Raw genomic sequence first — 130,514 nt, forward strand, 5'->3', positions numbered from 1 at the left:
TCTTGGTTTCCTTGTGTGTAAGAAACACGTGGTCACTCACTCTTGAATTTAATATCAAGGGTGGAATCATGGAGACTAAATGGACATGATTTCAAGATTTTAATCTCAAAGTTTGATATCAAACTCAAGGGTTAGTGACCATGAATCCTTGGTCATCAAGTGACCAAAAGAAAGACTCGACCTATTTATCACTATCTTGTGCATTATTTTGTTCTATCTTTCTATTTAAAATTTTAATTTCAATTTTCTTCCGTATAATCCCTGTTTCACAATGAGGTTTTAATCTTAAAACAATGATATCAAATCCAAGGATTAGAGATTGTTGGGTGTGCTGGGTGTCGAATGATAAAAGTTGGGTGTGAAGAGATGGTTGTGTATAAATAGAAACTATATTAAAGTCATTGCATGCCATGTACTTAAGAAGCAAGTTATTTTAAGTTACTCAGGGATAATTGAAGAAAGTAGTTAATATATTATATAAAATGCCATAGTTAATTACATACGTATCCTTAACAGATGAGATCCAGCTGCATGAGTATCAAGCTTTATTCGATGCTGTAAGCAGGGGTGATTGGCATGAAACGGAGAAGTTTCTTACCCTACACCCCAATGCAATAACAGCAACGGAGGGATGGGGGACAGCTCTTCACTACGTAGAACTATTCGGGCACGAGCAAATTGTGGAAGGCTTGGAGATACGAGGGAGGAAGACTTGGAGATACGAGGTCAGGAAGGTTGGACGGCTCTTGCTCATGCTGCTAGAGACAACATCAAGATGGCTAGATGCATGGTTGCGAAGAACGACAAATCACTCGGCATTGCCGAAGAGTACCAAAGGACTCCGATTCTCATCGCTGCTCAGTATGACCGATGGGATATAGTTCGGTACTTCTACTCTGTCACTCCACCGGAAGATCTAATGCCAGATAAAGGCCATTACGGCTCCGAACTTGTTAGCTATTGTCTGTATGCCAAACAATTTGGTAATGAAACTACTCTTAAACCGAATCAAATTTTCTGCACTACACACACACACACATACATACTAGCCTCTTGCCACACATATGGTGTGGCAATTTTCATTTTTATGTTAAATTATTTTTTCAAGTTTTAAATTTAATAACTGAGTTCTATTTTATTATTAGAAAATATTTAAAAAAGTCCACCATAAACCACACACTATGTCGGTTTTCTTTTTACCTTTTTGATGTATGATTTTTATTTAAAACTCAAGCCGTCTTGAATTACTATTTTGTCCCTTATTAATTAAATTTTTTTTATTCAAAAGCTTTAATAAGGGAGGGGCATTTTGTGGCATTTTGAATGTTTCGCCCTTCTATCCCTCTCATTTTATATATAGAGATAATAATTGGTTTAAATACATACGTACAGATTGCATGGGAGTTACTTCAATGTTGTCCACGCTTGGCATGTACTGTAGGCATCAAAAGATCCCCTCTATCTACATTTGCTCGTGTGCCCTTTGCATTCCCAAGTGGGATTTCACTCAAATTCTGGCAATGGTGGATCTATAATTTGTTAGTAATATCTTCTCTCTTCCCTTACTACCATCAAATTTGTCAATATTACATGTGGCATGTACAAATGTCACCTTCCAGGTGGTTCAAATAAGGTGATCTCACTATTATTTTTCTTAAATCATATAATAAATGAGTACTGCCATAATGGTATTTTTCATCCACAAAAACTGTTGTAAAAGAAAATTGGTCTCATGTCAAAGACATTATTTACAAGGAGTATTTAAATGAGGAAGTCGTATTTCTTGGTAGGTATATGCATAGAATCTGCTGGTTTCGTCGATAATTTTCATATAAATGTTCCAAATCAAGAAAATGAGCAACGTAATCAAGCGAATAGCACCGGTATGTTTCATCTCAAAACTGCAACTATGATTTGATATGTTGAAGTCTTTTTCATATGTTCTGCTCTTTTTTTTTTTAATAACTTTTTTTCAATTATCCATCTCTTTGTTTTTAGTAATTAGTTAGGTGACATGTCAAAATGGTGAAACATGTGAATATCTCTAAAATGCCCTAACTTAATAAAGAAAAACAATAGACAACTATCCAATTAAAATAAGGCCAAACTTGTAAAATTATACAAAACCGGAGTTGATCCTCTACATATAATGTTGGCGCATATCTTAAATTGACAGCTTTCAACCGTTAGATAAACCCACACTCATGATATTAATTGTAAACAATGTGACCCTTTGGTCAGTCCTCCCGCCAATAGTACTGTACCACATAACTAGAAAATGTAGTGTGTACACGTACCATTAATTTATCCTTAGGCCCGAAACTAATGAGAAATATTGGAGAAGATCGTTTTGTAAACAGAATGTTTGATGAATTCTTATTACATATTTGTTTAAAGAAATGTAATAATATAGTCCATATACAAATGAATGTAACTTTTGAATTGTTAGTAAGTAATGTGACAGGATGATCACATATATTTTGTGTTTACAATTGGTCTCATAACGGAAATAAATAAGAAATAAGAGATAAGTGAAATAATCAATGCACATGAATGGATTTAAAATATGTAATTCGCACAATAATGAAAAGTAAGGCTTTCATGCGTGTAGAGAGACTAGCGGTTTCTCTTTCTGTGTCACCGACAAGCTCTCATTTTTTGGGTCTAACTATATAGTTAGACAGGCTTCTAAGGTGGGAAGGGGGCTTGATTTTCACTATGGCACTAGCCCTCTCATCTCAACAAGCTCTCAAATATGTACGACCTATTTTTTAACTAGCAGCAAAAACTACTCGCTGTTTTGACAATTGCATGAATAACATATAAATTATTACTCTACACAAAAATGAAAACAAAATAAAATAAAGGGAAATTTCATTTAAATGGGAATGCTTTACACTTAACTTTCTGTTTTTCCCTTAAATAAAGAGAATTACAAGTATAAAACTAAAACAAAACAACAATTACACTCAAAAGATGTAATTAAAACTTTGAACAACACTCACCCGACGGTGCCAACAACTGGGTTCGATTTCGGCCGTCATCCAAAGAAAGTCGCCGTATACTCTCTCTCCATCAACCTTGAAGGATAGCAAGATTAAGTCCATTTGTAGCGGTTTTTAAGGAAAGCGATTTTAAAACATTTTTTAAGCCTCTTACATACTCTTGTTTAATTATGACCGTTGATTCTGTTTAATTTATTCAATCTAATGAACATAAATAAAGAGGGATGTGTGAAAAACTATTGATTTATTGGATTCAAAATTATAATTTGAATTCGGGACCAAATTTTTTATTGGGATCAAATCTTTCGAGGATTTGTATTGACTGGATTTAGAAATTGCGGAACCCAATGGGATTTGGAAATTGCAGTTCGAATGGGCATAGGGAGGCTGCTGCAAGCTTCCGAATCTATATGGTGCCTGGGTATTAAGCTGCTGTAGGGTTTCATATTAAATTTAAGAGAAAGGAATTATACCTTGTATGTATTGAATGAATGAATACTCTGAGTTACAACAGTTACATATATATATATAGACAAGGCTATCTTAGTCACTAAGTAAGTTAACTACTAAACTTAACTTCTTAGCAACCTAATCTACGTACACTTGTCAATATCTGAAACATCTAATATATCTTTACAAAATGCACCCAACGTTTTCTAGTCAAATGCACGTTCTCATTTTACCAGCGTAACCATACTTAATAGTCAACACCGGACATTACATAATCAAGTTACTTTTAACCATACTTCGGGCTGGTTTGGTATTGCTGTACTTTGAAAAAAAACTGATGTGAGAATAAACGGCTGTACTGTGAGAATAAGCGGCTGTGAAATAAATCAGCAAAGCGTTTGGTAAACTTTTTTGTAAAAGTGCTTTTGGAAAAAAAAAAAAAAAGCAGTCTGATAGTGGGTCTTTTCATTAAAGGAGCACTGTAGCTCCGTGTGCTTTGAAAAAAAAACCAGTTTTCCAAAGCTGCAAATAGCAGCTTCAGCTTTTTCCTTTGATTTCAGCTTATTCTCACAGCAGCTTCCAAAATAAGCCCTTTTTTTTTTCAGTTTACCAAACACCTAAAACCCTCACAGCTTTTTTTCATAGGTGCTTTTTTTTTAAGCACCTCACTCCCAAACTAGGTCTTAAACAGATAACATACCGCATAGATGATAAATACAACTTCATGGAGATAAAAGCAACTCTTTTCTGTCTCTAGTTAAATCTATCATTTTCAGGTTTGGGACATGGTAGGTAAATTCAAGCTAGGGGCTCAAGTCTATTCATCCCTAAGCTTACTCACCAATTCCCTCCCGTACGGATAAATTTGGTCTCATAACATACTTGGTGTTGACCAGGAACACATCACCAATGTAATGATGGTTTGTGGGAACATAAACACAACTCTTCATCTCCAGAATAGCTCTTCAAAATAATTCTGGTGACAAGGAGAAATAAAGTCACCATTACAAACAGTCTGAAAAACCAATTACGTTTAAAAGCACAACCTGTACAACATCATTTCATCTGTTGTGTTCTCGTTTTTCAAAATGAAAAGTTATTAGCATACCTCAAGGACAACGGATGAAGTGATGAACCCGAATGCATGTTCACAAATCCAGGACCTAACATGTATATGGATGATGAAAGTTCAGTTATACATTGTAAAACCAAAACAAAGCAGAACCACTGAAAACGTATGTTTTGACTGTAAACCAAGCATTATTTAATGAATGTGAAAGAAGCATGTAGTGTCATATGATGCATTACCGGTATATTTCGTGTCTAAATCCAACATTGACCATACCGTATGCGAAGTTAATAAATTAGAGTCCTAGTGTCTGATGTACTAAATGCAGTTTGCACATGTACTCTGCAGGTTCATTGTCTTTGAGTCTCTCTATGTTACAAGATCAATGTATTAGGTGCTCATAAATTAGTCTTTGGAATTCCAAGTATATTAATGTGAATCTTTCCAGATCCATGTACAAATGAGCTTATAAAAGGAGCTACTTTGTAAGCTTTTGGATTTCCTGCTTATGTGTGAAGCACAGGTTGACTTGGAGTGATTCCAAATTTCCAAGTCAACTTCGGTGTGATGCCAGAATTTATCCAATTGCTCTATTGGAGTGATTCCAATGCACCTTTGGCGTGATGCCAAAGGCCAGAGCGATTCCGGATCTCTCTTTTGTTCCCATCTCTTCTTATTGTTACATACTCTAGGTAAGATATATGGTCACTAGTGCAATCAAAAACCTTTTTCTAACAATTAAGCATCCAAGTTAAAGAAAATCAAACCCCTAGCTTCACCAGCATCTGGATTTCCTTTCTCTCTAAGGATTGAAACTGTCTTTACTAAATTCGGATTATCGCACCAAAATTTGTGTCTAGGATTAGATGAAGAGAGAAAATGGACTAGATACTAAGCTCGGCAACGTCATACCCCAAGACCAATAACTAATGCAAGTTAGAATGTACCAATCAAATAATGGGGTTTAAGGAATGCATTTCAGAATACTTCATACCAAAAATGTTGATTCCAAGTTGAGCATGGATTGGAAAGAAGAAGCTATTCACAAAGTGAATATACCACCACGCTATATAGAAAGTGATCGCTATTGGAAATAGGACACACTGCAATGGAACAAAGAGTGAGCAGCTAATATGATATATATGAGCAAAAAGCAATCTCGAAGAAAGAGAAGGAAGCCTTGATCTCATTAGCTACTGCATTAAACAGATGCATCAAGAAAAATCCACACACACCTGACAAATTAGCGTAAAATTACACGAAATGGGCTCAGTCTAAAACTTATAGGGTGTGTTTGTTTGGGCTCACTAAGTTTCACTGGACTGGACTGGACTATAGTCCAATGTTTGTTTCGCACGGGAATTAAGTTTAATGGGATTAGCCGGTACTCGCTCCGACTAACCCCTTCGCTAAAAGTTCTTAGCGAGAACCCCAATTCTCACGGGATTGCTAAGCCCTTCTTTGAGAGCGTTGCTCGTTCCTCATTCTTGGTCGTCTTTCTCGTCGGTCCTCCTCCTCGCTGATCCTCCTCGCTCGTCCTACTCCCTCGTCCTGCTCGTCCTCATCTGGTAAATTCCAAATCCGACGACCTATTTCTATGATTTTGTTTTGTAGATTGTGAAATTATTATTGGGTTCTGATCGATTTTGTTGTTTTGGGTTCAAAATCTATGACATTATTAATGGGTTCTGATTGATTCCTCGTATAATCCTTTTATTTATGATATACCTTCTTATAATTTGAAGAAATCAAAATCAGTTATGATTTCAATGTTCGATCTTTTGATCTACCATTATTTTCCATATATTAAGTGAATTCTCTAGCCCCCTTGCCTATTTGGACAGTCTAGTTTGAGATGATATAGTAGTTGATAGCTGTGAGTGCATCAGTCATTTTTAATGTCCACTGGGATTGCAGTTTTGTTGTAGCTTTGTATAATCGTGATACAATATGATGCTTTTACCATTGCCATTGCATTAGTTTCATCTGGTCCCATAGGGTCACAGGGTTAACTTAGTTGTTCGGTTGATGTTTGCGAGAAAATGGTGTTATCCTTGTTGTTCAGAAATAATTTTGAATTTTGATTAGAAAGATTGTCAATTTTTGTGGATAATTTTAGTTTTTTTTCTTCAATTTTATGGTTTTGAGCACAGTATCAGCATCCCTTCCTTTCACCATATAGTATGTACTTGTGGCACAAGAGAAGTACCAAGTATCGTGTAGGTCCTTACCGATGCTTGTTCTCTCAACGAACACAACTATATATATATATATATTTGGTGGTGAGGATTTACTTCTATGAGGTATTTCGTTATCTAATTTCTTCAAAGTGGTGGTGTTACTAGGTTTGCCAGATCCTCAGGGATGCAGCCACTAGTTACAACATGATTATAGTTTTCTATTAAGTAGAATCATCATTTCTAGGTGTAGCGCCTTTTTGAGCTTTGATTGTGAAAGAGGAAATTTTCCTCTGTAACTTGTTAGAAATAGTCTAGTTGTGATTGTGACTATGTATTGTATCTAACACTTGTGGCTTTTACTTGTTCGTTCACACCTCATTTTGTTATTTTATTGTGTTGGATTGGCGGTCCATTTTTTACTGGTACCATGCATGTAGAGGCTTCCTTATTGGTAATGTAAGTAGGAATTGGTATGCTATGTTGAGGTTGGAGCTCTTGTCTTGTTTCGTTATGTGTCTAAAATTCGTGAGTGAGTGTGAGATGAGTGAGTGGGTGTGAAATGGTTGGCCATTCATGTCTGATCTTGGTTTTCAACACCTCTAGGCATTTGAACTCAGATTTCTGTCTTTAAGTATATGCATTCTTCAGATGCTTACTTAAAACCAACTTAGTGAAAATGATTCAATGTTAACGGTTGATCTCATTTTCTTTTAAACAGTTTGATTCGAATTTGATTTAAAGAGGAAACAACGCTTTTGAGCATTTCGTCTCTTGACTTCCTAAGGTTAATTGTTTCTTGTTATCAGACATACTAGAAAGGTCGACATATAAAAGATAAATACAATAAAGGTTAACAACTATTTAGAAACTTTCCCTATATTGGACAATCTCAGTGTTGACTTGTTGTGAAGTGACCTAGAACAAGCCAATGATCGGTACTCTTGTGTTCGCATAGGGTAAGCTTTTGTTTGTGCCTTTTGATCTTGTTAGGAAATAGAAAGGAATTATAAATATGCAAATTAAAAAGGAATAGATTCTATTGAATAAGTTTACAACTAAATGAATCCAAAGCCTTTGCTCTAAAAATATTGTGCTATTGTTGAGACCCCTGCTGATTCTATTGATGGAGTTTCGGTTACATATTTTCACATAAAGCAATATACTTAAGACTAGGACAACATGAAGTTTTGCATCTTTGTTTATTTCTCTGAGTTTACTTCTTTTGATATAGTTGCCTTGTTTCATGCTTACTTCTTTTGTCTAAAGCTTAATTATGATGTCCAGTGGAAGTGTTAAGTTTTCTGGGCATGTGCTTTCACCTTCTATGTATGTAACAGGGACTTTTGTTGGTATACATGGAAATAAGACTCATTAGCATTCCTGAATTTTGTGAGACGGGAGTTGTTGTTGTGTTAAACTTGGGGAATCTTGAATGTCGTACATTCAGTGTGTGTGTATGCAGTATGTGTGCAGTGTGTGTGTGTGCAGTGTGTGTGTGTATGCAGTGTGTGTGTGTGCAGTGAGTGTGAGTGTGTGCAGTGTGTGTGTGCAGTGTGTGTGTGTGTGCAGTGAGTGTGTGTATGCAGTGTGTGTGTGTGTGTGCAGTGAGTGTGAGTGTGTGCAGTGAGTGTGAGTGTGTGTGCAGTGTGTATGCAGTGTTGGTGAAAGTGATATTGGAGGTGAAAATTTTGTTTCTTCAATGAACCAACAAAGCCAACAAAGCACCCCATCTGAAAATAGCCAAAGAAAGAGGAAAAGAGCTGTGGGAAGTTCAAGTGATGGAACCGAGGCAATTATCAGTGGACTGAAAGATTTTTATGTTGAAAGTGGGAAGAGGATGCAAATGGTAACTGAAGCTTTAGTTCAAGGTACTGCAGATCATACTGACATAGCTAATGAACTTGAAGAAATGGGTCTCTCTCCTATGGATCAAATTGATGCATTGTCTCTTATTTTGGATAAACCAAAAAATGTGGGAGTGTTCAGGGCAATCAAACCGGAACTCAAGAAAGTGTTCGTCCAAAGGCTTTTAAGCGACAACGCAAGCGGATGAGGATTTTGGCTAATGTTAACATGGATGTATTTTATTAACGTTAACATGGATGTATTTTATTAATCATACAATCTTATGTTATGACTTATAACTTAGTTTTGCACTAGTATTTTGGCTTATGTTAACTAGCCATTTTGTAAATTATAGAGATCTATTTTGGCTAATGTTAACTAATGTTAACTAGGATTTTCTAAATTATGGAGATCTTATGTACTTGTATTTGTTGAAGTTGCATGTATTGGCCATTATTATGGCGCGTTTACTAATCCGTAATCAAATTGAGAGGAATCGGATTGAGGGGGAATTTGATTGAGGAGGAATTGAAATGAGGTGGAATCAGAATCAGATTCTTGTTGAAATTGTTTACTAAAACTGTCTGGAATCGGAATACAATTCCATAAAGCTGTTTACTAATTCAGCAGAATCGGAATATAAACCAGTATGATTACTAAAATGCCCTTGTCCCAAATCAAATATTTTATATACTTTTTTTTTAATAAAATTTGATATAGTATATAATAGTAACAAACTGATTTTGCATTGAGTAACAAACTGATTCTGCATGAAGTAACAAATTGATTCTGCATTGAGTAACAAACTGATTCTGCATGAAGTAACAAACTGATTATGCATTGAGTAACAAAATGATTCTGCATGTATTTAGGAGTTACTTTAGATCGATTGAATTTACTCTAGGTCGACTGATAAATAAAATGGGTCGACTGATAAACAGAATGGGTCGATAAATAGAATGGGTCGACTGATAAATAGAATGGGTCGACTGATAAAGGCAACAGTCAACCCTTTTACACAGAATTAGTTCAATACATAAGCCGACTAAAGTAATTGGGTCGACTGATAAATAGAATGGGTCGACTGATAAATAGAATGGGTCGACTGATAAAGGCAACAATCAGCCCTAGTTCAATACATAAGCCGACTGAAGTAATTGGGTCGACTGATAAATAGAATGGGTCGACTGATAAATAGAATGGGTCGACTGATAAAGGCAACAGTCAGCCCTTTTACACATAATCAGTTTAAGTAAAGCATTAACTTTAACATTTCCATCCTAAATTTTTTTTCTGGACTTTTACACTACGACCCCTTGTGCTAAGATTCCTGGCTCCGCCACTGGTTGTGCATAATGTGAATGAGCATAGAATTATGCTTAATGAGCAAGAAGGACATGGAAAGAAATTGTTAGGAGCATTTTCAGTCTTAACTCTTCAAGCTACATTTGCAAATTAAACCCAATTCTATTAGCAGGTAATAGAAACAAAACAATTGTCAATTTTTTTTAAGATTCATAATATACATGGCAAAAATATGCTCCAATTAACCCATATCATGAGATTTGTAGCATTACTCTATTACACAATGGCAAAAATTTGTAGTCCTAGTCTAAGCAAACACAAATCTGGTGAACAGTACTGTTTTTCTTATCCTGCTTCTTAGTCCGAGACTGCACCAAACGCTTCACTAAGTTAGTCCAGCTTAGTCCAGTCTAAGCCAGTCCAGCTTAGTCTCGGCAACTAGTCCAGTCCGAGACAGTCCGGCGCAACAAACGCACCCTAAGGGTGCGTTTGTTGCACCGGACTGTCTCGGACTGGACTAGCTGTAGGGACTAAGCTGGACTGGCTTAGACTAGACTAAGCTGGACTAGCTTAGTGAAGTGTTTGGTGCAGTGTCGGACTAAAAAGCAGGATAATGAAAACAGTACTGTCACCAGTTTAGTGTTTGCTCAAAGTATGACTACATTATTGTTCTATTTTAATTGTTTTTTTATTAAGGATATTATTAAAATTAATAATATTGGATGAGAGTGAGACTCAATAAAAATACAAAAACCAAATTTTCTTGCCAACGAAAGAAATATACATGATTCAAGAGTAGCATTGTTCCAAACATCAATATAACAAAATGTTCTCCCAACAATCGACAGGGTTCAAGATGCTTTCTTAATTATTCACCTTTGGATTAAAGTTGTAGATTAAAGTTAAAGGTGTTGGTTTATACTTGTATTTGAGTAGAACGAAAATTGATGTCGGACAAGTTCAATTTTTTACTCAATTGTGAAATAATTACTTGGAATTGCTCTTGTATGTATAAGCCAATTTCAGTCCATACCATGACAATTGCATTCAATCCCAATACCACAATGATGCGAGGCACAATGACAAATAGATAGCTGCATATTAATCATTGCTACATTTGGATTTCCTAGCACATAAATTGGCTTGCTCCATCTAGTTTGAAGAAAACTAGTAACAATATGCAAAAGGAAGAGATCATGAACAATTTTGATATAAACATCTTAGTACTAAACTTTCATACAAATTTTACAGCTTCATCAACTTGCTTGATTGAAATTTTCTGACAATACAAAGTAAAAAATAAAACCTTTGATTGTTCTCCAATTAATTATACTTGTAACTATTTTTTTTCTAATTTATTTCAATTGACATAATAACCTCTCATGTGATGGATTTATGACTCCGTCACTTGGTAATGTGACATTTACACGCACTGAGACTTTCTTCCTGAATTTGGTGGCGTCTAGGACAAACGGGTAAAACCTGTAAGAAGAAAGATTGATGGAGAGGTTGAAAATATAGTGTGAATAGAACATTCAAGTCCTGTAAATATGCATGAAACCCAAAAACGATCAAAGAATTAAACGAGGAAAGTTAGGCATACGAACATGGAGAAATCAATCGAAATTGGACCATATAATACCGTATATAATAATGCTTGAAAAGCAAGTTAAACATGGAAAACATATTTTCTCATAAATTTGGTTCAACAGTTGTTGGATGGGTGACCAAATTGATATGTGAATGATGGAAAATCATAGCTAGCTGTAAATGATGTGCTCAACAAAGCCCATACACAAGGACGATATGATAGTCGGCATGGACATTAAAATGTTGAACACAATTCAAGTAACGACGTGTATTAACTATTTAACTTCACAAGAAAGATATGCAGGCTCAAACATGCTGAATCACCAACTTCAATATTGCAACGCAATGGGTATATCAGGACACATAAGTCGAGCAGAACCATCAAAATGAATCAAAACACATAGCAGCAAGTGGTACAGGATGTGAATTACTTAAGCAAACCCACCACAGTAATAGCTATAAGAAAAGATCATTGCCTATGCCTCAACTACAAACGATAACAAAGAACCCAACAAGTTTGGCACAATAACTTTCATATGTTAACAAGACTATAGTTACATTACAGTAAAAGGACCGAATACAAACTTCCTAATAAGAAATACCCTTGACGTTACAAGAAAATGCAGTGCATGGAGTTCCTAGTATTCAAAATCGGGTAGCTCTTTTACAATACACACCCACGTATTCCCCATACAAAATACGAAAGAGCCTCCCTATCTCCATGAGTTAGGCAGACAGATTATGGCTTAAGCCTACAACAGAGCAAATATCTCAAATTATGCATCAAATCTTTATATTTTTCAGAAAAAGATTCAAATGGAATCAAGATCCCCAGGTTCAAATGGCCTAATCCTAACCCATTATAGCTAACCTGGCTTCATCATAAAGCAAAACCAACCAATGGTAGAGATCTCAAATTATGAAAACTATTTGAAAAGGTTAAAATGGAATCAATATCCCCAGGTTCCCACACCAGGAGAGACAAACTCTAAAATTTAACAGATGGAATTCAGATACCCAGGTTCAAATGGAATCAAGATCCCTAGGTTCCCACTTGCCCGACATTAAATTTAACAGATTGACAAACTCTAACGCGTAAACCTTAACTAAATCGCATTATACAACCTGCAAAAACTCAACTTAGATTCTAAAATTCAACACCTTTCAATAAACCCAGATTCCATAAATAAATAAAAAATAAATAAACAGAAGGAAAAAATTCAGATACATAAAAAAGTCATCTTAAAAACATTAGTGCAAATTCAAAAGAACCAGAGTAAGAGTGAGAGACAGAGACAGAGAGGGTTACTTCGACTGGGATCGAACAGGGGAATATGAGGGGTGGTTTGGTTGGAGTGTTCTTGAGAGGTCGCCTGAGAAGAAGGTGGAGGAGCAGGGCGAGCAGGATCTGCAATTTGACCCTAAAAATCAAAACTCTAATTTGTTCAACTACAGAGGTATATTATTGAAAATTTCTCAAACCCAAAACAAATAAATCAAATAAAGCTCAGTAATATCACGATCTGCAAAACAAATTGAAGAAATAAATCGAAGATTCGAAGTTTACCAGGCAAGAGGAGCAGATAAGGGCGAGCAAGATGCAGATGAAGGCAAGCAAGACGCAGAGATGAGGGTGAAGAGGACGAGGATGAGGGAGCAGGGCAAGCAGGGAGCGATGGCGACAACTCTCTCTCTCGCAGGATGAGCGAGGTTTTCTCTCGCGAAAGGTCTTGCGAGTCCGGCCGAATTTGGGGTTCTCGGCTAAGAACTCCTAGCGAAGCCATTAATCCGAGCGAGTCCCATTTAATCCCATTAAACCTAATCCTGGTGCAGAACAAACAAGGGACTACAATCTAGTCCAATCCAGTCCCCCCTAATCCGGTCAAACAAACGGGCCCTAAGGGCCCGTTTGTTTGGCTTCGCTAAACATCCTTGGACTAGACTGGACTGTAATCCGGTGTTTGTTTCACACGGGGACAACGTTTAATGAGACTCGCTCCGACTGAGTCCGACTAACAGCTTCGCTAGAGGGTCTTAGCGAGACCCCCGAAATTGGGCGGACTGCTAAGACCACACTACTACGCTTCACTCCTACCTGTTTCGTCCTCCCATCTGCCTCTTCCTCGCGTTCCACAACCCATTTCCAACCCAGATCTTGCAAAATCTGCCTCTTCCGCTTCGTCCTCCCATCTGCCTCTTCCTCTCATCCTCCCATCTGCCTCTTCCTCACCTCTGCCTCTTCCTCTGCAACACCCTTTAATCACCGCTCATATCTGAAACAAAGCTCCACCTACTGCCCAAACCTCAAAATCCAACCACAAAAATTTTATAAAAAAAAAGGCGAAAAAATAACTACAAAGTCCAACCCAAAATTCAAAATCCACCCATTGCCAGAAAATTATGAGATGACTTTGTTGGCGGAGAAGGCAACACATGTATCAGAGGAAGGAGAGAGATCCGAAATTTTTTGGCAAAAAAAGGATAAAGAAGGTGGAAATTCTTAACAGTGGCAAGAGGGTGAAGAGGGTGAAGAGGATGAGCTTGTTTTGAAGGATTTGGGATGAACTTTACACATGCGTTTCGCAGAAAAAGATGGAGGAAAGAAGAAATGGGGCTGAGCCAGAGGTAGAAGAAAAAAGAAGATGGTTCTGGAGGGGCGTCTGTTTGGAGTAAAGTAAAAGAGGAATAAATATGCATTAAAAAACATAAAATATTATTATATAAACATTAAATAATATAAAATATTACTATTTATGCATTAATTAATATAATATTATAGTTTATTAATTGTTCTGCTTTTTAGTCCGACACTGCACCAAACGTTTCACTAAGTTAGTCCAGCTTAGTCTAGTCTAAGCCAATCCAGCTTAGTCCCTGAAGCTAATCCAGTCCGAGATAATCCGGTGCAACAAACGCACCCTAAGAGTATTATAAGGCACTAATCTCTTCTCTTATGTATAAAGCCGGAGGCCAGTTTTGGTGTCACCGGCTTCGACAAAATTAATTGGACAAAACTGTCTCTCAGCCAAAAAAAATCAAAAGCAGGAAAAATGAATGCATAAAATAATTCAAGGGTAATTTTGTAAATTTAATTTTTAATAATATCCTGCCTCTTCAATCAGTCTACAGTTTCACCGCTTTCCTCCTCCACCGGTTCATTCTCGCTCGGTCCTTTCTGCTTCTGTCATTCTCTCTCTAAAAGATTCTGCCTTCTCTCTAAAAGTCGTCTCTCTCCTCCTTCCGCCATACCCAAGCTTTTCTCTGTCGGTTTGCTTTCTTGTTTCTGCTTTTCCCTTTTGCTCCCTGCTGCAGATCAGCAGCTGCACTGCTGTTCTTCCTCTCCTTCTCCTTAGTTCTTCCACTCCAAAAACTTCATTTTAACTTTTTCATACGGCAACGAAATCGCGCAAGGTCGGAGCCTATAGATTCGTATCAGAACCTCTTCCATCTGATATGACACCCACACCTCAAAATCAACTGTGCTCAAAGATTCGATCCTAGAACAGTGACGGTTTTTTGGCGGAGTTTTGCTGATTCCGCCCAATCCCGCCGGAATTTGGTCTCGGCCCAAGAGAGAAAGTTGATCCTCTCCTGACGATCTTTCTACCTATACTTGAGTTCGTTGAGTGAACTGAAAGTGTTATGTTTTTTTTTTTTAGTTTTTGGTTTGTGGGTTTTTAATTTTTTTGATTTTTTTGTGCAAGTAAAGGAAGAACCCAGAAGCGATATGTTCACTGTTCAGCAGCTAATAGGTATGCCTAAGACCTCTTGCTGGTTGCGACAATCTCCAGTTTCTTACTCTATTTCTCTCTCTCTCTCTCTCTCTCCATAGTACCAGTACATGTATAAACAGATGTATACATCCATAAACAAACATGCATATTCTCATTTGTTGGATGTATATGGACAGTCTGCGGATGTTTGACTAACAAAACAAAGCCAAGTTAACATTTCTTTTGCAATTTTTTAATTTGTTTCTCTCAAATTGATAGTTTTTATTCATTTGGATACCGCCATGCAGCCCATGAAGCCTCCGTTTCGTTCTCCTCCAAGTCAAAACTTTGGAATTACGACTTGTTCTTGAGCTTCAGAGGTGAAGACACGCGCAACGGCTTCACAGGCCACCTGCACGCGGCATTTAAAGACAGGGGATACCAGGCTTATATGGATGAGGACGATCTAAAAAGAGGGGAAGAAATAAAAAAGGAACTGTTCCGGGAAATTGAAGGGTCGAGGATCTCCATCATCGTCTTCTCAAAGAGGTATGCGGATTCAAGTTGGTGCCTTGACGAGCTGGTGAAGATCATGGAGTGCAGATCCAAACTGGGGCGACATGTTTTGCCAATATTCTATCATGTTGATCCTTCACATGTCAGGAAGCAGGATGGAGTTTTAGCCAAAGCATTTCAGAAGCACAAAAAGAGCATCAGTAAAGTAAAAGATGGCACGAAACGTGAAGCTAAACGAGAAAGTGTAAAGCAGTGGAGAAAGGCTCTTACAGAAGCTGCGAACTTGTCTGGCCACCATATCACTGATAATGGGTAATCATTCAGCTGCTTTTCAAGATTTGAATTTTTTTAGTGAATGAGTTAAATCTCTCATATAATTAACATGTTTAATTGACATTTTACAGAAGCTAAACATTAATTAGCATGCTTAATTAATACACCTTAATTTCTCATATCAAACCAAACCGTAATTGGAGTTTAATTAATGAATGACTTTCGTTCTTTTATTCAAGTTGGTCACAAAATCACATACTAGCTAGTAGCTAGTTAGTGTGTGTGTATATATATATCATTGAGTCCCGCTAATGTCAATTTTCAGGCGTGAAGCAGAGTTTATTAGAGAAATTGTTGACAAGATTATTACGGAATGGCTTCCGAGCACAAACGAACTAGATGTGGCCAAGTACCCGGTTGGAATCAATTCTCGCATTCATGATATTATCAGTCATCTTTCAAGTGGTGGATCAAATGTTCTCATGGTTGGAATTTGGGGTATGGGTGGATTGGGTAAAACAACAGCTGCCAAAGCTATTTATAACCAAATTCATCACATGTTCCAATTCAAAAGTTTCCTTCATGATGTTAGCAACACTGCAAATAAACATGATCTAGTTTATTTGCAAAAAAAAATTATTTCTGACATCTTGAAAAAGGAGTTTGACATAAGCAGTGTTGCTGAAGGTATCAGTCGGATAAAAGATCAATTTTCACATAGAAGGGTACTTGTCATCATGGACAACATAGATGGAGTGGACCAACTGAATGCAATAGCTGGAAATCACAATTGGTTTGGTCCTGGAAGTAGAATTATCATAACGACACGAGATGAACATTTACTAAAGCAAGGGAAAGTGAATAAGACATATCTGGCCCAAGAATTGAATAAAGAAGAAGCTCTGGAGCTCTTGAGTTGGCATGCCTTTGAAAATCGACGGCCTAAAGAAGAAGGATATCTCGAACTCTCAAAAAAGGTTGTTTCTTACTGTGGAGGTTTGCCACTAGCCCTTGAAGTTTTAGGTTCTTTTTTGTTTACAAGACCCATAGAAGAGTGGCAAAGCCAATTGGACAAATTGAAAGGAACTCCTAAAGGAGAAATAATAAAACAACTAAGAATAAGCTTCGAAGGGCTAGATAATACACAAAAGGCTATATTCCTGGACATATCTTGTTTCTTTATTAGAAAGGACAAGGACTATGTTGCAAAAGTATTAGATGGATGTGGATTTTCTGCAACAATAGGAATCAGTGTCCTTCGTGAACGATGCCTTGTAACCGTTGAGCAGAACAAGTTGAATATGCATGACTTGCTTCGAGAAATGGCCAGAGTAATCATTTCTGAAAAATCCCCTGGTCACCCTGAAAAATGGAGTAGGTTGTGGGATGATCGAGATGTCATCAATGTGTTGACAAATAAATCTGTAAGTCTATTCCCAGTAAATTTTTGGATTAATCAATCGTACAAGAAAAGCATATATGTAATGTCTATTATACCTTTAACAAAATTCATTTGTAATTGGGGTTGCACAAGGAAAGCTTAAATAGCCAACAATAGTACTTGCATATATTCGCCGTAGGTGATTTTGCGTAATGAATTAATAATACTTGTAAACATATGCAAATGATCGGTTTCTTACACATGAATATTATAATCTTTTCTTAACAGGGAACTGAAGAAGTTGAAGGACTTGCTCTACATTTGCCTTATGGTTATGGCAATGCTAGTTTCAGTACAAAAGCATTTGCCAATATGAAAAAACTGAGATTGCTTCAGCTCAACAAAGTAAAGCTCAAAGGAGAATACAAACATCTTCCCAAAGAGTTAATATGGTTGAGTTGGGAAAAATGCCCTTTAAAGTCCATACCAGATGACTTTTTTAATCAAGATAAACTAGTTGTTTTAGAGATGCGGTTAAGCAAACTGGTACAAGTTTGGGAGGGTTCCAAGGTACAATGAATTACACCTGATGATGTTCTGTTTCTATTTATTTTTTGGATTTCTTCTCTTTTGTTTTTTTAATATCTTCATTTTGGATATTAATTTTAATTTTCTTTTGATTTTCTGCAACAGTCGCTTCGTAACTTGAAAACCCTTGATCTCAGCTATTCCTATTCCTTACAGAAATCATTGGACTTCTCACAAGTCCCAAATCTTGAAGAGTTGATATTGGTATTGTGTGAGAGTTTGTCCGAGATTCACCCCTCCATTGGTCATCTTAAAAGACTTTCTTTGGTGAACCTTGAGGGATGCCGTAAGCTTATTTCTCTTCCAAGGGATTTCTATAAATTGAAATCTGTTGAGACTCTTCTTCTTAATGGATGTTTAAAATTCATAGAACTGCATGAGGATATAGGGGAGATGATATCACTGAGAACACTTGAAGCAAAGCAAACAACCATAAGAGAAGTACCACCTTCCATAGTAGGATTGAAGAATCTCACTCGTTTATCCCTTGACCGCTCCAGCTGCGTAGAGCTTAATGGAGAATACAAATGTCTTCCCAAAGAGTTAATATGGTTGCGTTGGTTTGGATGCCCTTTAAAGTCCATACCAGATGACTTTTTTAATCAAGATAAACTAGTTGTTGTAGAGATGCAGTTTAGCCAACTGGTACAAGTTTGGAAGGGTTCCAAGGTACAATGAATTACACCTGATGATGTTCTATTTCTATTTGTTTTTTGGATTTCTTTTCTTTTTTTTAATAACATCTTCATTTCGGATATTAACTTCAATTTTCTTTTGATTTTCTGCAACAGTCGCTACATAACTTGAAAACCCTTGATCTCAGCTATTCCCGTTCCTTACAGAAATCACCGGACTTTTCACAAGTCCCAAATCTTGAAGAGTTGATATTGGTATGGTGTAAGAGTTTGTCCGAGATTCACCCCTCCATTGGTCATCTTAAAAGACTTTCTTTGGTGAACCTTAGAGACTGTAAAAGGCTTATTTCTCTTCCAAGGGATTTCTATAAATTGAAATCTGTTGAGACTCTTCTTCTTAATGGATGTTCAAAATTCAGAGAACTGCATGAGGATATAGGGGAGATGACATCACTGAGAACACTTGAAGCAGAGCAAACAGCCATAAGAGAAGTACCACCTTCCATAGTAAGATTGAAGAATCTCACTCGTTTATCCCTATCAGGTCTGGAAAGTATTCATTAGCCACATTCGATACACGACTTAACCTCTTTAAGGGAATTAGATCTCTCATGTTGCGGATTAGCTGATAATGAAATCCCTAAGGATCTTGGGAGTCTAATTTCTTTACAAGTTTTGGATCTTTCACGGAATGATTTTCATACCCTACCCAGTCTTAGTGGTCTTTCTTGAAACTATGCGGTTAGATAAATGCTTTAACCTTTGTACAATCCCTGATATACCACCAAATGTGAAAGTTCAGCATGAGTAATATCCTGAGGTCGACGCGTGCAATGTTATGTAGGCAGAGAAGATTGGGAGAAGCTTTTACTTTGGAGTTTGAGGTTCTCTGGGGCTCTTGAAGCAGATTCTACAGCCATAAGACAAGTACCACCTTCCATAGTAGGATTGAAGAATCTCACTTTTATCTCTTGAGTTCTGTGCCTGGTCATTTGCCCAAATTACCTGATGATGCAATCCCTAAGGAACTTGGAGGGAATTATGTTCATACCCTACCCAGCCTCAGTAGAGCCTTTCAAAGCTTGGAGGGAATGGATGCATATATCTTCATACAATCCGTGATTTACCAAGAAGTTTGAAATTTCTGTATGCCGTTGATTGCCTTGCATTGGAAACAATGCTCAATTTTTCGGAAATGTCAAATATGAGAGAACTGGAAGCAAGTGATTCTCCCAAATTTCTTGTAGAAATGCTTAGATGTACCCGAATCAATTGTTTGATCTTCTTATCACATTACTTGGAAGCTCAAGCAGAGAAATAAAGCTCTACTCACACCCAAATTTCAAACAAATGAGCGGAAAGTAATACTGAAAATCCAAATTAGCACATTACAAGTCCAAATGAACTGATGCAAAATTGACAAACAAAACAAGACTAAAATCTGAGTTTGCTCCATTAGCCTCAGGAAACACTAAATTAGACAATGTCAAACACAAAATTACAAATTTAATCGCCAAAATCAACCCATAAATCACAATTAACACACACACACGCACTAACATCAATTCGCAACCTATGCAAAAACTTTCAGCTTTTCCCTCGAATTTTCCTCCATTTTCTCAGCAACCAAACACAACACAACACGCAAAGCAATGAAAACAAACAGCAATCAAAACTCACCTCGCGCCCGGTGCGGTAGGAGGAGGAGGAAGACGAGGAGGGTTTGGACGATGCATCTTCGTCGCCGGAGTCCGCCACCGGAATGAGAAGCTCACGATCGCGCTTCTCTGTCTCTGCTATCCGGATTATTACGTGCATATGAGGACTTGAAGGAAATGTTGTGTTTTGTTGTACCGCTAATTAAACAGGGGGCGGATTAATTAATGCTTAATCTCTCATTGTTTCTCAAATTTTTGGCAATGAAATCTTTTTTTTTTTTTTTCAAGGCAATGAAATCTTTAGATAAGAGAGTTGTTGAATATTTATACATACACGCTTCTTAATTAGGAATGTAATTTGGATGGTCTTTTAAATTATTCAACCTCAATTTTGGATTCCTAAGAGTGAATTGGAATGAGCAGAATCGAGCTTAAACTGAAAAATGATAAGAGCGTTTTTCAATGATATGTCAAATTTATAGTGACATCATTAACTTTTAGAAAACACAATTGAGTTTGGCTTTAACTGAAATGTTTTAGTCACATGAAATAGTGGCTTCAATAAGTGCTACCAATTTTGACATTATTTTTGTATTTTCTCTCTTTTTTAAACACCATGCCTACCTATTTCTACCATTAAATTTGAAGTGGTGCTAATGTAGATACATAAATAACTTTTACAAATTAAAAGATCTCATCTTATTGGAGATAGCATTTGTAGATGAACAAAGGGAAGGGAAAAAAAAAGTATTTAAGTTGGTTTTTGTTAAGGGAATGGAAAGACATAAAATGGCTTGGGACTTAGACTTGGACATCTTATTTCCTTATGATTGCAACATTTTTTAAAGTTGAAGTTTGAGGAAGCCTAAAGAAGTTTAAAAGTATGTTTTAAAGTTTGTGTTGAACTTTGAACATCATATAACATAAATTAGACAATATAGACTGAGAAATACTCGCACTGAACACTTCACTTAATATCAAAATACGTCTTTTATGCTGTAAAAGTCACTTCTTTATAATACAAAAGCACATATTGGGTTGTTTGCCAAATAACAAACTACTTCTTTGTAAACGTGCTACTAACAAAAGTGTTTTATAGAGAAGCGCTCTCAAACAACCCAGTATTCGTCTAGTTATATATATATTTCTTCCTAATAATAATGAAATATAGAGAAGTGCTCTCAAACAACCCCTAACAAAGAAATATTGAGATAAGAGAGGTCTTTTTTGGCAATTTGTTTCCCCTTTCAAAATTGATGATAAGTGCCTCGTGGTGTAAGAAGCATGGGATGATGACGATGATGGTGATGACGGATACGATTATGCCCCTGCAGCATACATAGAAGGTGATGGCGATGACGATGATTCAAATTATGACTATGCTCCAGCAACATCTATGGAAGGTGATCATGACGACAACGATGATGGTGGTTATGATTATGCACCTGCTGCATACGAAATTAGTAGTTTATTTTCATGTTTTTATGCCGGCTAACTAGCTTTGATGAATTGAGGAATTATAACGTGCTAGTAGGATTGCTCGATCCCTTCGAAATATTTTGTTAATGGTCGAACTATTTACGAAGTACGTTCAATTTAAGCCAATCAGTTGTTGTCTCTAATAACATTAATATATGGTTAAATGGAGCAAAATTGTGCAAGGTTAACTTGTTATTATTAGGATATACTGTTTCTTTCCTAGCATACTAAAAAGTACCACAATATATATGAAGAGGAAGATAACAGAATTCTTAGAGACTAATTAGTGGTCATGGGAGTGCAGAGATTTGTCAGTTTGTCAGATACACGGCTTGATACAACAAGTGTCATAATACAATTGGCTTAAAACTTTTTTAAAAAAAAAAAATTCAACTAATTGTATTATAACACTAGGCATATCGGGCCGTGTTTCTTGCATTTTGAAAAATTTCTCATATAAGTGGGCTCATTAAAAGTGTTATAAGCACGTTGTACTAATTAATAAGTTATTCTGGAATGATTAAACCCCAATTAATAAGAAAATTAAGAAGAAGAAACAAAGTAGCCACTTACTAGGAGAATTTTTTTTTTATGACGGAAACATAGATGGTACACCACGTATTTTTATAGAAGCGATAGAAAATATAAGTTATTAACTTTTTAACACACATCCCACTATTTGTATAATGACACATAGTATACCACTTCGTATACTAATTATACTGAAAAATCTCTCACTTACTAGCAAAGGCAAGGAGAAAGCATAAGGTCGAATATTGAATTGGGATGTGAGTGGAGTACACATAGGCGTTCTTGTAAATACATGAGTGCCATTTATCTCGATCGTATTCATGTATGAATCTTTTGCAAAACTTCGATCTTAGACGTTCAATTATCAGATAGTGGCATCGTGGTTCTTCACTGGAAACGTCCTTCCCTTAGTTTTTTTTTTCAAAAAGCGGCTCCTGCTTTTCTTTTTCACTTTGTTTTTGCTTTTTTTTTTAAAAAAAAAAAGTAGCTCCTGAAAAATTCACCGTCCTATTATGTGGAAAAACAGCTCCTATTTTACGTTCAATAAGAATTAGTTTAATCATTGATTAACATTTATTAATTTTAGATTTTACTTAAATAACATAGTTTATCTATTTATTATAAGAAAATGTTAAGGAAACTCTCTTAAAAATGAGACTCTCTATGGATTTTCCGCCATCTCATGTTTTTTGCACAATATTTTATTATGTTGGCACGAAAATTGTGTAAAAAACATGAACGACGGAAAGTTTATGAAGACCCCACTTTGAGAGTCTTCTTAGCATTTCTTTATTATATAATCGTTATATTACTGAATTTGGTTAAACTTTAGGGAAAGGGATCCGCTTCGATCTGTTCCACAAAATCCTTCTCATCAACTATCCAGGCATTTGAACTTTGATCCAACGGCTACAAACAGGGGCCCACTTTAAAAGTTATAATAATTTTAGCCATTAAATCAAATTTTAAGGGTCTGAATTGTTTGATTGGGAGGATTCGGTGGAAGGGATCCGGAGGATCCCTTTCCAAATTTTAGTATAAATTGATCTTTAAGGAGTAATATCCAAAATGAAAGATTTAAATTACGAGATTGCAAAATAAAAAACAAAACAAAAACATAGAGCGAAAAAATTTAAATGAGAATGCAACCAATATTGGTTCGGAATTAATGTAAGAGGAAATAGCCTTTTCCTTAACGTGAATAAAGCATCTTTCAGAGTTTCCAAGAGTCTTTTGGATAGTATTTTGTTCTTTAGGGTTCCTTTCTTAATTTCTTTTTTCCTCTCTCTTTCCATGCACCTCTCCGGATCCCTTCCTCCAAAGTTTACGGATCAAGTGATCCGAACCTTTAAAATTTAATCCAGTTAAAAACAGAGAAGTTAGTAAACACTTTTAACAGTTACAATAATTTTTTACTGTTAGATCAAATTTCAAGGACCCGAATCACTTGATATATGAACTTTGGAGGAAGAGATCCGGAGAGGATCCCCTTCCTTCTCAAGTCACTAACTAAACATTATTATATCATAAACTTTTGTTTTTGTCAATTGAAGGATCTTGACTTGGGTTTAGGTATCTCAGTGTCATCGATTCAGCGACACAAACACAACCACTGCCATATTTTTCAGTCTTAATCTAAACCACTGCAGTGCCATAAGGGTGGATACCGCCATACAGCCCACAAAGCTTCCTCTTCATCCTCCTTCAAGTCAAAACTTTGGAATTCTATGGATGAAGTGATTGTTACGACCACGAAGAAACGACGACTCCCAATAACAGTACATGATCATGAACCTCTGGGCCTAGCGCATTTACGTCTTTCCTTGTCTCTTGATACTCTCCCTGCAGGCCGTCATATTCTGCCTCACTCACGACAGCGTCACTCTCAACCTCGACCACGTCCTCATAATCTCCCAGTACTTCTCCAGCGGCAGCCACAGGATCCAGCGGTCAGTGACAGTCAGTGGATGATGATCCTCTTGCGGGCCTTTGCATATCCTTCGCATGTCTTTCTTTGTCTCCTGATCATCAATCCACTTTCTCAGGCCACATTCAGCCGGATGCGTTGGCCTTTACCATTTGGAGAGAGCGAAAGGCTAATCAATTAATCCCCTTCTCCTGATTTTCCTGAGACATTGAAGAGGACATGGGTTAATTAGTGTGTGACAAACATATGAAGGAAAATATGCATGATTTAGATCTTTGATGAGGCAGGACCAAGCCATGATGCATCTATGATAATCATCCCAGTAATCAAAACAGAATTACTACAGATGACAGAAATGGAAATGTAAGATTAATAGGAATATATTACTTTAGTCTAAAGAAAGCATTGCAATTGACACTGTTCCTTACTGTTCATGGCTACAGTCAATTGTTTGCCACTTGATTTCACCTTATTTACAAGGAACCCATCAGATTTGGGCTGGGTTGGAAGGGTAATTATTAGAACTTAGAAGGGTAAATTTGTCCGTAGGTTCACTGCCTTTGACTTCTTCTTGCTTTCTCTTCATTTCCCTCAACCTGTAGCCCCAGCGCCGCTCACCCCCATTCTTCTTCATCTTTTCTAAAACCTAGCCGTCCCTCCATCTCTCTCAACCCTAAACCATCTTCCCCTTCTCCGTAAAACCCAGAGGCCGAGAGGCCTGAGTCCACATCACAACTCGCCACTCCGGCGAGCCTCAACTCCATCAAACAACCACTAGCTCCCTGGACTCCCCTTTCTTTTCTCTGTAAACACCGAGGCGCACCAACGCCTCCATTTTCCGGCAAAACATGACTACAGCACCACCATCACTCGCTCCATCTCACAGAACCACTATCACTCACTCTGTTCTGCTCAGGAGACACATGCGAGGCCTTTCACTGTGCACTGGCTCCTGCCACTGTTCGTCGACTTCTCCTACGAGACTCACCTCTCCTGACCTCGGTAAGCCACCCTTACACTCCTCCCTTATATTTTCAATTTGGGACTCGAATTCAAGCTTACATGTCTTTTAGTTTTTCATGCTTCTTTCATCCAATCATCATAGCCCTTTCCTCTCTGTCTCTTTATAAACAATTTCCAATTGGTTTTTAGAGAGAGAAAGTGGCAGCAGCAGCAGTGGGAAGGAATAAGGACTATTCTTGTCTCTGTGATCGTCTCTGCCCTTCGAAGCTCTAGGGTTTGGCTTTGGCTCTGTTAGTTGTTGAGGTAGTTATTAATCCGTACTTTGATTGTAATTTTTTTTTTCAGTATTCAGTAAGTTTGATCAAATGCGTTTCTTTGGACTTGCATAAGTTATGTATAAAATTGCTTTAATCATCTATTGGGTTCCTTTTGTATTATTGAGTTTTGGGTTTTGCTAGAAATTGTATAAAATTTGACCAAATTGCATAAATTATTGAGCTTTTGTTTGGTATTTTTATGGCTACTATGCTAATTAGTTCATACCCAAAAAGGAGCAGAGAATTAACTGTTCTAATCAGTAATTCCCCACTCTGAGAACTTGAGACCTTGGCTTGGACTGATATGCATTTCCAATGTTTTAGATTACATTGATCTGTATTATTTTAAAGTATATATAAAGATTAGTTTTTAGGTGTATGCACTAAATATTGGATATATGGTATTTTCAGGTTCTTTGACATCCAATTGCATATAATCTCAATTTTCTCATGCAATTTTTGTCTGAGCTTCGGAATCGTTGAAAAATTTGTCTAAATAATTAATTGATTGAAATGGTTGTTAGTAATGAATGAGGTGTTTACTGTTTTTTGGTGTGTACAGAGCGAAAGATATGTTGTTAACAAGGGCAAAAACAAGATGCAGTTTGCTGCATATAGAAAACAGAGGTTAGTTTGATTCCAACTCCTTTTCTTAGTTTATTTGAATCAGAAATTGGTAAGTTCAAGTCCAATTTGATGATTTCTGGCAGATTCTTTAATCAGTGATTTTCTTAACCCTGATTACACGTATGAATCCTATTTGATAATGAAATAACATAGTTATTTTAGTTAGAGTAAGGATTAAAAGCTTTCTTTTATCTGTCCAATTTTTCCAAACTTAATAAATTAGGTTAGTTTTTAATACCTTTTTTATACTGCTCAATAAAAAATTTGTTAATCATTTTATTACATATAAAATAAATTTTTTCCTTTTTACATTGCATTTTAAATCTTTGCAAATAACTTGATTCAATATTGTCATATGGTATACATATTTCTATGCTAATGAGCGTATCCAATTTAGTTTAGTTGAATCAAATGTTGATAAACTTGAGTCCAATTCGGTCATTGGCTGCCAAACTCTAAGATCACTAATTTTGGCAATCCTAATGACACACATCAATCCCAATTAACAATGAAATCACATGGTTGTCATACTTATAGTAAAAACTAAGAGTTCTTTCATCTCTCCAGTTGTCCAAAGTTAACAAATTAAATTAGTTTTCTATACCTTTTTCATGCTGATTGGCTAAGAATGTGTGTATCATTTTCATACATGCCAAATAAGATTTCTGCTTTTTGTAATCCATTTCTAATCTTTATAAATTAATTGATTTAGTATTGTTATATAGTATATAAATTGGCATGTTAAGTGTATCAGTTTGTTGTTTTAACAGTTTTATTTTTTAATTAATCACTTTCCTTTCTGTTATATCTTTGCATTTTAAATTGAAGTTATTTACTAGAGTAATTATGTTTGTTTGATTGTAGGAAAAGCAATGAAGAAGAATTGAATTATTCTATTGCAGAGCTCAGGATAAACTACGCTTCTTTACCAGAAAAATTTACGAAATCAGAGTTGAATAAGATGGTAAGTAGGTTTGGTATTCAATGTGGCTATGTTTAGTTAATTTCTGTAGAGTATTAAATGCTTGAATACAAAGACTTTTGGCCTTCTTTGATGTCATAATTTTTGTTCCATCTTCTTTCGAATTTCTGTGCAAATATTTTTGAAGCCCAAGTGATTCAGATTTCAAATTTATGTGTACATTGATAAGTGTGGGTGTAGACACCCAATATGATTCTTACATGGTGTTGCTATGTGGATTTTGACGGAATTATATTGGGGATTGTCCAAATTTTGGTTTAGCTGCAGATGAAGCAAGATCAAAAGGTTATAAATTAGAGGTATAATTAAATTTTTATATTTGATGCATCGTTGGATTAATGAATACAGTAGGAACATTGACTTGGAGTATGTGCTTTCGTTCATTTTTTAGAATGGAAAACTGAATTTTGTGTTTTTATGAGTGTGTATATACTCAGTACTTATTTTAATTACAGTGGAAGTGATTGAAAATTATCGAGAATTAGTAAAGTTTACACACCGAAAGAAATAGATCGAAAATAGCATTATTTAGTAGTAAGGAAAATTAGGATTTCAATTAAAGGATGGCAGGAGGAGGAGGAGGAAGACCTTTGGGGCAAACACCAACTTGGGCAGTTGTCGATATTTGTTTTCATTTGGTTTTGGTTTTGATCCACATCAAATATTTCATTCATTTAATTGGAAAGGTTTCCTTTCACACGTAATTGGGTTAATTTCATCTTATCAAGTCACTTTCGGGTTTATTATGAATGCGAAATGAATTATTTTGATTAAATTTGAATTGCAATCCTTGCAGTGGTTGACAAAGAGAAACAAAAGAGCTCTCTATGAAGCTCTTGAGAATATGCTATTAGGGCTCCTATCTTTGCTTCTAACAGTAGGACAAGACCGCATTTCAGATATGTGTACATCGAAGGCTGTTGAAGCGACTTGGCATCCATGCAATAGTAAGCAAGATATCAAATCAGACAAAGGCAAAGATAAGAGTGGTGCTTCAGATGACAACTCCCGCAGATGGCTTCCCTCAGCCTTGGATTCCAGTGGGGGGTGGCCGATGTGAGCTGCTGGATATGACAAATGTGCAACCAAGGTGCACTGAATTGTCCATGCTTTTAGTTTTATAAAATATGACAAGTTAATATACATGTTTTCTTTGTTTTTTGACCTATAGAAATGAAACTGAATGTGATTTTGCAAATTATTCATCTGCACTGGTTCATTTTAGGACATGACTCCATTTGTGTCGCCTTTGTAATGCATCTTTTCGTGCCAATTATTCACGTCTATTATGGCTAATAGTTTCAAAACCCGCAGCGAAGCGCGGGCATTTTTTCTAGCTTTAGTCTAAAGAAGGCTTTTCAATTGCACTATTCAAATGAATAGTAACTTGGAGTGGATTTTGAGTTATTTACAAAATTACCATCATCTCTTCACCGCAAATTGAAAATTTCGATTTATTTACAAAATTACCACTGCTTTTGCACAGTTTAAGAGCGCCCACGCGTCAATCATCGTGGATTGCTCTGCTTCGACTACGTTTCCGTCCGTTTCCATCGCCATTTCTTTCCCTCTTTTTCTCTCCCGACTCTCTCTCACGCCCGCTCACCATCTCACTCCAGGCAATACATACATGAACTCGATGAGAAGCCACCATCTCTTATCTACAAAGCGAAGAACTCAGCAGATTGTATGTTACTCCTCCCCAATATTTTCTGTATGTTTTCTTCAATTATTTGTTTTTGGGTTTGTTTCTTTCCCGAGAATAAGAAGAAAGAAACAGGAAAAATTAATATTGGGTAGTTAATTTATCTTGGAGTGTTATATTTATTCAAGACATCAGGGGAATTAGGTACATAATTGATTGATTACCTGAGTAAATTTCTTTGATTTTTTCTGAAAGAATTTGTTTTTTTTTTCTGGGATTTTGATGTTTTCTTCAATTTTACCACTTTGGTCGTGGCTTCCACTCAAATGTTAATGTAATTTAATTTTTTTGGGTATTATAGCAAATTATATATATAGTTTGCCGTTATAGTTTGGTCCTTTTTATGCAGTAGATTGTAGAAAAATGATCAAAAACAGCTTCAAGCAAGCACATGAGTTTGGTAAGTTTTGGTGTTCATATGCTGAATTTGTTTATGCTTTGTGTATTGTCTATTCAATTTATATCAGTTTCAGAATTTATAATTGTGATGTTTATAAGTCTACGGAGTAAGTTGCATAATTGTGCGGCATCTTTTATATGCAGAGAAGAGACGCGCTGAATCTCACTCCGCCATTCGCCCCTCCGTCCTCTCATGATCTCTCACACCCTCTCTCTAATTTCAGAACAATATTAAGCAGCTTGAGCTCTCTTTGCATTGAATCAATGGCAGTCATCTAGAGGTGATTTTTCTTTGCCTTTTTGTTGGGTTAGTGAATTTTTAGCTTAATTTGGGTAGTGTCGGTTCCGTTTTGGCTTAATTTCGATTTTCAACTCTAATAAAATATTGGTTTTAGGGATTTCTTCTTTGTGATCATCGTCATGTTTGATTGGTGATTTAGCGTGTGGATTGTCTACTTCTTTGATAAAAACTCACACCGTTGGGACTAATATAGGTTTCTCATATTTTCTTGCACCATTTGTGAGGGATTTAATTTTCCTTTTCTGGGTTTTCTTATACTCAAGGTATGATTTACATTCTGGAATTCATGGTTCAATTGGAAACCACGATGACATATCAACGTGTGTTGGACCCTCGATTTTGTATTATTTACATTCCTGCCATTGCCAAAAAGCATGGGCTGCAGAGACAAAGAGAGGGAGATAGGCGGGGGATGGCAGGGAGGGGAAGGGAGAGGGAGGAGTGAAGTGGCCATAAAAAGGGGTTATGGTTGATTTTTTCTCCTCAAATCAAGGGTTGGTGTCGGGATTGAGGGATGTGTCAAAATTGCCAATAGAAGCCTAAATTAATGGGTAGCTGTCGGTGATTGAGAGATTGAGAGGGAGAAAATTGGGGGAGGTTGTCACTGACCCGATGGAGTGAGGGATTTTGTGAGGATTACACTGACTTATTGACTAACAACACAAGACAAGACATGCTTCCGGTAAACCGCCTCCGTCGTTTTCCTCTTCTCACCTCCATCTACCTCCTCTCCCCTTCTTCGTCTCTCTCCTCCTCCTCCTCTCTCTCTCTCTCTCTATGGAATCGATCGATCTTCGAAGAGGATAAAAAGATCTGAAATGGTGTGTTTCTTCTACTGTGATTCTGTGTTTTTAATTTTTCTGGGTTTGGCTTCTTCTGTTATTCCACTACTAATTTACAAAAATAATGAATTTTGTACATTTTGTTTTTATTTTACTTTTTGTTATATTTCATTGCAATATCAAATAAAGTTGGTATTTAAAATCTCACTGCAATTTTTTTTGTTATATTGTTGGTGGGTATCTTTAATTATGCCCTGAGGGAGGAAGGCAAAGAGAGGACAGACCTGGGTTTGGGGCATAAAAGGGATCTTTAGATTTCTGTAAAAGTACTTTGTGCCTTTTTGCTATTGGTGATGAGTGTTCATGAATATTTATGCTTTAATATAGCTGTTACAGGAGCAAGTTGTTTAGTTAAAATCCTAAGAAGATTAGGGTAAAACATTCTGGCTGTCTCATTATTGATAGTCTGAATTTCTGCAATCTCTGAGATATATTTGGGATAGTTTTATAGTGATATACGTCAAGGTTCAAGAAACAGTTTGCTGCACTGCATTATAGGAGTATCTGGTTGATGAAAATTTTCTGATTTAAGCATTTAGCTCCTCGACTGCATTAAATCAGTATTTAAAGAAATTTTTGTATGAGAATGCATTGATAGAATTTTTTTTGCCCAAAAATCAACTCACGGAGCTTCCTGTGAGTTAGTCTTAGCTTTTGATTTAATTTTTTTTAGAATTATTATCATTTTTTTTTCTCTGCTGCTATTTTGGATCTTTTTTATGATTTTTATGCGATGTTCATCTGTGTAGGCACTCAAATTAGTGTTTTGGAGTGCATCTTGACCAGACCACCACAAAAGAGAAAATGGAAACCAAAATCAGAGCCATCAAAACAAACAAATGCTGGTATGTCCTATAAAGGGTTGGTTTGTGTACTTTCAAAGAATATATGGAAGAAGAGAATATTGATCATGGTGTAGAATGTGATGGTAATGTGGTTGAAAAAGATAAAATGTTGCACGAAAAGATCTCGGAGCTCATTGACGAAAATATGCAGCACCGGGCGGAGTTGATAAGGAGAAACAGGGAGAATAGTGAAACAATTGAGTGACTTTTATCCCAGGTGCATAAGTTAACGGATGAGAACAAAATTTTGAGGATTAATCTGGGAATCCATAAGGATACTACTGATCGTACAATTGCAATCCATAAGGATGCTACTGATTATACAATTACAAGGCAAAACAAGCCTCAGTTTTCAAAGTCTAAGTCCATGGGGCCATCTTTCCCTGGAAGGCTCACTGGATGCCTAGAACTTGATCTTAATTAGCTACTTTTCAACTTTAGTAGGTAGAGTTATAAGTTTTCAAATGTATCTGTTTATATGCTTTCATAATACATGTGAAGATTCCGAGTCAATTATAACATATTTCAATTTTTAATTTTATGAGTATAGAAAAGGAACTGAATGCTTCGTTATTTTGATCTTGCAGCTGAAGCCAAGTCTGGATAGAGAGAAAGATCTGATGGCAGGAATCATGGACTTGATGAAGGTGAGGTTAACAAAGTGCGCTTTAGCACCAAGATTGGAATATGGGTGCTGTGAGTTTTGTTTTGTTGTGATTTTCTATAATCTAGATGCTGAAATACTTGGAGTTGGAATTAATAAGAATTGATTGAACATGGATTTTTTATTAGATTGGTATGGCTGACATAGTTAAGAAGTAGTTAAGATGCAGTGATTAGGGAATTTCTTTAACTGAACATATTTGTTTTCGTGAGGTAGATAGAATCCTCTGTAATTTAATTAATTAGATTGAAATTTGGGGTCTGGATTCTTAAACTATGGTGGTTAATGTCGCTTTTTTGGTGAATTTTTCAAGTGGGGAAAAAGAGGTGGGTGTGGGATTTATATTGTTATTCTCAGTTGGTATATAAATATTTGGGTGTGCAAGAAATGGTTACCATACAAGAAATACAAGAACTAATCTGGAAGTTAATTTTGTTATTCTCTGTTAAATTACTCATCTGGAAGTTAATTTTGTTCAAATACCAAGTATTGTTCTTCAATTAAAGATTTCTGGGTTTTTTTGTTTCTTCTTTTCTGTTAAATTACTCATCTAAAAGTTAATTTTGTTCAAAAACTTACTGTTCTTCAATTAATCTTACAATAAATCATATGAGAACGTGGCACATTGGTGTTCGATGAAATGTGTCTGAGAATCTGTCAGTATAAAGTATTATAATTCTGAATCTCCTCTTCAGCTCCGGCCACAGGTGCGCGAAGGCGATATGGTCCTGGTTAACAGTTCGGAAGCTCTGGTGATTCTAATTGAGAAAGACGTCAATAACAACAAGGTAATGGAATTCAATGTTTTGTGTTTGTTATAGAGGCATATTTGCAACAGTGTAGCAGATAATAATTCTAGATAGTCTGTCCAGATAGCATAGATATATTGTGTTTCATGATGCATATGGCTGAAGCAGTTTTGGCTATTTTTTGGATTGCTCATTAATTTTTTTGCTGGCCTTGGCTGGTACAAATATATATAAGAAGTACTATCCTTTTGTCAACTTTTACTCGGGTCAAATTGAGGATGCATTTGTACTCATGCGGCATTGGGGTAAAGTGCATGTACTTTGTTTTCTGTTGTATTTTTTCATCTAAGGTATAACGTTTTGTTGTTTGTTGGAAGGAATATTAAAACACATCCACACCCTACTTTGTCTATTTGTTCTAAAGTATCTCATGCTGGTTTTAGAATTCTCCTGACTTTCTAACTCAAATTTGTGCCAAGAGAACCCAACTAAAGTGGTTCGCTGCTCCATGTATGAAGTATTAGTGAATTATTTGTAATTTTACAAAATGAAACGAAAATTTTTGTGTTGTAAGCATACGTATTGAAATTTGTGTTATAAATTTTTTTGATAAGAAACAGATGTAAATTAGAATCATACTAATATAGGTATGCTATATGCATAACTTTGATAGTCCCATAAGTTCAGAATTAATCTTTAGTGTCATTAAAAAATTTACGTAAATTTATGTACATAAATTTGATAGCACCATAAATTTGGGGTGCTGTTATATTTAGTACAGCCAATATGATGTCTTTCAGGTGTTAATTTTTATTTTTTTTATTTTTTTGGGGATTTGGTTAAAGTAGTGATTACGCAATGAAAGCTGATGACACACAAATGACACATGTAGTTGGGAATTTGTGAGTTACATGCAAAGCTCATGGAAAGTAAGCTTTTGTACTGTGTCTAATGACATAATCAAGAAGTTGTCCACCTAATGTTGACTCTACAACGATAGTCAAAGAACATTGTAGTCACATACAGTGAGAGGAATTTCAAAGTAAGTTGTTAATGTCTAAACTAAGTCTATGTTGAAATTTCAAAGTAAAACATTTATTTCATTGCTTCGTTTTTGGTATAAAAAATATTTATTGTTGAATAAGGATCCCTTTATATGGATTGTTGACATATGTAAGAAATTGTTTCTGTCCTAACATATTAATTTCGCTCAATACTAATGTCATAACTGAAATTTTATAGAAATGGTGTAATTGGTCAATCTGAAATTTCGAATTTTAGCCGATGAATGAACTCTTACATGATTGCTAATGCATAATACACATATTTTTTGGTTGTTAGATTTTGTTTTTATTTCATTTTTTGGTATATGCAATTGTTGGTTTTGCAAGGGACTGACCTTTAACTCATGTAGTTTTACCTTTTTTGGTGTCAGAGTATGGGTTGGTTTTAGGTATTTGTGCGTTATTTGTTTTCAATAATCAGATTTCATTATTGGTTTATCGGTAATTAAAAGTTTCATCCTTTTAAATTTTATTATGGATAAGTGACTACAATTATAAGTATCAACCATTTATCCTCATTCATATTCAAATATAATATGGATAAGTGAAAAGAGTCATGAGTATCAACGCATGCCTGAATAGCGTCCATAATGGCTGCCTTTGTCACATTATGATTTATGTTTTTGCTATAGTTGTGAACACAGAAAATTCCTGAAACGAAAGAGACAAGAACAACGTGGACAAACAAATATTTTGTATTTGATGGTTTTGGGTTACAATCTCTCTCTATCTTGATCCTCTGATTCGATCTCCGTAAGGTGTGTATTTGTGGATGTGTGATTGATCCAAAGGGCCGTTGGGCTTGATCTAAGGATGAACGTTCTTCAAGGGTCGTGGGCTTGATCTTTGAAGGTGGATTTTGAGCGGGTCTTCAAGGAGCCGTTGGGGCTTGATCTTGAGGATGAGCGTTTCTTCAAGGGCTTTTGGGCTTGATCTTGAAGGTTGATGGATGAACGGATCTTCAAGGGCTTTTGGGCTTGATCTTGAAGAACAGTTGGATGTGTGGATTTGTTGCTGTTGTTGATCCAAAGGGCCGTTGGGGCTTGATCTTAGGATGAATGGGTGATGAATGATGAACACTTTCTTCAAGGGCCGTCGGGGCTTGATCTTGAGTTGGTGATTGTTGATCCAAGGGCCGTCGGAGCTTGATCTTGGAAGAACGATGAACGAAGAACGAAGAAGGCTCTCTTGATTCTTCGGGAACTTGGATGCTTGAGAGCTTCGGAGTTTCAGAGCTTCAGAGCTTCAAGGTGTAATATGAATTCCCCCCTCAAATGAATGAAATGGGCTTGTATTTATAGAATTTTCCAAGGCCTAATTTTGAATATAATATCCCAGATGAAATAAGTCGTTTCTGCCAGGTGTTGACACGTGTCTTATTTGATGACTTTTCCAACTCATTTCAATTTTCGTTGAGTCACATGCTACGTGTAAAATTTATGCAATACATGAGCGTTGACACTTTGATTTATCGGTCAACATTTATTTACCGAAATTTCGATGTCTACAATAGTGTCGAAGATGTCCGGTCTCAGAAAAAGTGAACAACCATGCTCTCCATCATCGAATAATGCACACCATGCTGCATATTTTTTTGTTTTAACATCTGTGCTTGACGACTTACCTGCTCAAACACCGCTTTTTCTGTGTTTTACTAATTGCTAAGTGAGATATGTAGGTTGCAGGGCATATATTTTGCGGTCTTAACTGCAGGGGCAAAATGTGTAAACAGCAGCTTGCTTCTGTTTCTTCAGTTTTGTATGGAAACAGACTTTCTGCTTATTTTTGCGTTTGAATAGTTGTGGTTACAAAATTAGCTACTTGAACAAGTCCTCAACACTTTATTTATGTTTTCAATTACCAGTTGAAATGGCTGCCTACATTGTAGGACACATTAGATGTGTGAACTACATTTTTGTTCTGTTTCTAAAGGAAACAGAACTTTTTGGGTAACCATTTCTTTCTAATAAAAAACGTTCAGTTTCTTCCTACTCATTGTACAATGTGTTTATATGCCAACTCACTTGAATGTATATAAAAACAAAACTACTTATCTTATTGATCTCATTCACTCATTCATCCCTTTGTATGTTCATAATTGTGTTGAATTTATTCAACTTAAATGTGTTTTATTCATCCGATTATTCTTGAAACAGTTGGTTCCCGGTGCAACGCGCGGGCCTAATATCTAGTATATACCTAAATTACTAATCACAAGTTTGCCAATTGAATCACCATAAATCAAGAACAAACTAATATTCACCATTAAACGTGTTTATGGAAAACTGACGTATTTGCAGAAACACTAACCTGTAGAACTCGATATGGAAGACGAAGCCATCGCAGCTTGTTGATCTAATAACCTTCTCCTCTTTAGCAAACACAAGTGCTTTCCAAACAATAGGTATTTGGTACAAAAGAAGCAGACATTGCAAGAGCAGTGATTATGATTATATATATATATATGGTCGTTCTAATCATTCCCCTATTAGAATTCTTATAGAACTCGAACAAGTAATCCATATTACAAGTGACTCTTAAAAGATAAAGTACAGAGATAAGTCCCTCAACAACAAGGACTTGTACTTATAATCCTACAAGAAAAAGGATTTCACTAAGCTTATCAACAGGACTATTCCATTCAAAAGATTTATACTACTCGGCTCTTTCAATTCATACTCATACTATTACATTCTCCCACTTGAGTATGACATATGATTAACAGCCTTATAAATCATGGAAGTGATCACTAAGTCCATACCAACAGAAAACTTATCTTCACATTCGACGTTACTCAAGCACTTCAAAGCATGGAACTCATAAGTCTCCTTTGTCCATCACAAAATTAACTTAAGAATCACAGCATGCCTAAATTGCTCTCTGTGTTCATGTGAACGTATATATTCAGTAATGTCAAAATAATTACTCCCACTTTTCCAATATAACCTCAACACAAAAATTGTCAAGACATCAGTTAATGATCAAAACTTATTAACTGCAACCATCTTATATCAGAACAGCATATTCAATAGTTCAAAAAAGGTATTCTGCAACAAAATCACAAAGTGACTTTCTAGCAAACCAAACTATCAAATAAAATATGTTCTCTGGTACAATTGATCACAAAGTTTGAAAATTGAACCCTTAATGAGAACCAAAACTAACACTAACAACTAGATAAGCATAACTAAGCCAACTAGACTACCTTAGTTCTGGGAATCTTCAAGCTCATCGTTGCCATGTTCTAACTGAACAAAAGCAACTATCTTCAAGCCTTTAAACAGTGCACTCCCACTTATCTAGGCCATACTTAACACAACCAAGTTAAGTACAAGTTAGTAGCAACTATATTAACTAAAAATCATTCCAATACAATGAATGACTAATCAGAATCCATATGGAAACCAAATTCGTTTCCTTTTGAATGCTAACATAATAGGATTCTTCTCATTACTTAAACAAATTAAGTAACACAAATAATTTAACCAATTGCTTCAATAAAACCATAAACTGGTTTTTAAGCATCTTGATGAATTATAATGGCCGGCTTAAATACTCTTAGCCTTATGCTTACATTCGAATATATGATTCTCCCACTTAAGCATAAGCAGAATGTACTACACAGCCGATAAAGAAACCGGAGATATGAACCAATTGGTTCCCGATTCCTCACCAATTGCATAATCTCAGTTTAGTCATATACACCTAAACCATTATGCAAACAGTCTATGTATCAAAAGATAGTCACAATCCATTTGGAAAAACTTATCTCACATAAACCCAAAATCACTAGTTTCAACAATGATCAAAATCAGAATAGTAAGCACAATATTTTTTGCATTCAATTTGATCCTAACTAGTTCAATATCCATCGAGCAAGATCAACTAAAAATTGATAATGTTTGGACATAGAAGCACAAGTTATCTTGATTAAAACGAGATAATCAAGATCTCAACTTTTCAACAATATGATTTACATATAATAATTCTTTAACAAGATCGACATGTATCATAATTCAATCTAGTCCAAAAATCAATTGCAAAAATACTAATTGACGCTTCAAAATCTCAAACAATTCCAATCAATGGAAAACCCATAAGTTGTCAAAATTTCAAAATTAAATTCTTATGAACTTTGAGATCGCATCAGATATGAATTAAAGGATACATACCAATTAATCAGCAAATTTTCATTAAGAGAAGCGGAAGCAAACGAGAAACGAAAATTCCAGACCAAATCTTGCCAATCGATGAGTTCCACTATCACAGCGAAATAGAATGCATTCTTGCCAACAAGGCTTCACCAAAACAATTTATATCATTCCATACAAGGTATAAATACAAGAGCCTTCACATGTTTTCGGTTATACACTGCAAAGATTGACATTTATCGAATCCAAATTCCAAACTCCACCATTCATATATACGGCAACACTCCTAAAACATATTATATGTAGTCTAACCAAAACTGGGGATATGAATTGAACTTTTTTTTTTTTTTAATAATTCAAAACAGACCAATGCATGTAATTATATGTACCATAAATACAAACAATGGCATCCAAATTCCATTAGTTTAATATTAGAACCGCTTGTTCATTAAGCATACTTGTCCAGACAATATCAATTCATGGAGTTCTCGTGTAGTCATATTGATTCCATTCCAAATTGATATTCATCATATATGTCCCAAAACAAACAGACAAAAGAGAACGATAGGTGCTATATATGAACAAGTTTTATCCTCCACCAAGACTAATTTAATCATAACCATAGACTCTTTAATGAAAAATAAAGAGTATACATAGACTAAATGCTACATTAACTTATTTATGCAGCAAAAGATGATTTCAGACATCCCACATAATTACAAGTTGGCATCCATAAGGATTTCGAGTTTAATCATGCCCTCACAGTATGTAATTAAACAGGCATACTCGAAATAGCAAAAGCCCTAATTCATCATGCTCAAACTCATCACACTATAATCATGCATATAAGAGAACAATTAACCATGCATGATAACATGAATTAAGTTACCTGAATGCATCGTTGGATCCATATTCGTCAACCCGATTGCAATTCCTCGGCTTCAAATAAATGAAACAAATTATCCATCAATGCTCGAGACCCAACCACGCGGATTTCCATCACTCCAAATTCCCATGGACCTCGTACCATTGCAGATTATCGAAGTGAATTGCCATTGTTACAGACGCGCCGATCCAAAATCATCGCCAAAGTTATCAGCCAGAATCCCGTCAGCACCAATTCCCAGAAAAAGACAATTCTCATTCAGATTTCAATAAAACAAAAGAAACAAGATGAACTTTGTTCAATGGTTCTCATTCATAATACAAGTTTATTCATTATACTGATAATACAAGGAGGATTAATAAACCAAAATTATCTCAATCTACAAACATCATAACCAACTGCAGCGGAAGCAATACTAATGCAACTTAAATGTGACATTAGTTAGAAAAGAACGGTTTGGATTCAACAATATTCAATTGCAGGTGTTATTTCAATATCGCTGTCAAATTCCAATATTTCCGATCTACAACTAATTATTTAAGCGGAGTTTGAAGAACATACCTTTAACATAATGTTAATGGGGTTGTCGTGATCAAGAGATAGACGAAGCAAAAACTTCTTAATCGTAAGAACTTTCAGTGAAAGCAAGAAAGAAAAGAAAAAGAAGAAACCCAGATAGAAGAAACCGAAAACCCAGAAAATAACAGTCGAAAAATTTAAAATAAAAGGAAACCTTCTAACGGCTCTTTCGCCCTTTCCCTTTTTTATTTATTTTATTTTTTTTTAAACGGTGTCGTTTCTTAAGTTCTTTCTGGGTTCAAAAACCGGGAATTTATGTGAAATTTGATCTTGAACAAGATTTATGATTTCAATGGTCAAAATTTAATTGGCTCTGATACCACATGTAAGATTAATAGGAATATATATATACCTAAATTACTAATCACAAGTTTGCCAATTGAATCACCATAAATCAAGAACAAACTAATATTCACCATTAAACGTGTTTATGGAAAACTGACGTATTTGCAGAAACACTAACCTGTAGAACTCGATATGGAAGACGAAGCCATCGCAGCTTGTTGATCTAATAACCTTCTCCTCTTTAGCAAACACAAGTGCTTTCCAAACAATAGGTATTTGGTACAAAAGAAGCAGACATTGCAAGAGCAGTGATTATGATTATATATATATATATGGTCGTTCTAATCATTCCCCTATTAGAATTCTTATAGAACTCGAACAAGTAATCCATATTACAAGTGACTCTTAAAAGATAAAGTACAGAGATAAGTCCCTCAACAACAAGGACTTGTACTTATAATCCTACAAGAAAAAGGATTTCACTAAGCTTATCAACAGGACTATTCCATTCAAAAGATTTATACTACTCGGCTCTTTCAATTCATACTCATACTATTACAGGAAAAAGGCAAAAATTTTGAAGTGAGAGCATCTTCTGTCTATATTAAGTCACACCCAGATCGATTCTATGGTGAGGCACAATCAAGCCGGTGATGCATAGTCATCATCAGCTCATCCTCATCATCACATATCCGAGTTTATGGACTACAGATCACTGCCAGCTTCACCATCAGCAACTCAATATTTCATACTTCTTTCAGATTCTTATGATTTTTCCACTAAGTAATTGTTTTGAATTTTGAAGATATATTGCATCCTGGAACATTTCAACATTACAAAAACCGATATAAGAAACGCTTCTAATGACCCACTCGAATTCGCAAAAATACTTGCCCTCCAAGTGCACCCAACGTTTTCTAGTCAAATGCACGTTCTCATTTTACCAGCGTAACCATACTTAATAGTCAATGCTGGACATTACATAATCAAGTTACTTTTAACCATACTTAAACAGAGTACATACCGCATATATGATAAATACAATTTCATGGAGATAAAAGCAACTCTTTTCCATCTCTAGTTTAATCTATCATTTTCAGGTTTGGGACATGGTAGGTAAATTCAAGCTAGGGGATCAAGTCTATTCATCCCTAAGCTTACTCACCAGTTCCCTCCCATATGGATAGATTTGGTCTGATAACATCCTTGGTGTTGACCAGGAACACATCACCAATGTAATGATGGTTCGTGGGAACATAAACACAACACAACTCTTCATCTCCAGAATAGCTCTTCAAAATAATTTTGGGGACAAGGAGAAATAAAGTCACCATTACAAACAGTCTGAAAAACCAATTACGTTTAAATGCACAACCTGTACAACATCATTTCATCTGTTGTGTTCTTGTTTTTCACAATGAAAAGTTATTAGCATACCTGAAGGACAACGGATGAAGTGATGAACCCGAATGCATGTTCACAAATCCAGGACCTAATATGTATATGGAAGATGAAAGGTCAGTTATACATTGTACAACCAAAACAAAGCAGAATCACTGATAACGTATGTTTTGACTGTAAACCAGGCATTATATAATGAATGTGAAAGAAGCATGTAGTGTCATATGCAGCATTACGGGTATATTTCTTGTCTAAATCCAACATTGACCATACCATATGTGATGCAGGAGCCAAGTTAATAAATTAGAGTCCTAGTGTCTGATGTACTAAATGCAGTTTACACATGTACTCTGCAGGTTCATTGTCTTTGAGTCTCTCTATGTTACAAGCATCAATGTATTAGGTGTTCATAAATTAGTCTTTAGAATTCCGAGTATATTAATGTGAATCTGTCCAGGTCCATGTACAAATTAGCTTATAAAAGGAGCTACTTTGTAAGCTTTTGGATTTCCGGCTTATGTGTGAAGCACAGGTTGACTTGGAGTGATTCCAAATTTCCAAGTCGACTTCGGTGTGATGCCAGAATTTGTCCAATTGCTCTAGTGGAGTGATTCCAATGCACCTTTGGCATGATGCCAAAGGCTAGAGTGATTCCGGATCTCTCTTTCGTTCCCATCTCTTCTTATTGTTACATACTCTAGATAAGATATATGGTCAATAGTGCAATCAAAAACCTTTTTCTAAGAATAAGACAATTAAGCATCCAAGTTAAAGAAAATCAAACCCCTAGCTTCACCAGCATCTGGATTTCTTTTCTCTAAGGATTGAAACAGTCTTTACTGAATTCGGATTATCGCACCAAAATTTGTGTCTAGGATTAGATGAAGAGAGAAAACGGACTAGATACTTAGCTCAGCAACATCATACTCCAAGACCAATAACTAATGCAAGTTGGAATGTACCAATCAAATAATGGGGTTTAAGGAATGCATTTCAGAATACTTCATACCAAAAATGTTGATTCCAAGTTGAGCATGTATTGGAGAGAAGAAGCTATCCACAAAGTGAATAAACCACCACGCAATATAGAAAGTGATCGCTATTGGAAATAGGACACACTGCAATGGAACAAAGAGTGAGCAGCTAATATGATATATATGAGCAAAAAGCAATCTCGAAGAAAGAGAAGGAAGCCTTGATCTCATTAGCTACCGCATTAAACATGCATCAAGAAAAATCCACACACACCTGACACATTAGCGTAAAATTACATGAAATTGGCTCAGTCTAAAACTTATAAGAGGCTAAGTTGTACATTTGTTGAATTCATCTAGCGAGGGCTATTTCTCTATCTTATCCAAGTATTTCTTTGCCTGTAAGAAAAATACTAGAGTTCAAACAAATGATATACTTCTGCTTTCAGAAAGAGAGAAAAATAGATTACAAATACATGGCAACGATCTAAGTTTAAGTTCCTATCTAAAGCATTCCATCTTTCAGCATACCTCATGGCTCAACCTAATAAATTTAACAACTACTCTCAGCTCTAAATCTTAAGAATAATCAGGAATCCAACAACTTTAATTCGCAACCTATGCAAAAACTTTCAGCTTTTCCATCGAATTTTCCTCCATTTTCTCAGCAACCAAACACAACACTAACACACAAAGCAATGAAATTTGAAACAGAAATCGAAACTCACCTCGTGGCCTGTGTGGTGGGAGGAGGAGGAAGATGAGGAGGGTTTGGACGATGCCTCTTCGTCGCCGGAGTCGGCCACCGGAATGAGAAGCTCACAATCTCGCGGTACTCTGTCTTTGCTCGCCATTCCTTTGTATTTTTGGCATTTCAAATATTTTGTTTTTATTTAATTAAATTTAATTATTATTTTAATTGGGTGAGGATAGTTAATCATGTTGTAAACATTCCTAGAATAAGTATGATTGTGTAAATCATAGATTAGATTTGATTCTAGTTATCCTTTCCTATTACAACTTGTATTACTTGGAGGAGAAGGAATATCTTCTCTCCCTTTACTACTATAAATAAAGGCACAATGTAGGAGGGATAACAACACACACATTCCCCTACAATTCTACAAACACACATCTCTCTTCTCTCTCCCACTGCCGCCGGCCCTCTCTATTTTGTTAGATAAAAATAGACCACAACAAATCCTGTTTTTCAATTATTTAAAAATATAATAATATAGCGGAGATTATAACGTGCATGTGAGGACTTGAAAGAAATGTTATGTTTTGTTGTACCGCTAATTAAACAATGCGCTGATTAATTAACGTTTAATCTTCAACAGGATCCTTTCTAGATTTTTTTTATGAGAATCATGAAAATTCGTGAATCTTATCTGTTTATTGTAAATCGTGATGTTAGTTTTTATTAGATAATGTTTGTGTTTAATTTTAAATAAAATATTTAAAATGATTTCTGACCGCACAATGCTACGATAAATAGACATGGTTCATGGATTCCTGAAATTCTCAAAAAGAGAATCCGAGAACAACCACATATAATAGATAAGCAGTGATGTTAGGTAGACTAAATTTGTAGATTAAATTTACAAATTAAATACTGTGTCACCAATAAAAAATAAGTACGTTAATTAACAGTTAAGTAATAATCTAATCATTAACTTCTATATCATTTAGTTTATAAATTTTTATTTACAAATTTAACCTTTTTAATATTAGTCACAAACAAGAGTGATAAAAAGAAAAAACTTAAATGTGAAAGGATAAAGGATAATTAAAAACCATTATTTAAATAATGGGCGCTTGCGTTTGATTTTTTTCAGGAGTTTGACAGGTTGAATGGGAGTGGGTGGCAATGTTTGGTGGGATCTAACTTCGATTTCTTCCCTCATTCACTGGGGCTTTCATATATTTTCTCCGGAGACCATAATTTCCTTTTCTTCAAGGCTGCATTATATTGGCTTCTTTTTTGTTGACCGCACTGTTTCAGTTTTTCTACAGTGGAAAGCCCTTTTTGTCCATGTTGGCCACGAGTTTTTCATTGTTAATTTCTGCTGTATTGTTGGATAACAATTCAGAAATAAATAAAAAATAATAGAAATAGCATAACTTGAAATACTTTATTGATAAAAAATACTTACTTACACAGAATGAAATAATAGGAATAAATATAAAAATTGAATTGATACTAACTTGATCAACCATAGGTAGAGGCTAGCGCAAAAGTTATGTCATTCGAATAGTATTTCCGTCTCACTCTTGTGATTGTGGTTCTACAATGTCTGCTCAACCAAGGTACAACTACCTAATTCTATAACCCGCACTAGATTATAAAATTCTAGCGAATTGTTTTGTGTGTTTACCCTCTGGAAAATTTGGTACGGAAGAGAAAGAGGAAGAAAAAATAATCTCACTTGGAAACTGTGATTGCAAATATATAGGTTGTTTCACACCCCTTCAAATACATGTTCAGCGTATTTGAAAATACACAACTCTTTCTAAGAGCTGTGTCTCTTAATCAAACGTTTCTTAATTAATATGTTAATTAAAAAACTTAATCTGAAATTAAAATTAATGAACTTGGATTAAATTTAAATTCCAAGATTTTTGTCTTGATTAATTAATATTAATTGTATTAGGTTAAATTATATAAACCTAATCTCACAACCATAAGATCCAAACCTTCGATCTATTTCTAAATTATCCAAGTCCTAATCACTGGAACAAATGACCAGACCTATATAAATGCTAATGGGAACTAAAGGTTCCCCGATGTGGCTTCTTGTTCGCTTTACCTTTTGCTTCATCCGTGCTTTTCATGTCTTCCTTTCGCCCTCTGTTTTTCTTGAATCCTCCGTTGCTCTCGAATTCCTTCGTTCCTTATTTCACAAAATATTCACCAAACAGATCCTGATTTTCGTTTTTTAAGGGATTTTGTTTGCGCTCTCCGTTTTGAGGGAAGTTGTGTTCCTCTGTAAAGCTAGCTGTAGAACTAGGGTTCTGGGAGTTTTGTGGAAAGTCATGAAATTCGTTTCTAGGGTTCTTAAACTTGCATTGGCGGGCCAAAACTTCATAGTATTTGTTTCTTTTGCCGTTTAGGATTCCAGAGTTGTCGCCGGATTTCTGGCGAATATGTAGCGCAGTTTGGGAGCGGGCTGTCTTTAGATCATTGTGAAACAAATTTTATTGAACTCAGGTACATTTTATAATAGCTGTATTTAAGTTTTTATTTTGGATTTGTGGTGAGCTGCAGTTCTTTGTCAAGGCTTTCGTGCTTAAAAGGGCATTTTGCGTTTTGCTACCTCAGTTCATAAATCTTAGATTTGGCAGCAATTGGAACACTACTGTTATTTTTTGGGTATGTCATATGTCCTTCCATTTTTTCCCCAATTTGAGTAAGTATTTGTAGTTGTTGGATTGAAACGTGTTTGTAATTTTTTAGAAGAAAGGAGTGAAATGACTCCAATTTTAGGAAGTTTATGCTTTTGGTTTGTATGAGAAAGAGAGAACACGAAGTGGGAGAGGAAGATACAAAATAGTAAGTTTAATTGTAATTTTTTTTTTATATACTGTTAGTGGAGGAACCCATCTGGTAGGTGCAAGGTATAAAATATCGATGATATCAGAAATATTGGTAGTTTAAAAATACGGAAATATTGGGATATTATCGATATCAATAAAAATTGAATAAAAACCAAGGAAATTGTAAGAAAAACTTGGAAATTTTTATTGAAACTTTGGAAAATGTTTATTTAGTCAATTATCTATTAGTTTATCAAAAAAAATTAGAAAGAAATGCATTACATGATGGATTTAACTGATTTAAGTTGATTATACAGCGAGCTAGCAAACACTGTAAATGTAGAAAATATGTAGTAATTAATGAAAAAAAAAATTAAACACATCATAATCATTTATATATAATGATTTACTACAATATTTTACACTTTATACATTGCATGGTAAGATACATGAGTGATTTAAAATATTGATGAAACCACCATTACTTTTTATCTAGTCAAAAGTTGTAAAAATTGTAAAAGTTGTCAAGAGTCAGAGACATGGTTTTGAATTATTTGAATGCTGTTTTTTTTCTCACACGCCACCACACACACAGTCAGAGACTCTCACACGCCACCACACATGCACACAGAGATCGAGAGCCCACACACGCACACAGAGACCTCAGTCTCTCGATCCTTCTCTCTTCTCCCTTCTCCCTTCTCCCTTCTCCCACACACACACACAGATATCTCGATCCTTCTATCTTCTCCCTTCTCCCACACACACGCCAAGGTTCTAAAAAACGCTAGGCGCTAGTCGGACAGTGGGCTAGCACCTAGCACCTAGGCGGCTAGACGGAGTCTAGGCAAACGCCTAGGTGGCCTGGGCGGATTTAGGTAAATTTCTTATATATTATATGAATTAATTAAATTTATTATATCAGATATAAACAATTATTGAATAATATGTTATTTTTTATAGAAGAACATACATATATGAATGTTTTATGTACATGTATAATATGCTTACCTAGAAAAAAAATATCTAAATAATTTATAATTTATGTAACATTTATATATATATCCCAAACTTTTTAAATATATAAAAAACCCACGCAAGTGGGTGTGGGTGGTTTCAATTAAAACCATATGATGACCCTTGTCCACCTTACCTGTTCACATCATTCACATCACCCAAGGCCATTGTCCACCTTACCTCTTTCTTCTTCTTTTCCCTTTCAGAATCTCAAAGATTTATTTCTCTCTCTCTCTTCGCACTCCCTCTTCCCTCAGACATCTCGATCCTTCTTCCTCCATTTCCTTGTTTCTTCTCCGATTCTCCCCCTCATCTCTTCTCTGCAACTCACCTTCCCAGAGCAGACAGACAGACACACACCCCACTTCCCCATGTTTGCCCCTTCCCCAATCCCTCGAACCTTCTCCCTCATTCCTCTCCTTGTTTCTTCTCTCCCCATCTCTGCAACTCTCATTCCCGGAGCACAGACACACCACACCCACCCCCATTATGACCTCCACCACAGTGGCGCACACTCTGGCGAGCACCATCACCACCTATGGACCGTTCCTCCTCCCTTTTTCACCTTACGGCGGCGGCGAGCACCATTAGCCTAAACTTTAGGCTGTATGAGGCGGAGGATCCATCAAACCCGAGCGGGTTTTGGGATCCAGAGAGAGGATTGCAGAAAGAGGAGCAGATCTTGGCAGCTGCGACGACGGAGCCTCGGCTGCCGTTGCGACGACGGAGAGAGAGAGAGAGCGATATTATCGATAATAATGATAAAATCGCGATATTATCGATAATAACGATAAAATCGCGATATTATCGATATTATCACGATAATCAAGTGGAACACTGTGAAAATATCACTGTTGCAAAAAAACGATATTATCGGCGATATTTCGCCGATAATATCGATATTTTAAACGTTGATCATGTATAGCGAATTTTCAAGTTTAGTACATGAACAACATAAATCAGGTGATGTGGAGCTTGTGTGTCTGTTGAGCTTCACATACTTGCTCTGATATCATAAAAAAGTTGAAGTTCAACCGTAAAATCAAATGACAATATGAAGAGTAGCCTAATTACTAAGCATCTTTAAAGGAAATCCCTATTAGGGATTTCCACCATCACTTTGAGTAGTCATTTAAGGACTTAAAGGAATATTTATGTCCCTAAAGGAACATTACCTTCAATGGAAGAGTCCTTATAATAGAATACCTAAATTTGAAGTTTTTATGATTTGATGTGATAATTTGATTAGGTGCACATTTCTTGTTGGATAATGCTTGGGTACTCACTGGAAAATACCCAAAAAACTGACTCTTTGAAATGGCCCAATTAGAATATTACACCTATAATGTCCAAACAATAGATATGCTCATACACAAACACCCCTCTTCCTCCTCACGGTCAACCCATCTCTTCTCCGTTTGCTCTGATCGTTTCTCTCTGACAACCCCAACCCTAATTACTTTCCGCCTCCGATTCTAATTTTTCCGGCAACTGCGAATAGACAGCCTCCCTCGATGGACGTTGTCGTTCCCCGCTAGCCTTAACCTGCTGCTCCCCGATGGACGCCCTTGATTTACTCAATCTTCTGTTGTGTGGTCAGAATCCCGATCTTCAAGCCATGGTCAGAAAGCTGCAGTGGTGGAGGCGCTGGGGTCCTAGGGATGAAGATGGGGATGTTTGGATGAGTTACTAGCATTTGGTTTTTTTTTTTTTTCTTTTTTGAACAGAATTATTAGCGTTGTTTGATTACGTGTTTTATATAACTTGAACTTTAACTGGTGTCTTATTTACATTGGGCCACTTCAAAGAGTCAGTATTTTGTGTACTCTCCGGTGAGTACCCCAGTATTTTTTTTGTTTATGTTAACATTTTTTAATTAATTGAAAGCATTAAATGCATTAAAAGTTTCAATCAAGATTGTGAGCTCCGTTTCTACTCAAGGTGCAATTTTTTTTTTGTTTATGTTAACATTTTTTAAATTAATTAAAATTATTTGAAGCATTAATCAAGATTGTGGACTCCGTTTTTCACTCAAGGTTGTCCCTATATGTAAATACATATACACTATGTATCCGGTGAATCCTATACTTTAGGGACTTACTTTCCGATCCATTGGAGATTATACGATGGTTGTCCCTATTTAGGGACTCTGCTGGAGAAGCTCTAATAAGCACATATAAGGTCTATTTTTTATGAGATTTATACTCTCAACAGAACTTAGAGAGTGAGAAAGATATGGTCTTGGATCATATATTTATGAATGTGACTGAAGGTGGAAACTGGAATGAAAGTCTTGGATCGAAACACCATGGCCATGTAAGTAGAGTTTACATGGATGATCGCTTGATAGCATGAACCAATAGATTTACATCGAATTAATTGGCAAAGAAGGGACGTACGTACTGCCAGCGCAATGCAATGCTTCAAGTCCAAGTCTTGAGCTGCAGGAAAAACTGATTGTGCCGTTGCAGTCCAATATAGAAATGTATTGATGCTGTATACTTAGAGCAATAGCCTTCACTGCCCAAACTATAAGAATTTCGTTCCCTACAACTTGTCTTCAAAATAGTAGAAGACATGTTTCATGACTTTTTGTAAACTGAATTTTCACCCTTAGATATCTTTTTTTGTGACAAGATCAATCCCTTGAAAAATGGCTCACATGTGTTGCAAAATCGCAAATGAAATATTTAATTAAAATTTTAACAAAAAATTAATGGATCAGATAATGCATCACACTAAAACATGAGCATGATTTTATGTTTTTGTAGTATCTGCAAACACAGTTAATATTTCAGGTAGTATTTGTGCAATTTTTCCCTAAGTGAAATAAAATGAATCATGCAAGGTCGAATAACTAATACGATCTCAACATAAATCGAATTAACAGTTGTAGTCAATTATATATATCAACCAAATCGATGGGTTTGACAATCGGAGGGTTTTGGTTGATTGCCCAAACGTTTCTTCATTCAGTTTCGATGCCGGTTGGTTTGACAAGTTTGTGGTGAAGAATGGTTCGTCCCATTATGAGATTCGTGCTGGCTGATACTGAGCTCCGAAAGCAGTGGTTTAAGGTAATTTTCATGATTTGTGCTCTAATGAAGTATTATTTTATTGATTTGATTATTTCTTGAGCAATGTAGCAATAATGCCAAAGATTTGAGCCGTATGTAGCAGCTTGGTTGGTATTCTGATTACATAGATTTTGGTGTTTTCGGACTTGAAATATAGCCGTGTATTTTAATACCAGAAATTATAAGTCTATTCGCGAAAGTCTAAGTCAATGCCACATACAATATTTGTTAAGATATATTTAGGGAACTGTTATTAGCACTCTAAAAATCTCATTCTACACTCCCCACAAGTATATTTTTCTTTCGAATTATAGAAAGTTTGGAGCGCTAAATGAGATTTTTGGAGTGCTAATAATAATTTTCTATATTTATATACATTTTATTTTAGTTTGGAAGTCGACTTCCTTTTTTATTTTCTTTCTTTATAATATTGGGAGTATTACTGATTGTGACAATGTGCAACTAGTTGTTGATTCGTTTTGAATAATCAACATTATTTCTTACAATGTCTTGGACGTATGAATAACAGAAAGAAAACGGTCATGATACAAGCTAATAGTAGTAATACTAATTAGTAAACAACATGAGCATGATGTTAGCTTATAACCAAGTGGCATGAAGGGACAAATGTGTAGGTTTCATGCATAACTTGGAATAGTATTAGTAAATGCATGATGTTTGCTTATAACCAAGTGGCATGAAGAGACAAATGTATATGTTTCATGCATGACTTAGAATAGTATTAGTCGTCGGGAGATTTTGCATCAATTTGTTTTTAATATGTATATATTAAGTTCTATTTTAATGGGATTGCTCACCACCCCTAAGTTGTGATAATGCCTTTATTTATCGTTGTTATGTAAGTTTCAAGTGGCATGAAGGGATAAATGTGTATGTTTCATGCATGACTTGGAATAGTATTAGTCGTCGGGAGATTTTGCATCAATTTGTTTTTATTTTTAATATGTATATATTAAGTTCTATTTTAATGGGATTGCTCACCACCCCTAAGTTGTGATAATGCCTTTATTTATAGTTGTTATGTGAGTTTCAAGTGGCATGAAGGGACAAATGTGTATATTTCATGCATGACTTGGAATAATATTAGTCGTCAGGAGATTTTGCATCAATTTGTTTTTGTTTTTAATATGTATATATTAAGTTCTATTTTAATGGGATTGCTCATCACCCCTAAGTTGTGATAATGCCTTTATTTATCGTTATGTGAGTTTAGTTAAATTTTGAGATTGTGTTTACCCACTACATACATTTCGATTTTTTTTTAGTCGAGCGATATCATTAGTAAGTTAGATGTTAGATTAGTCACCAATTGAATTCGAACCCACACCGTCATGCAAGAGCACAACACTTTTTCACCACTGTGGTAAATGGCCACTTGCTAACAAGTTGATTGGCCTGTGTGACTTTACTAATATTATTCCAAGTCATGCATGAAACATACACATTTGTCTCTTCATGCCACTTGGTTATAAGAAAATATCATGCACAAGTTGTTTTTTTAATTAGTACTACTCTTATTCAGCTTGTATCATGACCGTTTTCTTTCTATAATTCATACGCCCAAGACATTGTAAGAAATAATGTTGATTATTCAAACGAATCAACAACTAGTTGTACAGGATCATAGTCAGTGATACTCCCAACTTGATAAAGAAAAAAAAAGGAAGTCGACTTCCAAACTAAAATAAAATGTATATAAATATATAAAATTGTTATTAGCACTCAAAAAAATGGTTAAAAATATTCATTGATCTACCAAAAGTTATCATGGACATACCCATTTTTCTACCACATATAGGAATATAGAGTCTAGAAGATTCTCATTTAATTGAAATATACCAAACTCATTAATCACTCTAACCAGAAGCTCATTTAATTGAAAAGAAAAAGGAATCAATGCATAAAAATTGAACCAATCAATTGAACACTTACCAATTATTAAGCTAATTAGTGCTCTAGAAATTTAGAGATGTCAAATGATAAAGAAAATGAAGAGGAAGAGGTTTGGATGACTACGGAGGAGTAGATGGGGGTGCAGAATGACAATCATGGGAGATGGAATTTTTTAAAGAGAGAGAAGGGGATTTGCTCAATGAAGATGACAGACTGGTTAGAGTTTTATTTTTTATTTTTAAGTAGATTGAGTTGGGTGGAAAAAGAAGTTTGATTGAGTTGAGTTTTGATAAGTAAGGGCGGTTTCGGAAAGAACGTTGGGCGTAAAAAGATAATGATAGATAAATCAAATACAATGTGGGTATAAAAAGTAAGTTGGGTTCATCTATAATATAATGCAATCTAAACACTTCAATTCTCTTACCCACTTCTTGAGTCTAAAATCATTCACTAACTTGACCGTCGAAGATCCTTTGGCCGGTACACCCCCGGTTCTAGACTTGCTCACGGTTATTTACTATTTTGCAGGTTATTCAGATTTGTGCTCAACCACCACTCACGACGGTGCTCAAATTTGGTTCCAACAATCCCTAATTTTGTTGTAATTTACTTCTCCGAAGTTGTAAAATGACAAAATGCTCATGTTTAGCTAAGTGAAATCCTACGTGGATGTTTAAGCTCAGTTCATATTTTATTTCCTTTCTTGTTGTATTTGAGTGGTACTCGTCACTACTTACGTGTGAGCACAAATCGAACTAGTAACAAAAAAGTGGCGTTCATTAAAAGTTTACGGGCAAAGTGGTAAATTTACACTCATAGCTATTCTACACGTCCTTCACGTGTGATGTTTTGTCACAGAAAATATATGTTTTGTCTTCTAGTGAAGGAGGCTTTTTGTTTTTTTGGTTTTGTTAACCACGTTCAAAGGCAACAGCAGAGCAGCAGAAGCACACCAACCCTCGAACTCAAGACCAAGAGGTGATGGTGCGGGAGCACTTCACCATCAGTGTGGGAAGAGGGTCGGTAGTGAAGGAGGCTTTTATATACAGAAACTTTCACCTTTGAGGAAATCATTTCATCGGTACCGCTTCTCTCTCTTCTCCCTCTCGATCCTCTTCCTCACTCCTCTTCTCTTTGCAGCGCAGAGAGCAAAACTACCTTTAGTGGATCAACTTCCAAACCACCATCGTGGTCTACTCCTCAAACTCAACTCGGCCGTGTCTTTTGTACGTGTCCCATACTTGGACCCAAAGCCGGACCACCACGACCTCAGTCGGGTTCGAGTTTCCCGACAAGCCACGTCGCTTCCCCGACGAAGTAAGGACTTTAACCACCATAGATTATTCTTTTTCTTGGGTAGATCAAGTTTGTGGTTTTGGTTGTTGAAAATGGCGAGTTTTTGACACAGATCGAAGGCGGAGAAGTCCACTGCAGAACTTCGTTGAGTTTCAGAGAAATTGCGACGGATCGGTTTTCGGTTTTGGAAAAAAACCGAATCGTCAGCTTTCTCTGAAGGCTTCCCCATTTCTATCCAAGTGTGAGTGTTGATTACGTTTACGTGGTTCACTGTTTTTTCTCTTTGTTTTCATATATAAACACATGATCACGGTCTACCTATATTAAAATCTCCTTCGGATAAGTTTTCAGATTGAGCATGGCAGCAAAGACCGAATAAACCCAGGTATCTATCATCAAAGTATTAAATCTATATGAAAGGTTCTCTTGATTTCCTTTTGTGTAAGGAATGCACGGTCATTCACTCTTGAATTTAACATTAAGGGTAGAATCGTGGAGAATAAGTAGACGTGCTTTCTGTTGGAGCAATATTAGAAAATATGAAAATAATAAAAGAATTTCAATGAAAGTATTCATAAAGAAAATCACAACATCAATTATGTATGAGATTAATATAAACAATTAGAGATAAAGTTAGAAAAACTGACAAACTTGGAGATTGAGGCTTGCATAAATGCAATGTCCTAAAGATAGAATTTCGCCCCTACTCTTGTGCTTGTAGTTCGATAGGCGTCTATCTCCCAGGATTCAACAATCTATAATCCGAAGTCAAAGCACTTCAATCTTCGGACTCTGGCGAACTTTATATATTCCGTACTCTCAAGACACGACTCGGAATTTGACACACGAATCATTTGAGAAATAAAGTGGGGAAACCCTATTTCTCAAGAGTAAAAATTAACTCTAATTTTCTATATCTTAATGCCATGGTTTCATGAGGTTAAATAAAACCGAAGGCATTGATTGATGAAGAGATGCATACATACATCTTTTAGATGGCACCATTTAAAAGGTCCATACTCAATGTGGCGCCGCTTTGTATAAGATGGCACCCATTTAATGACAAATACGGTTTGATACAAACGGTTAAAGTATTTTTCATTCAATTATTGAATTAAATATTATAATTATTAATATTGTAATATGTAAATTCCAACAATCCCCCACATGAATGAAAAATTAGAAAGAATTTGAGAGTACAGGCGGACAAGAGATGCATCGGGAGAGGTGTCTTTTGGACTTGAACCTACCCTAGTGAATACTTATCGGATTTACTTGGTGACGCAGTGAATATAGAATCTTGAACTGTTCACCGCAGTAGTAAACCGAGACAATAAGCAACACACATCACTAATCCTAATATATTCCGGTTCATACGGTTGTGTTCATTTTGGTCCTGAACAAATCCCGGATTCATGAGAGCTTTAGAGTATTTAGCCATCTCATACTCATAGAAGCGACCCACTTCTACTCTCACATAGGTGACCACTGATTAAGAATAGTCTGCTATATTCCTCTTATTTATAAGATATCACTGTCATTAAGTATAAATATACAACCTAAAACGTCTGCAGACAACACACTTCTTCCATCATAGGAATGAGGTATATAGTGTGTTAACTTCTTTGAATCATGCCCAACCAGTTTGCCTATTGAACTTAGACCATGGGATCTTCAATCAACTAAGTTAGGTTTCCGACCGGCTGATTCATTAGTTATGTTGGCTTTAGCCTCATTCCCCTCGATGATCAACTTACTCTCTAGTCTAACCTTTAATAATTGGATCCACTACTAGGTTGACTATTTTTAATGGTGTATACAATCCATCTTATGAAATTATATTTCATACGAGAGTAGTTGATTTACAACGTCAAGTCCTCAACCATACATGTTGGGACTTTAGTTAGTAATTTGCTAATACTTGGGCATACTCCCCTACATTTAAGGTAGTTGTAAGAAGGTCTCTAACCTTACCAAACCTTAAACAATTACTCATTACAGGAGATGACATCTTAAATGTCGTTCAATCAGCAACTTACTTTTAACCAACCCCCACAATTCTTTCATAATTGTTGTTTCTTGTAATGCTATCATTAAATCGATCACATTTTCCACTTTAAGAAGTAAGGAACAACTAAGATAGACCTTATATATCTATCTTCTTAGGCCTTCATGCCTCACTAGCCATTATGGAAAAGCACTTCTTGGCTTTCATCCTTTCCACACTATGACTAACATACATGACCCAATGTCCATGTCCATTTATATGCTTACTTAATAAGTATCATCATGCATGTCTAATACAATTATGCGAAATGCCCCGCACATTTTTAGTGTTGTCTTTTCCTTTGTGAAGGACCCCCACAATTTCAAGATTATTTCTCTATATTGAGATCATTTTGAATAACACTCAATAATATTCATTTTCTCCATGACTGACATGGCAAATGCATCACTCTCCTCGGCAAAGAAGCAAAACACATAAACTAAATGCTTCTCAAGAAATCTTCCAGAAAGTTAAGTGTTGCATCATATACTAGTTGGAAAAGTCGTACCCTTTCACTGTCAAAAGCAGCACTTCAAATGGCATGCTTTTTCCTTGGAATCTCATATGGCAGATTCAACCTTTTGGTTCCACCACCTTACAGAAACTATGCATTTGTCAATTAGTTGCATCTTAACCACCACATGGTTCTAAATGCCCCAAAATTCTTGACTCAAATGAATATAGAACCGTCAAGCCGCGGTCTCATCGATTTCTCTTTTATCTAGAATCTCCAACTGGTCAATTGTGATGGAGTTCTACATATACCATATATATTTTACAGAACACCCAATGATTCATTTCAGGACTCCACACATATGAATGCAACAAATCAAGGTATGCATCTAACTGTCATACTAATTTCACACCATTCTCATCCCATTTCAGTTGTCTTAGTGTTGCACACATGAGGCTTTGAAACAGGTAATTCGTTCCCAGAAAATAAGGGCACGCAAAAAATAAAAAGGAACTGTTAGATTAAAGTAACAACTCCCCATGCGTATACAAGATGAATATGTACACAGACCAAATACAGTTCAACACTATAGTTTTTCAATATATCATCATGCTTTATGACATTTTCATTTCGGAAATGATAAAACCTTAACAGTTATTGAGTTCCAAACCGTTTGACATGCAAAACAACATGATCCATTGTCCAAATGAATGTATTATGGCGAAATTACCATTCAAAACTATGTTAAAACACCAATCCAAACTATTGTAAGAGATACGTATATTCAACAGTATGCAAAACCCATCAAATGTAAGCAACAGTGTAGCTTTTTAATCAAAGCAAATGGCAATTCATTCATCTACTAAATCAATATATCTAAAACTGATTGTCAAAAAGAAACGAATCAAGTAATTCTTAATTTAAGTGCTTTGCGAACACAAAAACCATACTTCACATGAAATCACACACACACGGGGCAAAGCCTCTTAATTAGTTGTGACTTATGGTACGATTCATGTAATCCAACATGTGTTTGGCTGTTTTACCAATTAACATGTCTTTTCATTTTAAATGCAAAAGATACACCATTTACGTCTTTAGCAGGAAGACGTGATTGCCAACTGTAAACTGATGCTGTTCATAAACACCATTGATCTCCTTCGTTAGTCTGAAAAAGATCAAGTCATAACCACATCTCCGTAACTCAATATAGTTACGGACAAAAGACCCATAAGTCATCATGCCCCTTCAACATTTTTGGAAAGATGGCATCTACTTAGTCTTCCATGCATTTGTTCGATTTGAACAGTCATAGCCGTTCCCTTTTGGGCTTGGCAGGAAGGATGTAATTTCCTGCCTACCACATTCTTTCGCCAATCAGTAACCAATATGAGCAAACGTTATGATTTATATTCAAATAATTAAACACATGCCTGATGACATACGGTTTGAATTGTCAAACCGCTCTACCACTTTGTTTTATTCCAGAAACCAATCTGCACTCAAAAGGTTTAACATGAAAATTACAATAAATTGTTCAAATACATTCCTTCAAATCTGTGTGCGCATTCTTTGGTAAATTATATAACATCAATCAGTACTATGGTAAGAATACAATTCATTAGACAAGCAAATGCACCGCTTCGAATATGACAGATTACTAGTATACTATGTCAATTTCCATAACGATCATCATGTGCAATGATCTAAAGATCATCACCAACTTGTTTGATGAATTTTTTCTTTTCCTTTTCCCTTCACTGTTTTACATAATACATATACTGCATATACGTTTTACATCCCACAATCTTTCTAAACATATTTTCTAACAATTGCATATAAAAAATTTCTATCTTTAGATTGTTGGAGCAATATTAGAAAATATGAAAATAATAAAAGAATTTCAATGAAAGTATTCATAAAGAAAATCACAACATCAATTATGTATGAGATTAATATAAACAATTAGAGATAAAGTTAGAAAAACTGACAAACTTGGAGATTGAGGCTTGCATAAATGCAATGTCCTAAAGATAGAATTTCACCCCTACTCTTGTGCTTGTAGTTTGATAGGCGTCTATCTCCCAGGATTCAACAATCTATAATCTGAAGTCAAAGCACTTCAATCTTCGGACTCTGGCGAACTTTATATATTCCGTACTCTCAAGACACGACTCGGAATTTGACACACGAATCATTTGAGAAATAAAGTGGGGAAACCCTATTTCTCAAGAGTATAAATTAACTCTAATTTTCTATATCTTAATGCCATGGTTTCATGAGGTTAAATAAAACCGAAGGCATTGATTGACGAAGAGATGCATACATACATCTTTTAGATGGCACCATTTAAAAGGTCCATACTCAATGTGGCGCTACTTTGTATAAGATGGCACCCATTTAATGACAAATACGGTTTGATACAAACGGTTAAAGTATTTTTCATTCAATTATTGAATTAAATATTATAATTATTAATATTGTAATATGTAAATTCCAACACTTTCAAAGTTTCAATTTCAAACCTTGACATCAAATTCAAGGATTGGTGACCATGAACCCTTGATCATCAGGTGACCAAGAGACAAGACTCAACATTTTTATCTCTATCTTGTGCATTATTTTCTTTCATCTTTCTATTTAAAATTTTAATTTTAATTTTTCTTCCCGATAAACTTCGTTGTCCACATCTTAACTGTTGGAAAATTAGTTATTAGTTTATTTTTGTTTATGGTTTTCTTGTGGGACAAGAATATTAGAATTTTCTATATCCTTTAAGGGTTAGGATTTAGGGTTTATTAGAGTTTTCTATATCCTTTAAGGATTAGGATTTTGCTTTAGTTTTCACTATATATAGTAGTGCTTGTATTAGTTAATTACAAACAAGTCATTCACAATGTAGTCTCTTAGGGTTTTGTGGCCGTTTCCACATTCTTGTTTGTTTAATAATATTCTTATTTTGTTAGTCTTGTTTGTTGCGCACTCTGATATTCAACTTGGTATCAGAGCAGGTTCAATCCTTCGGGATTTAATCTGCCCTGGATTCGTATCAGTTTGTTTGTCTGTCTTGTTTCATTCTTTAGATTGTCTTTGGTTTAGTTTGAAAAAAAATAAAAATAGCACAAACCGCCCTGCAACCTGATCAACCCCGATCGACCCCCTTGGCGAAGCAACCACAACCCAAGTCCTCTGATCCGCAGACCATTGCCATCACCATCGCAGAATCAGAACCACTGCTGCTACACTCGCATCAACCAGAAACCTTGCACATCTGCTTGCTTGCTTGCCTTCCCATTGTTCGTTGACCAGAACTCGCGCTTGGTTTGCGCGTTCTAGAGAAAACCATTGGAAAAAAGGAAATAGAAGAATAAAAGAGGAAGAAGGAGAAAAGAAAAAAAAAAGGAGAAGAAAATAAGGAAAAAAAAAGAAAAAAAGAAATTATTTTTGGATGTTTGTTTTAGGCCTGCAGGAATTGTTGGTTGGCCTGCTTGGATAAGAATTTGTTGATTGCTGGAATTGCTTGTTTGCTCGCCTGCTCGCTTGGATTGTTCGTTTGCTCGCTTGATTGCTCGCCCGCTTGCCTTGTCGTGTCCGTCTAACGGAGCTTGCCTTGTCGTGTCCGCCTAACGGAGCTTGTCTTGTCTTGTCCGCCTAACGGAGCTTGCATCCGCATCTGCTTGTTGACAAACTCATGACGTACGTGTACTGTCATGAGTTTGACGGGGGGTGTTGGAAAATTAGTTATTAGTTTATTTTTGTTTATGGTTTTCTTGTGGGACAATGATATTAGAATTTTCTATATCCTTTAAGGGTTAGGATTTAGGGTTTATTAGAGTTTTCTATATCCTTTAAGGATTAGGATTTTGCTTTAGTTTTCACTATATATAGTAGTGCTTGTATTAGTTAATTAAAAACAAGTCATTCACAATTTAGTCTCTTAGGGTTTTGTAGCCGTTTCCGCATTCTTGTTTGTTTAATAATATTCTTATTTTGTTAGTCTCGTTCGTTGCCCACTCTGATATTCAACTCCCCTTCCATACCATTATTCTGTTCCCCGAATTGAAATTGAGAAAACCCATTTTTCTGTTCCAAGATTCACTTCAAGCATTTTGGATATGTTAGCCGGCAGTGATAGGTGAGGAAGAGAAGGAGTCCGCCGGCGAGGTAGTGTTAGGGTGCGTGAGGATTAGGGGAATGCTTAGGTTATTTCTTTTTCTTCAGTATTTGGTTTTTAATTTTTAACTGTGTAAGTTGAAGTTAAGATAAAAAACGCGTGTCACTCAATTAGATTAACCACAGAAAATTTTGGGTGCAAAAAATTTGAGACTCACAAAATACATCCTCACAACAAATGTTACTCAAGAGGCTTTCTTTCTATCCAAACTCTGTATTTGATTTCTGTACGGGTGATAGTAACCTATGAAGGTATGGCTTTTATAGGAACCAAGAAAACAGTAGGAACTTGGCAGCACCAGTGCTATAGAACCCCAATTCAAGCTGAAGTTTTATCAGAAGGTTTCCCCGTTTCAATTCAAGTTGTGAGTTGTTAATTACTTTGGTTCACTATTTCTTTCTTTGTTTCCATGTATAAACACATGATCATGATCTACCAATTATAAAATCTCTTTTGGATAAATTGACAGATTGAGCATGGCAGCAGAGATCAACCCAGTAGAAAACCCAGGTATGTATCGTGAAAATCAAAGTATTAAATACATATGAAAGGTTCTCTTGGTTTCCTTTTGTGTAAGGAATACATGGTCAATTACTCTTGAATTTAATATCAAGGGTGAAACCTTGGAGAATAAATGGATGTGCTTTCAAGGTTTTATATCAAACTGAAGGATTGGTGACCATGAACCATTGACCATCAGGTGACCAAACGTTACTCCATATGCCTCTTTCTATCCAAAATCTTCTTTCTATCCAAAACTTTGTATTTGAGTTTTGTGATAGGGATTTTTACTACTCATGTGAACGGGCTTAAATCTCCTATTTTACTTGCAAGAATCACAAGGTTATTGTAGTATAAACGGATTTCGCAAGGTCATCTCCACAGGGATTATTAAATAATTCGAACTAATCAGATTACATTTAATTATTGTAAAATAGAAATTGAAGTGATTGATTTTATAACCTAATTAAAATAAAAACGAATTTAATGAACTAAAATAAACAATCTGTAATATTAGGACTAGAGAAGAAAACAGTTCTGAGAAAATCAAATTAAGAAAGCACTAGGGTTCCACCATCACTTAGCAATCCTATGAATTTTTACCAATTACTTATAATCTACACATGCCACTTTGAAGGTTAGATTTTCCTAATTCATATTCTACTTGGAACCTCCAACATAGAACGTATATCTAACATGCAACCCGTCCGGACGTTCGGATCAAATCTAAACATGAAAGACTCATTATGCTTTATGAAAATCCTTTGAAAAACCATGCAATCCTTAAGACGTGATATTCATCCTAAGAGAAATTACAATTATTAATCACAAGAAGCCAGCGTCAATTTCAGGGAACCTTCCGACCAAAATTGCATCAAATTACTTTTCTAAAGATCCTAATGGTGATCAGGCATTAAGACAATTAGATAGTTTTTATCCCGGTTATTAACAATTCAAAGTACGCATGCAATCAATCATAAGCAATTAAATAAAAATCACATATTCATGTTAAGGCTCAAGGCTTCGCCCTAGCAAAAGGAATTAGTTCCGCATATTCATAATTGAAATCATAGAAATATCTATTAAGAAAAGGATTGAAAACACCTTCAGGTAGAAAATCTTCAAAACCCTAGCACTTCTCTCTGTCTCCAATATTGCATAAAATAAAACGTTCTCTAAAACTGTAGACGGCTAAGCAATATATTTGCCAAGCCACCACACAAACCCTAGGAAACATAACCCTAAATTAAATGATAAAATTCGTCTAAAATCTGAACAGCCACGTTTTGGCCCATAAGCTGCTCCAAAACTGGCCCAATATAGCTGGATTTGATGTTTGGAATATTCTGAACACTTTTCCAGAAGGCCACGAACCCATCCGAGGTCATCTTGGGCTCCAAAAACGTCATTTAAGCCCAAAAACGTCATTTTCCAGCACTGCACACTGCTTCTTTATTTCATCGCCAGAAAATAACCGCTTGGTAGAAAAATCCCAAATTTTGATACGATCAAGCTAAGTGACTCACGAATGTCCTCCAACTGGAATTACTCCAAAATTCGTCCATTTGGTCCTGTTTTGCTCCAGAGGAAGTCGAAAGTCCTATATTGAAAATACAATTCAAAGTATCAAAATTCTTCCAATATATTAACCAAAATACACTAAAATTAGGGTAAAATATATAATATAAAATCTACTCATCATTTTGTACGGATGATAGAAACGTATGAGGGTATGGCTTTTATAGGAACTAAGAAACCAAGAAAACAATAGGTTTCCTTGCTTCACATCCCACCGCAAAACCAATAATTAACCATCTCAATTTTTATTCTACTTTTTAGAAATGATGTACCTTTCCCATTTATATTTTTCACTCATAATTTGAGACTTGACAAGTGTATTCTACCAACAAATTAAACTAAGTTTTTACCACGAGTTATGAGTTTAATTTGGTAGTAGAACACACATATCAAGTGATGAGTGAAAAAAGTAAATAGGTAAAGGCGAATGAGGAAGCTATCTAGCATTCCTCTTACTTTTATTCAGTCTTCACTATTTTTTTTCTTTCTTTCTGTCAACATTTCTCCTCTACCCAATAAGGAGGGACCTCTCAACAGAAAGTAGTTAATATATCCCTTGTTTAAAATGCCATATTTAATTTCATACGTACCCTTGACAGTTGATTATAAACCTTGGTTCGATGCTGTGAAGCGGAATGATTGGTGTGCAGCGAAGGAGTTTCTCACCCTACACCCCAGTGCAATAACAGCAACGGATTCATGGGGGGATACAGCTCTTCACAATGCAACATACGAAGGGCGCGAGCAAATTGTGGAAGAGCTGGTGCAGTTGATGACGGAAGAGCAATTCGAGACCAAAAATACTTTTGGTGAGACGGCTCTTACCATTGCTGCTGCAAAAAACATCAAGATCGTTGAATGCTTGGTTGCGAAGAACAAGAAACTACTCGGTATTGCCCGAGATTCCAGCCAAATGACTCCGATTCTCATTGCTGCTAAGAATCACCGATGGGATATAGTTCGGTACCTCTACTCTGTAACTCCACTCGAAGATCTAAAGCCAGATAAAGGCACTTGCGGCTCTGAACTTGTTATCTGTTGTCTTCGGGCCAAACAATTTGATATACGTGCCTTTTATCAACCGAGATCCCCATTTTAATTGGAAAATGGAGATGATGCACCGAGCCGTCTGATTTCATTTAGCGAGATCGTGCGGCTGGGCATTAAAGATGCATTTATTACATTTCTTGTTCTTTATTTTCCTACTTTTCTTTCTCTGCCTCGCGAAGGACCGAACCAGAAACTAGAGGTTCAAATGCAATGAAGCCCTAATCTTTCCATCTTTTCCTTGAATCGGTTTCCTCCCCTGACCATTTTGAACGTTCTGGAGAGGGAGTTTCTTTTTCAAGTTCTGATTCTGGGTTGCAGGTTAATGGAGAAGGCGCGGTAATAATTTCTAATTCGATTTAATTGTAGAACTGAACTTGGGTTGTGAATCTGTTCCTCTTTTTTATCTTCAATTTCTAACCACTGAACACATTTGAATCCGAACTCAATAAGTTTTAATCTTTAATATTTGAAAAAAAAAGAAGCAAATCGTTGAAAACAATCTCTAGAATTTAGAAATTGAAAGGAAAAAAAACTCCAAAATCCTTAAATCCAGTCTCCAGGTTGCCTAAAATGATCAGGGGGAAAAGATTTGGGTTCGATTGGACTTCGGTTGTCTTGGCTATGCGTCGTTCGCGAGGTAGAGATTCAGAGCAACGGAGAAAAAGAGAGAAGAAATGTAACAAGTTGTGTTTAGTTGCAACCCCACGATCTCATTAAAAGAGATCGGACGGCTGTCACATCATCCTTATTTTCTAGCTAAAATGGGGATTCCTCACCTTGAAGAGCCTCGAACATATATGATAACTGGTCTAAATATACATACGTACAGATATCGCATATGATTTACTTCGACGGTGCCCACACTTGCTCTGTCCTTTTCGAACAAGAAGCCCTATATATGAATTTGCTCTTCTGCCCTTTGCATTCCCGAGTGGGACGTCGCTCAAATTTTGGCAATGGTGGATTTATAACTGTTAGTAATATTTTCCATTTTTTTTATTACGATCAAATTTGTCAACATTATATGTGGCATGTATAAATGTCACCTTCCGCATAAAGGGTTTTATGAGTTGGTTCAAATAAGGTGGTCTCCCTAATATTTTTCTTAAATCATATTATAAATGGGTACTACCATAATGGTGTGTTTTCATCCACAAAATTTGTAGTAAAAGATAATTGGTCTTATGTCAAAGACATTATCTACCAGAAGTATTTTGAATGAGGAATTCGTATTTCTTAATAGGTATACACGTATGTGATGCTCCTTCCGTCAGTGATGCTCGTATAAATGTTCAAAATCAAGAAAATGAACAAGGTGATCAAGGGAATAGCACAGGTATGTTACATCTCAGAAGTCAAACTATGATTTGATATGTTGGCGTCCTTTTCATATGTTCTGCTCTTTCTTTTTTTGTTTTGTTTTTAAAATTATTGAGCTGCTCTAGGGTTTCATATAAAATTTCACTACAGTAGATAAGAATTGCATTTTATTTTTCTTTGCTTATGCCATATATCATCTAATCAGGCTTATAAAGATATTTTTGGCAGCAAATTTAATTTTAAATTTGTTTCGCAGACTTGGGTTTATTACAAGTACTTCCATCGAGGCTTTCAGAGTTTTTGGGTAAGTGGACATTAATTAATTAATTTTGTTTTATAGAAAATGATAAACACACAATTAACTTCTTCTCTCACACATCTGTTGAAATTATGTATGTTGATTTTGTTTGATTTATCGAATCTCTTGGCCACAAATTTAGAGGAATTTGTAAGAATTTCAGTTTTCTTTTGTTTAAATTATCAATTTTGTTTATCTATGGACTCATTAAAAATGTGGTGAGTTGTAACATTGTTTTGAATCTCAATGTAGGAATAAACCACATTAGTGAACTGAAATTGCACCATGTTCGATCACAACAAATTTTGGACTTGATAAAATATTTAAATAAAGAAGAAATGGCGGAAATTTATGGACTATTTGATACAGTAAGACTAGCTGCTCAAAATGGGATTGTTGAGCTCGTTATTACTTTATGTAAGGCCAAACCAAGGTTATTGTTGAGCTCGTTATTTCATCATGCTATTGAATGCCGTCAAGAAAATGTTTATAGCCTTGTATACGGGACTGGTAAAAGAAATTACCTCGTGACTTTGAAAGATGGTTCCGGGAAAATCATGCTAGATTATGCAGCGATGTTATCTCCTTCAGAAAAGCTTGATGGTATTGCAGGTGCAGCCTTGCAAATGCAGAGAGAAAGGCAATGGTACAAGGTTAGAATTATTTATATATTTTTGTAGGCTTGCTTACATCTATGGTCCCTGAAATTCAATCCGAGTACTTGACCTCACAAAATTCAAATGGAAACTCAGGTTCATGCCCCTCATTGACCAAAATTTTAGACTGAAACTTCATTAATTTAAATAATTTGATTGAGGGACAAAATACTGAATATTAGTGTTAACAAAGAAAATTTAATAATGAAAATTAGTAATTCCTTCTAAAATCATGGAAGTTTTATTTTTTGAGTTTCTTATTATTATTAAGGGGAGAGGGAGAGGTTCAAAACTTTTACAATAATTAACCGGAGAGGGAAGTTTCGAACCCAGAATACAAGGATGGACCGCTCGAAAAGATTAACACCAAATAAGGATTTATAATTTTTTTTTTCCTCAAATTTGAATTGTGTGAATTCTAAGGAATAAAAAAAAAATTTAAATATGGGTACGTTTTAAGCATTGGTACATGTTACATGTAATACAGTAGTACATTTTTTATGAAAAAATTGGTGCATTATAAATATATAAATGGGTTTAAATAAAAGATTAAAAAAAATTTGAGTACAAATAAGAGTAAAAATATGGGTTATAAAAAGAAATTAAATGCACGGGGTACAAATTAAACTAAAAAGAAAATTTGTATCTAAAAAAAGGTTGCAATTAAAAAAAAGGTACAAGTTAAAAAGCAAAAAAAAAAAAATATGCAAAATTTAACTACAAATATAAATATACCAAACCAAACCTTTCTAACACTAAATGAATGTATTTGAAAATGATTAAATACTTTTTATTTATAAAATTTAAATATGCTAACATGTAAATATTTAATTTAAAAAAAATGATGTGGATATAAAAGCCAAAGGATCTCCAAAAAAAATGGAAGAAAGAAAGTTTTTAATCAATGAAATAGAAAAATGAGAAATGTGAATCTAATTTCTCTAATTCAAATTGTGTCACTTAATACCTGAAATTTAACTTCTTCTCACTTTATCCCATGCCAATATTGTCCATGAATAGTATAAATTTTACCTCATTATATGTTTAAGCTCAGTATGAATCAAGTTGAATTTATTCCGACATGAGGAACTAACGTATGAAACACTAATTCAAAAGGAAGCAAAATAAGGAAAATTTTATTTGAAGTCGTATAACCTCTTTTGATGCCTAAATTACTTTCTATATTCATTTTATTTTAAATTATATTATCAATATTTCTTTAGCCCCAAATTTAGTACCTAAACTAGCCTCACAACCCCAATTCAATATATAAATTTAGTTATACACTCATTTAGAAAATAAAAACCCAAATAAGTGTTCTGTAGGTGTAAAGAGAGCAATATCTCTCATATATTTGTCTCTTGCTTAATCCCGTATATGTTTTAATTTATCCTCATCTACTGATTTTGCTTAATCCCATATAGATGATTAAAAAAATTACAATACCATACATGTTTCTGGTGCTAATTATGCTGGAAAATGTACTCATTTTGTTACTAAACATTAAAAAAAAAATCAAATAAAAAAGCTATCGTAAATCGATTCATACCTTCGTTGGAGGATTCAAACTTCAAAATCATTATCCATTGGTCAAGAAGAGTTTTTTTTTTAATATATTATTTATGAGATCGTCTTATGATTTTAGTTAGAATGCACATAAGATAAATATTGCATGATAGTAGGGTTTGATTATTAGGTGTGGGTTTACTTATTGTTAATATCATCTCGTACTTGATAATAATTATGCAATAACGTAAAAAAAAAATCACATTTAAAGTTTAAGTGTAAAGAGAGAACATATGAATTCAAATAAAAATTTCAAAAAATAATAAAAGGTAAACAGGGAATGAATAGTTTACAAAACAGATGCTTATATAATTTCAATAAGATGCACATTTATCCTTCATTTTTTTCCCTTTAAAATTACTGAAAGATTACGATCACCTCAGGTCACTACGATGCATTAGTTTTTGTTCAATGAAATGCAGGAGGTAGAGAGTAGTGTGGTTACAGCCACGGGAGCCTCACCTTTTAAAGAAGATTACTTGAAAGCCGCTAGATTATTTACCCAGAACCACAAGGAATTGCATGAGAAAGGAGAAAAGTGGATGAAAGATACATCAAGTTCTTATATAATTGTCAGTGCTCTCATTATTACAATCATGTTTGCTGCAGCGTTCACAATTCCGGGTGGAAACAATCAAGAAACAGGGTTTCCCGTATTCTTAAATGAAAAGTTATTTATGGTTTTTATAGTTTCAGATGCAATTTCCCTATTTTCTTCTGTAACTTCAGCGTTGATGTTTTTGTGCATCCTTACATCGCGTTATGCTGAAGATGATTTTCTCAAATCCTTACCCACAAAGATGATAATAGGCATTTCCACACTCTTCATCTCCGTTGCGACCATGATGGTTGCCTACTCTTCTGCCATATTCCTCATGCTTCGTGACAAATTATGGATTATTACTCCAATATTTTTCCTTGCTGGTATTCCCGTCATATTTGTTTGGATGCAATTTCCCCTTCTTGTTGAGATTTTCGTGTCTACTTATGGCAGAGGAATATTCAATAGGAAAGTCAAACGTTGGATATAAATTCTTGATAGTGTATGCAATATGTTGTGTAACTGTAGTAATGAAATGTTTGTCACTTATAAGAAAGTTTGCATGCAGTGGGCACACTACGTAAGTGGTTGGTTCCTATAATAAAAACCCCATTGTTCAATTTTTTTATTTTTTTTATTTTTTATGGTCGAACTGCAGTGGCTGAATGATTGGGCCTTTTATTGACTCAAGCCCATTTTGTTTGGATCTTGACAATTTAAATAGAGATTAATTATTAATGTTATCTTTAATTCTTTTAATTTTTCTTCTTACCATGAGCAGAGGAGTCTAGAGAACTCGTAGACAATAGCTCAGTTCTTACTGGTGGTTGTATTGTGAATGGAAGAATGTGAGTCTCACTAGTTTAATGAGAGCATTCTCATTAATTGTGGGAAAAGGTCCCATGTTAGCACCAAAATTTTCTAAACTGTTTTTGGCTTGACAACAACAATTAACATTCTCATAGTGGTTTAAGTTGAAATGTAATTTCTGATTCCATGTTAAAAAAAAATTTAAATTACGAATTGGAACATCTGTAAAATGATTTAGCTTTTTTTTTGGTTGTTGAGGGTGTAAAATGATTTAGTTAAAAATTGGAGTACATAGGGAATTTACAATCCAAAGTTTTATGAAATTAACCATGAACTTAACAAAGTAATGAGATGTTGAAATGCCCAAAATAACCCGAACATAATTCATGACTTATTTTGGATAGAAAAGTTAAAGGAATTAAGGTGAGATGACAAATTAATAATTTCAGAAAGTTGATATAACAAACTATTTAAAATATTAGTTCATATAATAAATTAAAAAATGTATATAAATTCATATGCCATTAAAAATAAAAATAAAAATAAAAACTCTTAATTTATTCTGTACAAAGTAGCAAACTTCATCAAGTTAGCTAAAGAGGTATGATTTGTACTAATATATGTCTACAATGCTAAAATGGACGGTTTCAAATCAAATTCGAACATGGTTTTTCAAACCGAAGGCAAAAATTATCTTCCAACAATTCTCTTTATGCTGGTTGCTGTCATTTTCTATGATTGCTTGGTTATATATCTTGAGAAATATATACCTTCATTAATCAAATGAATTAACTGTAATATGAATGAGGACATGATGGCCGCCACGTGAGAGTGACGTAACCATTTACACAGTTTGAAAGCTTTAAAGATACAATTACTAAGATATAACACCCGAGGGCGAATCCTACTTTTGTGAATTCTGTTAGAACACCGATGGATTCCTCGTGGCCACCAAAGCTCTGCTATCTTGAACCTGGAGGGACGCAAAACAAAGTTAAGTGGGTCAGTAAAACAAAGTTTTTCGAAAACATTTCATTTAACAACATTTCTAACCCCTCGTTGTAAAACCTGTATACTTTCCCAGAAAAATAGTATATATATAACCATATATAATCTCAAAACTAAAATCACAAGTCTTTAACACTTTTCAAGAAAATATGTCATGCTATGCATCAAAACATAATAAAGATGCATCAATATAACAGGTGAAACAAGGAATCAACCGGAGACCTTGCAGTTGGTCATGTACGGTTAATTCTATAGCTCAATATCCAATCCAACCGGAGTCACCACTGTGACCTGTACGGCACTACTCTGCACATAAATCGAAACTACCTAAAGTAGTTTGTACGACAAGAATGGTGTAAGAATACGCTCTAGTGCTTCTCTCATCAACAGCTGTATAATAATCTAAAGTCACCTACAGGTCGGAACCACCTCTAGTGGTCTGTACGACATGTCGGAATCACCACTGTGATCTGTACGACATGCACCTACTTGGATCCAAGGTGAGCGTGTGGTGCAGGGTGAATAGTATAAGCACTAAAACCATAGGTGCATGTTATGAGCTCTCAACATAATTCACATCATCATTAAATCACATGAACAACATAAAACTCACCTGATACTCACATGTGCGTCCACAACACCATTTAACATATATGCGTCAATTACTAATTCACATATTTCATATATATGTATGCATGGCATTTTAAAACATGCTTTCATTTAAATTCAATTGCTGGGAAAATCAGTAGTATATAGGTAAATACAGAAAAATACTGCCCACTCACCTGGAGTTCGCCCTACAACTCCCTAGTACAACACATCGAGGCGTCATGACGATCGGCGCCTAGAACAATCATCAAATCAAACCTCATAAATCATATCGATAGAATATATAACTTATATAAAACACGTCACTACGTAGTTCGATCCGAAAGATCTGCAATTCAGATTTCCAATCCATAACTTCCAGAGGTCCACAATACATCTCTAGAACAACATTCTAAAATTTCCTTACCATCCAACGGTCGGATCTCCATCAATTGTCAAAACCAAGTGACGGTTAACATTCTATTTTATGAACTTACAACTCCAATTCCGGAAGATCTGTAAATCGGATTCCCAATCCGTAAGTTCCTATAATCCTCAAATATTACGTATTACAATGTATCAAAGTTTGGTGACGATCCAACAGTTCGATCGTCAATTCACATTTTTACCTAACCACGAATCGTAACGAACTTAGGTTCAATTACTCAATTTACGTCAATCAATTATCAAAACTGAATCTAGAACATTAAACACATGCTAAGAATGACATTGGCGAGCCACTGGCCACGCGCCGCCACACGGGCCGCCGCAGGTGGTGGTTGGCCGCTCCGGCTCGCCGGAAAATCCAACCATCTCCAAAAATTACCAAAATTTACAGAAATGAATATCTCAATGAGTAAAGTAAACTTTATACCTGAGGCCAAGGCCAATTTGGCTTGGAAACACTTCAATTTTGCCAAAACCGTGAAGAACCCTAGAAATAGGTGTGTTTCAATTCGACCTCCAAACGTCTCACCTCCACCACTGATTGGGTTTTGTTCCTGGGTTCTAGGGGAGTCTAGTGGTGGTAGCAATTTGCTGGATTACCTTCACGATCTTCGGATTTTGCCATAGCACCCTCGGAACCCATATATTCGTTCTACTCGAATTCAAGCTCAAATCCCATAAAATTAGGTTGGGAATGGAAGAGGAAAAGGCTAGGGGATGATTGGGAATGGTTTCTTAGTCCAATTTCAAGAGAAATCCAGTGGAAAACCCCCGGAAAATATGAAGGAATGGGAATGGGTGCACACGGGTCGCAGGTTGGGGGAACCCGTTTTCTTCCTTCTCTCTTCCGCTTCTCACCCTCTCTCTTTTCCTCATTTCTTTGTTTCGATTGGCCAGTCTCCTCTCTCTCTTTTCCCCATTCGCTGGACTCCCTCTCTGACCCTCTTGTTCCCTTCCTCTCTCTTTTCCCGATTGGGCATTCCTGCCTAGTCTCTTTTCTTTGCTTCTTCTTCCTCTCATGCACACACACACACACACACACACACAAAACCTTCTTTCTTCTCATCCCAGCCATCCATTTATTTCTTCATTAAATCTGGGCCGTCCACTGTCATAAAAGAAATTCCAAATTTTACTAAAATTATAATTCCTAAAATGCCCAAATTTCAAACGTTAAAATCTTTATCGTTGTAACTCCAAATCACGAACCGTCTGCGCCCACGCGTCCGTAGCGATGAGTACTACGAGGATATATCAAGAAAACAAATCTTAGATGGCACGACACAACGATTAACCTCGAATAATGCGCGTGCCTCAAAGGGCATTTTTGTAAAATCCTTTATTAAAACTTTAAAAACTCTTAAAATCAGGGACGAGCTGTCACATTATGAGTTTAATTTGATAGTAGAATACAAATATCAAGTGACTGAAAAAAGTAAATAGGTCAAGGCGAATGAGGAAACTATCTAGCATTCCTCTTACTTTTATTCAGTCTTCACTATTTTTTTCCTTTCTTTCTTTCAACATTTATCCATGCGGTTGCCGTCTAAGAATAATATAAATTTTTAATGGTGTATGTGATATAGTGTAACTGTAATACTAATGTAATGTTTGTCATTCCTAAGAAAGCTTGTATGCATGGTCAAGGACCAAAATATTGATAATATCGGCGAAATATCATCGATATTATTGTTTTTTTTAGACACTGATATTTTCACACGGATCCACTGAAAAATCGTCCAAATATCGCGATATTATCAATAATATCGCAATATTTGAGGCTAGTGCGAATCGGAGAAGAATGCCAGAGCTTCTATAGCTCCGGCCGACTGTAAAAGAGCACCCTAGACTCCAATCTCGGTATCAAAATGAAATAGAAGACGAAAGGAATGTTTTTATAACTTCTGTTTGCCGTGAAACTGTCGGAGGTGTTCGGAAAGTTCCTCGACACTCACGGCCTCGCCGGAGAGTTCCTGGGTTCCACTGTCCTAGCTGCATGCACGGAGAGAAAGGGAGAGAAAGACGAGGTTTAGATGGTGATGATGATGCCGTTGATGGAGTACTACGAAGGGCGTAGAGGGCGTAGAGGTCACGGGAGATGGAGACGGCGTCGACGAGGTGGAAGACGAGGACGAGGACAAAGGCGAGGGAGGAGAAGAAGGCCATGTGGGAGAAGGATCGAGAGACTGAGGTCTCTGTGCGTGTGTGTGGGAGAAGGGATAAGAGAGAAAGATCGAGAGATCTGTGTGTGTGTGTGGGAGAATGGAGAAAGGAGAAGAGATAAGGATCCAGAGAGAGAGAGACTGAAGGGAGAAGAGAGAATGATCGAGAGAGAGACTGAAGTCTCTGTGTGCGTGTGTGGTGGTGTGTGATGTGAGAGTCTCTGACTCTGTGTGTGTGTGTGGTAGGTGGCATGTGAGAAAAAAAGAGCATCCAAATAATTCAAAACCCTAACAACTTTTACAACTTGTACAATTTTTGACAAGACAAAAATAATGGTGATTTCATAAAGATTCAAAACCATGTGCCACGTGTGATATTCTTTCACATTCTCAGAGGTTGAGTATTAGATCATCACACATTTTTTTACCCTTCGAAAATTGAAAAACCTCTATTACACCTTTTCGTTTCTTCTTTTTCCCTTAGCCCTTTCAGAGCCATTCTAGATCCATTCCAGATCCATTCCATAGCCATTTCAAAGCTTCAAATTGAATAAATGGATCTGCAGCTTGAACCACTCCAAATTAAATATTAAATACGTTCTTTCTCTCTCATTTATTCACAGACGGCAGGCTGCAGAGGATCGTCGAGGTTTTGCTACTACGTATGACATCGAAAGTTCCAAATGTGTTACATTTGTATAATTATTATTTTATTGTTGCTCCACGCAGATTCTATTTGGCCTTTACACAAAAGATTCCATATTTAAAGTAAGTTTACAAACTTATATTTATATTAATGTAATTTATACAACAACAAAACAAATTGTGTGGACCCGTGCATGTGATCTAAGAACCAAATAATACTTGCATGTTAATTTTTTGAAGTAATTAAGTAATGTTGTATAATTATTCCCTAGAATAATTTTAATATGTTTAATATTATTTATTATTTTATTATCAAATTGGATTATTATTCATTAATATTAGGTTTTATTATTCCATATTATTTTTATAATTACTTAAATTCTTACAATCATTTTCTTTACTTCCTATTTAATACTTCCTATTTAATTCTTCTGTAGAATAACTTTACTTCCTATTTTCTTTACTTCCTATTTAATATGTTTCCGTCACTACTATATTTTTTGGCCAAAAAATAATTGCCTAATTTTCATGAAAAATAAATATAGGTACGTTTAAGATGTCCAGTGGAGTTACTAAACGTGATTCAGCTTGGGAACATGAAGACCCAATAGACGGAAACAAACCAATAGACGGAAACAAACATGGCACAATTTACAAATATTGTGGTCGGGTAATGAAGAGTGGCGGAGTGACACGACTTAAGTACCATCTTAGTGGATTAGATCCAGGAAATAATGTCCAACGATGCGATAATGTCCCTCCAGAAGTGAAGGCATTCATTACCACATTATTAAAAAATACAAAACAGCATAAGGAAAAGATAACACATGGAATGAAAAATATTCGAGCTGGGCTACGAGGAGAAGTCATTGGCCAAGCGGTTGAGAGAGATGATGATGACGATGAGGACGAATGTGATGATGACATGGGACCTGAAGAACGACGCAGTTTCAAACAAACATTACGTGCCTTCAAACAGTCAGCATGGGAAAGAGAACACCTTCATAAAATTCCTAATAGAGTACAAGGTTTCGGGACAAGTGGTGGTGCACAAATGAGACGGGGAGCAAGTGTTAGAGAATCACAATCAACACTACCAATAACCCCAAGTTTATATAAGTCATACAAAGCATGTCAAAAGAGTGTTTGGAGTTATTTCACTGAAGGTAATGTGAATGAGGGAATGAGATGTCTAATTAGCAAGTTCTTTATCTATGAAAATGTCCCTGCTGAGAAGGCATCATCAAATCATTTCAAAAATATGGTATTGGGATGTCAACATGTCGGTGTTGGAGTACAACCTCCCACTCCCTATGAGATAAGAAACAAATATTTGGAATTGAGTATAAAGACATTGGCGAGTATGTTAACAAGTTGAGGTCAAAGTGGGAAACTAATGGTTGCACAATCATGTGTGACAGATGGACTGGTCAGACCAGATTGTTTATCATAAACTTTATGGTATACTCCAAGGGAAAGACAATTTTTTTTAAGTCTGTTGATGTTTCATACCATATAAAGAACTACAAGTATATTTACAAATTATTGAGGGATGTAATCATGGAGGTGAGAGAGCATAATGTTGTCCAAGTCGTGACCGACAACGGTTCTTCATTTGTCAAAGCTGGAAAAAAGTTAATGAAGCATCATAATGTGTTTTGGACATCATGTGCAACACATTGTATTGATCTCATGTTTGAGGCAATGGGGAAGAGAGAGAATATTGCTACTGTCGTAAAAAGAGCTAGAACGATCACAAATTATATTTACAATCACGATTGGTTGTTGGCAAAGATGCGTGAATTTTGCAAAGGAGAAAGTATTCGTCCAGCTACCACTCGATTCGCCACTAACTATATTGCATTAGACAGCCTACTTAAGAAGAAAGCAGGGTTGAAGCAATTATTCACTAGTGACGATTGGGCCAACCACAATTTAAGCCGCTCAAATGCAGGTCGTATGGTGGAAAGTATAGTGCTTGATCATGCTTTTTGGACTCAATCAGAACATGTGTGCCAAGTGTTTGAACCTCTTTACAAAGTTTTACAGATCGTTGACACATAAGTGTATCCTACTATGGGGGCAATATATGAGTTGATGCGTGTAGTGAAGGATGACTTGGAAAGAAAACATGGTGCAAGGTGGGTTATAAAGATAATTGATGACCGATGGTATAAAACATTATACCACGATTTGCATGCAGCAGGTATAAATTATGTCATAATTTGCAATTCATTTCTTTAGTTACATAAGTATTATTTCTCTTATTAGAGTATGTGTTTCTTTGAACAACATATTATTTGAATCCTCGATACCAACACAGACCCGGTGTTGGAGATGATGGTACCCTTATACGTGTTGTACATAATGTATACTCTAAATTAGACCCGGTATCACCAGCAGTTAGCCAACTTGGAAATGAGGTACACAATTACTTAAATTATAATAATTACATTGTTAGATTAAACTAACACGCTTTATTGAATTCAGCTAACTTGGTTTAAAGATGCAAGAAGAACTTTTGGAGAACCAACATCAGTTGCTGCTCGAACAAAAATGTCTCCTAGTGAGTATAAACATATTTCACTACCAGTTTATAATAGAATTGGTTGGAGTTATTAGGTTTATCAACATTGTTTTTCATTATAGCTGAATGGTGGATCATGTATAGGACTGATGCATCAACTGTGAGAAAGTTAGCAATCAAAGTATTATCACAAACAGCTTCCTCATCTGCTCGTGAAAGAAATTAGAGTACATTTGCACTTATATACACAAAGCAAAGAAATAAGTTGGCTCATAGTCGGTTGGAAAAATTAGTTTATTGCTACTACAACATGAAGCTTCAAATTCGAGATAAGGAAGTAGAAATAGATCACGTAGACCGTGGTGACCCACTAGATGTGTTTGATATTGTTGCTGAAGATGATGATATAGAGGGTAACCAACTTTATCAATAGATTAGACCTTTTCATTTAGATGATAATGAAGGCAACCTAGCTCCCAGAGTTGCTGAAGAAGCACGTAATGAAGGGATAAATGTAGAAAGAGTATTAGAGGATGAGGTGGGATTTAGCAGCACTGACTCTTTGGAAGAACTTTTGCGCCCAAGACCAAGAAACACTGGAATTCCACCTTCTTCCAATCCTACACAACCACAAGATCATGCTGATACTAATGATAACTCTACTACAAGATCAGGAGACTCACCTACCACCGGAGGTGGAGCTGGAGGTAGTGGTGAAGGATATAGTGGAGCTGGAGGCAGTGGTGGATATGGAAACTATGTTGGACCACCTCCCAGATTTATGAGCCCCTTCATTGGTGAGGCAAACTTCACGCATACAACACAGGATGAGGACCATGGCAGTAGGCTGGCAGGACCAAGAATTGGTGCCATAGGGAATGACTATACTCGTAGAGAAAGAGGCAAGGGGATTTTGTCAAGTCAAGAAGATGACTCGTTATCTATAACTTCGGACTCTGTTGGAGTAGGAAGTAATAACTATGGTTATACTCATAACCAATCATTTCCCTACCCTTCATATCCCATTTCTGTTGGGATGGAATCGAGCGACTCATGGAAAGAATCTGAGACTCAATCTTCAAATGATTTTGCTTATGGACAACGTCAATCAATCTCGGATCCATATGGCTGGCATGTTAACAATTACATGCAAAACTATTTTAGGGATTTATCATTTGATAACTACTCTTCACAATATACTTACTCTACACACAGAGATGATGAAGATAGTGAAAATTTTGAACCTCATAGGAACTCTATGTGGTACTAAGTCACTCATGTATCTTACCATGCAATGTATAAAGTGTAAAATATTGTACTAATTGATTATATATAAATGATTATGGTGTGTTTAAACTTCTTTCATTAATTACTACATATTTTCTACACTCACAATGTTTGCCAGCTCACTATATAATCAACTTAAATCGGTTAAATCCATCATGCAATGCATTTCCTTCCAATTTTTTGTGATAAACTAATAGATAATTGACTAAATAAACATCTTGCAAAGTTTCAATAAAAATTTCCAAGTTTTTCTTACAATTTCCGTGGTTTTTATTCAATTTTTATCGATATCGATAATATCCCGATATTTCCATCAATATTTCCGTGTTTTTGGACTACCAATATTTCCGATATCATCGATATTTTATACCTTGTGCATGGTACACATTATGTAAGTGTTTGGTTCCTCTAATGAAAACCCCATTGTTCAAATGTTTTTTATTTGTTCTCTGTAAGATCCAATTTGACTGGAGAATTATCAATATATTAAATTGACAATCGTTTTGAAACATTAAAAAAAAAACTTCGGATTGGAAATTCTATATGTATTCCAATTTTTATATCTAAATCATTTTACAAATGTTCGAATTCTTAATTAAAATTTAGCTTAACGTGGAAACAGAAATTACAGTTCAACTTACACCCCTGTGAGAACGTTTATTATTGTTAAATCCATTGTTTGTTAGGAAACTAATGAAAATGGTTTGAAAACTTTGAGTTTTAACGATAAAGACAAAATAAAGGGTAAAGTGAATAATACCATGATTGACTTTTTAGTGTAAAAATGTGGTTTTTCGTTAAAGTGAACAGTACTGGAAGCTTTTCGTTAAAATTATCTTGTTTGTTTGATATATATAATCGACTACGATGGTCAATTTGATTTGTGTTGAGATCATCATGGTCAATTTGATTTAAGTTTCTAATTATAAAAAAAAATCTTTAATAATCATTTTTTATTTGGTTTTTTCACATATGGTATCAAGTTGGCAGCCACGTTAGAATAGATGTGGACTCTATATTTACTATGTTAACACTTAATGGTTAGGTTAACAAATTTTTTGAAGGACGTATGATATTAAAATAAAATAATGATAAAATTGTGGGATGACGTTTCTGTCATTTGTGGCTACGTCTGTGTGTAATCCCGGGTTGTCGAAACTTGTTCCATTTCTTTGTCAGCCTCTGTTGGCTTTCGTTGTTCTGGTTGGCCGTTGTGCCCTGGTTTATCCCAGTTTATGTTCAAAAAAAAAAAAACACCACCGCCGTCGCCACTACGATTCGAAACCTAAACGATCTCCCCAACGAGATCCTCCTCCACATCCTCTTATTCCTCCCCACATTATACTCCGTCCGAACCTCTCTCGTCTCTCGAAAATGGTGAACCCTCTAGTCTCGCATTCCCTCCATGAATTTTATCTGCCAACACTTCCGGCCGTACAAGCCGCCGTTCGATAACCGTCGCCAGTTCTTAGCCGTGTTCGTCGACCACGCTCTACTCTCGCGCTCCGATTATCCCGTCCACACTTTCCGACTCTCTTTCCCGCACCACAGTCAATACTGCTCCTGTATCGATTCCTGAGTTCAATTCGCGGTAACTCGCCTTTGCGCTCGGGAAATCGAATTCAAATTCTTTGATCCTCCCGAGGCAGTCGGGTATTACGATTTTCAGTTTTCCGTTCTGAGTAATGGATGTGTTGAGAAATTAGGACTCACACGGTGTGAAATTACGCTGCCGGCCCAATTTTCCACCGTGCACTTTTTGTCGACAATGTCCTTAATTCTCACTGATTTTGATTTGATGGCGTGGACGGTGGAGGATTTGATATTGAGTCGCTCCAATTTGGAGGTTTTGGAGTTTCGAAGCTGCAGTGAACTTGATGATCGCTGGAAAATCTGTAGCAAAAGCATTAAACATATATCCATTGAACCTGAGGGTTATGATTATGATCGTGGAATCAACTGGACGGTCTTGGTTAATTCCCCAAACGTTTCTTCATTCAGTTTCAATGCCGGTTCGTTTGACAAGTTTGCGGTGAAGAATGGTTCGTCCCCGTATGAGGTCCGAAAGCTGTGGTTTAAGATAACCTTCTTGATTTGTGTTTGTATATTTTGTATTTTTCGGGAATAGGATACTAACTGGTCGTGTTATATTTCAATTTATACGTTTGTTAGGACTGCATATCCTGCACTTGTGCATCGGCTGCTGGCATAAGCAAAAAGAGATTGCAACTGAACGACATCGTACAAAATTGTTTTGAAAAGAAAACGTCCTGCCCGGATGGTAACTCGTTTTTGAAAAGCAGGATTAATTGATGATTAGCCATGCCATTGTGTAGGGTTAGGTTTCTCTCCTTGAGTTTGTGGTTTCGAAAGTATCTCTCAAGACTCTTTATTGTAAGTGTTTTTCTAGCACACTTATGTTGGTTTAAAGATAATGCAAGTGTCAAGTACTCACATCTGCCAAGTCCTTCATCCTTTGTGTTGGATCAAAAACGCTTCGGGCAAATGCTCCTATGTTCACTTGGGAATCCTCGTACTTTGTGATGAAGGGGTGTGAAAGTAGCTGCAGAAGGAGAATACTAGTTAAACAATGTCGATGTCAAGCTACCATCTCTCAGATTGAAATCTGTGGCTAATACGATCACCTGCTCTGCTGTTGGCCTCTCATCTGCATCCTTTTGCAAGCAGGCTTCAATAAACGAGCAGAACTCTGGTGAAAATTGGTGTTTTGAAGGTGTAGGTGATGGATCATCCAAGATCTTCCATAGAACTCAGAACTTTAGTTGCAAAACAACAGCGGATGTAGGCCATGGAAAGGATATGAAGCAGCAGAAGATTGACGGGTCCTTCATTAGATGTAAATGGGAATTCTCCAGTATCACACTCGAAGAGAGGAAGACCAAGGCTCCAAATATCAGCTGGATAAGAATAATTCTCATTTCGAATTCGCTCAGGCGCGGCATGTAAGTGACCGTCCCAACAAATGTCGCACACTAGTAATTACATTGCTAGATTTGTCAATACCAAAAGACCACTTTTAATATGTACGCGTCAAATGTAACATGAAAGGAGACGCCACCAGTAGTGGAAATGAATGCACTTAAGAAATCAGTGATGAATCACGATGATTAAACCAAAGAACAAAGATGCAACAAGTATCACGAACCGCTGCCATTGAATTATCTAAGCCAGCACTTAACCAAAATCTGTTATTTTTGGTAGAGAGTATTGTGGTTTCACCCCCGGAAGCCTCACCTTTTAACAAATATGCTTCCAAGGCCGCTTAATATTCTACCAAGAACCACAAGGAATTGCATGAGAAAGGAGAAAAGTGGATGAAAGACACAACAAGTTCTTATATAATTGTCAATGCCCTCATTATTACAATCATGTTTGCTGCAGCATTTACAGTTTCTGGTGGAAACAACCAAGAAATAGGGTTTCCCATATTCTTAAACGAAGAGTTGTTTATGGTTTTTATAGCTTCAGATGCAATTTCGCTCTTTTCTTCTGCAACTTCAGCCTTAATGTTTATGTGCATCCTTACATCGCGCTATGCTAAAGATGATTTCCTCAAATCCTTACCCACAAAGATGGTAATAGGCCTTTCCACACTCTTCATCTCTGTTGCGACCATGATGGTTGCCTTCTCTTCTGCCCTATTCATCATGCTTAGTGACAAATCATGGATTATTACTCCAATAATTTTCCTTGCTAGTGTTCCTGTCATTTTATTTGTTTGAATGCAATTTCCCCTTCTCTTTAAAATTTTCCTGTCTACTTATGGCAGAGGAATATTCGATAAGAAAGTCAAACTCTGGATATAAAATCTTGGTGGCCGATGTGATACATTAATTGTGTAACTGTAGTAATGTAATGTTTGTCGCTTCCAAGAAAGCTTATATGCATTGTACACACTATGTAAGTGTTTGGTTGCTATAATAAAAACCCCATTGTTCAATTTTTTTTTCTTTATTCTCCTGTCTCGAATATATAATTTCGCTGGAGAAATTAATGTTGAATTTATGGTCGAACTCTAGTGGCTATTGTTGAACACGGCAGCCCAAATGATTGGGCCTCTTATTGTCTCAAGCCCATTTTGTTTGGATCTTGAGAATTTAAAATAGAGATTAATTATTAATCTTATTATTAATTTTTTTTACTTTTCTTCTTACCATGAACAGAGGAGTCCAGAGAAGTAGTAGACAGTAGTAGCTCAGGTCTTAATAGTGGTTGTACTGCAAGAGGGAGAAATGTTACCCTTGCTAAGTTAATGAGGGCATTCTCGTCACTTGCGGAAAAAGTCCTCATGTTAGCCCCAAAATTATCTATATTATTTTTGGCTCAACGACATCAATTAATTTTCTCATAGGCGTGTAAGTTGAAATGTAATTTCTTATTCCATGTTAAACTAAATTTTAATTACGAATTGGATCATTTGTAAAATGATTTCAATAAAAATTGGAATACATATAGAATTTAGAATCCATAGTTTTAAGAAATTAATCATGAACTTAATGGAGTAATGAGGTGTTGAAATGCCCAAAATTACCCTGAACATAATTCTTGACTTATTTTGAATGAAAAATTTAACGGAGTTGAGATGAGATGACAAATTAATAATTTCATAAAGTTGATATGACAAATTACTTAAAATTTTAGTTCATATCACAAGTTGAAAAGGGTATATAAATTCATGTGACATTGATAAAAAAAAAATCCTAATTTATTGTATACAAAGCAAACTTAATCAAGTTAGATAAAGAAATATAATTTGTACTAACAAATTTCTACAATGCTAAAATGGATGGTTTCTCAAATCAAATTCGAACATGGTTTTTCAAATCGAAGGCAAAAATTATCTTCCAACAATTCTCTTGATGTTGTTTACTGTCATTTTTTATGATTGCCATTGTTTTTTTTTTTTTTTTTTTTTGAATGTGCACCTTCATTTATCACATGGGCCAGCTGTAATTTGAATGGGCATCTTCTTAATCAAGGTCAAGTGACTAAAGTCATTGTTTATTTTTGTGGGAAAGACAATTAAAATATGATAGTCATTTTTTATGATTGCTTGGTTATGTATCTTGAGAAATATATATCTTGATCGATGGCAAGTCATTGTTTTTTTTTTTTTTTTGAATGTGCACCTTCATTGATCACATGGGCCAGCTGTGATTTGAATGGACATCTTCTAAATCAAGGTCAAGTGACTCAAGTCATTGTTTATTTGTGTGGGAAAGACAATTAAAATATGAAAGTATCATAAGATGTCAAGGGATTGCTAATTTTAAACAATTGTTAATACTTTTTCTTTGCAAACGACGAGGTTTATGTTGTTTAGTCTACTTTGATTAACACCGTCAACTCCTTCTAAAGTTGTTGACTGAAGCATTCTCCGGGCTTTGTACTTCTAATATTATAAGGGCACGTTTGAGTGAGATTTTGAGAGGAAAAGAAATCAGACACTTAAAATTTTATTTTACATTATTGTTAATCCATTAGTGTAAATAATATAACTTGTTAAAAAAAATGATCAATTAAGATCATACAATAATGTCCATACAAGTTGCTCTTTATTTTACAAATCCATATGAAGAGAAAGAAATCAGTTTGAGTGATTGTTATCAGATCAAAATTGCATCATGTTAAATAATCCTTACACTATGTTTAGATGAGGGAAATAAACTTTGAATTTAGGTAAAAGTCGGAATTTATAAATTGACATACACTAATTCCCTTGTTTGGATTCATAAACAGAGAAATTTAGAGGGGTGTATTCAATTGAGAATTTGAGAGACTTTAATGGATTTTTATAGAGTTTAATTGATTTGTAGAGATTTCATGACACACCCCGACCGAGATCGGAGCATGTTGGCCGTCACGATCCGATCTCGGTTGGGGTGTGTCAATTTGGTCACACTCCGATCTCGGTTGGGGTGTGTCAGTTCATATAAAATTTTGATTCAATTCCCTCGAAATCTCATGGGAAGATGTGAGATTTGTGGATGCTTAAAATACACTACAAAATCTCTCCAATTCCCTCTAATTCTTCAACTTTCTCAAATTTTTTAAAATCAATTTCTAATTGAATATACCTGCAATATTATAAACCTCTTTAAAATCCTAATTGAATACACCCAGATTTCTAAGGATTTTAATAAACTATTTTAAAATTCTAATTGAATACACCTTGAATTTCAGATAATCACTTAAAATCCTGATTGAATACCCCTAGATTCATTAAAAGAATTAAAATCCCTCAAAATCCCAATTGAATACGCCCTCCTTAGAATTTCCGTGCGGAAAAAAAAACTTGGAATTTGGAACCTTCAATTCCCAAGTTTAAATTCTATGTAAATAGGTGTCATTTCCCAATTCTATGATTGAGAGTTTAAAAATAACAAATTACGTATTGAATTTCATTGTTCTTTTGGGTTAACTAAACAAAAAAATTCACAAATTCTAAAAAATAAAATCTTGTCATTTCAATTTCTTTCATTTTAAAATTTCTTAGTAATTTGAAATTTCTTCATCCAAACATAATGTTAATTGGATTTACTTTCCTCAATATATAATAAGGTATATGTATATATATTATATGTTAGCGACAGCACTGCACCGGTGCTATATATCCTCAATTTAAGGAAAAAAGTGTTTCTTCTCTTTGTTTTCACACTAGAAGTCTTTCACGACTTCTAATTTGTTTTATTCCTCATTTTTAATTAGTAATATAATAATTAAAAACAATTAAAACAAAGGAACTTTAACGAAAAGCTCCCGGTATTGTTCACTTTAACGAAAAATCACATTTTTTTACACTAAAAAGTCAATCCTGGTATTATTTACTTTACCCTTTATTTTGTCCTTATTGTTAAAACTCAAAGTTTTCAAACCATTTTTATTAGTTTTCCCTTAAAAGATGCCAAAGTAACAGATTAAATAATAACATCAATTAAGCAAACAAATAATCAAATATTAATACTAATAAAAGATTTTTTTTTTTTTGAAAAGAAGATTATGATATTTCATTCATTGATAAAAGAACATACAAATACATATCATGAAGAACTCGGCCCAAAGGGTCTTTGCAAACTAGATCTAAAAGTATTATAATAAAGCATCACTAATCGCAAAACAATGAGTAGACTTCAAGCACTCGTCCGATCTCATTGAGAACTGCACGATTACACATATAAAAAATGTTAAACTTCGTGTTATAGGAAGATCATGTGTGAGAACAAAATCTCAAACCATAAATTGGGAGGGAGTACGATGCTCATGGGTCGATAGCATCACTTAATCACCTTCACGATCCCAAACACACCAAAGGAAGTAGACCCAATAAATCAAATAGCACCACCTTCACACATAGATCCAAGTTGTAGCACACCATACGAAAATTCAAACCATGCACTCTCATATAGAGAACAATCATACTATCAAACTCTCCTATAGAGAGAAATCAAACCAAATTCTAGGACATCCTAGAAATTATTAAATAGAAACAAATTAAAATGATGAAATCATGTCACCGCTCCACATTCTCTGGACATCCGTATGTCATATTATTGCATCAGCTAAACTCAAAGTGTTGCATTGACTAAACTCGATCCTGACGCACTTCGACATCATCCATGGCTTCACACTTTAATTCTATATCAAAGGTGATAATTGGATCCAAAATCTTGTGTTAACTGTGTGCGCCGGTCAAAAGACGACGACTATCAAGGTGAATACAGTGTTTCACGGCGATAATTCAACACCTAAAGTAAATGCAAAGTGTAAACAAAGAATGATTTTCAAGAAGGTTGCCATCGACCTGAAAGCCAAAGATAGGAGCCAGCAGTAGAGAACTTTTCCTTCAGGTTTTTCTCTCGATGGCAAGGATTTTTTTTAAAAATAAATTTGTTTTATTTTATTTTTTATTCAAGGTAAAGAGAAGTGGAACATATATTACTTGTAGGATTTGATCATATTATATCTTAACCGTTGAATTTAATGATTTTATAAATATAAAACTAAAAAAAATACAAATGGTGGGCCCTCCCACTAACCCATGGAGAATCTTGATCTAAATTTGTCCCAGAAATGATTATTGAGTTAAAACCTATATTTGCCCCAAGGGTTGCAGCAAGTTAGGGAGGTTTAGAACAAAAAATTTGAGTTTTACTCAAAGGATTAGAGTAGGTCTAAGGGGATCTCTCAAAAGTGGATTTTTTTTTTTGAATAAACGATATTATCTACACTAGGGGAAGTCTGTGGGCTAAGCCTAAGCCTCACAATATGCCAGCAATAATGTGGTTTAAATTCGTATTTAGCGATAATCGAACTTAAAACCTCTCACTTATAAGTAAAGAATAATACACAAGAACATAGTACTAAGTGGCTCTCAAAAGTGGGACTTGGACTATATCAATTTCCATGGAAAGTTCCACTTTTGAGAGAGTCTCTTTAGCATTTCCATTTTAATAAATTCAAGGATATGTTGGCCAAGTGACCATTTACTACAGTGGTTAGAAGTTGTTAAGCCCTTGCATAACGACGTGATTCGAATCCTATTAGTGGCTAATCTAACATCTAATTTAACAAAATTTATCTTTAAAAAAAATCAAAGATATGTTGGAAATGAAAAATAAAAGCATTTATTTGTACCACACAAAAGCGAAGTATAGTGGTCAAAGGGTTTTAATTAGAATTGATTATTTTTTTTTGGGGTGGCGTGGGTTTTCCCTAAAATATGCTAATAAATTTGGGACCTTCATTAATCACATGGGCCAACTGGGATATGAATGAGCATCTACTTAATCAAGGTCAAGTCATTGTATATCAGCATAATATGATCATCGAATCGTTGACTATATAGCAGTAAAACAAAAATATTATTCTTATTATATTTTTCATATCACAATTGGTTCTACTTGTGACACACGGATTAATATATGCAAGTTCACTTAGAATGAATACCACGTCTTAAGGGTTGTATGGTTTTTCAAAAAGTTTCGCAAAGCTTAATGAGTCATGCATATTTAGATTTGATCTGAATACCACAGACGGGTTGCACACGTTCTATGTTGGGTGTCCAAGTAGACATATATTAGGAAAACCTAACCTTCAAAATATGCATGTGTAATTCATAAGTAATTGGAAGAACTACATAGGATTGTTAAGGTGACGGCCGAACCCTAGGCTTTTACAATTTAATTTTCAAAAACCGTTTTCTTTTAGTTTATTTTATTTTGTCACTTTATTTAATTATTTTCTATTAAATTCGTTTTTATTATTTAAATCACAAAATCACCTCTTTCTCAAATTTTGTCTTAGTAATTAATTAAGATTTGATTTGACACAAATTATTCATTCAATCACTGTGGAGAACGACCTTACTTGAGCTGCTATACTACGATTACCTTGTACTCTTGCATGTATTTTAGTGTTTTTATCCCTATTGTTGCAGGTGGTAAAAATTCCTATCATAGATAATATTTTTTTTGAAGAAAAAATAAGTCTAATTTAGTTAGACAAAATAAGAACCAAAACCAAAATTAAATAGTGAATTCAGTGCAGAATACATGCCCAAAAATGCAAATACATCCTTGCAATTTAATTGTTTATCTTTAAATTGCATTGAAAACGTTACTTATACGGAACAAAGCAATGATGCTAAGCTGCGCGTGGGACGCTTGAGAACCCTGCCCATTTAATGCATGCAATCTTGTATTTCTTGGGTAAAAGTCCACATGTCGCGTTGTGGATTTTTGGAATTATTTCTGATTCCACAGGCAGCCTAAGAGGGCTATTTAAAGGCGAATCATGAAAAGATCACACTGTTGAAAATAAAGAGTCGCCAGCCTAGAGATCGATGCAAGCGAGAATCAAGGCTAATACATGAGACACGTCGTTGCTTTTAAGAATTATACGCGCAAAACGAAGGCATGCATCATCACGACGATTGATTTCAAATGGATGCATGATGGAACCGAGAACGACTCAACTATCTCCCTTTAATGAATCAGACTAGCTCAAGAAATTGAAGACTAAAGCGGTATGTATTTCAGCTTACTCTGAAACGCATGGTCTTCAGATAACAATCTATCCTCAAAGGGAATGGGTTGTCTCTCAGACGGATAGTTAGAGGCCATTGTGGGACCATAATTTTTTAGGGCCAGAGGAAAGCTGATCCGAATACAACTACCTCAAAAGTCCAGTTATGGACTCACTAGCTTCGGACGGAGCTGTAACAAACGGAGTAGTGGTGCCACCATCAATCTACTTCGGGGCACTAGGCAAAGTCCTACGACTCTATTGGATGACCATGCTTGTTACACAAGACACGCAAGCTGATCTGAATATGGACACAATCAAATTTTATAAATATTGGGGTTCCTACAATCTAGGAATTGGCGTGCGCTGCAAGTTATGATGCAATATCTACTTCTAGATATTCTCTAGGATTCTCCCAACTTAGAACGAAGATTCCATCCTAAAAATGTTTCTCTCCCCATGGTATAAATACACTCATTTAGAGTTCATCTATAATATAACGCAATCTAAACACTTAAAATTCTCTTACCCATTGCTTGAGTCTAAAATCATTCACTAACTTGACCATTGAAGATCTTTTGGCCGGTACACTCCCGGTCCTAGGTTTGCTCACGGTTATTTAATATTTTGTAGGTTGCTCGAATTTGTGCTCAACCACCACTCACAGCGGTGCTCAAATTTAGTTCCAACAGTCCCTAATTTTGTTGTAATTTATTTCCCCAAAGTCGTAAAATGACAAAATGCTCATGTTGAGCTAAGTGAAATCCTACGTGGATGTTTAAGCTCAGTTCATAATTTTTTTCCTTTCTTGTCGTATTTGAGTAGTACTCGTTACAACTAATGTGTGAGTGCAAACAGAACCCAAATTGAACTAGTAACAAAAAAGTGACGTTCGTTTAAAGTTGAAGGGCAAAATGGTAAATTTACACTCATAGCTATTCTACACGTGCTTCACGTGTGATGTTTTGTCACAGAAAATATATGTTTTGTCTTCTAGTGAAGGAGGCTTTTATATACAGAAACTTTCACCTTTGAGGAAATCATTCCTTCGGCGCCACTTCTCTCTCTACTCCCTTTCTGTCCTCTCTCTCACTCCTCTCTCTGCTGCAGAGAGCGAAACTACCTCCAGTGGATCAACCTCCAAACCACCATCGTGGTCTATTCCTAAAACTCAACACGGCCGTGTGTTTTGTACGTGTCTCACACTTGGACCCAAAGCCGGACCACCACGACCTCAGTCGGGTTCGACTTTCCCGATAAGCCCCGTCGCTTCCCCGACGAAGTAAGCACTTTAACCACCATAGATTATTCTTTTTCTTGGGTAGATCAAGTTTGTGGTTTTGGTTGTTGAAAATGGCGAGTTTTTGACACAGATCGAAGGCGGATAAGTCCACTGCAGAACTCCGTTGAGTTTCAGAGAAATTGCGACGGATCGGTTTTCGGTTTTGGCAAAAAACCGAATCGATTGAAACCGAGTTGTGAGTTGTTATTTTGGTTCCCCAATTCAAGCTGAAGCTTTCTCTGAAGGCTTCCCCATTTCTTTGTTTTCATATATAAACACATGATCACGGTCGACCTATACTAAAATCTCGTTTGGATAAGTTTTCAGATTGAGCATGGCAGCAAAGACCGTTCGAATAAACCCAGGTATCTACCATCAAAGTATTAAATTTATATGAAAGGCTCTCTTGATTTCCTTTTGTGTAAGGAATGTATGGTCATTCACTCCTGAATTTAACATTAAGGGTAGAATCGTGGAGAATAAGTAGACGTGCTTTCAAGGTTTCAATTTCAAACCTGACATCAAATTCATGGGTTGGTGACCATGAACCCTTGATCATCAGGTGATCAAGAGACAAAACTCAACATTTTTGTCTCTATCTTGTGCATTATTTTCTTTCATCTTTCTATTTAAAATTTTAATTTTAATTTTTCTTCCCTATAAACTTCGTTGTCCACATCTTAACTCCTTCCATACCATTATTAATTCCCCCACTTGAGAAGGTGTGATTGAGAAAACCCATTTTGCTGTTCCAAGATTCACTTCAAGCGTTTTGGATATGCTAGCCGGCGGTGATAGGTGAGGAAAAGAGGGAGTCCGCCGGCGAGGTAGTGTTGGGGTGCATGGGGATTAGGGGAATGCTTAATTTATTTCTTTTTCTTCAGTATTTGGTTTTGAGACTCCGTACAAAATATATCCTCACAACAAATGTTACTCCAGAGGTTTTCTTGCTATCCAAACTCTGTATTTGATTTCTGTTCGGGTGATAGTAACCTATGAAGGTATGGCTTTTATAGGAACCAAGAAAGCAAGAAAGCAATAGGAACTTAGCAGCACCAGTGCTATAGAACCCCAATTCAAGCTGAAGTTTTATCAGAAGGCTTCCCCGTTTCAATTCAAGTTGTGAGTTGTTAATTACTTATACTTTGGTTCACTATTTCTTTCTTTGTTTCCATGTATAAACACATGATCATGATCTACCAATAATAAAATCTCTTTGGATAAATTAACAGATTGAGCATGGCAGAAGAGATCAAGCCAATAGAAAAACCAGGTATCTATCATGAAAATCAAAGTATTAAATATATATGAAAGGTTCTCTTGGTTTCCGTTTGTATAAGGAATACATGGTCAGTCCTTTTGTGTAAGGAATACATGGTCAGTCACTCATGAATGAGCATGGCAGCAGAGATCAACCCAATAGAAATGAGCATCGCAGCAGAGATCAAGCCAATAGAAAACCCAGGTATCTATCATGAAAATCAAAGTATTAAATATATATGAAAGGTTCTCTTGGTTCCCTTTTGTGTAAGGAATACATGGTCAGTCACTCTTGAATTTAATATCAAGGGTGAAACCATGGATAATAAATGGATGTGCTTTCAAGGTTTTATATCAAACCTTGATATCAAACTCAAGGATTGGTGAGCATGAACCATTGACCATCAGGTGATCAAGAGAACGAGATTCGACTGTTTATCAATATCTTGTGTATTGTTTTTTTTTTTATCTTTCTGTTTAAAATTTTAATTTTAATTTTTTTCCCCTATAATCCAGTGTTTCACAATAAGGTTTTAATCTCTAAACCTTGATATCAAATTAAGGATTGGAGATTGTTGGGTGTTGAGGGATAAAAGTTGGGTGTGAAGAGATTGTTGTGTATAAATAGAAATTAGATTAAAGTCTTAACATTCTATGTACTTGAAGTAATTTATTTGAAGTTACTTCAGGAGAATTGAAGAAGGAAAGGTTCGGGAAAGATAACGAATAATGAGAGTCAACAAACAAATTGACCGTCCTTGGACCTAACATCTTCCACCGTAAAAATAATGGAATACAAAATGAGTTCTAAATTTTCTGCACAAGAAACCCATGTGGCCTCTCTGTTCCTTTTTCAATTTCTTGGCACCTGTTCTTTTACATTTTATCACTTAATCACAACTTAACAGTGTTAAATATTAATACCTAAAATAAAAAAAAAAAAAAAAAAAAAAAAAAAAAAGAGAACAAAACCAGCGGTGCACCCTTTTTGAGCTTCTGCTTTCAAATTTATGCATGCCACACCTCCCCCTCTCTTCAAACGTAGGTGGGATGAGGTATGATTGAGAAAACCGATTTTGCTGTTCCAAGTTTCACTTCAAACGTTTTGGATATGCTCGCCAGCAGTGATACTTGAAATTAAGTTAAAAGACATGTCACTCAATTAGATAAGCCATAGAGAATTTTGAGTGCAGAAAATTTGGACTCATACAATACATAGGGTAATGTTAGGGGACTAAATTTGAAAACTAAATTTGCAAACTAAATAATGTGCAAACTAAATGATATGCAACCAATCATCAACTTTCATGTTCTTTAATTTTCAAAATTTAGTCTATAGATTTGGTTTTCCTAGCATTATTCCAAAATATATTCCCACAACAAATGTTACTCCAGAGGTTTTGTTTCTATCCAAAACTCTGTATTTGAGTTATGTACGGATGATAGAAACGTATGAGGGTATGGCTTTTATAGGAACTAAGAAACCAAGAAAACAATAGGTTTCCTTGCTTCACGTCCCATCGCAAAACCAATAATTAACCATCTCAGTTTTTATTTTACTTTTTAAAAATGATGTACCTTTCATATTTATCTTTTTTACTCATAATTTGAGACTTGACAAGTGTATTCTACCAACAAATTAAACTAAATTTTTACCAATGAGTTATGAGTTTAATTTGGTAGTAGAACACACATATCAATTGATGAGTGAAAAAAGTGAATAGGTAAAGGGGAATGAGGAAGCTATCTAGCATTCCTCTTACTTTATTCAGTCTTCACTATTTTTTTCTTTTCTTTTCTTTCTGTCATTTCTCCTCCACCAAACAAGGAGGGATATCTCATCAGAAAGTAGTTAATATATCCCTTGTATAAAATGCCATATTTAATTACATACGTACCCTTGACAGTTGATTATAGACCTTGGTTCCGATATGTAAGGCGGGGTGATTGGTGTAAGGCGAAGGAGTTTCTCACCCTACACCCCATTGCAATAACAGCAACGGATTCAGATGGGGACACAGCTCTTCACAATGCAATATACAAAGAGCACGAGCAAATTGTGGAAGAGCTGGTGCAGTTGATGACGGAAGAGCAATTGGAGACCAAAAATGGTGATGGTCAGACGGCTCTTACTATTGCTGCTGCAAAAAACCTCAAGATCGTTAAATGCTTGGTTGCAAAGAACAAGAAACTACTCGGTATTGCCAATGGCAGCGGAAGCACTCCGATTGTCATTGCCGCTAAGCTTGACCGATGGGATATAGTGGAAGAGCTGGTGCAGTTGATGACGGAAGAGCAATTGGAGACCGAAAATGATGATGGTGAGACGGCTCTTACTATTGCTGTTGCAAAAAACCTCAAGATCGTTAAATGCTTGGTTGCAAAGAACAAGAAACTACTCGGTATTGCCGATGGCAGGGGAAGCACTCCGATTGACATTGCCGCTGAGCATGACCAATGTGATATAGTGGAAGAGCTGGTGCAGTTGATGACGGAAGAGCAATTGGAGACCAAAAATGATGATGGTGCGACGGCTCTTACTATTGCTGCTGCAAAAGACCTCAAGATCGTTAAATGCTTGGTTGCAAAGAACAAGAAACTACTCGGTATTGCCGATGGCCGCGGAAGGACTCCGATTGTCATTGCCGCTGAGCATGACCGATGGGATATAGTGGAAGAGCTGGTGCAGTTGATGACGGAAGAGCAATTGGAGACCACAAATAATAGTGGTCAGACGGCTCTTACTATTGCTACTGCAAAAAACCTCAAGATCGTTGAATGCTTGGTTGCGAAGAACAACAAACTACTCCGTATTGCCGATGGCGACCAAATGACTCCGATTCTCAGTGCTGCTAAGAATGACCGATGGGATATAGTTCGGTACCTCTACCCTCTAACTCGCCTCGAAGATCTAAAGCCAGAAAACGGCCCTTGCGGCTCTCAACTTGTTTGCTATTGTCTTCAGGCCAAACAATTTGGTAACGAAACTACTCTTAACCGGCCCTTTCTGCACTATATATAGTATATATACATATATATGTGCCTTTTATCAAGCGGGATCCCCATTTTAGCTGAAAAATAGAGATGATGCGGCGAGCCGTCTGATTTCTTGTAGTGAGATCGTGCGGCTGGACATTAAAGATGCATTTATTACATTTCATGTTTCCTCCATTTACCATTTTGAACGTTCTGGAGAGTGGGAATTTATTTTTCAAGTTCTGATTCTGGGTTGCAGGTTAATGGAGAAGGCGTGGTAATAACTTCTAATTCGATTTAATTGTAGATCTGAACTTGGGTTGTGAATCTGTTCCTCTTTTTTCATCTTCAATTTCTAACCACTGAAAAATTTGAGTCAGAACTCAATAGGTTTTAATCTTTAATATTTGAAAAAAAAAAAAAAAAGCAAATCGTTGAAACCAATCTCTAGAAATTAGACATTGAAAGGAAAAAAAACTCCAAAATCCTTAAATCCGTTCTGCAGGTTGCCCAAAATGATCAGGGGGAAAAGATTTGGGTTCGATTCGGAGCAACGGAGAAAAAGAGAAAAGAAATGTAATAAGTTGTGTTTAGTTGCAACCCCACGATCTCATTACAAGAGATCGGACGGCTGTCGCATCATCCTTATTTTTCAGTTAAAATGGAGATTCCTCTCCTTAAAGAGCCTTTAAAGAGCCTCATACACATATATATAGTCTAATGTGCATACATACAGATATTGTATCGGAGTTACTTGACCGTTGCCCGGGCTTGGGATATGCTAAAGGCTTTGAAAGTTACCCTATATATGAATTTGCTCTTCTGCCCTCTGCATTTCCGAGTGGGACGTCGCTCAAATTCTGGCAACGGTGGATTTATAAATGTTAGTAATATTTTCCCTTTTCTTTTATTACCATCAAATTTGTCAACATTATATGTGGCATGTATAAATGTCACCTTCCACATAATCGTACTATAAATGGATACTATCATAATGTCGTGTTTACATTCACAAAATCTGTAGTAAAAGAAAATTGGTCTAATGTCAAAGATATTATGTACAAGGAGTATTTTGAATGAGGAAGTCGTATTTCTTGGTAGATATACACGTAGAGCATGCTCCTTCCGTCAGTGATGCTCGGATAAATGTTCAAAATCAAGAAAATGAACAAGGTGATCAAAGGAATAGCACATGTATGTTACATCTCAGAACTCAAACGAAGATTTGATATGTTAAAGTCCTTTTCATAAGTTATGTTAATTTTTCGTATTTTTCTCCAATTATTCATCCAAAGTCGTAGAGCATGCTCCTTCCGTCAGTGATGCTCGGATAAATGTTCAAAATCAAGAAAATGAACAAGATGATCAAAGGAATAGCACAGGTATGTTACATCTCAGAACTCAAACTAAGATTTGATATGTTAAAGTCCTTTTCATAAGTTCTGTTAATTTTTCGTATTTTTCTCCAATTATTCATCCAAAGTCGTAGAGCATGCTCCTTCCGTCAGTGATGCTCGGATAAATGTTCAAAATCAAGAAAATGAACAAGATGATCAAAGGAATAGCACAGGTATGTTACATCTCAGAACTCAAACTAAGATTTGATATGTTAAAGTCCTTTTCATAAGTTCTGTTAATTTTTCGTATTTTTCTCCAATTATTCATCCAAAGTCAGTCGCCGTATACTCTCTCCCTCTGTCAACCTTGAAGGACTTGTCAGCAAAATCAAGTCCATTTGTTTCATTTTTATAGGTAAGTGATTTTCACACTCTTTTAAACATCTTACATTCCCTTATTTAATCATGGTCGTTGATTTTGTTGAATTTATTCAATTTGATGACCATGAAGTAGGGAATGCAAACTATAAAGGGTGTGTGAAAATCACTTCTTTTTTATTGATTTATTGGAGTCAAATTTATATGAAGATTCATTCATTTGAATTTGGGACCAAATTTTTTATTGGGATCAAAACCTTCGAGGATTTATACGGACTGGATTAGAAATACAGAACCCAATTGGATTTGGAAATTGCAGTTGGAATGGGCATAGGCAGGCTGCTGCAAGCTTCCAAATCATATGGTGCTGTAGGGTTTCATATAAAATTTCCCTACAATAAATAAGAATTTTATTTTATTTTTCTTTGCTTATGCCATATATGACCAAATCAGCATATGAAGAATTTTGGCAGCAAAATTTAATTTTAAATTTTTTTTCGCAGTCTTCGGTTTATTACAAGGACTTCCATCGAGGCTTTCAGAGTCTTTGGGTATGTGGGCATTAAGTTTTTTTATTTTTATAGAAACTGGTAAACACACAAGTAACTTCTCTCACACCTCCGTTGAAATTATGCATGTTGATTTTGTCTGATTTATCAAGTTTAGAAGAAATTTTTCAATGTGCTTGAAATACGGTGACGTGTCATTATATAAGTGGTCAGATACTTGTGTTAAAAAATTAACTAACTTGAAAAATAAAACTTCTCTTCACTTATATAATAACGCTTGGTGTACCGTCCATATTCCGGGCACAAAATAAAATTTCCCCAAATTTAGAGGATTATGTGAGAAACTTAAAATTGTGTGAAAATCAACTCTCAGTTTTCATTTGTTTAAATTATCAATTTATTTATTAATGGACTCGTAAAAATATGGTTGTGAGTTGTACTATTGTTTTGAATGTCAATGTAGGAATCAACCGCATTCGTGATCTGAAATTGCACCATGTTCGGTCACTTGAAATTTTGAAGGGCACTTGTGAGGAGATAAAACATTTAAATAATGAAGAAATGAAGAGATATAAACTATATGAAACAGTATTCAATGCTGTTCAAAATGGGATTGTTGAGATCGTTATTTCTTTATGCAACGCCAAACCAGAGTTATTGGTCAGAAAAAGACCAAGGAAAGGACCAGACGAAAAGTTCACATTTCCAAGGTCCATATCAAGAACGTCCATAAATCAAGAGCCCACATTTGAGGAGTCCATATTTCATTACGCTGTTGAATGCCGTCAAGAAAAAGTTTATAGCCTTATATACGGGGCTGGTGAAAGAAATTACCTTGCGACTATGAATAATAGTCGGGTGGAAAAAATGCTATATCATGCTGGGAAGTTATCTCCATTGGCAAAGGAAAAGCTTGATTGTATTCCGGGTGCAGCCTTGCAAATGCAGAGAGAAAGGCAATGGTACAAGGTTAGAATTATTTTATATTATTTTTGTAGGCTTATTTATATCTATGGCCTCTCAAAATCAATCCAAGGTACTCAACCTCACGAAATTCAAATGGAAACTCTGGTTCATGTCCCTCGTTACCCAGAATTTTAGATTGAAACTTTATTAATAAATAATTTGATCGAAGAACAAAATACTGAATATTAGTGTTAATTAAGAAATTTAATTATGAAAATTAATAATTCTTTGTAAAATCATGGAAGTTTTATTTTTAAATTTATTATTATTATTATTATTTTGGAGAGAGGGGGAGAGGTTTGAAACTATTATAATAATTTAGCGAAGGGGGAAGTTTTGAACCCGGGATGCTAGGACAACTTGGAAAGGTCAACACCAAATAAGGATTTATAATTTTTTTTCCTCAAATTTGAATTGTGTGAATTCTCAGGAAAAAAATTAATTTTAAATATGGTTACGTGTTAAACATTGATACATTTTACGTATAGTACAGTGATACCTTTTTTTATGAAAGAATTGGTGCATTATAAATATATGAATGGGTTTAAATAAAAGACTAAAAAAAATTAGTACAATCAAGAGTTTAAAAATATTGGTACAAAAAGAAATTAAATGTACGGGGTACAAATTAAAACTAAAAAAAAATATGGTATTTTAAAAATGGTTGCAAATAAAGAAATAGGTTCAAATTAAAAAGAAAAATATATGATACAAAATTTAACAAAAAAATATAAATATACCAAATCAAACCTTTCTAACACTAAATAAATGTATTTGAAAATGATTAAATAATTTTTAATTGTAAAATTTAAATATGCTAATATGTAAATATTTAATTAAAAATGATGTGGATATAAAAGCCAAAGGGTCATAAAAAATTGGAAGAAAAAAATATTTTTAATCGATGAAATAGCAAAAATGAAGAATGTGAACCTAATTTCTATTTTTTTATTTATGAGATCGTTATATGGTTTTAGTTGTATTGTTAATTTCATCTTGTACTTAATGATAATTATGCAATAAGGTAAAAAAAAAAAATCACCTTTAAAGTTTAAGTCTAAAGAGATAATATATGAGTTCAAATAAAATTTCCAAAAAAGAATAAAAGCTAAACATGAAATGAATAGTTTACAAAACAGTTGCTTATAATGGCCAAATTTCAATAAGATGCACATATATCCTTCATTTTTTTTTCCTTTAAAATTATTGAAAGAATGTGATCACCTCATATCACTACGATGTATTAGTTTTTGTTCAATGAAATGCAGGAGGTACAGAGCATGGTTACAGCCCCGGGAGCCCCACCTTTTACAGAATATGGTTTGAATGCCGTTAGATTCTTTACCGAGGACCACAAGGAATTGCATGAGAAAGGAGAAAAGTGGATGAAAGACACAGCAAGTTCTTATATCATTGTCAGTGCCCTCATTATTACAATCATGTTTGCTGCAGCATTCACAGTTCCGGGTGGCAACAATCAAGAAACAGGATTTCCCATATTCTTAAATGAAAAGTTATTTATGGTTTTTGTAGTTTCAGATGCAATTTCGCTCTTTTCTTCTGTAACTTCAGCGTTGATGTTTCTGAGCATCCTTACATCGCGTTATGCTGAAGATGATTTTCTCAAATCCTTACCCACAAAGATGATAATAGGACTTTCCACACTCTTCATCTCCGTTGCAACCATGATGGTTGCCTTCTCTTCTGCCATATTCATCATGCTTCGTGACAAATCATCGATTAGTACTCCAATAATTTTCCTTGCTAGTGTTCCCGTCATTTTATTTGTTTGGATGCATTTTCCCCTTCTCCTTGAGATTTTTGTGTCTACCTATGGCGGAGGAATATTCGATAGGAAAGTCAAACGCTGGATATAAATTCTTGATGGTGTATGCAATATGTTGTGTAACTGAAGTAATGTAATGTTTGTCAGTTCTAAGAAAGCTTGTATGCAGTGTACACACTATGTATGTGTTTGGTTTCTATAATAAAATCCCCATTGTTCAATTTTTTTATATTTTTATATTTGTTCTCCAGTCTCCATAAGATATAATTTCACTGGACAAATTAATATTTGTTGTAGGCATAATTGATATTTGTTCCTATAATTTCACTTCTAAGATAGGAAAGTCAAACGCTGGATATAAATTATTGATGGTGTATGCGATATATTGTGTAACTGTAGTAATATAATATTTGTCACATCTAAAAAAACTTGTATGCATTGTACACACTATGCAAGTGTTTGGCTCCTATAATTAAAAACCCCATTGTCAATGATGAGTCAAATTTATATTATATATTTTACCCTATTTTTCGTATGTTTTGATAATTATTTTGGTGAAATTTTGATACTTTGATATAATTTTTTTTAACAAACAATATTTATCTACGGTAAGGGGTGGGGGATTGGGCTAAGCCTCACAATGGCTAGCAATAATGTGGTTCAAATTCACTTTTAGCGAAAATCGAACCTAAGACTTCTCACTTACAAGTAAAGAGGAATATCACTAAGCAATAATACTAAGTGGCGATACTTTGATATAATTTGACCGCAAAACTTGAAGGAAGTTTGATGTTCCACCATAAATCTAATTGGCAACACGGGGAATAACCTTATTACTTATAAATGTGGGAAATTATATATTATAAAATGAAATATTGTAATATATAATTTTAATAAGAGTAAATTGTCGATTTGCCCCCTGAACTATCACCCAACTTTCAATTTCCCCCATGAACTTTTTAATTGGAAAATTAAGGACTTAAACTATTTTTTTTTGGCCAATTTCCCCCCTGTAGTTAGTTTTTCATAGATTTCATCCAAATTAACGTTAACTCTTATCATATGCAAACCACGTAACTCTCATTTGTGGACAAAATTGTCATTTCACTAGATCTTTAGATACAAAAGCTATAGAATCACACATATTTGCATAGGTTTATATTTTAGAAATCTAAGGTTTTCAATTATTTTAAAGAATGAAACGACCGAACTACCCACACATGTTGTGCATATGCTTCCATTTAACAAAAATTTGGATGGAATGAATGAAAAATTGACAGCAGGGGGCAAATCGGCCAAAAAAATTAGTTTAAGTCCTTAATTTTCCAATTAAAAAGTTCAGGGGGAAAATCGAAAGTTGGGTGATAGTTCAGGGGGTAAATCGGCAGTATACTCTTTTAATAATTGAAGGAAAAATAGTGTTAACCAATTTCTTAGAAAGGTTATGTTGTTTAGGTGTATTCTCTTGATAAGTGATGAATACTTATAGATGAAAAGTTACATCTCCTTAACAAGAAGTACTTGGGTTCTACATAAACTCATGAAACCATTATCATTAAGATATAGAAAATTTGAGTTAATATTTACTCTTGAGAAATAGGGTTTCCCCACTTTGTTTCTCTCATGCTTCGTGTGTTAAATTCTGAGTCGTGTCTTGAGAGTACGAAATATATAAAGTTTGTCAGAGTCCGAAGATTGAAGTGATTTGACTTCGGATTATAGATTGTTGAATCCTGGGAGATGGACGTCTACCGAACTACAAGCACAAGAGTAGAGGCGAAATTCTATCTTTAGGACATTGCATTTATGCAAACCTCAATATCCAAGTTTGTCAGTTTTTCTAACTCTATCTCTAGTTGTTTATATTAATCTTGTATACTATTGATGTTGTTATCTTCTTTATGATTACTTCATTGGAATTCTTGTGTTATTTTTATATTTTCTAATATTGCTCCAACAATCTAAAGATGGAAATTTTCTTTATGTAATAATTAGAAAAATATGGATTTAAGAAATAATTATATTGAGAAAGTAGGAAAGAATGATTTGAATATATGTTATTGAAACTGCCATTTAAAATTTAGACTTTGAAACGCATGCATATTGCTGTGAAGATATTGTTCTTGAATTTCATTAAGAACGAAATGGGCAGTTTGTTAAGGGATTGTTTATTTAATGTTTTTGCCATTTAACGTTATTGTTGTTGGTTCAATACTCTAAAAATTAGACACTGAGAATGGCGATCAGTTCTTGTGTATTGTGATTGGTTTTGCCAATTCTAAATCTCGCCAACCATTGTGCCTGTTAAATGGTTTCTCAACGATGTTGTTATGGAATGATTCCTCTAAGAGAATCAAATTGATATGCAGTATTACGAATCCCATTATTTAACATGGAAGATGGTAGCTTCATGATCCAGACAAATCTTGTCTTGATAGGGAAGATGCAAACCATTGCATATGTTTTAACGAAGGCATATCTGGGCTTGATATATCAGGCTGATGCTTGGTTGGTGTTTAAATTTGTCAAACAAATTTTCTTGAAAAGGCATTCAGTGTTTTTAACCAACAGTTAGCTATATGATTGGGGAGGTATGTGCTGGGTTGAAACCAAACGTGACTCTTCATTTGAAAAGATTTATATGTTCAAACAAATATGTCAAGTAATCACTAAAAGATGCATATCGCTGCATCATTGGAATTTATCGAAGCCAGGATTAGGCGTAAGTGCTTTATGTCCCAGGCTGAAGTATGGTCGGTTTCTGCATACACTGAAAGAGGCGTCGATTCAGGGACGATATACTGCTCCCTCTTGGTTACAGATACCAAACAATATGAGAATGTCTCCAAGTTTTCTCAAACGGTACGAACACAAGGATAAGGGGAAACGAATTGGTGAACCATTCGGTCACTGGTTACGGACAGAGATGACGTGGTCATTAGTTTGGTTCTTTTCAGACTATAACCATATCAGTTATAGTGTTAGTGCCGTTTGGGATATAGAAAAGCTGGAGATTCTGGTTTCGTGAAAGAAACGGTGATAACGATTTTCATCATGTGGTTAATTGCTGCAATTAATATGAGATCCGTTTAAAGGTCATGTTCAGTGTATGTCTCCTTTATGAGAAGAAAGGCGTCGGTTAAGGCCAAGTGAACGCCAAAGTGGTGTACTGGATTCATACCAGTTTATGAAATGGATCTTTTTCCTAGAAAGGAGATGTGTTACCGAAGTAGAAAAGTTTGGTATTGAAATATGTCAAATTCCCTTTGATTTTTCTACCAAAGGGAACGTAATGGTTGCTTGATTCTAATTTGAAATGACCATGAATTTCTATATATTTATGAAGAAATATCATGAATGTGCAGTTTGAAAAGAGCTGTAAAAACACGTGTAGAAAACCACACAAAAAGGTGCTGATGTGATTATTTTTACAAGCCGTTGCAACTCTTCGCAAAATTGTGTTATTAGTCTTATACAGAAGCAGTTTCAGACTAATAATTGGCACTAGACACTAGCGTTGCTAGTAATTACTAATTAGAGTGGTGTTAGAATTGCAAGGAAAGTGAGACTAATACAAGCACTAGCAAAAGAAGACGATCAGTTTTATGATAAGTATCATAAAAGGAATCTTGCGGTGCCCATGTTAGTCATGGATGAAACCAAAGGAAATTCCTTTGAGAGGAATTATACACTGGAAGTGTGGGGGTATTTGGAAAAAGAAAAGACTAGACACTCAATGTGAGAGGACTAATACATTATAAGTGTGGGGGTCTTTGGGAAAAGAAAAGACTAGACACTAAAATGTGGGATATTTGGAAAAATGTATTATACCTGATGATGTTTATTAAGTAAGCATATGATTGATAATGCATGTATTATGATGGCTTGTCAAAGACTAGACACTAATTCAGTCCTCATATAATTTTGAGGACTTGACATTTCAAACAATGTCAAACAACTACTCTTGTATGAAATATAATTTCATAAGATGGATTGTGCACACCATTAAAGATAGTAACCTAGTAGTGGATCCAATTATTAATGGACTGACTAGAGAGTAAGTTGATCATCGAAGGGAATGAGGCTAAAGCCAACATAACTAATGAATCAGTCGGGTGAAAACCTAACTTAGTTGATTGGAGATCCCATGGTCTAAGTTCAATAGGCAAACTGGTTGGGCATGATTCAAAGAAGTTAACACACTATATACTTCATTCCTATGATGGAAGAAGTGTGTTGTATGCAGAAGTTTTAGGTTGTATATTTATACTTAATGACATTGATATCTTATAAATAAGAGGAATAAAGCAGACTATTCTTAATCAGTGGTCATCTATGTGAGAGTAGAAGTGGGTCGCTTCTATGAGTATGAGATGGCTAAATTCTCTAAAGCTCTCATGAATCCGGGATTTGTTCAGGACCAAAATGAACACAACTGAATGAATCATAATATATTAGGATTAGTGATGTGTGTTGCTTATTGTCTCGGTTTACTACTGCGGTGAACAGTTCAAGATTTTATATTCACTGCGTCACCAAGTAAATCCGATAAGTATTCACTAGGGTAGGTTCAAGTCCAAAAGACACCTCTCCCAATGCATCTCTTGTCCGACTGTACTCTCAAATTCTTCCTAATTTTTCATTCATGTAGGGGATTGTGGGGAATTATATATTATAAAATGAAATATTGTAATATATAATTTTAATAATTGAATGAAAAATAGTGTTAACCAATTTCTTAGAAAGGTTATGTTGTTTAGGTGCATTCTCTTGATAAGTGATGTATACTTATAGATGAAAAGTTACATCTCCTTAACAAGAAGTACTCGGGTTCTATATAAACTCATGAAACCATTATCATTAAGATATAGAAAATTAGAGTTAATTTTTACTCTTAAGAAATAGGGTTTCCCCACTTTGTGTCTCTCATGCTTCGTGTGTCAAATTCTGAGTCGTGTCTTGAGAGTACGGAATATATAAAGTTCGCCAGAGTCCGAAGATTTTTATAATATATAATTTTAATAATTGAATGAAAAATAGTGTTAACCAATTTCTTAGAAAGGTTATGTTGTTTAGGTGTATTCTCTTGATAAGTGATGTATACTTATAAATGAAAAGTTACATCTCCTTAACAAGAAGTACTTGGATTCTATATAAACTCATGAAACCATTATCATTAAGATATAGAAAATTTGAGTTAATTTTTACTCTTGAGAAATAGGGTTTCCCCACTTTGTTTCTCTCATGCTTCGTGTGTTAAATTCTGAGTCGTGTCTTGAGAGTACGGAATATATAAAGTTCGCCAGAGTCCGAAGATTGAAGTGCTTTGACTTCGGATTATAGATTGTTGAATCCTGGGAGATGGACGCCCACCGAACTACAAGCACAAGAGTAGGGGCGAAATTCTATCTTTAGGACATTGCATTTATGCAAGCCTCAATCTCCAAGTTTGTCAGTTTTTCTAACTCTATCTCTAGTTGTTTATATTAATCTTGTATACTATTGATGTTGTTATCTTCTTTATGATTACTTTCATTTGAATTCTTGTGTTATTTTCATATTTTCTAATATTGCTCCAACAATAAATACATATAAGGTCTTTTCTTTCTCCAATATGAGATTCATATTCTCAACATAAATTAGAGCGGGAAAGATATGGTCTTGGATCATATATTTATGAATGTGATTGAAGGTGGAAATGGGATTGAAGTCTTGGATCGAATCACCATGGCCATGTTGGTAGAGTTTGTTGGAAATTTTAATATTATTTTTATTATAATATTAAATTTATTAATTGAATGAAAATTTATAAGTGATGCTTTTTGGTGAAAATACGTGTCTATATTAATGAAGAATTGCAACTTTTGACTCTTCATGAATGGTCACATGTTTTCCAAAAAAGGTATCTCAAATTTTATAAATAAGAAAGCCCCCTGTAATCATTCAATGATCATTTTATTAGTTACATAATTATACATAGAGTAACTAAATATTAAAGAGTCTCATTGAATCCATATGAGAGTATTCTACACAATCGTGGTTCATTGAGCCTTATGATTTGGAGTGCTACTATTACAAGGACGTGGTCGTTGTATATTTGGAGACAAACGCCGATCAACCATAAGCACCGTAGTGGGACATAAACTTGTCTTAAGGACAAAGTGTTTAACATTTGCCTCGACCTTATTTCCTAGTTTTTCTAACCTATTATATCATTTTCATTTAACATTGATTACTCGTGTGCATGCATTATTTTGATATATAATTGAATCACTTATTTCTTAATTTTCTATGTGATTTAATATAACAATTAGACCTTAATTTTCCATGATGACTCGATCGCATGAACCAATAAATTTACATCCAATAAATTGGCCAATAAATTTACATCGCTCGATCGTCATTTCTAAGAAAGCTTGTACGGCCATCGCATGAAGCGATGCAATGCTCCAAGTCCAAGTCTTGAGCTGCAAGAAAAAGTGACTGTGTCGTTGCAGTCCAATACAGAAATGTACTAATGCTGTATATTTAAAGCAATAGCCTTCGCTGCCAAAACTATAAGTTCATTCCCTACAACTTGTCTTCAAAAATGTAGAAGACATGTTTCATGACTTTTAGTAAACTGAAAATTTCACCCTTAGAAATCTTTTTTTGTGACAAGATCAATCCCTTGGAAAATGGCTCACGTGTGTCACAGAGTTGCGGATGAAACATTTAACTAAAGTTTTAACGAAAAATTAATGGAGATGGTACAATCACACTAAAACATGAGCAGGACCAGCCCTGAGATTTCAGAGATCCTGTGCGAAAGTGAATTGGAGGCCCTAAAAAGTACTAAAGTACTAAAGATTTTATTTTTTATATTTTTTTGTTCAAAAAAAATAATTTTAATTTTCAATTGAGCTTCTATAAATTCTAATAGCACAAACAAATTTAACATATTAAGAAGTGGAAATGTGGCATATTGTTTTTCCTTAACTATTTAGAGGGTCATGGTTCGAATTTTCATGTTATTATGTGAAATTTTTATATTATTTTGTGGAAGCTTATGCACTTAATAAAAATAAATTGAAAAAATGATGAAGACGAGTTTCAAATCCATCCCCTAGGCCAATCAATGTAAGGAAGCAATAATACCACTTGTGCTAAGATTCAAGTTTATAATATTCTACACATACTACTATATATACATATATGCATGTAAAATTGAAAAATTGAAAAATCGGGGACCCTTCCGATTTGGGGGTCCTGTACAGTAGCACCACTTGCACCCCCTCAGGGCCGGCCTTGAACATGAGCTTGATTTTTTGTTTCCGTAGTATTTGCAAACACACGTAGTTTAAAAACAAAAAAAAATTCAGGTAATATTTGTGCAATTTTTCCCTAAATTAAATAAAAAGAATCAGGCAAAGCCAAAGAACCAGTATGATCTCAACATAAATCGAATTGACAATTGTAGTCAATTATATATATCAAACAAATCAACGGGTTTGACAACAATTAACGTTCTCATAGGGGTGTTAGTTGAACTGTGATTTCTAATTCCTCGTTAGATTAAATTTTAATTACAAATTCGGACATTTGTAAAATGACTTTGATAATAATTGGAATACGTGTTGAAGTTCCACTGTGCGTTTTTTTGTCGATGAGGTCCTTGATTCTCACTGATTTTGGTTTGATGGTGCGGATGGTTGAGGATTTGATATTGAGTTCCTCCAAGTTGTAGGTTTTGGAGCTTCGAAGCTGCACTGAACTTGATGATCGTTGGAAGATCTGTAGCAAAAGCATGGAAATGATAGCCATTGAACCTGAGAGTTACGATTATGATCGTGGAATCAACCGGAGGGTTTTGGTTGTTGTTTGCCCAAACGTTTCTTCGTTCAGTTTCGATGCCGGTTGGTTTGTCAAGTTTGTGGTGAAGGATTGTTCGTCCCCATATGAGATTCACGCTGGCTGATACCGAGCTCCGAAAGAGTGGTTTAAGGTAATTTTCTTCATTTGTGTTCTAATAAAGTATTATTTTATTGATTTGATTATTTCTTGAGCAATCCGACATTCACCTCTCTCAGATCCTGCGTAAAACGGGAGCCTTGTGCACTGGGTACGACCTTTTTTTGATTATTTCTTGAGCAATGTAGCAATGATGCCAAAGATTTGAGCCGTATGTAGCAGCTTGGTTGGTATTCTGATTACATAGATTTTGGTGTTTTCGGACTTGAAATATAGCCGTGTATTTCGAATGAGAATGTATCCTTTAAGTCCCACATCGGGAAACTCAATGGAACTTGAGGCCTTATATTATTTTAGTCTTCTCTATTAGTGATTTAGGTGTTCGATCATTTGAAATGAGGATTGAGGCTTGGACCACTAATTGTGTGGATTGTGCCACTAATTAGTTTTAATTTCGACTTAAGTTTTTAATTAAAATTAATTAAAAACGTTTTGATTAATAAACACAACTCTTTGAAAATAGTTGTATAGTTTCAGATACATTCAAAAAGTATTTGAAGAGGTATGAAAGAGCCTATATAACTGGAGTTTTCAGTTCCATCGAAAATCATATTTTCTTCCTCCTTCACTTCCGTACAAACTTTTCAGAGAGTAAACACACAAAGCAAATTCGCTAGAATTCTATAATCCAGTGCGGGTTGTAGAATTAGGTAGTTGTATCCTGGTCGAGCAGACGTTGTAGAACCACAAGCACAAGAGTGGGACGGAAATACTATTCGAAGAACATAACTTATAAGCTAGCCCCTACCTTTGATTCATTCAAGTTAGTATCATTATAATTAATGTATTTATTGTGTAATTTCAAGTTCTGTATTTCTGTTATTTTGTTTCTAAATTGTTCTCCAACATCTTATTACGAAGCTCTGTGGTCTATACACTGAATTTCTAGGAATTGAAAGGTTTAATTTTGGTGTTTTTGAGACTCGTAGATATGGCGGTGTAATCGTGAGTGAGACTTTGTCTTCTAGGAATCGAAAGAGACGTTAACAGGAGATAAAGCAAGGCGGTGTAATTTTGTCATGAATTGACCATGCCTGGTTATTCTTCCAAATACAGGGGAACTGAATGGTGTTTGTTGTAGCCTTTCGCTTCCGCGCAGATGCAGGGGGGACGTATCGGAACATTTTTCTCATCGGCATTACTTTTCTTAGATGATCTTGGAGCCTCCTAGTTTTTCTTGCCTACTTCATAGCTAGAGTTTATAAAGAAAAGTAAAGAGAAAACAATTCCGGCTTCGTGATAGAGAAGCATTTTTGTGGAAGCATATGCAAGGAATCATTTAGTCATGCATAACGTAGAAATTTGGTCAGAAAGTGAAATATTCATGTATGTATAAACAACAACAATCAAGCCTCATCTCACTAAGTGGGGTCGGCGGCGTGAATCTTAGTCTGTCACACTGGTACAAGTATGACACAATCAATTAGCAGACTTCTCAGCTTTGTAGTTGCTAAATTGTTGCCCTTTCAAATGATTTCTTGTTCAAGAAAAGCCAGTTAATTCGCCACTTGTGAGTTTGATTAGTAATACATCAATTTGGTAGCCAAATTTTTCTTGGGTTCCTTCCATTTCCACAAGAATTTCAAAATTTTGAACTTGTTCCAACACAACCAGACAGCAGATGAAAATTTTGAACTTTTTCAGAAACCTAAGAGCCCCAAATGGACAGAAACAGAGAAACCCAGAACCCCAAATTTGACAGAAACCCTAAACCCCCAAATTCACAGAAACCAACAAGTGCAGAGCAGAAGATGATAAAAAAAGCAGATGACGTAAAATTGAAGAATCCAATCGACTGGTATGAAAGAAAATTGAATAGAACAAAAGGGTCCGTACCTGATTCATCTCCAGTAACGACGTTCGTTGCAAAAAGGATTCCGCGCGCTGTGTTCTAGGTGAGGACCAAGACACAATTTTTCAGACCGGATCAAAACTTTGCGTTCTGGCTTGGGGTGTAAAAGTAAATGTAAAAATATGCATGCGTTTGACGATAAAAATACAGAAAATGTAAGGGTTCTTTCATTCTATTAGATTAAGAAGGTGATTGTGTAAATCTTATTATATTTCGGATATCCTTATAAGATTCTATTATATCTCTTAGATTATATATTATTCTATTAGAGTTGTAATCCTATTGGGGTCCTATTACTATAAATAAAGACACAATGAGGTGGAATAACACATACTTCACAATTACACATCTTTCTTTCTCTCTATTGCCGCCGCACCCTCTCTCTATTATAGTTCAGTAAATTAGGACTACAACACGTTAATATCAGCACATTCTTGACGCTGCGCTACAGAGAATTTGATCTTCAATCACTGCGCTACAGAGAATTTGATCTTCAATCAGGGGTGTATTACGTTTTAATAATTATTTTTATGATTAATTTATTATTTTATTGAATTGATCTACATGATATTAATTCAATTTAATTTTTATTGTTGGACATGATACAACGTATTGGAGATGCTATTCCGGCTTTCCGAGAAGGATTTTCTACAAATTCAAAGGCTCAGTTGTTTTCTGTCCATCAGGTTGTTTTACAGTAAATTAAGATATTTGAAACGACCATAAAGCATGAAAACATTTCACATGATGCATGAACTCCCTACATTTATATTTTCTTTCCGATATATATATATATTGTATATGTTCATATATTTGTCAATATATACATTTCATGCATTACGTAATTATGAGTTTATTATGTGGAATTTGTGAGTCAAAGAATCTAAATAAAATATAAGCATGATTTTTTTTATAATTGGGTTCTGAAAATCCTAAATACTAAAAATCTGGAAAAAGAAAAAAAAAAAAGAAGGCAAAATTTGGCTGAGCTACGGCTTGCAGCCACGATGCCAAGCTAAGCTATGGCTTGTAGCCGCGATGCCAAGCTGAGCAGGTCATTGGAGCCACGCACTCTCTTCGAGTTGCCAAACCAAACCTTGCCAAGCTGAGCCGATCACTGGAGCCACGCACTCGTGCCAAGTTGCCAAACCAAACCTCACCAGGTAGCCAAGCAGTAAACTGCCAAGCCACTGAGCTGCAACCTAACCTAACCCGAGGTCACAAAAAAGGACGGCGTTCTTGCGTCGTCTCTTCCATTGAACTGGACCACCATCATTGACGACCTGAAGTTGCATTGTTTGGTGAGAACCGTCGTCCTCGACACCAACCCAGGAGATCCCAATCAAGAATCTCATCGGAATTCTCGAGATTCCATACAAATCTCTGAGTTATAGACCTCCTCGACGTCGAGAGTTGTTATCCGTCGAGATTTTCCAGGATTTTAGTCGAACCTTGGCTTGTTTTCGAGTCTGAAACCACAGAGATTGTGGCGGCGCCGTCAAGCTTCCGGCACCCAACTTCACTGGGCCTTCTCTTAAGACACTAAGCCCTTTCCCGGGCTTTCTGCTCATTCGGCCCAAAGCCCAATTGGGCTTATTTTTTCTTTTCTTCAGCCTACTTACTGCAGTTGGGCTTCTCCTTTTCTCAGCCCGAACACTGCAGCAAGCAGGTTGTTGGGCTGCCTGCAGCAACCTCACACGGCCCAACCCGTAGCTTGCAGCTACTGGGCTTTACAAACTAGACAGCCAACAATCCAATGATGGACTGTCTTTTTTCTTAGCCCAAAGCCATTTTTTGGCTTTTTTTTTTTCTTTTCAGCCCTCATCCATATATTTTTTGGTGCCCGATTTCATGACCTTAATCATTTAGGGCTTTTCTTTTGTATGGCCTGCAGCCATCTAGTCTGCAATATGGCCTGAAACTTTATATTATTTTTGCTTCTACGATCGACCCTAAATGGTCTCAATCTATTGAAATTAAAAATGACAAGTAGTCCATTCATCTAACAAAACATCCAAAATTATTGGCTTGAAGCTCACTTTTGGATATTAACGATTCAATATTTTATTTCTTTTATTTGAACCGCTGACTTTCTTTCATAGTCCTAAAGCACTTACACTTGAGTTCCTAAAGCAACCCAGATCCACTATGCTTAGTTGTATATTGTATTATGTGTTCTTAAAGGCTCATCTTTTATGAACCGGAAGCTCATAACTAAACTCAAACCTATAGCTTCAAATTAAGTGCCTTTGAAATTCGAAGTTTTTATAAAACAATACCCCATGAAAAACTAATTTTTTCATGTAAACCAAGTCTTAGAACCTAAATGTTCTAACTTTGATGCTTATAGATATTTTATTTTCTATAGCACCAATCACAATCTTGTTTTCTCAATTTTGTGGATTGTCAAACCGTAACAAGTTCGATTTTACTTATTTAGACATTTATTGATAGAAACTACTTTATGTGGGTATAAGACGTGAATCTCTACTTGACTATCAAGAAGCTGAGAAATCATTGAAACCAACAATGGCATGGAAGAGCTGAATAAGCCTTCACTATGATTTTTATTCGAAGACTTATGCCCGAAGCAATACAAAGTAAAATACTTCTTGAATGAGGATTCCATAGCTCTTTGGCTCGCTCGCACAAACCGTCTAATCATGAAAGATATTACCTGAAACACATAATGATTACGTCCATGAATGAGTACGATTATAAAGCTTATAAATCCGATCGAATTTTGACTGGAGAATACTTTTCTCGTCATTCCTTGTCTTTAACTCGCTACTGAAGCAACAATGTAGAAAGTGGAAGTTTACCAAAATCTTGGATCTGATTACTGTCACAAATGTGAGAAAACAGTATAGACTCAGCTTTGCCTCGAGCATATCGAATGGTGGTGCCCTGCTTCGGCAGGGATGCACCGACATGCATGCTCTACTTCAGCAGAGGTGTACCGAAGAGCATGCTTTGCTTTGACAGAGGTGCACCGAATGGTATTGCTTTGCTTTAGTAGAGGCCTACCGAACATACCCTTCCAGTTTTAGCTGAAGCCTACCGAACCTAATTTTGGGTCTGTCTCTCTCACAATCCAATTCGAGTTTGTTTTTACAACTTATGGTAAAATCAGGGCCTGTCAAGGTATGGCATTACGCCCGAACGGTGATCTTTGGCACCTAAGACCTAAAATTTCAAGAATTTACTAAAACTTTGTATTTTTCCTGAACCTCAACCTTGCAGAATTTACATTCGTCTCAGTGGAATAGATCATTGGTTATGTACATGTTTGTGCCCCTACCAATGTTGTTGAGGAGTATCATTCTAGTAGTCAATATGTGAGACTAATTTTTCTCCACCAAACATCGTTGGAAGAGCAGAATTTTGGCATGGATAACCTTGTTGGTCGAATCTCCTTAGTAACTTTGGTTTACTCTGTGAACATTTTTCTATGTTCTTGGATTCACTTTTGGTGTTTCTTTTAGTTATGAATAATCTTATCGATATTGTCCTTGAATATGAGTTAATTGAATCATGTTTCTTGTATACATATGACCAAATTCAATTAAACACATGATTAGGTATGAATGTGGGAAAGTTAGTTTTCTGGATGAATGCGATACTATGCACACTAACTTTATACCTAAGTCACCTCTCTAATAACAACTTCATGTTCATCCAACCTGATTAAGAGCATTGGCATGCTCCTCGTTGTATGAATGGTACTACATTACCATTTAAGAGACTTTATATTTTCCCCTTTCCAGAAGAACGTCGTTGAGTTTTAAGGATATTCAAGATGACAATGATCATGAATGAAACCAAGAAGAAATACTTTGCACCACCTCGAAAAATGAGCCTGAAGCTTCATTTCAGGGCTAATGGGCTACCTCCCGACTGGGATACACCATGTGTAGTCGGGTGATTAGAGCAGTTTACTTGCCTTGGCACGACCTTTTAGGACAGTTAGGTCGAACATTGATATACAAAACGACTCTCTTTTCACAGTGGATTCAAGAGAATATATGTGGACTAATCTAACCAAAATGAGGACCATATAAATACTTATGGTTTTGGTTGATGAATCGACAAACTGGTCACATGTTTGTCCACGCACATTGTTGCTAAACCTTCTGGCCAATTTTAAAGGTTCACCACCTTAATTATCCCATAAAGTTTGGAAGATTGGATAATGTCAGAGAGTTTATATCGACAGTTTTCATTAAGTATTGCATTTTTTTTTATAATTGGACATCGAATTCCCATGTTCACCCCAAAATAGCCTCACAAAAGTGATCGTAAAGCGTAATTTCAATGATCATTTAGACCTTGGTGAACGCACCAAGCTTTCGGTTTTTTCCTAGGGCTATGCAATCTTGTACACAGCTATATTGGTCCGTCTTGAGGCCTAGGCCTAGCCACTCATCCATTTTTGACATTACAGTTGGTTACTGGGTACGAACCTGATGCTTCTATTTACGCATTTGGGTGGGCATTCCATGTGCCAAGTTACGCCGTCGCAATTTACCAATATGGGTGCTCAAAGAAGAATATGAATCTTTGTCGATCATGATTCTCCTTCACACTAGCTCTTTAAATCCCTTGCATGCAATCTCTTTATCTCTAATTTGCGGATTGTCACTTCAATAAGACAATTTTCTCGCCGTTAGAGGGAGATAAAAACGTCAACGTTCCTATAGAACGACGCAAATTTGCGTAGATGTTGCCCACTATGTCTCATCTCCATCCCCGTATCGCACAAGTGTGATAAGAAAATGTGATGTATTCTAGTTTTTAGAATGTTGCTCCAGGAACATTCCTTTAATCTAGCTAGAGTGACAAGATTATATACCAGCTGCAAACATGCCTGCAAGGATAGACGTCGAGTTAACATCCTTGAATGATGTGTCGCCCCTGTTGGATGATTTGGACGCTTTTGTTGGATGGTCAAGTACACTGACGGATATCCAATCAATTTGTTTCGGCCTGAAGCACGACATTTTACTTGGTTCATATGATTCACTTCCTTAGAAAAGGAAGAACACGACACATAATTAATCCATACTCGATCGCTGTCTAAGATCATTTCCACATTATGAGATTAATCGGGATTACTCCCGAGACTTGAAGTTCTTGGTCTAATATACTAGTTTGGATAAGATAATGAAATTGGAATGAGATTATCATTGACAATGTTTTCACTTATATGGTAGCTGTCGACATAAATGAAAAACAACGATAATGAACCATGTTCCGTTGATTAATGACAACGTAAAACTGATTGGACAATCGAAATCACAATCTAGGTTAAATTCCTTACCAAAGTATTTTTTGGACCTGTCGTTCCTACACTGCCCGAGGTAACCTTGTTGTGTTACTAGTGAGAAAGGAAACGTAATGAGATGAATGAAATAGTGCGATAGAATGCAATAGTGCGATATGATGCACGCTTTACGGCTCATAGTTTCTTTCAAATGCCTTGTGATTGACTGCAGCATTACGCATATGGTTAGTATTTCTCTATAGGGATATCAATACGGAGATTTACATGTAAGTTCCCAAAGAATTACATGGACTGGTTCAAATAGTTCCAAACCACGGAACACCCTCTTAACTTGTTTGAGGCATTCACTTACGGATTGAAGCAATCCAGCAGATGTGGTATACCCATCTAAGTGATTATTTGATTAGTTATGGATATGAAATTATGTCGTTGCATGTTAAATTATGAAGTCTTATACCGAATACTAGAGTTACAGTTTTTGTCGATTGACATGCATCTCATTAAGACTCCGGAGTAGCATGAGAAAACTGCCTCGCATCTGAAGATGGAATTTGAGATGAAGGATCTTGGGAAACTCGTTTATGCCTTGACTTGAAGTTCAACCGTTGTTTTGATGGTACTTTGGTCTACCAGTCAAACTATACCCCAAAGGTGTTACCTTTGACTATACTTATAATATTCCATATGCTATATGCAAATGAGACCCTTGAAGAGGTTATGGAATCCGAAGTTCCATATTTGAGTTTAATTTTGCACTTTGTTGTACTTAGCTCATTGCGTTAGATAGGACAACTCTTTCGTTGTTGATATATTGGTAAAGATGCAGCACCGCGCTTACACGCAGCCACTGAATTGGTATTAAAGATGTTTTCAGCTACCTTGAAGGTACTACGGATTTGGGCTAATCCCAACGCATCTCGAGCGGATCCCCTCTGATCCTCAGAATAATGCTTGCCTTATTTGTTATGCTGACTCAAGTTACTTATCAAACTTGCACAAGGCACATCCCCGAGTGGTTATGTCTTTACCGTTAAAGAGATCGCAATATCTTAGAGGTCCATATGGAATAACATACACCTCACAATTACACATCTCTCTCTTTCTCTCTATTGCTAATGCACCCTCTCTCTCTGTCTCTTTATTATAGTTCAGTAAATTAAGCCTACAACAAAGGTGACTAAATTTTTAGACAATTATTTGTAGATCAAAAGATGTGGTGGTTGATGGTTAGGTTCTTGTTTTGATAATTTAAAAATGAGTCCAATCATTAACCGTCACATCATATGGTCTACAAAATATAGTCTATCTAATATCACAAAAAATAGACATAGAATCCTAGGAGGAAATGAGGGGTAGTGCCACTTGAGCAAATTATAAAAAGGTTTTTTTTTTTTAACCAAAATGTTCCTTACGATTGACATGACTTTCCACTTTGATCCCTAAGATTTGAAATCAGTAGAACCGGTCCTTAGTTTGTCCACCGTCAATCATTTTGGTCATTCCATGAAAAATCTCCTTTAAATATGGGTAAAATGACAAAACTACTATCATTTTTTTGTCAAATCATGTTGGTCTATTGTTTATTAAATTAAGGATGTTTTTGTCATTTTTAACAGAGATTTTCACGAAATGACCAAAATGATTAACGGTGGACAAACTCAAAGACCACTTTTATCGACTTCAAATTTCAAGGACCAATGTAAGTAGTTCTCAGAGATCAAGCGTTCTTTCAGGTTGAGGTTGTCCTCCAAGCACACTGACATACACTCGATTTCTTCGTTGTTAATCAGCATGACCGAGGCACTCAACACTCATGGCGTGTTTACATAGGCGGAAAGGATATGGCGGAATGGGAATCATTCCCCATTCCTGATTATTGCTCTGTTTACCAACATAAGCGGGAATGAACAGTTCTGCGGGTCCCACGTAAAATCAGGAATTCAATTCCTGATATTGTCGGAATTGGATTACCTAGAAGGAGGTAGTATTTGAATTTCGGGGAGAAGGCTCCATCCGGAATCAAATTTTCCTTCCTAAAATGCCCTGCACCTTCAGTCCTCCGCCATCCTCTCCAGTAGCTCTCTGCTCATCCGCCACCTCCTCTCGCTCTACCACCTCAAAATCCTCCTCCATAGGATTCGGCAAAATAAAATCAACCCAAAAATAGTAAAGCATACCCAAAGCAAAAATCAAATCTTTAAAAAATCCGAACCCAGTTGCCAATAATAACAGAAAATTCAGCAACAAAAGGAAATGGAAGTGACGGAGAAGAGAGCGGTACCAGAGAGGTCGAGGGAGAGGAGCGGGTTCAGGTGAGAGAGACCCGAGCAAGACCCGAATTGGCGCTTAGGTTTGTGGAGTCCCACGCTGAGGCACAGGCCCCGACGTTCGCACGTCGCCGAGGAAGGTGATCTCTCCGCCGGGATGAGGCTATGAGCCGTGGGTTGTAGATGATGCCAATTTGGATGAGGACAACAATGGGTTCTCTTATCTGGGTTAGTAGATAAGCACGGGACTTCAACTAAAAAAAATCCAAAAATAAAATAATAAAAGTTTTACTAAAAAATAAAAAGTAATAATTGTTCTCTCATCTGAAAAAAAAAAAAAATTGAAAGAATAAAAGATTTACTAAAAATAATTAGCATATAAAATTGATTAATTAAACTAGGGGTATTTTAGTAATCACAATAGTTTTCATTCCGATTCATGTGAATTAGTAAACAGTTATGTAGATCAATGTCATTCCTACTCCGATTCCTGCCAGTTTTAGTAAACAACTTCAAAAGGAATTTGATTCTGATTCCATCTCATTTCTATTCTTCCTCAATTCAATTCCTCCTCAATTCAATTCCTCTCAATTTGATTACAGATTAGTAAACGCGCCCTCAAACTTCCAGAGAAAGCACAAAGAGGCAAAGCCCCACACAAACCCCTAGAAGTACAACAGATCGAAATCCACACACCACTCAACCACCAGTTTAGGAGTAGGAAAGAGCTCTGATGCACTAGATCTAAGCATGAGCAGAGTGAACGGTGGGAAATGAGCTAACGGGGAAGGCTAGATCAGGGATGGGAGGGATATGAAGGAGAGAAAGGAGAGCCATAATTTAAGGATTTAGTAGTTAAAAAGCCATAATTTCATGAATGTTAGTCAAGGTTATGCTGCACTCGTCTACAAAGAAAGCCAACATGGTAAATTTTGATGCATTAAGCAGACCTTTAACGTCTCGTTTGGTATTGTTTTTTTTTTTTTCACCAAAAGTTGATTCACTTTAAATTTAACTAATAAAGAAGTGGATGGTAAAACTAAAATATCCTACTTATTTTAAAAAGAATGCCTTCCTGACATCAACTTTTGAAAGCTGCTTTCATAAAAAGCTGAGTTGAGTTTTTAATGAGTATTTTGAAATTTTCAATTCTTGTGATACCTCATTAGTTTTTTAAAATGACATTATTTATACTTCTACACACATTTTATCCCAGTGTAGAACAAAGTGATCGCCACCACCTTTAAGTACAAACACTAACATTACACCGCCACCACCACCACCACCATTACCACTATTATTGTTTCCACCACCACCACAGTTGTCACCATGACCACCACCACCATTGTTGCCGCCACTGCAACCGCCGCCACCCCTAATTCCATTGTTACCTCTACACCTCAACCACCATTCACCATTGCTAGCACTACCAACATACCCTTACCATTGCCGCTACCATCACCCAACCTCCACCTCCATCACTCATACTACCATGTCCATTTTTGTCATCATATACAATTATATCACTTTTACATCAAAATTGTTTTTCATAATCACGACACTTTTAAAAATACAGTTTATCAAACGTTCATTGCTTTATTTTACAACTAATTACTCTCAAAACACAACAAAAATAGTTTCTTTAAAAAGCACATCAATCCCAAACTAGCCATAAGCTCAATCGATCAGTCCAAATACAAAAACCAGTCTATATTTTAAGAACTTCCAAGTGATTCATCAGTGCAACCTTGGGCTTCCATTTGCCAATCTAGTGCTGGACAAAGAATGTTATGCAATTTCGGGCTTGATAACTTCTACGTAGTAGGGCAAACTGCCATTTTTATTAGCGTAGTCGTCGCAGCTAGGCTTACTTGATAGTTGATACTGCTGCAGTTGAATAGTAAACGGGTAAAACATTGTTTATTGATAGATGAAAATACCAAATACAAAGAGTTCTTTATATAGTGAAAGACTAAAGCAAAATTTAGACTAAAACAAGCAAGTAATTCAAAACTTAACGGGCAAGGGATTAATCCTTGGCCAGCAAGACAACTAATTTTAATAATAATAAACCAAATTCCAACACCCCTGTCAAACTCATGTCGGTACACGACATGCGTTTGCCAAAGTGGATGTGGATGCAAGCTCTATTATGCTATCTTCTGATGTCAATTCCCATCGATGTAAGTGCAAGATTCTAAATTCCAATTCCAGTGCTCGTGCCAATACCAATGCAAGATTTTAATGCCAATGTCTATGCAAGATTCCAATACCAGTGCTAGTGCCAATGCTAATGCTAGTACTAGTGTAAACTTCCAATGCAAGTTCAAGCTACCATGCCCAATCATCTTTTCTAGATTCAGATTCCGAATCAATTGCAAAATGCAAAACATAAGGTACAACTGCTGCTGCAAGAGATGATCTGTGAGATCCTGTATTTTTAGAGTTTATTTTAGGTATTATTACTACCGTGATTTTATCCTTATCCAACTCTTAGCTGAGGTGAATTACCATTCATCCTATTTATGTCTACGTGGCTAGCTATCATTTTTACCGATCCAAATTGCTATAAGATAGAAGGATTATGTGCTTAGAGGGGACGTATATATGCTGACTATGTGAAGCTACCTAGTGAACGTGTGCTCTATATTGCCATGCAATTGACACCTCTCAATAGGATAGTTATCAAGTCTTTATAATTTATCCGTCTCTATTAAATTATAATATTTTTACTTAGCCTTCAAGTTTTGCAACCGCCATAACCTAGTATAAGTAGGACTTTCCTATCTTTGGTTTCAAACATGAATTGTTTGATAAATGCATGCGATGCAAGCAAGTGTTATTATGTAGAGGTGGTGTGTATATGTATATATATGTATGTACGTGTGTGTGTATATATTATATATGTTTAGATTAGAAAAGAAAATAGGGCGGAAGAAATACATGGCATTAGGAGTGATTAAGCAGCTTGCTTAAGAATGTGAAGCTTAGTTATTGTGGTAGTGACGTGGATCTTCGTTTTAGCTTTGGAATCGAGGTAGGGGTTTCTTAGGGAACTTATCACTACTTGGGGTATTTGTCTTGTTTAAACTTTGTGAAATATGTGTTATATTTGGTATACCTCTGTAATTGATGTAATTGTGCATATTGGAATATGATATATATTATTGTTGATAATGTGGGAATTGTGATGATGATAATTATATGCATATATCATTGCATATTGGAAGGGATGGATTTTATTGGAATATCCGAGATTGAGATATGGAAATGGAAATATTCTTTTGTGTGGTTGAGTTCGACTCTCGTATGGACCAGCAAGGATGGCAAAAATGAAATTATAGGAATGATACGAAGTAGTGGAGACTAGCGATCGAGAGGAGAACAAGATAACTAACAAAAGGGGAAATTTGGGTTGATTGAATTACGGGGTTACTTTATATAATAAAGCATTCGGACCACCGTTGCAGTGGTAAAATGCATGGTATGGGACATGTAGGTCCGCATGTTTTATTATATAGATTAAAGGGCTGGGTAATTAAAGTTAAGTTGCATTCATGGAATATAATATATGTTTGATAACATGTTATAATTGATTATGTGTTGCATGACACTTGGTTTAGCCTTAACAATTATCTTTGATCAAATTTATGTCCATACTGAGCCGTGATTTCGCTCACCCTGTACAAATACCCACATAATTATTTCCATTTAATTTCACACCAATAGCTTGTAGGGAACCATCCTTTTGCAGATGCCATATCTACAATGACAACACTAAGGAAAAAGATACCTAATAGCAGACAGGCGAGTCAAACAGATGGGTTGTTATATGTAGAACGACATAAAACAACAGTGGGTTCTGATCTAATTATGTAGGAGCGATCATAATCTGGTACTGGTGTAAAATGATGCAGGTGCAAAAATGCAGATTTAAAGGGTGTGGGTGTAGGGGTTTCAGGGCTTATGCGCATGACAACGAGGAACGACGGGTTGCAAAAACGGGTCAAGCTGCAAGTGCAGTGGTGCGAGTACCAAATCGTGAATACAAAGGTGTGGGTGGGTTGTAGCAGGTAGGGTCCATACAGGTGCAATGGTGCAGGGTGATCTGGTGTGGTAGTGGGTTACGAATCAGTCAATCTGACAGTGCGTCAATTCCCAAGGAAAGTCCAGCGAACCTGCTCTTGATACAAAGTTGAATAGTATATGGGTAAAAGCATTGTTTATTGATTAGTTGAAAATGCCAACAAATACCTCTTTATATAGTGAAAGATTAAAGCAAACCCTAAACTAAAACAAGCAAGTAATTCAAAAACTTAACAGGCAAGGGATTAATCCTTGGCCCGCAAGACAACTAATTCTAATAATAATAAACCAACTTTCAACACTTTGATCCTTAAATTAATTTGTACGCAAAGTTTGTCTTCTAAACTCCCAGCTAGGCTTACTTGATACTGCTGCTTTGATCCTTAAATTTATTTGTAGGCAAAGTATGGCTTGTAAACTCCCAAGTATCATAAGTTAAGATTCCATATATACTTGGTTCACTATTTCTTTCTTTGTTTTCATATATAAACGCATGATCATGATCTACCTATAATAAAATCTATCATCAAAATTAAAGTGTTAAATGTATATGAAAGGTTCTCTTTGTTTGTAAGGAATGTATGGTCACTTACTCTTCAATTTAATATCAAGGGTGGACATGTCAAGAATAAATGGACGTGTCTTCAATGTTTTAATCTCAAACCGTGATATCAAATTCAAGGGTTAGTGACCATGATCCCAACCATGAGACTTGACATATCACTATCTTGTGCATTATTTTCTTTTATCTTTCTATTTAAAATTACAATTTTATTTTTTTTCCCTATAATCCTTGTCTCAGAATAAGGTTTTAATCCCAAAACCTTGATGTGGAGCAAACAATAATCCGAAAAATCCTGAAACTGACACGTGAAGTTTTACTAAAGAATGAATGGAGAAAGCACTAACAAAGTGGTAAATGTCAAAGTAACTATGGGTGGCCTCATTCCTACATAAGCGATGATGTCATGACTTGGTGGAGAAGGCACAAAGAATTATTGGTTTGATGGAGATAGCACTATGGCTTGGTACCGCCACCGCCACCACCGTCGTCGCCATTACTGCTTCTCCTACCACCATTGTAATCTCTGCACCCCCAACCACCACACACCATTATTGGCAATACCAGCATACCCATATCATACCCATATCATTGCCGTTACCATCACCCATACCACCATGACCACCATAGCTATCACCCACCATCCCCATCACCACTACCATGTCTATTTTTGTCATTTTACAATTATATCATTCCATTTAAATTTACCAAAACGTTTTACACTGCTTTTCATAGTCACAACACTTTAAAAAATACAGTTTATGAAACTCTCATATGCTTTATTTTACAGATGATGATCATGTAAAATCTGACCATCAGATTCCTGTAGCTGGTCGAGCTTTCTCTTCATGTTTGTAGCATGTGCAACTGTTTATTCTCATGCTTGAGCCATCTGATCTCCTGTTTGAGACTTATCACTTCAGCTTCCAATGATTCAACTTGGCGGGTTCGAGCAAATAAGCGTTGGGCCATATTAGACACAGAACTTGCACACTGAATACTGAGAGCTAAATAATCCTTAATAGCCAACTCATCGGACCGTTTGGAAAGTAGTCTGTTATCTTTGGGAGTGAAAAGGTTCTTGGCCACCACTGCAGCGGTCATATCATTCTTCATCACATAGTCCCCAACGGTAAGAGGACTAGTAGGGGATAAGAAGGATAGGCGCCATATGTTGTCTTGAGAATGCATGGATGCCTCTTCACCAAAGTTCAAGTCAAAACGACAGTCGGATGAGCCAGACATTTTCAGAAATGATGAAGGAGAAATGAGGTCCAATAAATCTCTGAAGTACAAAAATAAGGAGAAAATTCCTACAAGTAATAACTCTCTGAATGTACTTCTTGCACACAATTGGTGCCCTTATAAAAGAAATGGTTACAGGGCCGTTGGTTTAAAAATCGAAGAGGCACCACTCTTCGGTTTTCGAAGAGGCATCACTCTCCACACGCAACATTAGCTCCTCGGGTACCATAGATAACTTTGCCAAAAATCTCTGACAAAGTTTAGACACATAAATTTTAAAGATCCAACTACTCTACTATTACCTATAAGGGTAAAGGAACAACACTACTGCTTGATAACTGGAAAGTCCCTAAGTGTGTCAACCTCTGTGCTCCGTGGTAAGGCAGACTGGCAAAAATGCCCAACCTTTACTCACATTCGATAAAACACTCCCAACAAGATTGCTTGCTCAAAAAGCGAAGAGGCACCGCTTTCTGAATCTTGAGAGCTAGACTCCCAACAGGATTACTTGCTCAAAAATCGAAAAGACACCGCCCTCCGAATCTCGAGAGCAAGACTCCCAACAGGATTACTTTCTCAAAAATCGAAGAGGCATCGCTCTCCGAATCTCAAGAGCCAGACTTCCAACAAGATTGCTTTCTCAAAAAACGAAGAGGCACCATTCTCCGAATTTCGAGAGCTAGATCCCCGACAAGATTGCTTGTTCAAAAATCGATGAGGCACCGCTCTCCGAACTTTGAGAGCCAGATTTCCTTGTATAAAGCTTGTTTGCAATCTTCACACGCAACATCAGCTTTCCAGATACCACAGACCACTTTTTGAAAGTGCTCTGACAAAGTTAAAACACGTGAAGCTTGCAGTTTGATGCGAAAATTATCTTAACACACAAATTTAACCCTCTGTTGATAATTGTAGTACAAGTATAAGTAGGGATCGTTCTGGACGGGGGATTAGGAGGGCTTACTAATGACCTCTAAACTGACTTAAAAACATAAAACTAAACTTAAAACACTTAACAAGACTCACAACAAAATAGTTTAAAACAACCAAATAAACTTAAACTAGACACTATGAATGACTTTGAACGAAAGTTGACTTTTACTTGAATCAAAACACTTAAAAATACAAACTAAAACAGATTTGAAACACTTTGAAATAAGAAACTAAAAGGGTTTGATTTGGATGAAGTTGAAACAAACAAACAAGTATGAAACACTAGACAGATTGTAAAATGAATGTGAGAAATAAGATGATAGATGGGATGACTAGAGGCTTTTTCTCCACACATGATATGTATGCAAACAACTCGATTTCCAGTTATTACTTCATTGAACTATGAATGACAATGCTCCAAATTAACCGTGACATCACTAATTAACTCTCAGATTTTCCTTGTTTTATTGGATTGGATGACATCATTCAACAACCACAAACATTCTTCAAAAGTTCCCTACATGACATCATAATAGAGATACAATCAAAGATCATTACGTTTAATGAAAATCATAAGCATTGACAAAGCACTTGCAACTATGACATCATGTCACTCATGCTAGGAATTGAACTTAACGCGATCATTTATAAGCAACCTTCACTACATGTGAATATAAGTTTGTAACGATTATGTGAAACTTCCTTATATTCTTGCAACGGATTTATGCATGCCAATTAAGTGTCAACCCTTAATTAACAAATACAAATAAGTTATCAATCAAATAGTTAAGCCAATTGCATTCACGATTCAAGAGTTCATAACTGGAATTTATCAAATTATACTGCACACATATTCATGGCTTTGAAAACACCCCTAGCCAAGAGGGGGTTAGCCACTCATATATATAACAAAACGAAAGGAAATGAATTTATATGGAGGAATGAAAACACCTAAACGCTCAAACGATCCAAGTTGGACAGCAAGCATGTCCAAGCACTTTCCTTCCCTTCCTTTGCTATGGCACATGGTGTTGGTGAGTTGTTTGAAGGTTTGTTTATATGGAGGAATGAATGTGAAGATGAATGGATGTGTTTGGATGAAGGTTGTGTTGAAATGGGAGTGAATCATCTAACCAAGTATGAACTAAATTTATGTTACACACACTTCCTTTTATAGAGGAAGTGCATGGCAATGGAGGGGAACATGGAGTGGTGTAGCAATTGAGTGCAATGATGCATGAAATCTGAAATGATGGAGGGAACAAGGAATGGTGTAGCAATTGAATGCAATGATTCAATGTAATGATGCATGAAATCTAAAATGATAGAGGGAACAAGGAATGGTGTATCAATTGAGTGCAATTAGGGGTGGGTTCGGTACGGTTACCGTACCAAAACCCTTGTACCAATTACCGTACCAAACTTTCGGTTTGGTAAAATCTATTACCATTACCGTACCAAACTTTCGGTATACCGAACTTCGGTATTGCCAAAAGTTTGGTTGGCATGGTATGGCAATGGTAATTGCCATTTTGTTTTGGGACAAAATATGTTTTTGTTTTTTTAACCCAATTCAAGGGCAAAACTTTTTTTTTTGTACCTTTATCTCATACATTATAGATTAAATTCATCTATTATTCATCATTCACAATTCACATACATAATAATTCAAATGAAGCATCAAGATTTATCATGAAAATTAAGCTTACAATCCAAATAAAAGTTACGAACCAAAACAAATAGAAGTTAACAATCCAAATAGAAATTAAAGTTTCAAAGCAAATGAAAATTGGAAGTAAACTTCAAAAAAGAGAATTCATTGATCAGTTATTCAAGCTTGAGATGTTGAAGCTTTTGGAGGAGGCATTGAACTTGTAGAAGATTGAGTTTGTGTCAAGCCTACATTACAAACAAAGAAAACATATTAATTAGTAGCAAGAAGAATTAAAGTTGAAAACCATTTAATAACAAATTTACTAAAAAAATTAAAGCATATCTTTCTTGTTTTCTCTTCTTCTATTTTCTTGTAAAATTGAAGCATATCTTCCGTTGGTCCTTGTAGAAGTTTACTTCACCTGCCCTAAGCCAACCACTAGTACACACTAGTGCCTCCTTTATTTTAGGAGTCAAGGATACCCTAAAAGGGTTCACAACCCTCCTCCCTAGACTAAATGCATTTTCACTAGCAACAATAGAAGTGGGGGTTACAAAGATATTTTGGCTATTTGTGAAAGAATTAGGAACTCTTTTGTGTTTGATTTCCACAATTCTAAGAGATCAAAGTCACCAACAACAATGCTAATATAAGTAGGGTTTTATTTTCAAATGATTGGAATATTATAAATATGTGTTATATAATTATGTATTATATAAATTATAAATTATAAATTATATTGTATTTTCGGTATGGTACGGTAATACCGTGGTAATGGTATCCATTACCAATACCGTACCATGAAATTTCGGTACGGTACAATACCGTACCATTACCGATTGGTACAAAAAATTTGGCACAAAATCGGTATAGCACGGTTGGCATGACAATTTGGCAAAAAAATCCACCCCTAAGTGCAATGATTCCATGTAATGATGCATGAATCTAAAATGATGGAGGGAACAAGGAATGGTGTAGCAATTAAGTGCAATGATTCAATGTAATGATGCATAAAATATGAAATGATGGAGGGAACAAGGAATGGTGTAGCAATTGAGTGCAATGAATGGTGTTTGAAATGATTCAAAAGTGAAAGTGAAGTGATGATGCAAAGTATGGGGGTAAAATGGAGTGGTGTTACAGCTAGTGAACATGAATGATTGTGCACATGGTAGAGAAAGGAAAGGGAGGTGGAATGATACAACAAATGAGTCAATGGAGGGAACATGAATGATGATGCACGGCATAGGAATCCAAAGGGAGTGCAATGGTGGTGCACGACAATGATGGAAAGATGAATGGTGGAGTGACACCTCTTTGTGGCTGAGCTCTTTGTCATTTTTTCATTAATTCTTCTTTCTCTTTAACACATTACTAGCCTCTTTAGTCTTCAATTTCGTCCATCCACCTTGCTCCATGCATGTGCTATTCATTCCAAGCCCAAAACTGCTCCAAAATGCACCAAAATGCATCTTATTGCTTCATAAGGCCTATAGACCTACAAACACACGAAAATAGCTTAAAATACACAATTAACTAAGAAATAACAATATAAATGCATGAGAACAAGCTAACTCAGTCGCATAAATATGCTCCTATCACAACTCCCACTACATTGCTACGACCAAGAAGGGTAAATGAATAGCATTACTATTTGTTGTTAGGGAGACTTCTATATATGTCGACCTCCATCCTCCATGATAGGAAGACCTGTAAAGATGCTCAACCCTTCCTCATATTTGATAGGGCACTCCCAACGAAGCCTATCGAAATACTCAACTTTCTTCCCTTCCAATAATACTTATGCAAACCAGCCACACCAGAGCAAGAGTATCTCATATCATCAGGGTCAAAAGCAAGAGTATCCCATATCATGATTTTCCCTGTCTTTTCCTTTGCCCTTGTTCGTACCTGCAAGACAAGGAGAAAGAGAGCAATCAGTCAGCACTTGGAATCAAGCTTCCAGTCATGAACTGACTGCCTGGAACCCCTTGCCTGATTACTTACCTGGCATTGCTCTCGAGTACTCATCTTCAACATCTTATGCTTCCAGAAAAGATACCACATCTGCCTGAGGAACAAATAGGGCAAGTGAGAATGATACAAGGAAACATGTGAAGACAAGCGTAATAGAACATGTGCCGATACATCCACTACTTTGTCAACATCAAAAGTATCCCATATCATCAGGGTCAAACATACTCTAGATTTGATGGACTTATTTTGACCCTCAAATTCTTGAGTCAGCCTTATATTATGGAGGAAACCAGAAAACCCTCCAACCCAGTTCAAGAATAAACCTGTGGAAAGTTACTTCTTCAAAAGCAAAAGTATCTCATATCATCTCTTCTCCATTTGCTTCTCCATTTGCTTCTCCTTATCCTTGTTGATGTTTACGACACAAGGAGAAGGAGAATAATCAACCGAAAGTCAAAGTCGATCCTTCGATCTAGGTTGTTTGCTTAGAAGTCTGATTGCCTACCTTGTCTGTTACCTCCTTTGTCAAATCTCCTAGCTTAGCGACTTGGGGGACTCCTACTATAGGGTTTGTATCGCACTTGACCAAACCCGAAACTACAAGTAAGCTTCAAGTGAAATTGATACATTACCTTGTGTATCTTCATCGGTTAAAGATACCACCCCTGGATGGAGAAAAAGTACTTCTAGAGAAAATGCCACATCTACATATGAGACAGATAAGGCAAGTGAAAATGATACCACACTTCGGTACTTAGAAGTTTCGTGATTACTCAATGGCTTGGATCTTGCAAGTCCCCAACCGAAGAGCTTCCCTCACTCGGGAACTTAGGGGAGCACTGTTTGTACCATACTTGACCAATCCCGAAATTACTGAGCACCAGTCAACCTTATACCGTTAAGGACCCATAAGAGTTTCCCTCCAACCAGGAGGCCAATCACAGCACGACACGTGTCAATGTCAAAATGAAACTAGAAACTCTCTTATATAAATATAGATCATTGTCTCATAATATTTCCGAATGTCATTTGTACTCACTAAAGGAGAGCTTGAACCTATGTACTTGTGTAAACCCTTCACAATTAATGAGAACTCCTCTACTCCATGGACGTAGCCAATATGGGTGAACCACGTACATCTTGTGTTTGCTTCCATATCCCTATCCATTTGCATACTTATCCACACTAGTGACTGAAGCAATCTAGCGAAGGTCGCAAACTTAACTTTTTCTATTGTACCAAAGTCATCACTGATTTTGTGCATCAACAGAGGGCATTCTCGTCACTTGCGGAAAAAGTCCCCATGTTAGCCCCAAAATTGTCTATATTATTTTTGGCTCAACGACAACAATTAAATTTCTCATAGGCGTGTAAGTTGAAATGTAATTTATGATTCCATGTTAAACTAAATTTTAATTACGAATTGGATCATTTATAAAATGATTTCAATAAAAATTGGAATACATAGAGAATTTAGAATCCATAGCTTTAAGAAATTAATCATGAACTTAACGGAGTAATGAGGGAGTAATGAGGTGTTGAAATGCCCAAAATTACCCTGAACATAATTCTTTACTTATTTTGAATGAAAAATTTAACGGAGTTGAGATGAGATGACAAATTAATAATTTCATAAAGTTGATATAACAAATTACTTAAAATTTTAGCTCATATCATAAGTTGAAAAGGGTATATAATTCATGTGACATTGATATAAAAAAAAAATCCTAATTTATTGTCTACAAAGCAAACTTAATCAAGTTGGATAAAGAAATATAATTTGTACTAACAAATTTCTACAATGCTAAAATGGATGGTTTCTCAAATCAAATCAAATTCGAACATGGATTTTCAAATCGAAGGCAAAAATTATCTTGAGAAATATATATCTTGATCAATGGCAAGTCATTGTTTTTTTTTTTTTTTTTTTTTTTGAATGTGCACCTTCATTGATCACATGGCCCAGCTGTAATTTGAATGGGCATCTTCTTAATTAAGGTCAAGTGACTCAAGTCATTGTTTATTTTTGTGGGAAAGACAATTAAAATATGAAAGTATCATAAGATGTCAAGGCATTGCTAATTTTAAACAATTGCTAATACTTTTTCTTTGCAAACGACGAGGTTTATGTTGTTTAGTCTACTTTGATTAATACCGTCAACTCCTTCTAAAGTTGTTGACTGAAGCATTCTCCGGGCTTTGTACTTCAAATATTATAAGGGCACGTTTGAGTGAGATTTTGAGAGGAAAAGAAATCAGATGCTTAAAAATTTATTTTACATTATTGTTAATCCATTAGTGTAGATAATATCGCTTGTTAAAAAAAATGATAAATTAAGTTCATACAATAATGTCCATACAAGTTGCTCTTTATTTTACACGTCCATATGAAGAGAAAGAAATCAATTTGGGTGATTGTCATCAGATCAAAATTACATCACGTTAAATAATCCTTACACTATGTTTAGATGAGGGAAATTGTCACAGCCCGTCCCGAGATTTTTATATCGGGAACGTGAAATGACGGAATTACCCTTGACGGGTATTAAGGTATGTGTGTATGTGACATTTTTTAGACTTAAATTTTATAAATTTTGGAATTATCTTATGTGGAATTGTTTGTGTGGTTAGGGAACTAGGAAGAGAAATGGATGGTGAGGATTTGTGTTGGACCACACAACACATACACACACACAATCCCTGTTTCCCTTTTCCCCCGTGTTTCTCTCTCTCTCTCTTCTCCCTCACGGCTCTCTCTCACTCTCTCTCCCTCACGAATTGTACGGCCACACCCAAGAACCCTCTAAACTTCGCGGATCGACGCCAAAAAGGTATGATTCTTCATCCTTTTAACCTCCTGAGTCGATTGGTGTTGGTTTTAGGACGTGAAACCTTCGAAATCACGTGAAACCCGAACCCTCATTTTATGTCACTATTCATGCAATCATAATATGTTGATTTTCAGGGAATTCTAAGCTTGTAGTGAGCTTAGTGAGGTCCCAAGGAAGCTCGGAGTGCTTCGTTTGAAGGTTTTGGACGTCGGGATCACTAGGTTCAACTTTGGCCAGTTTTTCTTGGATTTTTCCGGTGAGATTTAGTTGTTTTTAGAGCCTTAAAGTAGTATAGCGTGAAACTACATGTTTAGGGCTTCATTTTGATATAAAATTCGAAGAAAATGGTTGAGAAACGAAAGAGAACAAGGCATTTCAAATTTGCCCAGTTTTCCGGCCACCGGAAAACTCAGTCCGGCGAGCTCGCAAGGAAGAAGACGCGCGTGTCCCCATGCATGCCCTGGCGCGTGGGGGCGCGTGCCACGTCAGAAAATTCTTCTAAAATTTTCTCGACGTCCGTGACGTCGAGTAGGTTGATGTGGTATATTCATATACCCAAATTGAGCACCGTATGAAAAGTTATTTCGAATTATTGGTTATGTGTTTTAATTAACATTTTTATAGTTATTTCACATATAGGTGACACCTATCCTGAGGACGAGCGCATCCAGGGACGTCACGGGGGTTACGACCCATCGACTTACCAGTAAGTGGGCAGTTTTGTTTTCGTATTACCGATATACTATTGTTTTTCCCAGAAAATGAATTTATATGAAAATATGTTTTAAAATGCCATGCATGCAATCGATGAGATATTTGAATTGATAATTGATGCATATATATATATGAATCGACGCTGTGGACGCACAGGTGAGTTTTACATTATTCATACGATTTATTTTATGTGAATTGCATTGAAAGCTCATAACCTGCACCCTAGGTGTTAGTGCTTATATTATTTACCGCACCGCACGCTCGCCTTGGATCCAAGTAGGTGAATGTCGTACAGACCATGTGAGGGTTCCGACATGCTAGTCGTATAGATCGCTAGATGTGATTCCGACTAGTGGGTGACCTTAGTTTATGCGCGCCGATGATTGATGAGAGAAGCACTAGAGCATATTCTTACACATTTCATCGTACAGACTACCTTACGTAGTTCCGAGTGACGTGCAGAGTAGGGCCGTATAGGTCACTGTGGTGACTTCGGCTGAGTGGGATATTGAGCTATAGAATCAGCCGTACAGGACCACTGTAGGGTCTCCGGTTGATTTATTATTTCACCTGATTTATATCGATGCATTCATATTATATTTTGGCATGGCATGACATATTCTTTCTTAAAAGCGTTGAAAGATTGTGAGCTGAGTTTTGATGATATATATATATGTTTTTATAATAAATTTCTGGGAAAATATACAGGTTTTACGGTGAGGGGTTAGAAATGTTTTAAATGAAATGTTTTTGGAAAATCTTTGGTTTTACTGACCCACTCAACTTTGTTTTGCGCCCCTCCAGGTTCTAGTTAGCAGTTGGTGGCTCACGAGGTTCTTTTCGGCGTTCTGACGGACATTCTGCGTGTAGGACTCACCTGCGAGTGTTGTACTGTTAATTATAGTCCTACTTGACTGCACTTAATACCTACGCTCTGAATTCGTGTGTTTTACTTTATAACTCACTCTTTTATGCTAGTAGGTTATTACTGCTAGTGGTTGGTTTAAATTCCTTCATATTTCTCTTATCTCTTGCTTCCGTGTCGCACTTTTGGCTACGTCACGCTCACGTGACGGCCAGCACGCCTTGATTCTAGGATCGGGGTGTGTCAGAAATAAACTTGGAATTTAGGTAAAAGTCGGAATTTATAAATCGACATACACCAATTCCCTTGTTTAGATTCATAAACAAAGAAATTTAGAATTTCCGCGTGGAAAAAAAACTTGGAATTTGGAACCTTCAATTCCCAAGTTTAAATTTCATGTAAATAGGTATCATTTTCCAATTTCTATGATTGAGAGTTTAAAAATAACAAATCCCGTATTGAATTTCATTGTTCTTTTAGGTTAACCAAACAAGAAAATTCATAAATTCTAAAAAATAAAATCTCGTCATTTCAATTTCTGTCATTTTAAAATTCCTTATTAATTTTAAACTTCTTCTTCCAAAGTCCAAACATAGTGTTAATTGGCTTTAGTTTCCTTAATATATAATAAGGTATATGTATATATATTATATGTTAGCAACAGCACTGCACCAGTGCTATATATCCTCAATTTAAGGAAAAAAGTGGTTCTGCTCTTTGTTTTCACTCTAGAAGTCTTTCACGACTTCTAATTTGTTTTATTCCTCATTTTTAATTAGTAATCTAATAATTATAAACAATTAAAATAAAGGAACTTTAACGAAAAACTCTCGGTATTATTCATTTTAAAGAAAAATCACATTTTTTACACTAAAAAGTCAATCCTGGTACTATTCACTTTACCCTTTATTTTGTTCTTATCGTTAAAACTCAAAGTTTTCAAATCATTTTTATTAGTTTTCTCTTAAAAGATGCCAAAGTAACAGATTAAATATAACGTCCATTAAGCAAACAAATAATCGAATATTAATACTAATAAAATATTATTTTTTTTTTGGAAAAAGAAGATTACGATATTTCATTCATTGATAAAAGGACATATAAATACATATCATGAAGAACTCAGCCCAAAGGGTCTTTGCAAACTAGATCTAAAAGTATTATAATAAAGCATCACTAAGCGCAAAACAATGAGTAGACTTCAAGCACTCGTCCGAGCTCTTTGAGAACTGCACGATTACACATATAAAAAATGTTAAACTTTGTGTTACAGGGAAATCATGCGTGAGGACAAAATCTCAAACCATAAATTGGGAG

General features: G+C 35.7%; 5 protein-coding genes and 2 long non-coding RNA genes across 23 annotated transcripts; 4 read left to right on the forward strand and 3 right to left on the reverse strand.

Annotated features, from left to right (window-relative positions):
* Nucleotides 1-3,457: 3,457 nt before the first annotated feature.
* On the reverse strand, nt 3,458-42,773 carry LOC103432026 (protein CONTINUOUS VASCULAR RING 1-like). 3 transcript variants are annotated; one of them, XR_011578270.1, is made up of 4 exons: nt 42,608-42,773; nt 4,564-4,618; nt 4,145-4,431; nt 3,458-3,757 (listed from the first exon to the last, which is right to left on the reverse strand). XR_011578270.1 is itself a non-coding variant. In XM_070817485.1 (4 exons), the coding sequence occupies exons 1-4, from the start codon at nt 42,731-42,733 to the stop codon at nt 4,359-4,361; spliced, it is 363 nt and encodes a 120-aa protein (XP_070673586.1). In that variant the 5' UTR covers nt 42,734-42,773; the 3' UTR covers nt 3,458-4,358. The 3 variants fall into 3 exon arrangements, 1 of the variants encoding a protein (XP_070673586.1); XM_070817485.1 differs by adding an exon at nt 5,519-5,627 and having other exon boundaries at nt 3,458-4,431; XR_011578269.1 differs by having other exon boundaries at nt 3,458-4,431.
* Nucleotides 11,046-14,094, reverse strand: LOC139193672 (uncharacterized). Its single transcript, XR_011578032.1, has 3 exons — nt 13,012-14,094; nt 12,754-12,865; nt 11,046-11,336 (listed from the first exon to the last, which is right to left on the reverse strand). It is a non-coding gene; the product is annotated as an uncharacterized lncRNA (long non-coding RNA).
* On the forward strand, nt 14,436-19,901 carry LOC103417037 (disease resistance protein RPV1). 4 transcript variants are annotated; one of them, XM_070817456.1, is made up of 7 exons: nt 14,488-15,065; nt 15,154-15,196; nt 15,466-15,985; nt 16,272-17,370; nt 17,616-17,897; nt 18,021-18,584; nt 18,707-19,901. In XM_070817456.1, the coding sequence occupies exons 2-7, from the start codon at nt 15,172-15,174 to the stop codon at nt 19,112-19,114; spliced, it is 2,898 nt and encodes a 965-aa protein (XP_070673557.1). In that variant the 5' UTR covers nt 14,488-15,065; nt 15,154-15,171; the 3' UTR covers nt 19,115-19,901. The 4 variants fall into 4 exon arrangements, with proteins under 4 accessions (XP_070673558.1, XP_070673557.1, XP_070673555.1 ...); XM_070817454.1 differs by having other exon boundaries at nt 14,489-15,065; nt 15,148-15,196; XM_070817455.1 differs by having other exon boundaries at nt 14,489-15,060; nt 15,147-15,196.
* Nucleotides 24,512-35,598, forward strand: LOC108172942 (MLO-like protein 2). 9 transcript variants are annotated; one of them, XM_070817476.1, is made up of 12 exons: nt 24,512-25,147; nt 25,298-25,411; nt 25,988-26,052; nt 26,917-27,016; nt 27,831-28,124; nt 28,521-28,721; nt 29,089-29,139; nt 29,283-29,419; nt 31,031-31,126; nt 31,714-31,773; nt 32,486-32,578; nt 34,236-35,098. In XM_070817476.1, the coding sequence occupies exons 3-5, from the start codon at nt 26,024-26,026 to the stop codon at nt 28,092-28,094; spliced, it is 393 nt and encodes a 130-aa protein (XP_070673577.1). In that variant the 5' UTR covers nt 24,512-25,147; nt 25,298-25,411; nt 25,988-26,023; the 3' UTR covers nt 28,095-28,124; nt 28,521-28,721; nt 29,089-29,139; nt 29,283-29,419; nt 31,031-31,126; nt 31,714-31,773; nt 32,486-32,578; nt 34,236-35,098. The 9 variants fall into 9 exon arrangements, with proteins under 9 accessions (XP_070673577.1, XP_070673578.1, XP_070673579.1 ...); XM_070817477.1 differs by having other exon boundaries at nt 32,498-32,578; XM_070817478.1 differs by having other exon boundaries at nt 29,092-29,139.
* A 10,043-nt stretch (nt 42,774-52,816) lies between the features above and the next one.
* LOC103432067 (ankyrin repeat-containing protein ITN1-like) lies at nt 52,817-67,835 on the forward strand. 2 transcript variants are annotated; one of them, XM_070817474.1, is made up of 9 exons: nt 52,817-52,961; nt 53,072-53,105; nt 59,662-59,759; nt 59,865-59,905; nt 62,074-62,860; nt 63,768-63,860; nt 64,101-64,148; nt 64,395-64,795; nt 66,787-67,835. In XM_070817474.1, the coding sequence occupies exons 8-9, from the start codon at nt 64,481-64,483 to the stop codon at nt 67,393-67,395; spliced, it is 924 nt and encodes a 307-aa protein (XP_070673575.1). In that variant the 5' UTR covers nt 52,817-52,961; nt 53,072-53,105; nt 59,662-59,759; nt 59,865-59,905; nt 62,074-62,860; nt 63,768-63,860; nt 64,101-64,148; nt 64,395-64,480; the 3' UTR covers nt 67,396-67,835. The 2 variants fall into 2 exon arrangements, with proteins under 2 accessions (XP_070673575.1, XP_070673576.1); XM_070817475.1 differs by lacking the exons at nt 63,768-63,860; nt 64,101-64,148; nt 64,395-64,795; nt 66,787-67,835 and having other exon boundaries at nt 62,074-62,987.
* Nucleotides 67,836-78,707: 10,872 nt separating this feature from the next.
* Nucleotides 78,708-79,366, reverse strand: LOC139193796 (uncharacterized). The gene is made up of 2 exons (XR_011578279.1): nt 79,025-79,366; nt 78,708-78,942 (listed from the first exon to the last, which is right to left on the reverse strand). It is a non-coding gene; the product is annotated as an uncharacterized lncRNA (long non-coding RNA).
* Nucleotides 79,367-87,465: 8,099 nt separating this feature from the next.
* On the forward strand, nt 87,466-97,138 carry LOC103455343 (uncharacterized). Of its 3 annotated transcripts, none has more exons than XM_070817458.1 (14): nt 87,466-87,705; nt 87,797-87,901; nt 88,033-88,070; nt 88,722-88,827; nt 88,938-88,978; nt 89,114-89,170; nt 90,873-91,943; nt 92,678-92,824; nt 93,043-93,135; nt 93,237-93,323; nt 93,425-93,511; nt 94,160-94,207; nt 94,629-95,134; nt 96,400-97,138. In XM_070817458.1, exons 5-14 carry the CDS (start codon nt 88,945-88,947, stop codon nt 97,006-97,008), a joined length of 2,739 nt encoding a protein of 912 aa, XP_070673559.1. In that variant the 5' UTR covers nt 87,466-87,705; nt 87,797-87,901; nt 88,033-88,070; nt 88,722-88,827; nt 88,938-88,944; the 3' UTR covers nt 97,009-97,138. The 3 variants fall into 3 exon arrangements, with proteins under 3 accessions (XP_070673559.1, XP_070673560.1, XP_070673561.1); XM_070817459.1 differs by having other exon boundaries at nt 93,431-93,511; XM_070817460.1 differs by lacking the exons at nt 93,237-93,323; nt 93,425-93,511.
* The last annotated feature ends 33,376 nt before the right edge of the window (nt 97,139-130,514 follow it).

Source organism: Malus domestica, chromosome 17, assembly GCF_042453785.1.
Source record: "Malus domestica chromosome 17, GDT2T_hap1".
Lineage (NCBI taxonomy): Eukaryota > Viridiplantae > Streptophyta > Magnoliopsida > Rosales > Rosaceae > Malus > Malus domestica.

What these genes read in the sequence shown, in the direction of transcription:
- LOC103455343 (XM_070817458.1), top strand. Translation starts at nt 88,945, where the DNA reads ATGGCAGAAGAGATCAAGCCAATAGAAAAACCAG. An exon ending in TGATCAAAGGAATAGCACAG is followed by an intron (nt 93,512 to 94,159) that starts GTATGTTACATC and finishes TTTTTTTCGCAG; the next exon opens with TCTTCGGTTTATTACAAGGA. An exon ending in GAGGCTTTCAGAGTCTTTGG is followed by an intron (nt 94,208 to 94,628) that starts GTATGTGGGCAT and finishes ATGTCAATGTAG; the next exon opens with GAATCAACCGCATTCGTGAT.
- LOC103432026 (XM_070817485.1), bottom strand. Translation starts at nt 42,733, where the DNA reads ATGGCGAGCAAAGACAGAGTACCGCGAGATTGTGAGCTTCTCATTCCG. An exon ending in CCCACCACACAGGCCACGAG is followed by an intron (nt 5,628 to 42,607) that starts GTGAGTTTCGAT and finishes GTTCCATTGCAG; the next exon opens with TGTGTCCTATTTCCAATAGC. An exon ending in ACTTGGAATCAACATTTTTG is followed by an intron (nt 4,619 to 5,518) that starts GTATGAAGTATT and finishes TATACATGTTAG; the next exon opens with GTCCTGGATTTGTGAACATG.
- LOC103432067 (XM_070817474.1), top strand. Translation starts at nt 64,481, where the DNA reads ATGGCGGAAATTTATGGACTATTTGATACAGTAAGACTAGCTGCTCAA. An exon ending in GAGAAAGGCAATGGTACAAG is followed by an intron (nt 64,796 to 66,786) that starts GTTAGAATTATT and finishes AATGAAATGCAG; the next exon opens with GAGGTAGAGAGTAGTGTGGT.
- LOC103417037 (XM_070817456.1), top strand. Translation starts at nt 15,172, where the DNA reads ATGTTCACTGTTCAGCAGCTAATAG. An exon ending in CACTGTTCAGCAGCTAATAG is followed by an intron (nt 15,197 to 15,465) that starts GTATGCCTAAGA and finishes ACCGCCATGCAG; the next exon opens with CCCATGAAGCCTCCGTTTCG. An exon ending in AAGTTTGGGAGGGTTCCAAG is followed by an intron (nt 17,898 to 18,020) that starts GTACAATGAATT and finishes TTTCTGCAACAG; the next exon opens with TCGCTTCGTAACTTGAAAAC.
- LOC108172942 (XM_070817476.1), top strand. Translation starts at nt 26,024, where the DNA reads ATGCAGTTTGCTGCATATAGAAAACAGAG. An exon ending in GCTGCATATAGAAAACAGAG is followed by an intron (nt 26,053 to 26,916) that starts GTTAGTTTGATT and finishes GTTTGATTGTAG; the next exon opens with GAAAAGCAATGAAGAAGAAT. An exon ending in AATCAGAGTTGAATAAGATG is followed by an intron (nt 27,017 to 27,830) that starts GTAAGTAGGTTT and finishes CAATCCTTGCAG; the next exon opens with TGGTTGACAAAGAGAAACAA.